Source organism: Phalacrocorax carbo, chromosome 1, assembly GCF_963921805.1.
Source record: "Phalacrocorax carbo chromosome 1, bPhaCar2.1, whole genome shotgun sequence".
Taxonomy (NCBI): Eukaryota; Metazoa; Chordata; class Aves; order Suliformes; family Phalacrocoracidae; genus Phalacrocorax; species Phalacrocorax carbo.
The window spans coordinates 185,875,045-186,011,150 of NC_087513.1; the positions used below are offsets into that span (position 1 = coordinate 185,875,045).

At 43.6% G+C, this 136,106-nt stretch overlaps 4 protein-coding genes across 6 annotated transcripts; 3 read left to right on the plus strand and 1 right to left on the minus strand.

Moving 5' to 3' along the window:
• Positions 1 to 796: 796 nt before the first annotated feature.
• Positions 797 to 13,892, plus strand: SLC25A30 (solute carrier family 25 member 30). 3 transcript variants are annotated; one of them, XM_064440845.1, is made up of 10 exons: positions 797 to 880; positions 4,583 to 4,661; positions 6,107 to 6,254; positions 6,921 to 7,015; positions 7,310 to 7,395; positions 8,664 to 8,763; positions 9,638 to 9,758; positions 10,302 to 10,440; positions 11,428 to 11,508; positions 12,280 to 13,892. In XM_064440845.1, the coding sequence occupies exons 2-10, from the start codon at positions 4,598 to 4,600 to the stop codon at positions 12,319 to 12,321; spliced, it is 876 nt and encodes a 291-aa protein (XP_064296915.1). In that variant the 5' UTR covers positions 797 to 880; positions 4,583 to 4,597; the 3' UTR covers positions 12,322 to 13,892. The 3 variants fall into 3 exon arrangements, with proteins under 3 accessions (XP_064296915.1, XP_064296913.1, XP_064296914.1); XM_064440843.1 differs by lacking the exon at positions 797 to 880 and adding an exon at positions 1,155 to 1,276; XM_064440844.1 differs by lacking the exon at positions 797 to 880 and adding an exon at positions 3,658 to 3,727.
• A 2,835-nt stretch (positions 13,893 to 16,727) lies between these two features.
• On the plus strand, positions 16,728 to 50,583 carry COG3 (component of oligomeric golgi complex 3). The gene is made up of 23 exons (XM_064440846.1): positions 16,728 to 16,981; positions 19,127 to 19,273; positions 19,821 to 19,882; positions 21,361 to 21,526; positions 22,365 to 22,439; positions 22,561 to 22,653; positions 22,966 to 23,091; positions 25,314 to 25,394; positions 25,600 to 25,643; positions 25,856 to 25,982; positions 26,472 to 26,563; positions 29,037 to 29,176; positions 30,454 to 30,614; positions 33,026 to 33,131; positions 35,182 to 35,306; positions 36,897 to 36,986; positions 40,442 to 40,562; positions 42,877 to 42,965; positions 43,065 to 43,199; positions 44,412 to 44,487; positions 46,100 to 46,227; positions 47,135 to 47,233; positions 48,443 to 50,583. Exons 1-23 carry the CDS (start codon positions 16,817 to 16,819, stop codon positions 48,470 to 48,472), a joined length of 2,478 nt encoding a protein of 825 aa, XP_064296916.1. The 5' UTR covers positions 16,728 to 16,816; the 3' UTR covers positions 48,473 to 50,583.
• A 1,339-nt stretch (positions 50,584 to 51,922) lies between these two features.
• ERICH6B (glutamate rich 6B) lies at positions 51,923 to 78,442 on the minus strand. Its single transcript, XM_064440847.1, is given in 16 exon segments — positions 51,923 to 51,957; positions 51,960 to 52,065; positions 53,228 to 53,456; positions 55,375 to 55,527; positions 55,841 to 55,929; positions 58,129 to 58,274; positions 58,831 to 58,895; positions 60,414 to 60,568; positions 60,775 to 60,876; positions 63,074 to 63,195; positions 69,018 to 69,149; positions 71,371 to 71,452; positions 71,889 to 71,890; positions 72,759 to 72,874; positions 75,249 to 75,306; positions 78,082 to 78,442. Coding segments are annotated over 16 exon segments (1,953 nt in total).
• Positions 78,443 to 101,595: 23,153 nt separating this feature from the next.
• On the plus strand, positions 101,596 to 106,073 carry CBY2 (chibby family member 2). The gene is made up of 2 exons (XM_009503635.2): positions 101,596 to 101,726; positions 104,179 to 106,073. The coding sequence occupies exon 2, from the start codon at positions 104,297 to 104,299 to the stop codon at positions 105,305 to 105,307; it is 1,011 nt and encodes a 336-aa protein (XP_009501930.2). The 5' UTR covers positions 101,596 to 101,726; positions 104,179 to 104,296; the 3' UTR covers positions 105,308 to 106,073.
• The last annotated feature ends 30,033 nt before the right edge of the window (positions 106,074 to 136,106 follow it).

Sequence of the window (136,106 nt, forward strand, 5' to 3'; positions counted from 1 at the left end):
TTCTTAAAGAGAGCTGAATGGGCATTATCCTTCCTCTACCAGCCAGTAAGCTTAAATTTAGTTTCTCAGCCACCATCCTTGCCCTGAGATTGGTGAGGGGAGCAGTACCACAGGGTCTTGTGACCTTTCAAGGGTAAGGCATGCCATCCACTTGCGAGGCAGCAGAGTGACAGTGGCAGCAGGGCTGCACTACAAGGGTAGATCCTACAAGCATATGGGGGTAGGTCCTACAAGCACATCTGGCAACAATTCAGTCAGATAAGGAAAGCACTGTGTTGCCAGAACAGGCTGCTTTTAGGGGCAGAGAAAAAGCTATTTTGAACTATTTCACAGGGAGTCTTAGGATCTAAACCAAGGGAACGGAGTAGTTCTGGTTCTTGTCCAGCTGTCCTCGACTGGTCACTGCCACCTGTACAAGAGCTGAGACCTGCACTTTTGGACAGCCCCCATGTTCCTCCTCTGGCCAGGCAGTGTTATGGTGGCCTCAGCCGATGTCCCGTACTGTGATCCTTCTGGAAGGGCATTGGATATATATTTACAAATCAATGTAAAGCTTACATACCAAGCGTGTAATTTCAGCGTTGGTAGTGCAAAGAAATATAGTTAGGATTGCACAAAGCTGCATAATAAAAATTGTAAAAAATCACCTGCGGAAGTATTTTGTCAAAAACATTCGAGGCGGTATTTTAAAGTGTAAAGTATATACTTAAATCCACCCTGCCGCTTTCTGTTCCTCCACAGGGCGGGTATCTGAAGTTCCCGTACCGATTTAAGGAAACTTAACCCGGATATCGCTCGGCAGCACAGGCGGCCAAACAACTGTCAACCCAGGGACAAAATCGATTTCGTTACAGTTAACGAGGAGGAGAAACCCTGCGGGGTGAGTGACCTGTTCATTAACCGAGAAGCACTGAAATACCTGACATAGCTGTTCCACTTTCCCCGGGGCGGGATCGCCCCACTGGAAAATGCCGCCCTGCCCCGCCGGTCTCCCAAGGCCAGCGGGGAAGGTAGGCGGCTGACTGGAAGGACGGGGCGCTTTATTGCCTCCCCCCTGCCCCAAACCTCCTCTCAAGGCCGCGGGGCCTTTAAATCCACCCCTTCCACCCACACTCGAGTCCCCCATCCCCTCAGGAGAGCCCGCCTCCCCGCGCCACTCCGCGGGGAACGAGGCGGGGCCCCGCGTTCCCCAACGGCCGCCCCGGCTGAGGGGAGCGGGGCTGGCCTTTATTACTGGCGGCGGCGGCTGGCCGCGGAGGGCGCGGAGGCCTGGGTGGTAAGTGGCGAGGGGGTGGCGTTGGGTGGTGGGGAGCTCCGGGGGGTGCCGCCATCTCGTACCTGGGCCGGCGACGCCCCTCCGCCGCCTCGCCGGCCGGGTGCAAATGTTTCTCTGTGAGCTGCACTGAGTGCCACCTCTGAAGGAGGGCGGGGGCTTCCCTGAGCTTTGCTCGGCACTCTCCAGAGCCCTCCACCGCCCCAGCAGGGGCATGTCGCCTCCTTCTCTTCGTTGTTTTCTTTCCCCTCCCGACGCTCCTGGTCTCGAGGCCGGATGCGTCTGGAGCTTAAAGGTGTCGCCGTGTCCTTCTCCCTCCAGCTGTTTAAATGCCCCTCAGGGCAATGCCCCTCGGGGAGGGACTGCTGCAGGCAATCCCTTTAGTTTTGCTTTGGGTATTTTTTTGGGGGGACGTGGGGTGTGTGGTCTTTCGCTGACTGCTGTACTTGTAAGACAGCTGGTATTTTGTAAGAACTTGCCACTAGCTTTAGCCCTGTTCTCTCTCCCCCCCCCCCCCCCCCCCCCTTTCTGATGATGCTTCACCGCTTGAATACAAAGTCCGAGCTGTCTGTCTGCAGTGTAATCCATGCAGTTAGAAAGTATTGCTTGCATAACTATCTTATATGTGCATCCTTATGTTGCAGGTAATAATTTTTTAGGACTAATAACTCATTTAGCATAAGCCTTCTTTAATGTTCAAGGGTCAAATCCATTTTAAATAGCTAAAAGTACTGTAAGCTGGAGTATACTGTGTGCCTAGTATACTAATGATATAGCTAACCAATAAAGAATTTGTTATCTGACTTTTAAAGTCTGTTTACAAACAGGGAAATATCTAAATATTTAATTGATGCACTCTGTTATGGAACCTGGGCCTTTAATTTTATTTCAGTCATGCCACCAATTAAAAGCAATCAGAGTTGCTTCTGACTTTTGCAAAGGCTGCGTGGATGAATCTCTGGATTTATCTAACCCAGAGCCCTTTAGGAGTAGTATTGGCTCTGTCATCTTACTGATGTTCAGGGAACAACAATATATATTTGATAAGGACAACTTCTTTCTAGTAAAATTAGAGACCTCAATTTATTCTATAATGAGGGCTGGACTCTGTTTTTTAAGTAGTTTGCCACTGAATTGCCAATAGAATTCTTCTAAGGAGACGCTTGCTATTTTTATCAGTGTAGGGAAGAAATTCTGGGTAAGAAGCAAAAAGAGAAATGAGGAAACAAGATAGTTGAGGTGAAAGGGCAAAGTGCTAGTGTGTTTTTTGGATTTTTTTCTTTGTTTTTAAAGGTCAGCTCTGCCACTCTGCTTTAACTTCTTTCTGTAAGTATGGAAAACTAGAACGAAGGATGCAAATAAGTGGAAAGACTCAGATAGTTTAGCCTAAATAGCAGTAAAGGAGACTAGTAAGCCTTTCAGAGGCACCTTGGGATGTGTCAAAGGAACAGCGTGTTATAACATCCATACATTAAAGTATCCTATATCAAAACTTCAGCTAATATTAGAAAATCTGTGTACTAATTGAAGACTTTAGTTGGCAGTGCTTATATACTTCTACATTGTGTTGGTGTTCAAGAATTACACAGAAAAACAGAGTAGCCTTCATTGTTTTGTATTTCATTCTCCCTAGGCAAACAAAAGAACAGATATATTTTAGTTTTATCCATGTTACAGTATTTGTGATAGATGAAAATTTGTTTTAATATGTTGAGGGGAAAAAAGTTACCTGTATTTTCAATTTTGACAATTTAATCAAAAGCAAAGATCATGCGTGTGGCTGACAGTGGAGAAAACTGAGCTTGGCTTTGTCTCCATTAATTAAATGATCTGCCATTAATCATGGCAGGACAGGAATATGAGGAGCTTGGAGCTGTAAGTGGCCTCCCTCTGGCACAGTGTCATATCCATGTGGCTCTACTGCTTTCATGTTGAGAAGCTGGCATAGTCTGTGGCTCCTGATCTCCGTATTGTAACCTTCTTGGCAATATAGTGGGTGCCCTGACTTGCCTTTTCTTTGGTTTTTTACATTAGTGATGTTCTCTGCAGCAGCCTAAAGAGTAAGATGGATTTTTGTGCACTTGGTTGTTGAGTATTTGAAATTGTGTCCTTTGAGCTACTATGGGTTTTTTTATTGTATTGAGTGTTGGAAGACTGGAGACCCAGGTAACTCATCATGAAGTAAAGATGTTAAAGGAAAACTAGGGCTGCAGTAACTATTCAGGCATGCTCAGTGTCTGCAACTTCTGTTAACTTTGGATGCTGGATTACTGGCACTTCTAGAGGAAGTGACCAAGGAAGGTTTGACTTTAGAAAAGGTGGTGCTAATTAACTGGTGTATTTGCAATATTTTCCAGCTGGGCAGTACAGGTGAATAAACAAAATAACAAGGAATGGAAGTGCCAAGGGAAATAGCTTCAAGTACAATTATTCTGCAAAATTAATTGGCAAAAGGTAATGGTAGAATCCAGTGTTTAGGAGGGTATTATAGAAAATGGGGAATGGAAAGTATTTATATTATGAGGAAGGGAAAAAATAAGCTGTGGAGAGACCTACTTGGTTTTGAGAAGGGCAGTCTCGTGTCGGCAGGATTAGTCTGTTTTATGTCTTTTCTAAGGTAATAGGATTATTTTAGCATCTTGCAAAGCACATGCCGTCATTAACTATGATTTGTGGTCAGTTTGTCAAATTAGCTTAATTGACGTCTAAGCTAGAAAGGCCTTTTACAGTAAAAAAGGCTGCATGTACGTGGTTACGCTATTTTCGTATAACATTCACAAGAATGAATATTGTGAACTCTGGTAGCAGAAATAGGCCCTAATGGAAGCAAAGTGTTGTATGCACCCCTATTGCCTATGCACCTGGTCCAGGTGTACCAGCTCAGCTCAGGTTAATGTTGATATTGGGGCAGGGGGTGGGGGTGGGAAAAGGGACTGAAGTTTAGTAGTGACTGCCTTAAAGTTCCATTTGATTGCAGGATGTAGTCAGACTAGTTCAGCTTGCTAAGAATCACGGGAGGTTATTCACTGCAGTGTTCCTTGAGATCATGCCTGGGTGACAAACTGCTTTAACCTTTCATGATGAGCGTAGTGGTGGCCCAGTTACACAGTAGAGACATTGACTCGAACCCAGATGCTTTTGTGTGGTATTACCGACTTTCTTCTGATTGTCAAAGGTATTAAATGTTCTTACCCTAAGTATGTTTGGAAGGCTCATCTTAAATGGACAAGGCACAGAGTTTTATTAAGTGTGAGTATGTATATAACTGATGTATTTACAGATGTGTTAAATCATTGTCTTATTTCACAGAAAGAAGAATCAATAATGTCAGCGCTAAACTGGAAGCCCTTTATCTATGGAGGGTTAGCATCAATCACTGCAGAATGTGGTAAGCTTTTCTGTTAACTGTTTACATGATTTCCATTACTCAGATAGTCCCTTTTAAAACAAGCTTGGTTCTGTGCTATCAGTGACACAGTAGTATATGGTGGGGTATGGCATAGAGTTTTTTTCATTAATGCTGACTGAATAGTTTCTCAGAACTCTGTTACAATGTCAGAACACTTCTGTCTGTAAACTCGCATCCCCTGTGAGTCTTGTCTATATATAAACTTTGCCTTTGGATTCTATTATTTGGTGTTTGATCAATTCCTAGACGGTGGTCATAAATATACACAGTTTCTGTTTTGCCTGAGTAGACAAGTTAAGGTCTTACCTTGTAAAATTTCTCGCTTAGCTTTTCTGAGTAGCTGTGTTGTAGTTCAGATTCCCTTTTCTCAAGTGTGACTGACTGATTAGATTTGAACACTTAAGTTCAGTTAGTGTGCTACATAGAATAATTGCTATAACGAGACAGTGCATCTGATGTCTTAGTGCCTACTCTAGAGAGAAACCTAAATACTAATATCTTTTTGAAGTCTTACCTGAAATGCATGTGTGTATGTGAAAATAAAGGAAATCTGCATTTTCGTAGTAGCAGAACATAGTCTGACATGTGGCAGGCTTGCATGTAAAGTCTTTCTAATAAAGTAGATGTGGTATAAAACCACACTTAAAACTACAATTTTGTTTTCCTTTTCTACCTTCCCTTATGAATCTTGTTGAAACTTGAGTTTGAAAAGTCTTGTTTGACTTGACTGAACATGGACAATAATGCCAAAAGCTTTGAGGAAGACAAACAATTCATAAAACCTGGCTTGTCTGGTAAACCTTGTTAGAACAGACGTAGTTGGTACTGACTCCTTTTAGTGTTTAGGTGAGTATTGAATGTTGAGGTGGTCCCTTAAATATAAGCTCTGGAGGAATATGCTTTCTAAACCCTTTGATAAAGGGAGCATGGAGAGTTAAGAACTTGTCATCGCAGTAGGCTGCAGGAAAGCAGTAACAGAAATGGATACTGCTGCTGTTGCTTTTTTAGGTTCCGGGCTAGAATCTGAATAGCTTGTTCTATGGAATTTATTTCTTTGCCTTCAATGAAATGCTCTTCAAAGATGTTGGCAGAACACACACACAAACTCTGTACTTGATAGTGATTACAGGGTCCTATTTGGTGTGGCTGTTTACAACTAGGCAATACCATCTTGCCTGAAAACATAGTGAAAGCAAAATGTCAACACAGGAGGTAGGCAGGTCCTCTGACAAGCTTTTAGAAGAAACAGGGTGACATAAAATGAACCACTTCTTTGAAAGAAAGTATTGTTAAGAGACACCTTTTTCCCTGGGAGTATTTTTATGTGTGTTAGTATATATTAAAGGCTGCTTTTTCTTATATCATGTTCTTCGTCTTTGGTTAGGTACGTACTTGATTAATTTTCTCTCTGATTTTTCTTTAAGGTACTTTCCCCATTGATCTGACCAAAACACGTCTGCAGGTTCAAGGTCAAGTTAATGATGCTAAATATAAAGAGATCCGCTACCGTGGAATGATGCATGCACTAGTCAGAATATGCAAAGAAGAAGGATTGAAAGCCTTATACTCTGGGTAAAATTAACTGACTTGCAGTAATGCTTTTTGAACAGTATATTGATAATTATAAGCCCTAGTGTGTGAATTCTTGGGTATCAGATTTACAAGGTATTTGGTTAGCGTCAGTTAATCTGGAAGTTGAAAGCCCAAGCTTAGGTTGCTTCAGTCTTTGCACTCTGCAATAGCATTTCATGTTTAAAACAAACAGACCTACCTACCTGGAAGAAAAAAAGCTAAGCATAAAGTCATTCTGTATAGTGCTGCTATGGTTGTTCCATCTCTCAGTTGGAAGAAAAATTGAATTAACCTTTATGTATAAATGGGCATGCTTTTCTTTAAAACATGCAAGGTGGCGGTGGAAAGATGTAATGTGCAGATTACATTTCAGACAAGCTTACCAGCTATTCTATAGATCACAAGTTGAGGTATGCTCTAATAGTAATCCTTCCACAGCTCACTCATGTTCTTCCAGGCTTTATTTAAATAAAAAACAAATCGTCCTAAATCCCCCCAAAACAACAAAGCCTTGTTCTGCCTGTAGTGAGTTTAAATTGTTGATTTAAATGAACAAACCTTTCTCTGGTAGATATCTTGTGTTCAGTTTCTGCTGCTCTAGAAAGTATTTGTTAATCACTCTTTTGCAATTTTGAGCATAAATATTATTACTGCCTATTTTTACAGGATTGCACCTGCAATGCTACGCCAAGCTTCATATGGTACTATAAAAATAGGCACTTACCAGAGCTTGAAAAGAATGTTTGTTGAGCATCCAGAAGGTGAGTGGGTTTTTTTTTTTTCAATTTAATTGAGGACTGGTTTGCTTGAAGCAGGTTGTTTCCATTTGATATCTTACTGTAGGAGTTTGCTGCAACTGGTATGAGAAATGTAATCTCAGTGGACTTGTTCAAAGTGATTCAGCAAGGAAAACTTGTCAGAGCAGTTTTTAAGGCTTCTGTAATTGGCACTTTCTCTAGTTGAAGTGGGGCCGGGGGGCTGGCATCATCCTGCCCTGTTGCATCTTAAGCTTTGTAAATCTGCAGCTAAACTCTCTTTCTTTGTCCATGGAATAGATGAAACCCTGATGATAAATGTTCTGTGTGGCATTCTTTCGGGAGTAATTTCATCATCTATTGCTAACCCTACAGATGTCTTAAAGGTAATTATGTATTCTGTATAGTTTGTCCTTAGTTTTTGTCCTTTCCTTGAGGAAATGCAGAATATCCTGATGAATACAGGATTTGTTGTTTTGTATCCCTATTTATTCTCATCTCCTAACTTAAAAAATCAGTGACATCCTGAATTCTTGGAACCTTCTTCTGGCCCATGCTAATTATTTGGAAGTAAGCACCAGGGAACTGATGGCTGGGGATGCAGTTGGACCCATATAACTTTTCCTGGGAGTGGGAAGAGAATAATTTAAGATGACTGGTTTGGTAACTTTCATGCTATAGTGTTTGTGTGGAAGCTGTGCTGCATATTTCATTTACACTTCTTGCTAACACTGCTATACTAGGATGTTTCTCGAGCTCAAAATAGGTGAAGATCAATTGAGAGGTAAGAGTTCAGTGAGTGCTACTTGTACTGTATGATTCTTTAATCCTGTAGAGAGGCTTTGCAATCCAGTGTCCACGGAAATAGTGTCCTAGCGTCAGTCATTTAAGAGTCAGTGAAACATCACCTCTTTAAGAATCTGTTAGCCTAATGGTAGTCAATGGCCTCTTTTCCAGTTACTTAAAAGGGTTGATGGTATTTAACTTACAAAACTGTATCATGTGACCTACCTGGCTGCCTCTAATGAAAAATTCAAGAAAACTTTCTGTTCTTCTAAAACAACTCAAAACTTAATCCTTCATAGGGCTAGTGTGGTTATATAGAGGCATTTCAAAGAAAAGCTTCTATTTCAAGTGTGGCTTCAATTAGTTATTTCTCAAAATTATGTCCGCGTACTAACTTGCTTGTCACCAGACTTGTATTTGGTAGTTACCATGGCAGTTTTCCAAGGACATTCTTAAAAATCCACAGGGTTGAAGACCGTGGCTCTCACTAGCTGAAACCTTAATCTTTTTAACCTTTCATTTTAACGTGTTCCTGTGAGAACACTGTAAAGGACATCCTGCAGAACCCATCTGTCAGTCTAATCTAAATGAAGTCGTGTACAATACAGAAATAGGCATGACTTAATGCAGTTAAGAACGACACCATGTACTTGTTCAAAATTAGCAGCTGCATCTGGGTAGTTAAGGCACTTCAAAAGATTGCATCATAGTTATGATAATGCCAGCTATTAATTTGTATTCAAAGAGAAATTTACTTTATTACTTAAAAGATTGTAACTTAATAGTTTAATACAGTTTTACTAACACTTCATTGGTTATGTGTTTGAAAGGTGTTTATTTTCTAATTTTATCTTCAAATGAATCTCAGATCAGAATGCAAGCCCAAGGTAGCGTGATTCAAGGAGGAATGATGGGCAACTTCATACAGATCTACCAAAAGGAAGGCACTAAAGGATTATGGAAGGCAAGTTTTTTTTACTTATATCCTACACTTCAGGTATACTTTCTTGCTCAACTGAATTTCATGTTCTACAATATTCTCAGTCAAAACTTGGAGAAGTCAGTGGCTAGTATGTATGTAGCTTGTCACTGTCTCGGTGCATTTTGGCAAAGGGTTATTGCCAGTCTTGTGTTCAAGGATTAGCCACTTCATTAAAAATGGGGAGACAAATGGAGGCTTAAATTAGGGTGACTGGCTCTACGACTTGTTCAACAACCGTTTGCAAGACACCTCTCAATCTGTATGCTGTGCTCTTTTTAAAACATACACTAAAAAACATTTGGAAGTAAAGGTACTAATGAACATTCCCTCTAGCTCAGGAATTCTCTTACTCGGTCTCGTAGGTTGACTTACGCCAGTTACAGCCAGCAACTCTATAACAACTGAAGACCAAGAATGGATAATTGTTCTGAAACAGCTGGAAAACAGAAGTGTTTTTCTGTTAGTGTGCTTTTCTCTGTGAAGTGTCTTGATCTCCATTTTTCTGTTCCCCTTCCTTACTTCATCAGTTTTTCAGTTAGAAGCAAGGGGAGCCAGTATCACCTGGTTGTTGAGGTCTTAGCTGATGGTTGATGTAGGAATTCATATGTTAAGCAGAGATGGAGTAGCATGAAAGAACTGAAATTGCTGTTCAGTATGGAAAAGTGACTTTATCTATTAATTTAAATCTGCATTTTTTGGAATGCATACATCTGAGACTTGGACTAATTAGCCTTATTTGAATTCACAGTGTTCTTAACACATTCAGGGTACATTGCTCTGTATTATAAAAGCTACGCTTTTCTGATGGTGCACAAAGGTTAATTTTAAACTTCAGCTGTACCTTTTCTTTTGCCAGGGAGTATCACTGACAGCACAGAGAGCTGCTATTGTTGTTGGAGTGGAACTACCAGTGTATGATCTTACCAAGAAGCACATCATTATGTCTGGATTTATGGGAGATACAGTATATACTCACTTCCTGTAAGTTTGTGTAACTACCTGCTTGTATAGCTCATCATAGGTTAGTTCTTGTTGTGGAGGATGAATCTTTTGATTTTTATTTTTCTTTTTTTCTCTGTCATCAGTCGAGGTATAAACATACTTCTGATGGGTTTAGGCTTTTTAATGCGATAGCATCTCAAATGGTAGCACATAGCATGGAAGCTAATTTTATTTAGGATTCAGATTTAGTTTTCTTTTGAATGTAGAATTTTGGTTCATGGATGATCTGAATCATTCAGCTTTGCAAATTGAGATTAGAGGAAAGTTCCAGTTAAATATTTCTATTCTCAGGGGCACAAACATCTGTTCAAGTCTACAGGAACTGTATATAAGGGCTGCATATCAAATCTTGAAAATGATGCTGTATAGTAAATGAAAAGTAATTTTTCACATCTATTAGCTGATGTAATTTTTAACTATAAGCATTAAGCACTCATTGCTGCATGTTTTTCTGGGGAGGGGGAATTCTTGTGGATCTTGAAATGTGGTAGGTCAAACTTCATTAAACCTTTCTTTCATTAGCTCAAGTTTTACTTGTGGGCTAGCTGGAGCCCTTGCATCCAACCCAATCGACGTTGTGAGAACACGCATGATGAACCAGAGAAGCCAACAACATGGGGGACACTCAAACTACAAGGGTACTTTGGATTGCTTGTTACAAGTAAGTAGTTCATGTATCAAAGTAGAAACTGGAGCCATCAGGCAATGATTTTTGGTGTAGAACTCGAAATTGTTCTAAGTTTCCCTAGAAATTAACCCAAGTAACTTAGGTATGCATTTTGCCCTAATATTCAAAAGGCCTGTACCACCAGTAATGCACTTGGTGTGAAAAGTACCTACTGTCCCGAGAGAAAGGCAGGAAGAAAGTTAATGTGTACTGCAGGCACTTACTTCCTTTTGGTGCTGGGATGAGGAGATGGAGTGTCTCAGCAGCACTGTCTCTTAACTTTATACGAGGTTAGAATATTGATAGGAAATGATAATTTCATAGATCGGTTCTTGAAGAACAACATCTTCAGGGGCAGATGGCTTTATCTGTTGCTCACTGCACAGTGGAAAGCCTAGTATAGCTGAAGGCAATGTCAGTCTCTCATTTTGGTTATCTTGGCATGGTTTCTTAAATCATTGAATTGGGTATGAGGTGGGAGCATGATGGCCTTTTACATGGAGAAGAGTGGGTAGGGAGCTGTTGGTGTCCAAACTGTTGACTGAACAGTCCACTCTGCATAACGGTCAAGTCCCATTGTCCAGCACAATTCTGTGAAATCCATAAAGCAACCTGAAAAATTTCAAGGGGGTACCTAACGCAAGCTGTATGTTCTACAAGCAGTGCTCTGCAAGGGTTTTTTGGGGAGGGGCGGGGAGAAGTCCAGGAATGCAATTTGGATGAGTCTGTGTTGGGTACTGAATGACATAGACTGCATCTTTACCTGTCAGGTAATACTGTAGGCATTACTGATCTTGGCTTTATCTAGTGAAATGCTTCCCTTGTCCCATCATACAATATGTTTAAATCAAGGTTACAGGAATAAACTGTCCCCTTGTCTGGTGTAGAATCTTATTAGCTGAGATGCTGTCTCGATTTCTCACTAAAAAAGAATTCCATAAATGTGTTCTTACTACGGGTTTGGGTTTTTTTTTTCTCCAGACATGGAAGAATGAAGGCTTTTTTGCTTTGTACAAAGGGTTTTGGCCAAACTGGCTAAGACTTGGTCCTTGGAACATCATTGTATCCTTTTTCAAAGGTGTGCAAAACTATTAAGCTAGCCATACAGCAGCAAGTATTGTCAGACAGTTTCACAGACTGGTCAGTGTGGAAAGTGTCATGTCAGCTCAAATATTCCATTTTTATGAATGGAAAATTATGTTCTTGACCATTTTCTTAGTCAGCTGCTGGTGTTCAGATTGCATTTGTGATTCACACAGAGGGAATATTAGAATGTGATCTTACAAAACATTTTTCTGTTCCCCCAATTTCATACATGTCTGTTTCCTTAATTTGGAGCCTAGTTTTAAATGAAATTGACCAGATGAGTTAAAAATGGGGGCTATTTCCAGGACTGGGGAACCTGTTGGCAGTTAGCCATGAAATCTTTCTGTTTCTCTTAGTCTCACACAATTTTGGTTTTGTTTCCTGAGCCAGCTGATCAGAGCCCTGGGAAGTGGGTTGGTAGTAATGGTTGTTTTTTTGTGTGTTTTTTTTTTTTTTTTACCATAAGCAAGCCTACTTTAGCCCATCAAAGCTAAGTGAGTATTTGCAGTATTCCCCTGCTTCCTCCTGAGGTATAGGGATGGGAAAGTAGTTGGCACCACCAGCCTTAAAGCAAGTTCCGTAGTTCTCCCTAGTACTGCATAACAAAAATGGCCAACCAGCAGCACTGCATAGGAGGGGAGAGAAAGTGGAACAAAGTTTCACACAGACGCAGCTGTCCTTTCATAGTGAAGTGACCATTTTGCACTGTGTGAACAGGAAGCGGTTTTCCTTAATCAGTTGTTCCAGTTCTTCCTGACATATGAACAGCTGAAGAAATTAGACTTCTGACATGCTGAACTGCATACTGAATTCTGTTAATGTACTGTTTGAATTTAGAACAACTTGTAAGTTGTCTTGAGTATTTTGCTGTTTATTGTCTGAGATGCTGGCCAAAGGAAGAGGTTGCTACAAGACTGTTGCGAATGAGAACAACCTGGAAGGGATTTCAGGGCAAACCAGTGCCTGTAACAACGCTTGCTCACGTGAGTCAGTGGGAGGATGATGCGCGCTGTTTTCTAGACTGAAGCAAACATGGCGGAATACCTTCCGTCAACTGTTCAAGTCTTGAATGTGAAGATCTGTAATGCAGCTTTATGCTGTTGAGACTCAGATGCAAAGTGCTCTAGAAGAGGCAAAGAACAATCTTTCTGCAAAGGAAGATAGGTGGTACCCAGGAGTTGGGCTTTTCCTCTTTTCAGCAGCGTATACATTTGACTGTAATAGTTTATAGTTTCTGATTAACTGGAAGTGTCACGAGACATCTCTGCAGGTTTTCAGTTCAGCAAAATACCTGCTGCAATACAAAATCTGCTTCTGGTTTTAGAGCTTTCCTGTGTTTTAAGTCTTTTGATATCTGCATAACTTGCTGGGAATAATCCAGCTTCATTTGAAAGCGTGGTTGCTACGGTTGTCAGTTCTGCAAAGCTAGGAAAAAAACCAAACAACTCTCTTCAAATGTATCATTCTCGATTTTCAGCATAAGTGATTCTTCAACATATCCACATGTAAATTGTAAGTAGGAATGAAGTTCAAACAAGTCCACACTCATCTGCATATCTTGGAGAGAAACTTTCCCTGGTTCTTCCATTGTTGGGAAGAGCTGCTTGTAATGGTTACTGGCTGTTACGTATCATCTGAAAGTTGCAAGTTTTACGCTGAGCAGTTCCAACTCCATCATGTAGGTGCCTATGTGAAAAGAACCAAACCCCTCCAAAGCTAAGTCTGCTGTAAAGACTGCTTTCCTCATCTGAAAAGGCTCCCAGACCCAGAACTACTGAGCACTTTCATATAGAAAATGGTCCCGAGTTGCTGCTATGTGCAAGCAAACAGTTCATGTAGAAATCAACCACAACTTCTGTAAAGCATTATCTTTTGGCTTAAAGGTGTATCAAAACTTCAGGGCCATTAAGTAAACAGTTACATCAAGGTTCTTACATGGGTTGCTGTTGAATTCCAAGAAGGGAAACGTGTAAGGTGCGAGTTGCACGGTGATCCCTCTGTGTTGGCAGAGGGTAGCAAAGCAGGATGCGTAGCTTTGGATTTTTGTGGCATTGTGCTAATCTCTTAAGCATTTTTGGTTAATCATACATTCCGCTTAGAGAAATTTCATTGCGATTTCAAAATTACTATAATAACTTAAAATGACTGTTTTTGAATTCACAAATGGATTTTTAAATGCACAAGGCACTTTTTTCCTAAGGTATAATGTTTTCTATGTATATAGGTATGCTTATGTGCTGTGTTTTTTTTCCTTACAGCTTTCTATGCTTTCATAGAAATATTTGTAAATATTTTTGTACACTATGTAAACAAAGTATATGGTTTACATTTTTAAGCTTATTAAAAGCTTTAAAATTGCTATGAAATGAGTCTGAACTGCTTTCAGTTTCTAAGTTTCAAATGGGCTGGTGGGTGGGTTTTTGAATACTTCAGGGTGATTAACAAAGGAAAGCTGTTGCTGGCATTGAACTGTGTGATGTTGTTGCTTACTTAGCCAAGGCAGACTGAAGTCGCCGTAGTTAAAAGCTCATGTTCCTGTAACTTACTGCCCAAGTGACATGCATTAACCATATGTTTTCAGTGTTATTTGGCATATCTTAAACTGCAAGACCATTTCCCACTCTGTTATGAACTGCTTGGCCTGGAAGAGATCAGTTGCTTAGTCTTGTGTAGCTGCGAAATGCATTAATTACACTTGTAACCAGAGTGGACTCCTGGAGACCCATGTGTGGTAGTGCAAGTCAGATGCAGCTCTGAGGGGATGAGGAACCTGCCAGTTTGGTGTAAGAGGGTTGGAGCACACCGCACCAGTTACTCTGTGGGGAAGCAGGAGAGGGACAGATGGACTAAAATTAACTGCTAAGCACCAAAGGCATCAAAACAGTGAAATAGGAGTTCAGGATCTCTGCTGAAGGTGACTGCTGCACAGAGTACCCCAACCTGTTTTCAAGCTGTCTAATTCAGACGTGCCTTAGGATTCATTTTAATATGGAATGATAAAAGACTTAAGTTTACAAAAACTAGCAGCAAGCCAAAGCTAATGAAGGGTATTTCTTACGCAAAGAAGGAATTCCGCATCAGGTTCTGAGGCATGATGGTAAAAGCAGCTCTGGCTAATGGATGATGCTGCAGAAAAATGGGGGGAAAAAAAAAGTTGGGTGGTGATATAAGGGTGTGTATGCTGTCAAAATGGAAGGCTGTCTCCCTTCACCTGCCTCTCCTCATGGTGTCAGTGCTGTCCTGACCCTGGAGAGAAAGCTACAAGAGCTAACCTGTAGGAAGAGCCTTGAGCCAGTGCCAAAGCTGGCAAAAGAAAAGAGCAGTGATAAGAGGGGAGCAACAGGCCCCTCTTTGTAGCAGGTGGTGGTTTTACTCCAGAGACCCAGCAGCTCTGATGGCATCATAGAATTATTAAGGTTGGGAAAGACCTCTAAGATCATAAAGTCCAACTGTCAACCTACCACCACCATCCCTTTTAAACCTAGTTCTGAAGTGCCATATCTATGTGTTTTTTTAATAGCTCCAGGGATGATGACTCAACCACATCTCTGGGCAGCCTGTTCCAATGCCTGACTACTTCTTCCGTAAAGAAATTTTTCCTAATACCCAATCTAAACCTCCCTTGGGGCAACCTGGGGCCATTCCCTCTTGTCCTATCGCTAGTTACTTGGGAAAAGAGACCAACACCCACCTCACTACAACCTCATTTCAGGTAGTTGTAGAGAATAAGATCTCCCCTCAGCCTCCTCTTCTGCAGACTAAACAACCCCAGTTCCTTCAGCCTCTCCTCATGAGACTTGCTCTGCAGACCCTTCACCAGCTACGTTGCCCTTCTCCGGACATGCTCCAGCAAGTTGAGGTCTGTCTTATAGTGAGGGGCCCAAAACTGCACACTACTCGAGGTGCAGCCTCACCAGTGCCAAGTACAGGGGCACAATCACCTCCCTGCTCCTGCTGGCCACACTATCCCCGATACAAGCCAGGATGCAGTTGGCCTTCCTGGCCACCTGGGCACACTGCTGGCTCATGTTCAGGTGGCTGTCAGCCAGCACCCCCAGGTCCTTCTCTGCTGGGCAGCTTTCCAGGCACTCTTCCCCAAGCCTGTAGCGTTGCCTGGGGTTGTTGTGACCCAAGTGCAAGACCTGGCACTTGACCTTGTTAAACCTCATACAGTTGGCCTTGGCCCATCAATCCAGCCTATCTAGATCCCTCTGCAGAGCCTTCCTACCCTCGAGCAATCAACTCTCCTTCCCAACTTGTGTCATCTGCAGACTTACTGAGGGTGAACTCAATCCCCTCATCCAGATAGTTGATAAAAGATATTGAACAGAACTGGCCCCAGAACTGAGCCCTGTGGAACCCCAGTCATGACCAGCCACCAACTGGATTTTAGCTCTGTTTGCTGCTACTCTCTGGGCTTGGCCATCCAGCCAGTTTTTTACCCAGCAAAGAGTAGATGAGTCCAAGCCATGAGCTGCCAGTTTCTCTAGCGGGATGCTGTGGGAGACAGTGTCAAAGGCTTTGCTGAAGTCCAGGTGTAGACAACATCCACAGCCTTTCCCTCATCCACTAGGTGGGTCACCTGGTCATAGAAGGAGATCAGGCTGGTCAGGCAGGACCTGCCTTTCATGAACCCATGCTGGCTGGGCCTGATCCCCTGGTTGTCCTGCACTTGCCTGGTGAGTGCACTCAGGATAAACCGCTCCATAACCTTCCCTAGCACCAAGGTCAGGCTCACTGACCGGCAGTTCCCAAAATCCTCCTTCCAGCCCCTGTGCTTCACCTGACTATTTGAGGAGGCCCTTAGCTGTCACATTAGATTAAAGCAGATCAAAAACACCGGTGCAAAAGCAAGTCTCACTTATTAACGCAAATGTTTTGATGTGGTTGAGCTGGGGACAGAGCACCGCTGCCCAGGAGGAGCCAGGGCGGCCTGGCGTGAGGTGCCATCGCCGGGGTTGTCCGGCGGCCTCCCCGCCTCGGGGAAGAAGGCTGCAGGACAGGGAGGGGACGAGCCAGCAGGCAGCCCCGGCCTCTCCCCAGGCTGCCCGTCGGTGTCTCCCGCAGCAACGAGGCGGGTGATGCCGCAGCCGCCAGCGCTCCTCCCCGCCGGCAGGGGGCGCTATCCCGACCAGCCGCACTCTCTGACGCACTTCTCCCCACCCATGACGTTGCTGCCACGCGACGCGACGCAAAGCGCGCTGTGCCTCCCCCGGAAGCGCCGCCCCGCTCCCGTCCTCGGCGCAGGCCGGCCGCTGACCCCGCTGCCGCCACGGCCGCCAGCATGGCGGAGCCGCCGCCCGCGGAGCCGCCGGCGGGCAGGGAGGTGCGCGACCGCCTGAGCCTGTGGGACCGCCGCCCGCAGCCCGCCGCGCCGCTCAGCGACCGCCAGACCGACTCCGTGCTGGAGCTGAAGGCGGCGGCCGAGAACCTGCCGGTGCCGCCCGAGGTGAGGCGGCAGCGCTGACCCGGCCGGCGGGAGCGCGGGAGGGAGGGTGGGCGGGAGGCGCCGCCGCGGTGCCACGTCGCCCGGGGGTGGCGACCCGGGGCCTGCGGGGCTGCCCCCTCCCTCCCTCTCCCTCCCCCTCTCCCTTCCCCGGGTTTTAGGGCCATGACACCCCCCAGCCCCCTCCCCATCCCGCCGCCCCCTTTCGCCCCGTTCGGGAGGGCTCGCTGGTCCCTGCAGCCTCCCCGAGCCCGCCGCGGCTTGCAGGGGATTGGAGGCAGCGGTGGCAGCTCTCAAAGCCCGCGGGGCATTCTCTGCCTGGCCTTGCTGCTTCCCTCAGTTCATCGGAGTTTGTCCTCTCGAAATTGAGAGTTTTAGTCCTGCAGTTACTTGGTTTTGGTCCTCTTAATGCGATCCTGATCAACGCCTCGCTGCTGGCGCCGATGTCATTTCCTGGTGCAACTGACAGATGATTCCATGAGCAGTATAAATCCAGGAACAGTTATAAAACGCTCAATAATTCATCATTACCGTGGAAGACGTGGTTTCCCACTCGGTTAAATGTACAGCTCTGACAAGCTGATTATTTATGAATGCTCCCTTGTCTGCAAAGGGAAGGGGAGTGAAATGTTTGCATTCCTTAACCGTACCTTTCATGGGAGGTTTTGTATTTGAACAGGATCGTAGCGCACGATATAGTGCGGTAAAGTCAACAAAGTCCTCTCCTGGCAAGTGTCTGAGAGGCCAAAATAACAAAAGGGAGAGGGTAAAGCAATTCCTTCCTGAAATACACCTGTTTAATTTCATGCTTCCTGGGGTGTTTTTTTTGTGTAAGCTGTACGCACCTATACTAAAGTAAATATTGGGAGGAATCCAAAACGGTTGTAGAAGGATGTGCTGCTATCGGAGGATGTCCTTAAGGATCTAAACCAGCTTTGCAGCAAGGCAGGTCCCGTATTGGCCAGGCAGGACAACGGGGATGCCAGTGCAGCGAGTGCTTCAGCTGGTCTTGGCTCCTGCTGAAGTGGGCTGGGGCGGTGGCGCCTCAGCTGTTCTGAAAAAGCAGGCTCTGATGGGCTCCTCTTCTCCTCAGCAGTAGTTGCGAGAGAAACCCTGGCTCCTCAGCTAGGGTCCTGCCTGTTTTGGGGGGGGCGAGATATGTAGCAGTTGACCAAGACAGGTCAATCTGTCTTTTCTCAAATAGTTGAAATCCTGATTGTTCCTTCTTTGCCAGACTAATATTACCAGGCGATGAATATTTTACTAAGAGAGTAATTTTCTAGAGACATACCAATTTGTATTTAACTGGTGTCTTCTGTTTTTGTTGCTGATGTTCTCAGCAGTAGAAAATGTGCTTTACTCAGTAAATGAATTAAAAAGTGTATTACATTATTTAGGGGTATATAACGATATTGCTTTTCTTGAATTAATTACTTCCATATAAGCTAATTAATAATCTCCAATCATACTTAAATACAATTTCTCTCAAGTTACCTTTTCCCATATTTTTCTTGCTTTAAAAAAAAAAAATCATTGTGTCTGACAATTCCCATTCAGCAGAGCTATTCCTTGTCTTCTAACAAAACCTTTCCTTTTCAGTTGACTTCTTCATTAAAAAGCATTTGAAAGAATATGAAACAATATTTCCTGAATAAATTCTGGCAGTGTTAAGTCTTGAATTTTCTCTATCTGGCAAAAAACCTGACAATTCTGTGCGATGGTGTTGCCATGTAGCGTGGCCAGTAGTGGCATTTCTTTTTGCTTCTGCATGCGTTCTAAATTCTTACGTTCTCAGATACTTTTCTCTGTCCATTTCTCTGGGTATAGAACCAGTTAAATTGGAAATTAAAGTACAGCTCATCGGTATGTCAGGTAAATTCAGTTTCTGTTCTTAGACAATTGTGTACTTATAAAATGCTGTATAATATTTTCTGACTTTAACTAAAAAAATTAGGTGTTTCTGAATATATAGATATGGTGGTTCATTATCATGTTTATGGGTAAAATGTCCATTGCATTTGTTTCTTCAAAAGTAGTTGCCTGTAATTTTCTCAGGTTAGTGCTTTGGATTCTGTTATTGTAGCTGATCTGAATATACTAATTTTTTAGTCAGTTCTCTAACTGAAGTTTGTGGGTTTTTGTGAGCAGCTTCCAATTGAAGATTTGTGCAGCCTAACATCCCAGTCGCTCGCTGTTACGCTGACGGCTGCAGTGCCAGAATCCACAGAGGATGTCCTCTTGAAAGGATTTGCCGTACTGGGGATGGAGGATGAAAGAATTGAAACAGCACAGCAGGTAAGTGATGCTGAATAACCTCCAAGCTGCAGTAATCTTCTTCAGAGTGTTTTGTGAGTTTCTGTGTATCTTGCCTGGCTTTTGGTGGGTTTGTTAAATTTTTTGGGCTGTTTTCAAAAGACATGAAGAAACTTGGGGAGAAGAAATCATCGAAGTCTGAAAAGTTAAGTGGCAGAGACTTCCCATTTTGAGTGGAGTCTTATGTGAGAGTGAGGCATCCCCTTCAGTAAAGTGGTGTTGCTCGTAATATGAGAATGTCGTGTCGTCCCCCCCCCCCTCAGTGTGACAGCCTTGTTCTTGTGCGGATAAAACCAGGTGCAATTCACCTTTTCCTACTTGAATTTAGTAGAGGAAGAGACTAGAATATTTCAGTTGGAAGGGACCTACAATGAGGAGTTATAGTTTGTTTCCTTGCTTAAGTTCTGAATTAAGTTCTGAAACAGCTGTTTTTAACAAAAGCTCATCTTCATTTCATAGATCTGGTTTTGTTTTTTTTAACTGATTATATGTGATATCTTTATTTCTCACACCATAAAATCTCTTCTAGTTCTTCTCCTGGTTTGCTCAGGTACAAACACAGATGGATCAAGATGAAGGTGCCAAGTATAGGTACGTGTTCTTCCTCAGTTCCTTTCACTGTAAGCAATTTAAACCTTGAAGGACTTAATCTTGTCCGTATAGCGTTAGCACGCATTCGGATTCAGCCGGCAGGGAGCGGGGGAATGTGTTGGAACAGCTGAAGCTTTCTGAGGCAGGATGCCCCACTCCAATTTGGTTCACCAGTGACTATGGTTGCGATTCTGTATCTGCATTCCCTGCATTCCTTGACACTTTGCTCAACTTCAGTTTTGAGATTTGGCATTCTTCCCTATTTTTGTCTGACTTTTCTGTCGGGCTCAGAAGAGCCCCTTCCCGCTGACTTGCGCAGTTACTCCTCAAGAGTCTGAAGTACAGCTGAATTGCTTAGCCAAATCTGCTGATGGCTGTTATGGAAACTGGCTCGTGTGTGAGACTTACAAACTTGCTCTTGGCCACAGAGATGCTGCTGTGTTCCCCTCTTCTGTTTTGATCTGCTTTTCTTTGCCTCTTCCTCTCTTGCTCTGACATTTTGAGGATGTGATGTTTCTTAAAAGCAGAGGTTTAGGCATATATTAAGCCCACGATCAGATCATTAACAACCTAAAAAGAGTGGCGCCCTGACACTTTGCCAGTTTACGTGTTCATAATAGCGCTCACAAATACTTCAGTGTGCCGTGGCTGCAGAAGGGTTTGTAGGATGGCCAACATGTAATTGTTTGCAGGAGGCCAGAGGAGCAGGAGGAAAATAAATAAGTTCTTTGCCTGTTATACACTAAAGGGTTGCACATGACTACAAAGAATTGTGATTTTACTTGATGTTTTATACGTGATAAAGGAGAGCTCAGAAGTTTTAGCTGACATCCAAGAGTAATTCATTTTAAATGACGTTTTAGTCAAGCTGAATGCTTGACACATATTTAGTGATCACTTAGAGTTTACATCTGCGTTGAGCCTTAGACAAACTGGGTGACATTAGATACTGGATCTATTTCGTGCAAGCCTCTTTCATTCCTCGTGGTAAGTTTTGAATCACCTGGATAATTTCAGCTACTTTAGGAGAGTAAAAGTAATTTCTAAATGGAAACTGAAAATTGTTTTGGAATTCAGTTGTAAACTGAAGAAACCCAAATTAATGCCCCTATTGGAAGGAAGGCAGGTAGAATTTGGCCGCTTGCAGTAGCCTGCAGTAGTCACTGTGTCTGTGACTACTGTTTAGACAGTATTTGTGCGCTCTAGTCTAGCTGTGGTTCATGCTACTGCTTTCTGGGTGGGCTTGCTGTAAGGAACATCAGGGAAATGGAGTTACTGCAGTGGCTGTTCCAAACCCTGTAGTTCTGTTATTTCTGAGGGTCATGAAACATCTGCTTCTCGTGCACTCTTGCCTGATGCAAGTGGTCTTTTATCCCTAGAGAGGGCAGAGTAGTGGTGGTGTCCCTGCAGGCAGCTGGATTTGCAAACACAGAAAGTGAAATTTTACTTCTGTTATCTGTTGGTTCTCTTTTTTCTAGACAGATGAGGGATTATTTGTCCGGCTTTCAGGAGCAGTGTGACGCTATCTTGAACGACGTGAACAGTGCCCTTCAGCACCTGGAGTCGCTGCAAAAACAGTATCTTTTTGTGTCCACAAAGACAGGAACGCTGCATGAGGCCTGTGAACAACTTTTGAAAGAGCAGGTAATCTTTCATGGGAGGATTACTGGAAACTTCTAAGATACCATGAACAAAGGTTTCTTTTTCTCAGGTTGGGAAAACTTGTGAGCTGTGGTGACAATCCCTCTATTTGCTTTAGGCCTCGTTTTTGGTGTGTTTAACCCGTAGCTAGGGTGTCAGGCTCTGCACAGTAGCATGTTCAGTATGTGTCGATGTAGAGTTTAATCAAGAAGGATCGTAGCTGAGGGGAGCGCTTGTAACTGATGCCTGACAAGTGCGAACTTTATTGAAATTAATAATTCGTATCACTTACAGAAGTATTTTCAGCTGGTTACTGCAAGAAGAAAGATTTTTAAAGTTATGAGCTTGCTTCCCAGATACTTCCCTTCTCCTCATGAACTGCTCCGACAGTGATATAATGAACATGTCTTTTTAGCATGACTGGATAAGGGGAGAAAGGCTCCAATCCTGAAATACAGGATTTCTGCAGGTCTCTGTAATACTGGTGACAGCATTGCTGTTTGTGTGCAATAGTATCTCTGGAATGCTGACAAACCTGTAGAATACAGGTTTTTAAATTCACTGTTGAGAGTAAGGTGTCTTTCTCTGGTAAGAGAGAGCAAGAGAGCACTGCAGTGTTCTGTATCTTTTGTTGTACTTATCTACTTGCAAATTATTTAGAGCTAGTTAGCAATGGTGTGAGTTGAGAGCTGGAAGGGAGGGTGAATAATTTTTGAAAAATTATATGCTTATATAAATATTTTTGTATGTATATAAATACATATTTATAAAAATTTTATCTTTATAATTTAAACTACTTGCTAGGTTGCTGATTTTTTTTTTACTTATTGTTTTTTAATAGTCAGAACTTGTTGACCTGGCTGAAAACATCCAGCAGAAACTTTCTTATTTTAATGAGCTGGAAAACATCAATACAGTAAGTATTATTTCACTGTTAGTAGTCTTAGAAAATGGAAGTGTACCAATCTTTTGAACTTTGTTGCCAACAGTGAGTTACTTGGGTTCCTTACAATGATGCTTTGTCTTGTTGTCCAAAGAAACTGAATTCCCCTACGCTGTCCGTGAACAGTGAAGGATTCATTCCAATGCTGGCTAAGCTTGATGATTGTATTGCATATATTTCATCGCATGTAAGTAATTCTGTATTGGTTTTAGTTAAATCTTAGTATCTCAAAACTGTGTGTTCATACTATTTTTGTAGTGGGTTTTTTATCCTATAAAATGTTCTCGCTGCCAAATAAAGTAAGAAAGCAAAGATGACAGTTTATAAACTTAAGAAATTTTTACTGAATATACTTAATACTCTGCTTAATTGTTATAAAATACTGCTTTTAGTTTGTACAAACTAGCATTTCTAGCTAGTAAAAAGAGTATTTTAAGTTTAGATAAATTTTGGCTCTGTCATTGGTCGTGTTTAAAATGGATTTTTTTGTTTCTTTCAGCCAAATTTTAAAGACTATCCTGTATATTTAATTAAGTTTAAACAATGCCTTTCTAAAGCTATGCACCTTATCAAGACATACACTGTGAATACACTACAGAACCTCACGAGCCAGTTAATGAAAAGGGTAAGGTGAATCAGTAAGTGGTAACTTGAGCTGTACTGAAGTGTTTATTGTAACACGATACAGTTTTCTTCTTTTATTTTGTTTTGAGGGTGGGAGGTGTCAGCAGTTTTTTGTGAAAACAGGTCAGTCCTGTACCACAGCGTTTGTGTAGATTTGCGACACTTCAGCCGAATCTGACAGACACCTAATGATCCAAAAGATTTTAAAATAGTAATAACTAAAAAATCCTGGAAACTGAAGAAGATGAAGTAGGAGGTAGGTGAACAGTAGCCTCAGTGAAGGCCAGGGATGGATAAATGACTGTGTTAGAGAGGCAGCAGCCAGCTGGCCAGACAGCACGCTTTCCTGAACCAGTTTGTGCACTGTAGCACTGAATCAGCTGCAGTGCACGCTGCTCTCTGTGTTGCCAAATGGGGATGTGCACAAGAGAAATATGGGTACTGTGGGAGTCTGTTTTGGAGATGGATCATTAGAGATGGAGAGGTTGCAGGGAATAGTTGAAGAAAATATACAGGAGTGGGGTGTTGTAGCATGAAAACCGTTAGAGCACAACTCTTGAGTTCATGACATGACTCTTTTGGTATTATATTGCAGTAAGTATTTTCTGGGTGCTCTTGGTCATCCAAATATTTCTTTTTGATAAGTCTGCAGCACTTCCCGTAGCTGCAGAGAATAACTGTAACAGGTTCCTACTAGTCTTGGCAGTATCTTTTGGTTAGTTTTAAAATGTCGAGGGTGATGTGAGAGGGTCACAGGGAAGAGTTAGGTGCTTTACTGCCATCACTCCCGTGGGATTTAGGCATCAAGGTGAGTAGGGAGGTTTTTTGGTCTCGTTAAAATGTTAATAGTCTCGTGCTGCAATATTTTGGCAGAGAAGGGAGAGGGGAATGCCTCTCTCTACCCACTTTCTTTCTCCAATTAATTGTTGTTTGCCTTGTGCTCAGTCCTATTACAGGCAAACTTGTCACAGGGGATAGCGAGTTAAATTAAAAGATGCTAGAATTGAGAACTGACAGACCTAAAAGAAGGGAATTTTAGACAGTGTTCATGGAAACTTTCTAAAGGATACTCCTGGAGTGAAGATCTTGGTTAAGTGGCATTGGACATTTTTCATGCTTGGTACAAAACTAGCTTTTATTTAAAAAAAAAAGTGCCATAGCTTGTTTTGATGCCATGACTGAGCTGAATTCAAACAGAATTGAACATCTCTGATAAAAAGCATGTCTACAGAAAGAGCTGATACCTTACTTCTGGATTTGAATTGCTGTGTAGCAGTTTTAAGTCAGGAAGGAGACCTCTTTTAGGAGCCAGATGACCTTCTCCTTCCCATCTACGTGGGGTTTTTGTGGATGTTTTGCTGCATGTTTTTCTGAAACATCTAATGTCTGCTTCTGCTAGAAGTGCAGCACTGGAACAGTGGTCTTTAGTTGTGATCAAGCACTGAGATTTCCTATTGCAACACTACAGGAAGTCTTGTCAGGTCTGGAAGGGGACTGATGAACTCGACATGTTCTTTGTTACTCCTCACACGTGGGTGTTTGGGGATTTTGATGTGTGTTTGTAGGACGATCAGGTTGCTTGCAGGGATAAAAGTAGGAGGTGGGGAGGGTGGAAGAGTTTTCCTGTCCTCACCATGTTTCAAGGGAAGGCCATCCACTGCTCTCTGTGCAGGGGAAAAAAGCCTAGTGGCTAAACTGTGTCTCTGCTCTGCTTTGTTAGCTTGGACTTAGTCAAATTCTAGGTCTGTCTGCCCAGCTGAGCTGGGGAACCGCAGCAGGAACTGCCTCAAAACTTGACATTCCAGTTGAAGCTTGAATGAGAGCTGAAACTTAGCTTCTCCGCCCTGGGATGGGCGGGTAAAAGGGAAATTTTGTCCCATTTCAGTACTACAGAGTAAGGAGCAACAACCAGTACTACTGTGGTAGGTCCAGAGAAAATTGTTGTCTCTAATGGAGGATGCTGTAATTACTGAAAGTGTAACTTTTGCTGTAGAGACTGTTGGCTGAAACTTTTGGTTTGGGGTTTGTTCTTCCACCTGGCTTTATCCGAGTTCTGAAACAAGCACGCGTTTCTAGGTGGAAAGTGGCAAAGAGCTGTTCCACTGGCAGTACAAGCATAAAGAACCAATACCCTGTTTTAGAGCCTAATTATCTCAGCCATTATATACTAGAAGCCAAATATAGTATTTTCCTTTTTAACCAATTACTCATCTCTTCTTTCAGGATCCTTCAGCTGTGCCAAATTCTGACAATGCCTTTACGCTGTTTTATGTAAAATTCAGAGCAGCTGCTCCCAAAGTCAGAGTAAGTAGGCTGGTCACTAGCTATTAAAATGGAAGCTGTGAAAATGGGGTTTGAATTTATCAGTAGTGTGAATGCAAGGATTGCATATTGTGCAAGTGTGAATGTCTAAAGATTGCATATTGTGTCCATGGAAAAACACTGCCAACTATTTTCCAATTATTAGAAAAAGTAATTTGCTGATGATACTTTTTCTTTTTTTGCATAGACGCTTATTGAACAAGTAGAGCAAAGATCTGAAAAAATGCCAGAGTGAGTATGTCTACATAATTTATTTTCAACAATTTTAAGTTTTGAAAATCTTTACTTTTGTCCAAGTACTGTTTAACACATCATATTTTTTTTTAAAAGAAAGCTTTAAAAACCTGAAATTATGTAGACCTAAAAGAGGATATTAGAATGAATTTTATGTGTACCAGAAAATGAGCTTCAGGATGCAGTTACTGTTCTAATTTCTTGGCTAGGTATCAACAAGTTCTCAATGAAATTCATCAGTGTTACCTCGACCAGAGGGAGCTTTTGCTTGGTCCAAGTATCGCTAGCACTGTTACAGAATTAACCAGTCAGAACAACAGAGATCATTGTGCTTTGGTAGGTAAAGGAGTCATGTGTTGTGGGGTTTTTATTATGTTTTAATCCCCCTCCCCTGAGTAAAACGTACTTATTTAATTCAGTCATTTACATGCAAAATTGTCATTTTTGTTTGTGGTTTTGAATCATTAAAATTTTACTAATATTTTCAGGTAATGCATATTTAGTGGAAGATTTTTCTGTAAAAACTCTGCTCTGCTACAAACCTTGCTTGCAAAAGCATAAAATGTGGATGCCTAGATTTAATCAGAAACAAAAAGGGACAGAAATTGCACAATGAGCTTTTATTTGGCTAGTAACATGTCTTCAGTCCTTAGTTTTATAGTTGATCTCAGTAACTTTGAATTTCTCAAAGCTTTAATTTAATCATAGCTGTAGTGATAGTAATACAACATATAATATAATGATATAATATCTGTAATACCTCCTGTGGTACTGATGCCAAGAAAATAAATCAATGATCTATTATTTGTACTTCTGTGAATACAGGTACGAAGTGGTTGTGCCTTTATGGTCCATGTATGCCAGGATGAACACCAGCTTTACAATGAGTTCTTCACAAAACCAACACCAAAACTGGAGTAGGTGGTACATGCTGGTTTTGTTTTACTGCATGTTAGATTTACTATGCTGTGATATAGAAGACAATGTTATATGGCAAATAAGGTTGTATTGAAATGGGTTGGTAAGAACCAGCAAGAAAAAAATAACCTTAATCACTTTATGCCTCAGATTTTGATGATGTTCTTTTTTTTATCTTTTTCTTCAAGTGAAGCTGATAGTTTAGATTCTCCATAAATAACCTTAGTAATGTAAATGCTCTGTAGATGGTCTGAAAGAGATAAAGACACATGGTTGCTTTGGAAATAGCTGTAGAAGTTCACAGTGCTACGTCTCTCATCTGTATTTGTACTGCCTCTATGCCTATGGTTTGCACAGTCAGTTGCAGAAGTGCTTTTGATTTATTTCAGTGTAGAATTAAGCTGATGAACTCTAGTCATTTTTCATCAAGGATTTAGATTAGTGAGCTGCCCTTACCGTCAAGGAAAATTGGCATGTGCCTGTACGTGGGCTGAACGGCAGGCAAGGTAGGGGACACCTGACAAGAACAGTATCTGTATCTACTCTGCCTAAATCTAGAAGAGGGACAAGCTGTTGTATTCACATGTTAATTGCATTATAAAAGTATTGTAAGTTTTTTACAACAAAGCTGTAATATTAGAACAATTGAGTAGATTATGCCACTTCTCATATTTTCTGGTATGTTTTAATAATGATATTTAATTTTGAAATTTGGGCATGTCATGTTCCCTTGCTATGAAGTTCATAACTAAAGTATATTCCTATTAATATAACAGAGACACTGGTTTTGAATGTTATATTGTCTTAAAATCAAGTACAACTTGAGTTGAATAAGTGCAACCTGGGAAAAATACTGCCTGCTACCCTCCCTGTCCTCTAAAGCTAAAGGAAAACCATAAACACATAAAGCCTCACTAGAAATAACCGGTAGTGCCAGAGCAGTAGCAATCTTTCTCGTTTCTGAGAAATTGAGGTCTCGTGTGGGACGTGCTCAGGGTTTGAGGTGACCTAACTCAATTGGTTTAAGAACCAATTTAGCTATCTCAGTCCAAATACTGAAGTAAACATCCCTAATTTAAATAGGTATAAACTATTGTTCAGACAGAAATGTTGTCGCTATTGCTCTGCACACCAAGAATGAGAACAGACTTCGGATTATTTTTGAATCTTGATAGAAAGTAGTTACCTCCTTTCATAGGAACTTGTTTCCCTTTTTTGCCTACATGTAAATAAAATGTTTTGAGGAAAATATTTCAAATAGTGACTACTTTAGTAGGTTTTTCTTAGCTGCGTAATGAATAGCCTCATGTTTTATCTGAACTGCTGAGGTGCTCTGAAGGCATAATAGCTAGGTGTCTATGTACAGGTAAGAGTTTACTGAAAATCTAGCCAAAGGCAGAGGCCTGAGGTTGTGTTGTCTTTAATAAGGCTGTTGGAACTTTCTCCTTTGTTTCTGCTTTTAACATGGAGCGTTACTGTTTTATCAAGTTGCTTGTAAGTCTATAGAATACAACAGAAGAGAGAGATTCAACGTGTTTCTTCTGCGAGCATTCTTTTGTGAGCATTTTTTGTTCGCGCTCTGAGAGGGACTGAAGTGTCCTTGTCCTATTGACAGACATTCTTAATGAATTAGAAAAAAAAAATATAGTGCAGTAAACTCAACTGTACCACACTGTAAATACTTAGATATTCTTACTGTTTGTGTTTCCAAGTGTAACTGGGGAATTACTTGATTTTCAGCTACTGGCAACAGCATTATTAGGTAATATGTGATTAGTGCAGAGAGCTCAGAGAATGGCAAAAATGTCTAGAATGAATGCTGCTGGTGCCTTAATGAAGATGTGCATCACTTCAAAGAGGAAAGACAAAAATAAATTGAAGTGGGATTTCTGGTGTTTCGTATTGGACTGATGTTGTAGCTTCAGTTAGATTGGAAAGCGTGCCCCGCAATGTTGGAAGTTGTTACGGAAAAGGTTACCAAGCGTCTCTTCCTGTGTCCCTCTTGGTGTGCTCCTGCTTCTAATGAACTATTGAGCACTTGGAATCAGATGAGCCTTTTCTCAAGGGAAAATTGGGGGTATGATTCTGAGCTCAGCCAGGAGTATTTCTTTACACAGAAGCTGGGTAAAACAGTTGGCAGAATCTTCCCTTTGTGACAGGTAGAGTTGTCATTTCGGGTTTTTTGTTTCAGATTTTTAATCTTTTTTTTTTAATTTTAAAATTAGTTCAAAACTGTACCACCATTTTAGCAGTTGGTATCTTACATCTCTTAAAAGACATGGTAGAAAATCAGGTGTTCATGTTTTAAACAGTCCTTTTTAAAGTCTTCTGTGATGCTGTGTTGCATTGTTTCCTTACACTCCTTTTAAAAATCTGTGCCATAAAATAATCCACATTTGTGATAAAATTTTGTTTTGGAATTGCAGGATCCTGAAAGTGTTTTGCTTTGTTGTTTTTTTTTTTTCTTCATAGTGAACTCTTGGAGAAGTTGTGTCTTTCATTGTATGATGTCCTGAGGCCAATGATCATCCATGTCATTCACTTAGAGACCCTTTCTGAACTCTGTGGGATTCTCAAAAATGAGATGCTTGAAGATCACGTACAGAACAATGGTAACTTATAGATGGAACCTGATTGTTTTTAACTGTCATCTTGACTGATAAAATTATAAAATTGCATAGGCAAAAATTGCCTAGATTTTTTTCTTTCTAATGGGTCTTAAACATGTCAAAGATGAGATGAGGTAAGGTTATTTTAAATATTTTTTTTCATTTATAATAGAAAGGTTTTTATTTATGCTTCTGTGTATATCTTACTTTAAATTAATACACTGATGTTAGAGTCCTGTTTTCTCTAGATTCTACAAATGCAAGCAAGCATCCACCCAGTGCATATACATGCACCAGGATTGATTTAAATGAACTTTTCAAATGAATGAATTGCTTTGCTTGGCCCTGCTAATGCCTCATCTGTGTAGAGCTTTCTGCATACGTGATGATGAAGCAAAGGAATGCAGATTTTTTCATTCTCCTTGACGTAGTGTTTCCCACACTAGAAACTGTAACTTCAGCAGAGGAGTTACAGAGCTGACAGATTTTTGAGTTTTGGTAGTGTTCAGAGCTCACAGTCTCATAGAAGTGAGGTGACCATCAGGAAAAAAGTCTGGTGTATCATTTCCTTAGTATGACCAATGCATAATGGAATCATTTCACAGTCTTGCACCAAGCGATAAATAGAAATCGTACTTGGTAGCTGGTATATTACACAGCGTAGCTCTTTGTCTCTGAAGCTGTGCCAATATCATGAAGAATTGCTCGTTTTCCTGGAAGTAGAATTGTAACACTGTTGGGGGTGAGGGATAAATTGGTGGCGTAATCTTTTGGCTAATCTTAAGAAGTGACTTTCTACTACTTAAACTCAGGCTGATACAATAGTTCTTAAGTTGGATGTGAGCTGCTTTGGATCATCTGTCCCGGTAGGTAGATGAGTTAGCTTGTCAGCTCTCGACTGTCACATTGCAGGCGTTGGCTATGATAAAACCAAAGCACGTTGGTTTGGTGTCCAAGCAGAAATGTTACTTGACGTACCCAGGTCTCAAGTAATGAGAATGCTTAATTCTAACATGGCACCTGATGTTATCAGTGTGAGATTGCATTTTTGCAATCTAATGAAAATTTGGGGGGGCTGAAGCAACTGCAACATGGAGTTCAGTAATTCCTTGTTCATCATAAATTTGTCTGCATGCCGCTGTTCCAAAGAGTCTGACTTCACCTGCAGCAAGCCAGTTTTGTGATGGTTCTATATGCAATACTTCAAACTTTTGTGTCTGTAAGCTTGTTTTGTAATTAAATTAACAAATTTGTACCTTTTTTTTTTTGACCTTTGTCAGCTGAACAACTCGGTGCATTTGCAGCTGGTGTCAAGCAGATGTTAGAAGATGTACAAGAGCGTCTTGTCTATAGGACGCATATTTACATTCAGACTGATATCACAGGCTACAAGCCTGCTCCAGGCGATCTTGCATATCCTGACAAGCTGGAAATGATGGAGGTATAGCATCAGATTTTTTATTGTCCTTGATTGTTTTTGGTTTTATACGCAGTATATACAGTTGTGCAGTATAGTGCTTTGCAGATGGGGTTTTCCAGTTCTTAGGTGTATTTATGATTACTGGCACCATCAAGTTGGCACCTGCTGATTAAATTATGACCCTAAACTAGATGTCAAACTCGGTAAAACTGGTGATAGTTCTCACAGTTAACAGTTAGATAAAACTTGAAGCTTCTAAATTTTCTCTCGTAACAGTAAAATTTTTTTTACTTTCATAAGTAGTAGGTATTATCCAGTGTATTTTCTAGTCGAGCTGGCATTGAAGAGAAGCATTAGACAGGCACAGTTAGCTGCAAGTTTGTTTTCAAAATTACTTGTTAACTAGTGTTTGGTATGCATGTGTGTACACTATGCACAGGCAGTGTGAGGGGCGACTTGCTTGTACCTTCAGATAATTTAACATGTCAGCAATGGTTTCCAGTAGCCTTTTGCAAGTTCTTATCAGTATTAGTTGTTTTTGTAGTTGTTCCAAGCCCTTTGAGTCAATGTTACTGTTAAAAAGAATCAAACTAATTCTACTTATTATAAAAGGTTAATACTATATTGATGAATGAATTGATGAATAAAACTACTCATAGAAAAAAGTGGCTGATGAAAGACTTTAAATTAGTTTTTGACTAAAGCAAACTGTGTTTGATATGCAACTGAAAGGTGGCACTGCATGGGAGGGATCAAGCACAATAAAGATTCCCCGCCCCCCAAAATAACTGTTGCCTTTCACTTTAAAATGAAAGGCCCAAGCTGTCAAAGGATTGAGCTGATTCAGAATGGCAGTTCTGACATGGACTGGGAAGATCCAGATTTTATTGCTCTATTCTGCTTTCCATCTATCTACCAGAATAGCTGGTGGTGCTTAGAGAATTGTAGGACTTACTTGCAGCTGACCACTTGGTAGAGAAGCTGTTGTTTGACTTCAGAGTCAGAGCTTTACTCAAATAAAATGCAGCAGCTTTATAGCTATATATATATATCTATATCTATCTTCCTGTGGGCTGGAAGAAACTAACATTGTATTGACTGTACCTTATTGTGTTCCATTCTTGCCTGTAAACAGACAAACACTGCAAGAAACTTCTTAGTACTGACCTCAGGTTGCTATAACCTTGTCTTTATACATGTCAAGAGCTTTTATTATATTACAGTTTATTCTTTGGTCATTATAAGGGACATGAATAGATTTTTAGGAAAGCATTTACAAGTCCTGAAGCTAGTGAGTTTGTAGATTACTTGCCTTTTATGCTGAAAGCTTAAGGACTAATAAGCTTTTGAAGAAAAAGCAAAAATAACAATTGAGAAGCCCACCACTCAAAACGTAGCCGAATGGGATCCCTCTCTTCAGAACAACTAGTGATCAGAAGTTTTACTAGTGTAACTGTTAAGATTGCAGGTTGTGTTTGGTTTGGTTTGGTGGTTTTTTTTCTAAAATGGTGTGACTAGAACTGCATAAGAAAATGATTGTGAGAACTTTTTAATGTTAGCTATAACTTTTTTAGGCAAGCAATACAGATACTTAGTCTACACAAGGCCTTATTTTCTAACTAGAGTCCTATGGCCGTTCAGTTAGGAACAAGAAGAAAGTGAGTTTTACAGTTCATTCTGAACCAAGAAATGATCCTGTTCTTCATGTGTCCTTGTAGGACTCCAGTTTTTGCCTGGTTTGAGATTCATTTTGCTACTTGATGCTTTTAAACCTCAAAACCTTGCTATTTAGAGAGACCTTCTGTCTGAGTAAATGAATTATTAAAATGTTAAAAGCACAGGGCAGAAATATTTCTTCTGCTGTTCTGCTCAAATATTAATGCAGTTCTTTGCCTGTTCTTGCTGCCTCTCATTGCTTTGAGCAGACCAAGTAGTGAAAAAGCTTGAAATATGGAAGTGTTGAGTAATGTTAGGGGAAAGCTTTTTCTTGAACTCCTGCAGGGAATAAACTAGAGAGTACTTTGGGGCCATCTGCAGATATCAGGAGTAAAGCCATCACAGAAGTTACCTTTATGAAATCCAAGTGAGTGTTGAACTGGGTTCCCCTATTTTGAGCTTCTCTTTCTAGGTGACTTCACTGGTTATTGCTTAGAGAACAGTAGAAACAGGCAAACTTGGAAGAACAGTGCTTTACACAGATCTGTGATACTTGTGAATCTTAGTTTGATTTATTTATTGAAATGTTTCTGCTACTGTTGTGGAAGCATCTGTTTTTATCTCTTTTAATGTCTTTGAAACACTGGGGAGCTGAGTGTAGCTGACTCCTTTTGCAATTTAGTATACTTTTCTCTATAGTAATCAAAGCAGCATAATGCTGCTTAAATTAAGGAGGAAAAAAAAAGAATTAAAATGTGGTATATCTTCCTCTGCAGCAAATTGCACAGAGTTTAAAAGAGGAACAGAAGAAGCTGCCATCTGAAGCTTCATTTTCAGATGTCCGGCTAGAAGATCCTGACTCGTGCAGCTTAGTTAAATCTGGTATGAAATATATTTCATGTTGTTAAATAAATGCATAAAGCTTGTGGAGACCATGAGCTTAGCTTGAACTATCAGTGAGAAACTTCCATGTATCTAAAGGGTTATTTTCCTAGAGAGATTTCATAAGAGAAATTAATAAGAGATTTTCCTAGGTGAACTTTGTATTAGGGTTCTTAATAACTTGGGGTTTTTTGGAATGTGAAACAACTTAATCTTTTTCTTTTGGTGGCATTTCTTTGTGATTCCAGTGCAACGCGTTTTGTGAAGCAACTGCTTTTGTACCTGACAGCACCTACAGTACTTTGTATAAAACTGAGCTTCTATATTCTCTACTGCAAAGTAGCCCTACCATCAGGATGTATACTTAAGGATGCTTCTGTTTGTTAGCTGTGCCAAGATGGGAAAGGTGGTTTGGTGTGTCAGGCATGTCTCTTAAATGAATGCTGTGAGCATCTAGGAGTGTCTTGTGTGTGTGCCTTTACCTGAGAAGGCAACTTCTTCCTTTGAATGCCTTTCCGCTTGCTGAAACCAGTTAGTAATTTTAGCTCTTTACAATAATTCAGAATATAGTCTTTGACTCTTTAAATATGTGACCCATGTGCCTGTAAATTACAGTGAACTGGAAGCAAATTCCATGAAATGTGGCTCTTTTTGATGCCAGTCATTTGAGTGTTACAACCCTTTAAATTTTTGTCTAAGATCCATATAGACTTTTCCCTTTATTTTATCATTGTTCAGAGAATGGTACAGTGTTATTTTTCCCAACAGCACCTTTCTCAGCTCTTTGTCAGTTGTTTGTCCTATTCTTTTTGATTACCTGGTAGTCTCTTGCTTTCAGCTTGCAAGGCCTGCAAAGGTCTTTCTGGCTGTTTCTAGCTGGACTCAGCAAATCCTGTTGAGAGTGGAGTTCATCTTGCTTCTAGCCAGGTGTGTGGCGTTCACAAGTCCTGTAAATCCCACCTGCATTCAGGAGGTGGAAGAAGCCTGTATGGTGTAATTTGAAGATAAGTGTCTGAGATAATTGGGATTATTTGCCCTTCAAAGGTGTGTCTCCCCCATTATCATTGCCCACAGGAGTAGCTGAAGTGACTAATAAATAGCCTAGGAACCTCAAACTGACAACTGAGGTCTTACAGGCCTTCTAGTTACTGTGACAATACATTTATTGTTGCAAAAGGTAGAAGATATTGCTGAATTATTTTAGACAATTCCTGCACTGATGACATAAACACGTCACAAGTGCTAATTCCATCATTAGGTAAAACCTAAAAATTTTACTCTTTTTTGAGTGCTAATTGGAATCAGAGTCCTGATGCTATTGTCTCAGCTGTTTCCTAGGATTTAAGGACAAAATGAAAATAATACAAGACTTCTGTCCATCAGGTGCTGTGAAAATCCATTTTGAGTGTACAGAATTACAAAGGTTACCCAGGAGGTAACCTTTTTTTATGAATACTTTTTTATGAATACAACCTCCTCATGACAAAACTGGTTTTACCATTATTTTTGTGGTTATTAACATGATGTTTAAACCCTACACTTTCTGCAACTGTTTAATCCATGTAGGATTATCCTCAGCAGAAAAGAAAGAAGGAAAGCATTGAAGAAGTAAAAGTGATGGAATGTTTTTTTCCTGTTTTTGGTTGTTGGTTTTTTTTTTCTGAGTATCTCTTGTAGTTCCCTGATCTTGACCATTTTTTTTTCTTGTATGCTTTTTTCCCAGTAATTGTTTGATCATTTCAGCTGTTGAGCTAAGGGGGGGGGGGAGGGATTTTCATTGGAGACATGCCTGTAAAACTAAACTCTTTAAAAAAGGTCGAGCTGGGCCACCCCTGAAAGCCAACTCATGTCTCACAGCCATGCGCTCTGTACACATCGGAAATCTAGTACTCACCTGCTCAGCAGGAAGACAAAAACCTAATATGTTTGGGTGCAATAAAATGTGTCTTATCACTGTGGAGTCAGTATAAAGGCAGTCGATACTGCAGTCTCCTTCAGTCAAAAGGGCAGATGGGCAACTTTTTAATGTGTGTATTTTACTTTTAAACAGGTTCAGCAGAATCCCTTAATCCCAGGCACCAGACAACGATTTCACCAGCAGATCTGCATGGAATGTGGTATCCTACTGTCAGAAGGACTCTAGTGTGTCTCTCCAAACTGTACAGATGTATAGACGTATGCAAAAATTTCTTTATCTAATTTTTTTAAGTGAAGCTAGAATTGTGTAGCACCATGTCTAAATATTGTAATGTAAATTAGGAATGGACAATTACTGACCTCTGTTATCTCTTGTTCTTTTTGCTGCTATCTCTATGTAAAACAAGTGAACTGACAAATTTACATCATAATTTCAAGACAATTTTGTATTTGTAGAATTAGAAAAGAGGCACTGGTTTGAACATCTATTGTTTTTGCTATTATAGAAATACTTCAGTGTCTGATGCTCAAGATACTTATTGCACCAAAGTTGAGGCGTGAATAGGACACAAAAGAATAGAAAGTTCTGGGTTGATTATAGAGAATGATCTTATTGCTGAAACTACTGGGAAAATGTGTTTCTTGCTATGTCCTTTGCAGGACATCAGACAAGGTGATGTTTCTGGACTTAAAAATGCTGACTCTACTACATCCACATTTTGGAAATGTGCTCAAAAATGTTTTGTGGCACATCTTTTCACCTTCCAAAATGTGGGAGACGTTTCCAAAGTTTTAAAACAGTAGGAATCTTTGTCTAACAAACAAAAGCGGTGTTTACTTCACAAGTATTTTGAGACTTGCCCTTTAGAGTCTTATTTACATTTGTCACCTAATAGCATAGAAGGCTAATAAGTCTCTGAGAAACATAATGTGAGTGTTTTTGCTTTTCTGTACATGTTGTATCTTTATTTAATGCATTTCAAAAATATCTTTTTGTTATGTGAAACTGCTACCAAGATGTTATTTCTTAAAAAGAAGCTGAAAAATATTAATACTTTATTGCTTAATATATCAATCTCATTAAAGATAAATGAGTATTTGCCCTTGTTTTCAGCTCAACCTTTGGAGATGAGGTCGTTTTTGTGTTGTTTGCAAGGCTTATTTATAGTGTGTCTGCACAGTGATTTATTTTTTCACTGAGATATTCTAGCAGAACCGGTATGCCTTGCCTGCACTCGGTAGATAGGAGAAGACATGAATGAAGTGGCACTGGCAAATCTTAGGGCAGTCAGGGCTGTCATGTACTACATTGGAGTGCTGGTGGAGGCAAGCTGTGCTCCTACGCCTAGCTCAGCTGTACGATCGAGTTACTCTGTGTCACCTGGGCCATGGCAGCTGTCATGTTTGTTTATTAACCTGGTGCAAATGTGAGGTAATTTGAGTTTGCCTGAGGTTAAGCTCACTGGAATGATCTCATGTCTGTTGCAAGTATAAATTGCACACAGAGGTAGTTACCCTGACACGTGAAGTGTCTAGTCAGGTTATCCAACAAGCATGGTTCAAGCCGTTAGCTCCGAATGCATTAGGTGTCACTACCCAGGTGCAAAATCAGAGCCAGGAGGTGAACAGGGCATGCTTGGATGTGTACCTGTATGCAGTCTAAGTGCCGTAGCAAACTTTTATGTATGAAAGCTCAATCCTGTCTTTGTGCGTTTAGATGACACGTTTGCAGCTAACCAGCCTAGAGTTCTGTGTGCTGGCAAGCACATCCTGCACAAGCTACAACTCTTGAATTCTGCTTAAGCTTTGTTAACACGTTTTTTTGGTCTGATTTCCTCTTCCCTGCAGAGGGCAGTGTTTCAGGGATTATCGCAAGAGGCCTTATCTGCCTGCATCCACTCGCTGCTGGGAGCTGCTGATTCTATCAGCAAAAACAAGGTCAGAACCTGTGCTTTGGGTATGATTTCGTCCCCACCCCCCCGCCGTATCTCCAGCCATGAAGCAGTTGTTCAGAATCCTACTGAAATCTCAGTGAAAGCATGTTTCTCTGCCCCTAGAGACCTGATGGATTTGCCAGCTTTTAGTTACAGTTAATGTATTGTAAAGCAAAGATAATGATTCACACGCTAGCCTCTCTGAAAAGGTGGAATACAAATTGTAGCAATCGTGTTTACAGGCTGCTCTAGCTCATGTGAATTCAATCACGTGATACCTAAAGAAAAATGCTGCTAGAAGTCTTTGCTCACTATATTTGTTTTCATTGCCTGTTACTCTTTTTTCTCTGCATCCATTGTTTGAGTTTTCAAAATTCTAAGTATTCACTGGGAAGAGTTACTAAGTACTCTCCACTCAGAACTGTCTGTAATCAAAAGGTTTGATCTGATGTGTTACTCAGAATTCCATGCAGTTTCATCAAGTCATTTTAACCTTAAAGTATTACTTCGAGTAGTTGGAGTAAACATTCCTTTTTCCTGTTGCAATTCCTTTAATAGAAATGCTGTAGTGTTTTGCTAATTCCTAACAGCCAGGAATTGAATTTAAAACAAAACAACAACAAAAAAACCGGAAGTCTTAGTAGGCTAAAATTTTTTGATTTCTATAAGCAGTAGATATTTCGTAATGAAAAAAAACCTGTTTTAAAGTCTTTCTTTTGACTTTAAGTATCCGTTAAGTGTAGTATCTTTAAAAAGAAATTCAAACCGTGTTTCCTTCTAGCTTGAGCAGGTAACTATTCCGTATAGAATCATTTAGGTTGGAAAGGACCTTTAAGGTCATTGAGTCTAACTGTTAACCCAGCACTGCCAAGTCCACCACTAAATCCTGTCCCTAAGCACTGCATCTACATGACTTTTAAATACCTCCAAGGATGATGACAACCACCGGCCTGTGCAGCCTGTTCCAATGCCTGAGTAAAGAGATTTTTCCTAATACCCAATCTAAACCTCCCTTGGGGCAACCTGGGGCCACTCCCTCTTGTCCTATCGCTAGTTACTTGGGAAAAGAGACCAACACCCACCTCACTACAACCTCATTTCAGGTAGTTGTAGAGAATAAGATCTCCCCTCAGCCTCCTCTTCTGCAGACTAAACAACCCCAGTTCCTTCAACCTCTCCTCATGAGACTTGCTCTGCAGACCCTTCACCAGCTACGTTGCCCTTCTCCGGACATGCTCCAGCAAGTTGAGGTCTGTCTTATAGTGAGGGGCCCAAAACTGCACACTACTCGAGGTGCAGCCTCACCAGTGCCAAGTACAGGGACACAATCACCTCCCTGCTCCTGCTGGCCACGCTGTTCCCGATACAAGCCAGGATGCAGCTGGCCTTCCTGGCCACCTGGGCACACTGCTGGCTCACATTCAGCCAGCTGTCAGCCAGCACCCCCAGGTCCTTCTCTGCTGGGCAGCTTTCCAGGCACTCTTCCCCAAGCCTGTAGCGTTGCCTGGGGTTGTTGTGACCCAAGTGCAAGACCTGGCACTTGACCTTGTTAAACCTCATACAGTTGGCCTTGGCCCATCAATCCAGCCTATCTAGATCCCTCTGCAGAGCCTTCCTACCCTCGAGCAATCAACACTCCTTCCCAACTTGTGTCATCTGCAGACTTACTGAGGGTGAACTCAATCCCCTCATCCAGATAGTTGATAAAAGATATTGAACAGAACTGGCCCCAGAACTGAGCCCTGTGGAACCCCAGTCATGACCAGCCACCAACTGGATTTTAGCTCTGTTTGCTGCTACTCTCTGGGCTTGGCCATCCAGCCAGTTTTTTACCCAGCAAAGAGTAGATGAGTCCAAGCCATGAGCTGCCAGTTTCTCTAGCGGGATGCTGTGGGAGACAGTGTCAAAGGCTTTGCTGAAGTCCAGGTGTAGACAACATCCACAGCCTTTCCCTCATCCACTAGGTGGGTCACCTGGTCATAGAAGGAGATCAGGCTGGTCAGGCAGGACCTGCCTTTCATGAACCCATGCTGGCTGGGCCTGATCCCCTGGTTGTCCTGCACTTGCCTGGTGAGTGCACTCAGGATAAACTGCTCCATAACCTTCCCTAGCACTGAGGTCAGGCTGACGGGCTCTAGTTCCCTTGATCTTCCTTCTGGCCCTTCTTTTAGATGAGCATCACATTGGCAAGCCTCCAGTCATCTGGGCCCTCCCCAGTTAGCCAGGAATGCGGTTAAATGGAGAGTGGCTTGGTGAGCACTTCTGCCAGTGCCCTCAGTACGCTTGGGTGGATCCCATCCAGCCCCATAGACGTGTGAGTGTTTAAGTAGTGTAGCAGGTCACTAACCATTTCCCCTTGGTTTATGGGGGCTTCATTTTGCTTCCCATCCCTGTCTTCCAGCTCAAGGGGCTGGGTACCCCAAGAACAACTGGTCTTAACTATGTAATGATTTCAGAGTTTTACAGTTAATTATCCATTCCAGCACTGTGTAATGGGTCAGCATTGACTTAAAGTATTGCAGAGAACGAAACTGATCCTGCAGTGAGCCCTAGTTAGGTTAGGCAAGGACTTCCGTCTGTTCCACTTGGTTCTTAATGTGTGTTAATTTAACATTATCTGGTGAAATTGTGCATAAGAACAAAATAAAAATCAAGAAACCCTGCCACCACTTATTTTTACTAAACATTTCTATTTGATAAAACTGCAGATTTAAAACTAATTTCTTCTTTAGTATTTTATCTAATACTATATCAAGGAAAGTTCCTTTCCAGCTTGCAATAGCAATTTGAATTCTTGGGTCCTGTTCCATTTACCTCAGTGAGCCATGAACTTCAAAGATCAAAAGCAGCATGCAGTATAAAGCACATAGCTAAAATAACAAGCAGTGCAAAACTGATTGCCTTGGTGGTATGAACATGGCCTTGTTTTATTCTTTGTATCTTTGCTTTGCATTTAATGAGATGAGAAAAATGCTTTGTAAGACCTTTGTACAGTGGCACCATTAATGTTTCTGTAATAACCTTGATTATCTGTGTGGCTTTTTCTAGTCATCGTAGTGATTAAAAAAATTCTAGAACCTTATGTTTTTTAATTATAAATCATAAGAATGACGTGAAATAATTCCTGTCTCTTATGAAGAGTAAGTTTGTATCTTTTAAATAATGGATACCTGTACCTAATGTGGACACTTAGTAATATAGCTGTGAAATCTAATTCTTCTAAGAACGGTCAATAAAGTCTGCTTCTGTAGAGCAATGTGTTAGGAACAGTACAGAAGTGGGATTTCTTGATCCCAGAGTGTAGTTAATGGTACTACAGACTAATGGAAAAAGCTTGTTAGTAAGATTATTAGTATTAATTTTATTATAGGAAGTAACTAATAGAAGTGGAGGTGTTGAAACTTTTCGTTTAATTGGGTTTTTTTACATGTAACGCATGTTCTTTCTCTTGTGCTGTAGACCCAGGTTGATGGACAGCTTTTCTTAATAAAACACCTTTTGATTCTTCGTGAACAAATTGCTCCTTTCCACACTGATTTCACCATTAAGGAAATTTCCCTGGACCTTAAGAAAACTAGAGGTACTAAACAGTTGCTGGTTACAGAACGGGATGGGTTTATCCTCCCTTAATGTGCCGGCAAAAGTTCTAGGTTTATTTTATGTTCACTTGCAATGACCTGTTCGCTTGTTCTAATCTCTTGCTTTGTTCTTATCTTCTCTGAAAAATGTAAAACCTTTCTCTTATTCAGGGCGATTTAAGATGTATCTAACATTCTTTATTTTTTCTTTGTATGGAATACATTTGACTGATTTTTGCTGCTGACCTAACTTATTTATACAGTCCTTTTTAAGAACAGCTAAATAATCTACATTTCTGTTGCACAGAGAGGTCTTTCCCCTTTTCTGACCCTTTAAAGGGATGTCTTTTGTTACTGTTGTTTAACGGGTGAATTTAACAATAGTTGACTCGTCTAGAAGAAATTAAGATTTCCTAGACAGTTCTGTGAAGTATTGTTTAGGAAAAGGTTTCTTATATTGCAAGTTCAATCAGCAGTATTGTTGAATAATTTTACATAGCAACTGTGTGTGTTGTAGGAAGGGAAAATAAAGAGTAGTAGCCATGGTCATGATTTTTAAAATTGTTCTATAGTTCCTTTGTAAAATGCAGAAAAAAACTTTTCAGTACAAAAATGAACTGTCATCCACTTGTCAAGTTTATACAGATAATGGGAAAATAATTGGAAGCATGTCAGATTTCTCCCCTTCCCTTCCAGAAGAGTAAGCTGAAGAAATAACTCTTTCCTGCCATCTAATATGCTATCGTTTAACTCTGAAGCAAGCAATTCTTACACTAACCATTTCGCCTGTTGCATTTGAACATCAATGAAACCTCCGACCTGTTGAGTAGTTTCTAGTTGACTGGAGGTTAAAGGGCAAATACATCCTTTTGGTGTCTTGTCCTGGCTGACACACAAGTTTGTTCTCAGTCTTCATTTAATTGAATAAATTTTTGTGCCAGCTAGTGCTTTGCAGGTGGTGGTGGTAAGTAATGGAAAACACTTTCTTTATATTGGGTGGTGGCGGTGGTGTTAAAAAGGCGTACATTGCGTGTAATTCTTAATGTAGTGTAGCAAAGGCCAGTAGGGCTTTTATATTTGGGATGAGCTGTAGAAGGAAAATTACATGGCTAATAGGAGTTTTACTGTGTTTTAGCCAAGCTTTCTGCACATAGATGTAAGATTTAATCTGGGATTTATAGACAAAGGGACACTGCTTAATGTAAAAGTCATGCTTCCATCCAATTTGTTTTTTTAAAGCAGTGAAATGCTAAGGTTCGTGTAACTGAAGTATACAGCGGGGAGAAGTAACTTCCATGCTGAGTAGCTCATCGGTTTCTAATCAAGAACTTAGGCTTTTTTTGGAATCAGTGAAGTTTCTGGGAAATAATTCAGAGAACAAAATGAATCCTTCTCTGTGGACTCCTTTAACTGCATAGGAGAGCAGATTCTTAGTTCAGTGCAAAACCTACATGCCTACATACCTTGTACTCCCTCTTTGTTTAATGCCTTTGGTGGCACTTCTTTAACTCTTAGGTCTTGTTTCCCTCACATTGTTTTATACAGCAAGAGGAGCACAGAATTGCTTTTGAAATGGGGAAAAAAAAAAAGCAGATGGATGTGTAGGATAATAAATGAATGACATTAGGGCAATAAGCCATATTGAAACTGAAGTGATAATTTTCTTTTTCCCAATTTGACTAGATTTCAGGTTGACAACCTCCTGCTAACACTATAGGAATAATTTCAGTATCTTGTCTTAATTACAAACGTCTTGGGAATTCTTGTTCTTGGGAATTCTGTACAGACCACGAACATGAGTGTGTATCAACCTCAATATTTTGTTTAGTCCTACCTAAAATAATTAATCACAGAGGGAAAGAGTGCCAGTTCTAAGTTACTTTATGCAACAATACTTGGTTTTCCCAGACAATGTGGGCAAAATTCTGCATATTGTTTGTAAATGCTTAACTACAGAGCTTATGTAAAAGTCTTTCACTTGTAGATATAGTTACAAAAGGAAAAGAGCTCACAATTTGCGTGCTGATAGCTTTACAGCTAGTATCAGTCATTTGTTAGGTTCAGGTAACGTATTCATCTGTTTAGACTTTGCAACTATTAGATTCAGGTTTACCATAGGTGCAATTAAAAAATAGTGGATCGAGCTTTGTGTGCTTCCATGCATGTGCACTTGTGCATCCACACCTAGTGGTAGTGGAATCATTAATGTTACAGTCCTAATCATGATAGGCCATTTTTTATGTTTATTATTAAAGTTTTTAATTCCTGGAGCTGAATCCCATTGACTTACAGCGTGAGTGAATTTCTGATTCACAGATGCAGCATTTAAAATCCTGAACCCTAAGGCAGTTTCAAGATTTTTTAGACTAAACAGCAACAACGCCTTGATACAGTTCTTACTGGAGGTAATACGGAGTCTTACTGCATTAAGAAAAATTGGGTCATGTAAGTGGGTGGTGATCTCTGGCAAATAAAAAGGAGAGAATTGTTGTCTTCTGTTCAAGGGTACTCCAGAAATCAGAGAGCATTATATCGACTCTAAGAAAGATGTAGATCGTCATCTGAAATCGGCTTGTGAGCAGTTTATTCATCAACAAACCAAACAGTTTATAGAACAGCTGGAGGAATTCATGACAAAGGTACAAACATGTTGTATGTTCGTTAACCTAACTGAAATACCAGTAGGACAAGGGAATTAGTACTTAAATTGGGTGTAGGAGAAGCTGCTAGTTCTGTCTGATCAGCTGAAGATGATGGCATTTGCCATTACAAGGTTGTGCTTCCCTTTAAGTTCCAACAACAATTTTCCAGGCATTTTTGAGATTAACGGGTTAAAGGAACGTGACATAGTTTGCTTTTTGAAAGCAACCCTTACGCTCTTTGATTAAGAAGCATGAATGTTTCATTGAGTTGAAACAGGCCTGTGAAAGTTGGCAGGAGCTTCTTCTGTTTGCAGGAGAACTCCTACCTTGACTGAATTTGTGAGCCTTCAAAAACGATCTTGGGTTATGTGTGTTCTTGAGGGAGGTCTTAGAGTATAGCTGTGATGTGTGTTAATTAAAAGTTTCTGTTCTCAGTAGATTTTACACTGGTGAGGTGCTTGCTGAGCAGGACTTCCCTCCCAAGTCCTGTTTGTGACAGAAACTCCTGATAAAAGTTGGTCAGAAGGGTTAGGCATTCTAGGGGTTAGGAACAAGAAAGATGTCTTGTTACAATACACCTGCTCTAGAGCTTAGGATTTCTAGGCATCATGAGAAAACCACGCAGCAGGATCTGTTACTTCTGGAAAATGAAGTGTGTGATGTGGATCCTAATGCACTGAGAATACGTGGTATGACATCTCAGAAGCTGGGGCTACGGCATTGCATGGACATCACAAATACCCCAGCTGCTGGTTTTTGAGAATTTGGAAGATTACAGTATTGAATTCACTGGTGCCTGTCATGCTGGGGTGAGGGGACAGTGGCGTGCCTAAAATATGGGTGGGTAACCAGTGAGATTGATAGATTGTCCAGGTGATCCTAACGATTCACTGGGAATTTGAGGAGTTTGACTAACCTGCTTAAGGATAAATATCTTTTGAGGTTTTGTATCCTTAGGTGCCCAAGTGTCTTTGCAAATTTAATCTCATTTTGAATTTTACTTCCAAGAAATGATCATGGTTGTAATTTTGAATTATTTATCTGTCAAACTGCTTCCCCTGTGTGTTTTTAAGTCAGGGCATAGGAAAGAGCGAGCAGGGGAGTTTCCGTACACTGCAGTATCTAAGGGACATGTGCAATTGGTACTTGGCCACTCTGTTGTGAATTTGACTGAAAGAAACATAATTTTGTTGATTGTACTTGTTTTAGGTAGCTGCTTTAAAAACAATGGCCACTCAAGGAGGTCCCAAGTACAGCCTTTCGCAGCAACCTTGGGCGCAACCAGGTATTTTTGTTTTATATTCGTGTTACCTCTGAGGTGCTTGTGGGCTAATAAAGCTGTGATCATTTACTACTTTAAGACTTCTAAAAACCCTTCATCAAATGGAGAAGACGACCCTTTCAATTCACCATTTTTGGTAGAGCAATGTAAGCTGCATTATATAGGGCTCAGGTATTTCAGAATGTCATTTTTCTCTGTGCCTGACTTCCAAAACATAGGAATCTGAAAAGCTGGCCTGATTAATTTGGACTGTGAGACTGTGATTGATTTGGAAAAATTCTATGTACTTAAGAGCTGTCTACCTTTTTCTTGAAAATCCTGGCTGCCATTTTTACCTGTGTGCTGGTTTAAATGTCTTAAGACACCTCTAAATCAAAACATGACAAACTTCAGGATATCTATTTAATTGGTGCAGTACATGAATGACAAGTATTTCTCAAGCTGTGACTGTTCTTGCATGAAAACAGCTTTTCTGCAAGTGTATACAGAATGTGCTTGAGGAATTATTTGATTACGTTAAAATGAAGATTTTGCTTTCCAGTTTTCCTGTCAGTATGCAAAAATGGAATTCAGCTTTGTTTCCCTCTCCTTAAGAAGTCAAATGTGAAGGCTTCATAGGAACATTTGGAATCTTTTAGATGTTCCTGAGTTGTTTTGCTCTTCCAATTACAAAGTTGTGCTTGTGGGTGACACTGAGAAATGTGATTATTCCAATTCATACGTTGGAACCTTCTGTTGCGTCGTGTTCTTAAAATGCAAAGCCAGCCACATTCATTCATAATTCAGTGCTGCTCAATGGGTCAGACACTGTGAAAGGCTAACTCGAGCTTCTGCTTAACATCTCCTGCTTCTTCAGGAGTATTTTTAATGTTTGTTTGGAGATAATTATGTGTGTAGAGGCAGACCGAGGCAGAGCTTCTGCTGTTTCTTGGAGTCATTTGTCTGGGAAGCAGGAGTAGGCAGAAAATTAGATAGAGTAGAAATTGAGGGAACAAAAATAAACATAGTGTATTAACTTTGGTACTTCAAAGCTACAAAACATATTTTTCCCCTGCCCTTTAAGCAAAGATCATTAAGTAAAATCATTTAAATACCTAGCAGTAAAGAAAGAGGATCTTGTCCGAGAGAGGATTCCTGTCTGGTTGATTCAAATCCAGATGGCTGTGCAGCCTTTCTTCGTACAGACATGGCCTGCAGTCAGTAAGGAGAATTTGTCATATGCTGGTCTCTTTACTAGCACTGTTTATTTCCTAGCAGTTTCTTTTCCAGGTGAGTTTTCTGGGAGGGAGCCTATGTGGAACTTTGGTGCTGTTGGAAGGCTGTAACTTCAGGAACCTCAGGAGGATGCGGCAGCTTGCAGAAATGTGTCGGATGCATTTTCTGCAGGGAAAGAGGGGCTGATGTCTTGAGTAGGTCCTAAAAGAAAAGTCTTGTCTGGCATGTTGTGGTCATACGATGGGTTGATTCTGCACAGCCCAGTCACTCCCTCTTTCCCTTTCACTCAACCCTGTGGTTACGATCAGCCGCAGTAAAGCTGAGGTGATATTCTAGAGTGTAGATTTCAACTAGCAGAATGCCATTTTAGTCTGTTAAGCATGTTTTCTTTTACTTTCAGCAAAGATCAACGATCTGGTCTCTTCCACTTACAAGACAATAAAAACAAAGCTGCCGTCAACGTTACGAAGCATGTCATTATACTTGTCCAATAAAGATACAGAATTAATCTTGTTTAAGCCAGTCAGGGTGAGTATTGCTAGATGTACTTCAGCCTGTTATCCTATAGGTGTTGGGTCTTTGTTTAGTTAAAGGCTTTAAACACATTTTGTGGGATTGTTCACCTTATATTTCTGCGTGTGTACGGTTATATGTATAATATGTCTATATAAATGTATGTATGCATATATTTGTAAGTGTGTATATACAGACACACGTACATACACGTACCTGTATATCTGTGGAGTTATTCTAGGCTACCAACCCAGTCAGTAAACATGTGACAAATACCATGCACATGCAATAGTGAACAGACTTTTACAGTCAATGTGGTATCCCTGATCTGAGAAGCCTGTTGAAGTGAAATTTTTTTTTAAAAAAATCTAATATGTTTTATAATGATATGTTTAAGCTTAACAAAAAAGAGCCATCCTGCTCTCCAGTGTGCTCAGCCTACACAACACAGACGTTACAGGGAAGCAACTGGTTCTGTTCATTCTGCGCACCTTCCAGTCAGCACCATATGAGCTACTGTAAAGAAAATTAACTCTGTTCCAGACAAAACCAGTACGGCTTGGTCAGTTATGCATGGGCAGAAGTGCTGGAGGTGGAGAGAATGATACCGATTCAATGGGACACCCACTGTAAACCTGCCAGAAAGAGCTAAGCTTGAGTTTTAAGCTTCCAGGTTAAGTCTGTAGGACTCGGTGTTTCAGCTTAGCACATCTGAGCTGAAGTTTTTCTGTCACAGCCAACATGGGTTCCTTGTGGCTGTTTTGGGTCTTGTTTTAAAAGAAAAGCTCTTAAAGCTGGACGGCTTCTCCCTACGTGGTCACTTCACTAGCTATTCCATGTACATCGTGCTTATTCTGGTTCATGTTTGAGATGGGTGTTGTGTTTCTTTTAACACTGAGTTTTTTCTTCTTTCCTTTAAAAGAATAATATTCAGCAAATGTTCCAGAAACTCCATGCTTTATTAAAGGAAGAATTTAGTAATGAAGATCTCCAGATCATAGCTTGTCCTTCAATGGAACAGGTATATTGATGCTCCCTGTTTTATCAGTTGCTCGTTCATGTGACGGGCTTTTTTAAACATTAATTGTTCATTTTTAGTATTTTCAGTCTTCAGAATCCTTATTTATTTGTTATCCCTCTTAGTCCTGGATGGTTAAACTCAGGGCTTCATCTAAATCTAGGCTCTCAGCTAAAAGGGGGTTTTGTTTGGGTTTTTTGTTATGAATATCCAATAGAGTTGTTAAACTGAAGGTGGTGATTGATGTTGCTGGGTATTGAATTGTACAACATCATGGTAGAGTCTTGCCATTTCTGGGCATTGTCTTTTTGGGGAAATATCAAGGCTAGTGAATACTTTAAAAAAGCCTTTGCGTGTGAAGGCAGTCTTGCTTTTGACAAATACAAGAAGGAGCAACTTTTTACATTTAGAAAGCATGAGAAAGAATTGCAAGGGTTCATTTGAAGTAAATTGCATTGGGAAAATGTGCAGATATTTGCAGAAATGTAACCCTACATGATAAAGTCTTTAGTCTCAGATGATTGGGGTTAAGAATTCTCTGCATTAGGATGCTCTGACAGAAACCAAGTAGGTTTTGGAAAAAATCTTGCTTTGACCTTAGTGGTCCAGGGAATGTGGATAGAATTGTGATTATCCCAGGATGCCAATATTTAAACAGATCATCTAGTTTACGGATTAGAGGACGTTGCCTGCAGTGAATGTGGCCACAGGGATGTGTGGTGAGTAACCTGGAGCACAGAGTGGGAGTGCTGCACTGGAAGGAGGTGGGGATATCCTAGAGGAGGTGGCTTCCCCTAGTTGTTTAGGATCACTTCTACAAACTGAAGTGTATGGGAAACCATGTTGTAATCTGTGGGGAAATAAGTATTGCAGAGGATCCCAAATGTGTTTCAGGTATCTAAGATGAACGTTCATTTTTCACCAGTGCGCGTATCTTTTTGGAATTCCTTGAGAAAGCATGAAGTCATCTTAGAAACTTTGACGCAGTAGGTTGTTGTGACTGCTGAAGTGACTAGTAACATGGTCAACAATTGCATTTTAAAAAGGCTGTGAGTAGGCATTTGACTGGAAATTTTGGCCAGTTGTTTTGTAGCTGTCTTCTGATTGGTCTAAGACTATATGCTTCCTGGGAATCCTGTTTAAAGGTTAAAATATAAGACATAAATTCTGAAATTTAGCTGCTCTAATGTAAGCTTTCTTTTCATCTTTCAGGTGAACTTACTTTTATCGATGTCCAAGTAGCCAAACAGTGAGGCTGCCTGAAATAAGCTTTAGCTGAACGCCAGGCAGTGAAGGGAAAGTGAAGAAGTTTGCTTGAAGTAAATGAAGGATCCCACTGTGTAGTCCAGTCGGCATCAAAACTACCCAGGCTGCTTAACCCTGTTTTAGGAAAAAAAAAAGAAAAAAAACCATTAAAGGTATTCCTGTTCGTTGGCTTGAGAAGTGGGGGGCAGGGGAAGAAAACAAAACAACAACCCCTTTGCTGATCACTCTTATGGAAACTCAGTTACTGCCTTATCCAGATGTTTTCAAAGCTGAAATCCTGGTTTCTTTGGTTTTATGTAAAGCCTTTCTTGCTTTTCTTTAATAAGCTGATGTGTATGCAATGAAAAGCTGTGCTTTCAAAGACACACTGGAGATAAAGCGCAGGGACTCAAATGGGAGCGGTGATAGGTATTTGTGAGGCTTGGAGTTAAAGCCAATGGTATGACAATTTGACTTAAGCAGGCATGCTCCAATTTTTCTTTAACTGCCCCAGAAATTCTGGTAATCCACCACGTGCTTGAACATAATTCAGAGGTTCTTAGCTGGGAAAACTTTATTTTCTGCATGTGCAGCATTTCTTGAAACACTGGATGTGCTGTTTTTCTTGCACTGTTGCGATGGGGAGCTGTGAGGTCTGACCTGAAGTTTCATGCTCTAACCTTCCTCCGTGTAAAGAATCTCAGTTCCTCGGGATTTGCAATGGAAAGCTGTGCAATATAATTTCTCTTGTTTCTGAGGGAACTGCGTATTTTCAGATGCTTTACAGCAAAACTTAGCATTGAGATTCTCAGGTATTTAGTTTTAAGGTTAGAGCTGGTTTTTTTGCCTTGTGCAAGATTAAATGGTGGTTGTTTAAAGTGGGGACTGGGACTGGAACTTGTACAGCCGCTGTGTGTCGGAGTAGGTGCTAGTAAGGGTGTGTGGGGATGCCAGAAACGGAATGTGCAAACTTGTCATATCAGGATGGTAAACGGGATAAGTACTCGGTAACTGGTAAACAACGCGTGGTGTTCGGCATGCATCAGTTGGTCATTATTTCAGCAAGCGGAACTCTAAACACTCGGCCGTTACTCGAATGAAACATTACAAGCAGCTTCAGGGTGTCTCAGTGGTTCAGTCTTCATTGTGCAGCACTGCAAAAGAAAATGACTCACATGGCAGATTTTTAACTTATTTATAATGTAGTTTTAAGTATGTAGAAATTTCCAGGCACATCAGTGGTGTTTTGATTTAATAATTTTCTTGTTACAAATCATGTGGCTGGAGACTAAGGTGGTAGGATTTAAAGCTACCATGAGAAGTGTTGCAGCGGTGGTGCGGAGGTACACAAATGGTACTTATAGGACCTTACATGACTCCTTAAAAATTAACTAACGGAACTAATGAGGAAGAAAACTTGCCCTTTCTTTTTACTTATGTAGAAATACAGGCTGTAAAATAATGTCCAGTGCATTGTAATATATGTATATTTGTTTTTTATAAAGCTTTACAGGACTGCGTGGTTGCTGTACAGAGTTAGGACTTACTTAATACAGATATTGTACAGAAAAAGACGTGAAGGGAAAACCATTGCAGTAGTTGTCCTTGTGCTTGGGATCTTCCCTCTCTTGGAGCACCCAGACAGCTCTAGGACAGTGGGCTGAAGGATAAGAAGAGCAACCAGTTTATACAGCCTGTTTGCTAAACAAACATTTGTTTAAACATGTACAGTTTCAGATATTTACGTTTACAAATAGTGTAAATACTTTCAAAAGATTAATTTAAGATGCTTTATATTATCTGACTAGAAACTTGCTCTTTTTAATTTTTTTAAATAAAAATGTTGCCACCTATTTTGGTCCAAGAGTAAAGCTTTATTCTGTAATCTGAGGCTTGTCTGTCAAGATAACTGTAATACAGAGACAGTAAACATCCTGTAAGCACAGGCAGTGCGTCGCTGAGAAGAAATGTTCTTTTTTTAGCAGAGAGAATTGACTTTGTTTAGCACAGATGTATACCTGAGTGCTGAATGTACAGCTAATTGCTAAAGTAATGCCTCTTTATGGTTATAATAAAAGTAAATTTGTATTTTCTTTACTGACAAACGATCTTGTGTGAGTAAATGGTCTCTTTGCTTGCAATTTTGTTAGGGGGAAGAAACTACAACTGTAGTACAAGAACATATTTTAACTTGTTGGCTTTTCCTAAGAGACAACTTGGGAGCTGGTGGCAGAAATCACAAGGATTATTTTATTTGATAGCTGTTCTTGTTGCCTGGTTACTCACAGACTCACCTACCCGTAGTTTCTCATTACCACATACTGTTCTTCTGGCCCTTGGTATGGTAGAAACCCATCATCCAGAGGCTTGTGGTTTGTCCCCTGTAATGTCATGGTGAAGCTTCCCTTCACCCTCTGGCTTTGACAACGTCATGCGCGTGAACTAACCTAAGGGAAAACGCTCCTTTCTTATGGAACTCAGTTTCTCGCTGACTGGTATGGGGCAACGACGTGCGACCATTGCTTCCCAGGTGCTTGGAACCTCCTGAAAAGGTTTGGGCCTTTGGACTGTGTCTCATAAATGAAGCGAATGCCAAAGCAGCTGGCTGGGCATTCATGCTTCTTTTTGTACCACAGTGATGCCCACAGCATGGCTTACGCTGTGCTGTGTGTTTTCCAAGTAAAACCAATGGTCCCTTCCTCAAACTGCATGTTTGGTGTTGACAAAGTGAGATGGGTAGGAAAAGGGGAAAAAGCGTGTGCTGCTGAAGCAGCTCATGCGGTGACTGCAGGTAGATCCAGCCCGGTGTCCACAAATGCTGCTTTCTCCTACCCTCGTGTTTTTATCCTCAGTGAACCCTGGAGCAAATCAGATCTTTGATATAAAGACCTCTGAATAGAACAAAAGAAGAATTGGTTGGCCCCTTTCAGTGGTGGCCAACCATGCCACTAAGCCATGGGACTTACAATCTACCACCGACTGGAGCCCTGACAGCCAAGGGGCCCCTCATCTTCTCTCTCTTGGATTACCCCTGGTCCCTGAACCAAAGCTGCTGTTTGTCATCTCCTCTCCACCAACATAGGTGTCTGGCTGAGAGCTGAAGCGTGCTTGTCTGTCATACCTGGTACAACAAGTTCCCAATGTCCAGTTCATCAGCTGTAGGAAGGAAGCTGTGTCCTTTAAAGTGCTGCACATTTGCTGTGTAACCACACTGATCATACAACGATCCATCAAGTGCTTTCAGATGAGATGAGCTTGGTGTTACAAGGACTTGATGTACAGGAAGATAGGCATGGTGATCTTGAAAAAAGGAGCTTTATTTTCAAGTGACATCACCTTGATGAAGAAGTTGATCTGAAATGCTGATGTAACTGCTTGCTGCGGGTAACAGTATCTTCATTTCAGTATTTCATGCAGGTAGAAGGTGATGAAACACAAGGAGTGATATCACTGGGAGAGGGGTTGCCAAAAGTCTTGCAACATTGTATTTTGGACAGCAGGCTCCTGAGCTGAATCTTTTTAGACTGAAGGAAGAGCTCCTCTTTGCTTTCTGGCCATTTAAGTAGGTGACTTTTGTCTGGGCCTTTCAGCTGCAAAGAGAGCCCGTGCAAAGCGAAGAGTGTTAATGCTGAACCCCCTGAAGGGAGGCTGAGTAGAAGAATATCTCTTATAAGAGATAACCCACCCTTTCACGCTTACCCATGGAGTGTGTCCAGCGTGCCCTTTCCCTCCATAGCCATGGAGCACACTAACCCTTCAGCTCCCCTTTGGAGGTGATCCTCTTCCAGCACACGTACAAAGGGAATGGGGAGCTAAACTCACGGCTCTAGGCTCCTTTGGTGGGAGCAGGCTGCCCAGGAGGAGTGGAGCAAGGAAGGTGACTTCCTTATCTAACGTAGCAATGGGTCCTGAGAAGGTCTGAATTTTGGGGGTGGTAGAGCAGGTGCCAGTGCTTTATGGTCCCACATACTGACCTCGGGTTGTTGCCAGCTTTCTGAATAGCTACCCCAGATGTGCTTCCTTTAGCAATACATCTCTGGCCATGTATAGACTAATGCTATGAGGGCTGTAAACATTTGGATTGTGCCTGCACCTGGGAAGACAACTTGAATCCTTCGCCATGAAGACTCAGCCCCCAACCAAGCATGAGCTCCTGGTGACGTGTGACCTGCCTTTCAGAGCTGACCAGTTGTGTTTGCATCTAGTGGAGGACAGGGGTGCACACCAGTAGGCTGGGGGAATCACGCTGGCACTGAGCAGGGCTGAACCCTGGCCAAAACAGCATTTCTGCCTCCAGGGAAGGGTCAGAGGTGGGAAACCTGAGTGACAACAAGTACCAAAGGGTTTTGGCTCTCCGTCACCCCTCCACCCCCCACCGCATGCTTGTTTCATGTTAAGTGAAACGTTGTTTAGATAAAATCAGGAGCTTTGTGTTTGTACTGACATTTAATATAAATGTTTTGAAAAGAAATAGTGTTTCAGAGTGAATTTGTGAGGGGTGCTGTTCTTGCCCTTTAGCGACAGCATTTCAATCTTATCTAAATGCCTTCCTGGAAGGGAATTTCATTAAGATTCACATAGGCAGGAAATTTGCTTTTTGAATGAAACGGTGATTTTTCCACCTGAAAATTTGTGACCAGTCCCATGCAGCAGCACCAAGCTTATCTTCACCAGGCATTTTCCCTGCTGCTGCTTTCCAAGTGGCTGGTAGGCAGGAGCCGGCTGGGCAAAGCTACCACAGCAAGCACTCACCTTGAGCGGGGACCCCACGTTGAAGCGGATGTGACCGCTGCGGCTGGTGAAGGATAAATCGATTTGATCCTGAGCCAGGATTTTAATAGTGATGTGGCTGTTCAGTTTCATGGTGATGGACTGGAAGGGAGGGGTGTGAGTGTGGTGGCTGAAGTCATGCCACTTCCAGCGCTTCTGGCTGGCCCCTGCCTGGTCCAAGCAGATCCCGGTGTAGGGGTCCAGGGCAGCCCTGGGGACAAATGCAAAGCTGGAAGAATCCAGAGCAAACAATACCCCAGACCCAAATACCATCTTTTGTCTGCAGTTTGATTAAACTACTTATTATTGTGGTCCAAATAATAAGGTCACTGCTGGGACCTGATACACCAGGTGTTTTCTAACAGTTTTTGTCCTACAGTACAAGCATGCTATAGAAATTGGGTGGTCCCTGGGGGAGCAATGAGTCCCTCAAGGGCAGAGCAAATCTCCAGGCAGAGTGTGGGTCTTGTGCGTGCGAGTCCCCTTCTTCCTATTAGATGTCTACATCTTCTGAAAGTCCCTGGACGTGGTCATTTCTTTTGCTCTGGTAACCTTTATGCCAAAAATAGGTCCTCGTTGTGTGCGTGTGTGGTTGTGCGTGTGTCTGGGTGTGGGAAATGGCTTTGCCAAACTATGAAAGAGAGAGAAATGCAGCGTGTGTTGGAAAGCAGCCCATATTTATGACATACAGATACGAATCTATACTCCCCAGGCCATGGCAGCCTGGGTAGGCAGCTCCGGGTGCTGGAGCATCCCCCCAGCTGTGGCATGTAGGGAGCTTTTATCATTCACAGCATGTGTTGAGTTTTTTCTGCCTAAGCTTGAAGAAGTAGTCTCACCGGCCTGCGAAAGCGGCTCGGCCTCCCCCAGCGTTACCTTGTGCTGCAGCTCAGAAAATGCAGAAAAAACCTCCAGGAAAAAAAACCCTCAGTTTGCAGCTGTGATGTGCTACAGTGCCAGCTGCAGACAAGCCTGAACCAGTCCATATGTGGGATGGATGACCGACCCACAGGCTTTCCGTTTTCCTCTCATCAAAGCTATCATATTCTTTTCATGAATATCAGAGGGGTCACTTAGCATTGCCCTTAATTTATGGCTGCTGGGAGAGGCTGGGAGGGTCGTAGCAGCCTGTCTCAGCTCATCAGCACGCCGGCGTGCGGGTAACGCCCATGGGGAGCGTGTGGTCCAGCGGGGCCAGGAGAGCCCCACGGAGGGGTCAGCAATGGTTTAGTGCTGCTAGGGATAGTCTCAGTGCCACGCTGTAAAAACCTGGCTGCTGCATGATGGATGAAGGACCGGCACGTCTGCAGGCGAGCGGCAGGACTGCAGGAGTCTGATGGAAGTGTTACTGCAAAAGCTATTTAAAATGATTTGTAATAGCCAGTTAGACATTTAAGATGTCCATTAGTTACTCTCAACACAGGGAGGACTTGTAAAATTGAGGTGGGATTTACTGATTCTCCCAGTTCCTAGCTTTCTGAAGGGAAACGTTGGAGACTGGGGGTGGGGTGTCAAAAATTAGTATTCGATGGCCTAAATGCCAGCAGTTTTTACTAAAGCCATTGGTCACCTCATATTACAACTTAGACTGCAAGAAATTGGTCATCTAAGTCATTCTTCAGCGAGCAACACTCAATGGATATAAGAAACAAACCAAAAGCCATGTTGACCTCAAGCTAACTGACTCCAGGTATTGAGGTTTGCCCTTGGGTGTGGATAATAAGCCCACTTTTTTTCCAGTGTGGCCACCTGGGGCTCTCACACCCTCATACCCACGCTGTAAAGGGGTCAAGCCACCTCCATGGCCATGTGTCCAACCTTGGCCAAGATCAACCCTCATGCCAGGATCTCTGGACAGATGTCACTGGCAACAGAGATGGGGTGATCCCCAAGTGCCCTCGCATTTTAGATGCTGCCTGCACCCGGCACCTTGGTGCACGACATGAGAAGCCACTACTCTGGAGGGCTGCAGCACAGCCCTCCCTCCTTTTCATGTACTTTCACACAGGAAAAAATATAACTGGAACAAAAAGTGGAGATGTTTTCAGCATGCCTTAAAACCCAGGGGTACCAGCAGGGCAGGCTGGGGCTGAGCTGGGACCCAGCATTACCTCTGGGCTTGCACCTACCAGATGTGGCCGTCAGGGTGGAAGCAGACCCCACGGCCGTAGCTCCCAAAGATAGCCCTGATCCCTGGGTACTTGCTGTCCTCCAGGATGCAATAGGTGAACAGGGCTTCCTCGGTGAACATGATGAGAATGGCCATGCTGCCCGATGGGTAGCTGAGAAACAGTTAAGAAAAGACAAGCCCATAGAAAGCCCACAGAAAGCCCACAGGAAGCATGCTTTGGAAGAAAACCATCACGGGACAGTGTCTGGGGGGAAGTGGCTCAAGCCTCCCCCACCCTTCAGCCAGCCAGCCCCAAGGCAACCAGCTCTGTGAACCTCACTTCCTTGCAAGAGCGGCATGGGTTGCGTAGCCGGCCCAAGAGGCTGAGGTGGGTTACCCCAAGGGAGGAGAGTCATGGTGACCCACCTTGAGGCAGGGCATTCCCGCGGCTCCCCCCACCCTCAAGCGTCATTGCTGCTGGATACTAAACCTGACCACTTCCATCTGGGAACAGCAGATAAAATGTCTGTCCGTCAGGATAACACCGTCTTACAGGCTCAGGAGAACAGCAGTGCTGCAGGAGCAAAACCAAGGAAGTGAGAGGCAGGCGGCGGGCTGGGGTGAGGCATCGCGGGGATGCCTGCCCGGACACAGGGGACAGGGACGCTCTGCCCCAGGCCTTCCTTTCCCTCCACTGGTGCCAACCCCAGAGCTCTGGCAAGCCAGACCATCACACTCTGCACTTTCCACCTGGCCTTGGTTTTGGTTTTTTTGTGTGTTTGCTTACTTTTTAATTAAAGGCTTTTAAATAGCTGAGGAAAACTCATCCTTCACTTCTGTGTTTTCATGCTCCCTGTACAAAGCTCAGCTCTTCTCATTTTATGTTATTAGCTGCTCTCTGACGATATAATTTGCCAAGAGCCCTTTTTCTATCAGACCCACAAGTAGTTTATCCTTCAACGTACTGACAAGTGAAATAGAAACATTTCTTTGCTAAGGGCTTAGCTGCCGGCATTACAAGGGAGCTGGGTTTAATGCTTTCTAATAGGAATAAGCAGCATTACTGCCTGCTTCTCTGGGAAGAATGGAAGAGCAGCTTGGAGAGGGGGGAAGAGGGGAGACCTTGCTGTTCCATTTTAACATCATCGTTAAAAGCAGCAGCTAATTCTCATGTGCAGAAAGGGGCCGTGCTCAGGTTTTGTGTGTCACTGGGACCTGAGGGACTCGTCCGCAGCAGCTCCCAGATGGAGGCGTTTCAGGCACGTGAAGTGGCTGACTCCAGCCATAACTGTGGCACTAATTTATAAGCTGAAGATGCACATTTTGGCTCTGTGAAATAGCTAAGAATTACTTCCTGGTTATAAAGGATGGAGGGGAACAAAAAAGCAACAAACTAACAATTTTGTTCCTGCTTTCATTTTTCAGGCTTTTTATGAGGCTAAAAAGACAGACGGTCCCAGACAGGAGGTTTTGCTACCCCTATATTTCAGAGGGGGAGAACAGTGTAATGTGCTTCTATGTCGAAAATAAAAAAGCCAGCAAAATCACTGATTGTGTGATAAATCACAGGTAATTTTCTTGCACACCTGCAGAAACTGCAGTGCTTTCTGGTTTGGGAAGGGAGAGGAGAGGCAGAGGAGGGGAGGGAAGAGCTGTGCTGTAAGGGGCTGAGCTGGTGGTGGGTCCCATCCAGCCCCTGGCTCATAGGGCAGGCCACCAATCTCTGCTTGCCCCCCTGGGTCACTGGGGCTGGGATGATGAGCTCCAAGGAGCTGCTTCTCATGGCCACGGGGGTGGAGGGGACACACTAGTAGCTGTTTCTGGTGGGGGCCATGGTAACCACTTGCCGCGGAGAGATGCCAGGACCCTCGGGCAGCTCCCATCCCACAGCCGAGGCACTGCTGAGCCACTGCCAGGTTTTGTGCAGCCCACCATGACCTTTTTTTGATTGGGCCTCTGTGATTTATGAGCCACATGAGCTTGTGCTGGAACATCTCAGGGATCCCTTTCCTGAGGTGGGGACAGAGACTGTGCAATGTACTTTTGCCCGTCTCACAAAAATCAGCTCCTTGACCCATAATTGTCTTTCTTTTGGTTGCATCCAGCCTGGTTTTCCAGGGAGAGCTGCCATATGAGCCCCCCGCCCCATTCCTTGCTGGACACAGCAGTGGCACCCCTACTAATGAATTCAAAGCCTTGACCCTGGACCCTGCAAAGCTTTTGCCTGTGCTGCTAAATTGTTGGACTGAGGCTTGGCCCAGGACCAGGAGTGTTTCCCCAAGTGATTCCTAGCTGAGGAGCCTGGATCTGTCCCCGCTAGGCAGTTTGGACAGGGCAGCCTGGATTGGAGGTTAAGAGAGCTGAATAGTATGGAAGTGAGTAGAGCAGGGTCTGAGGCTTCAGTATGGGTGCTCACTGACTGGTGGTGTTCAGCCTTCAGGCTGCATAGTATGCTCCATAAGTAAAACCCTTTACACACAGTTATCATCCCAGTAAAACCCCAGGGATGCCAGACTCAGCTTTCCACCTCAGCCATGAATGCCTGGTTAAGTTCATCTTCAAACCACCACAGGTTAGTATGCCCCATCAACTTAGCGTACCCACTGATGAGCATTTTAATGTTTTGCTGAATCAGTGTCTTCTCTGTGTCGTAGCAGATATCTAAATGGGTTTGACTGGACTTTCGTGGGGTATGAGCAAATGCAACACTATACAGCTCTCTACAGTCCCTGCCTGAAAAGCAACAAGAAGAGATCCAACAGGCCATACCCACCTTTAAGTGCGCCGCAACAAAATTCCTGTCCAGCTCCAGCAGGTCTTCTGGAGGTGCTGACGTCAGTTGTTGCTTTTTGAAAGGGGTAGTCTTTGGTCTGACAGTGTATTTGTTTTGTTTTGAGAGGCTGAATGCGATTCTAGTCCCTGAAAAAAATTGTGAAGGTTGTTGTTGAGGAAAAGGTGATGCAGCTTTGTTTCTCTAAGGCTTGTGTCATGGATTATTTGGAAAGGAGGGGGGATGGAGGAAGGGACTGAGGAGTTTTTGTTTGAGGATAAATAAGCAGTAAGGGAAAAATCTAACCTAACTAAGATGGGGTAGGCTCTGTGATGCTGCAGGATGGCTTTCCTGAAGATGTAAGGGATCTCCTTGCTTAGAACAACAAACTGTCCAGACCATGAACAGCTGAGGATTACTTATGGCAAAGGATGGACTCGACATGAACTAGCAAGTCTCTTCCGTACCATCTTCTACTCCTCTCAGCCAGATGTCTCCAGCTCAAGCCTGGAGATGACAGGCCTTGTAGGCAGGGAATTGTGGAGACCTGTGTTTTGAGAAACTGTGAAGGTCCCTGGCCACTCGTAATGAATATTATGGCACCTTTTACTACACAAAGAGCTGCAGTTTCTGCACTGAAGCTACCACGTGCTTCTGGCTCCATGCCAAGCCTAGCAATGACAGCTCACTAGCAAAGGTCCTTACCAGGAACAAATCTCAGATACTGCCGAAATATTTCCCTGTAGCTCTCAAAGCCTCCTTCATCCAACCTAAGATCAAAAAAGGAAGTTAAAAATAAGATGAAATTGTTGGCTAAAGGCCCTACCCTTATAATCTAAGGGGGAAAAAAAAGTATCATGGGGTGTTATGTCAGGATTCACCTGAAACAACGCAGAGGTCTGCATATGAGATTGTCACCATGGATGGATTTAATAGCCAAAGCAGAGAAATAGGAGATCCATCTCATTACAAATGTGATGAATCATGCAGTAGAAGCACCCTTTTTCCTACCCTTCAGTCAAGGGGAGCTGCCAGTTATGGGGGAAGGCATGGGTATGGGCTTGCAGAAGTGAGGTGAGTCCCAACCCTCAGGACATTCTGCCCACACATCTCACCACATGTGTGGCTGAAAGCCCTGTGTCACTCCACCTGCATGTCGTACCCCTGCCAGTCACTCTGGTCTCCCAGGGCAAAACAGCTTGTGTGGTTGTTTGGGACCAAGTGCCACATGCCATATATGCTGCTGGCCACTGCAAAACCAGAAGACAGACCCTGCCCAAAAGGCTCAAACCACGTCCTACCTGGAGACCTGAGTGGCACTCAGACCTTGTGCTGCCCCTCTACAGCAGAGAGATTTTGGTGTGGGCTGTTGCTCCCATGAAGGTGTGATGGCACTTTTAAAGGTAAGGCTCCCAAAGGACCAAAACAGTGGGAGAAAAGGGGAAACAGCAACGAAGGATGGAATCCTCAGGTGATGCAGCCAGGTCTCCGCCTACCTTGGCAAAGCCAGCATGCCCCAGCCACGGCTGCTCACGGCATGCTCTTGGAACAATGCACTCCCAGGGAGTGAAACAGGAGCTAGACGCTTTGTGTGCTGCTTAGCAGCCTGGGAGGACGTTGGGACGTCACATCTATGTCCCTCAAGGCTGCTGGGTGTAGGGATTGAAGCAGCTGTGGTGGAAAGGTGTGCAGGGCCTGTGCAATGGGAGAGAGTCCCAGAGTGGGGTCAGATGCTTTCAGGGTCTCTTGTGAGGGAACAGTTACCCAGGGTTAAGCTTGGGAAAACCTTTTGCTGTCTGGGAAAGCATCTGGCCCCGTCCCTCTTTCTAGGGAGCTTCCTAATCTGCAAGTGTAAACCTTCAATGCAAATAGTGCAGAGGTGAATCAGCTGGTGACTGCTGAGCCCTCAGCTCTAGCTGCTCGTCATCAAGCCCACCAGTGCTTTTCTAAGGGCCCTACAGTGAAGATGAGCTATGTGAAGACCCTCAGGCAAGTATTGCCTCAGCAGCACTGAACCATCCTGGTCCAACATTAATGGCCCCATTCAGCCCTGTTGCCTGCTCAGCACATCCTGCCCAGGGCAGGTGATGGATCTTTCCTGCCACTGCCACATCATAGGCCTGACATAAGGATGCCTCAATGCTTGTTGCTGCATGTGGGCAGCAGTGACACTACACCATGGGCAGCTTCCCACCAGTGAACCTTCCTGGGACCAGAGTGATGGGACCTCTTGACAGGGCTTCTCTCCTCCCACCAGGGCCTTGGGCCAGTCTCCCTTGGTGCCTTACTGCTGCAGCAGTTTATCCTTGATTCTGCTCCTCAGCTCAGCTTGGGAAGGGTCGGCATGGGGAGTGATGTCCAGCTTCATCTCCGCTTCATCTTCACTCATCTGCTCTTGGACGACAGCATCAAACGCTTCCTTATATCTCCTGCAGCAAAAGAGCTGTGGGGGTGCAGTGCCTGTCAGGAGCGGTGGGGCTGGCATGGGGCACCTGGGTGCACTGCAGACCTCCTCACCCTCCAGCTCGTCTACCCACATCCACCTCCCCTTCCTTTCTACCACTGCGAGGAGGGGGGGGGTATCGCTCTCCCTTTTGCCAGGAAGGATCTTACATTATGGGCATGCTCACATGGTACGGGTAGACTCACATTTTCCTGGGGTTGTTCCTTCAGATCCACCACTGTTGGGACTGGCTTTTCAGGAGCGCTGCAAAAGGTGCACTTTGAAGATTCTTCGGTCCAGGTGGTCTCCTCAGAGGACAAAGGAAATTCAGCATCAGCCTTATTAATTTTTCAAAAAAGTAAATTGGGCTTAAGTCTAAGCTGTTTCCGTAAAAGCAACCAACCCACTGCATTTAGTGTGACACTAGGACTCCTTTTTTAGCATGTATATACATATATTGTCAGGAAACGCAGGTTACATTTCATTATCTGTGCTCCCAAATAAATGCAGCTGGCATGTTTACACTTCCTTCCTAAGAGCTCAATGGAAAGTTATAGTTGTTTTTCATATGAAAATTTGACCAACTTTTTAATTTGGCCTTCTTTTAACATCCTGTGAAGCACCACAAAAGTGAAAAAAAGAGGGGAAAAAAAGGCTTTAAGCCTTTTTAAACAGCTTAAAACTTTAAAACTTTTAAAACAAAGAAAGCTCCTGTCTCTTCTTTAAAAACAAAACCCTGAGAAACTACATTAAAAAACTAGATACACTCAGTTTTTAAGGCAATATTGATATGGAGAAACTTCAAGGAAAATGAGAGCATTTGCATTTTGGAAAGGAAAAAAAATCCGTGTTTGCAAAGGATTTGTGATGGAAACATCCTGATAATTGCTCGAAAGCAGCTTAAGTCTGGTTTAGCTTTAAAGGGCTTTTTCGTCTCCGTAGTATTTATAGTAGTCATCCTGATGCCTTCTACCATCAGCAGTTGTGTCACCTAGAGCCACCCCATCTTGCCCCAGGTTTCTTTCTGGGTGGGTTTTCCTCCTCCTCCATCAGCCAGCTGTGTTCCGGGGCTGGGTGGGCTGGCCAACAGCACAAACCCTGGTGCCACCAGGATTCACAAATGGCACCCGTGCTTTTATCAGCATACTCTGGTTTTATTTGCATGCATGGCAGGTTTGTGCTGGTCCAGCCACTGCTGCTTATACAAAAGTTGCACTCTGTCTACGATCCACATCTACCTTTCTGGTTGTGAGAAGAGTTATTATCTGTTGCTCATTCCTTCCAAAACTACCTTGTTGAAAGAGGAAGGTAAAGACCTTCCAGCTCTGACCAGAAAGAAATGGGAATTTTGTAACAGCAACTGAAGGAACTGATTTCATATCCCCTATTGCTGCCCCAGGGCTGTGCAGACACGCACGCCAAGCTGGTGTGGTTCACCAGCATTGCACTGGCACTGAGCACACCACACAGCCATTCCAGCCCCAAACCTTACCCAAGAACAAGCAAGGGCTGAAGGCATAGCTGAACCCCTCAGCTGCACCAGAGGAGCCCCCAGCACTCACCAGCTTCAATCCCTGGAGCGGGCAGCAGCGCAGCATCAGACAAAAGACTGGGTTGGAAATACAGACTTCTGCCTTCATGTTTAAGGTGGCTGAGTGCCTTTCCCTCTCAGACGAGGAAGGGATTGATGGCTGTACTATCAACAGGCCTGCAACTGGTTTTCTCATTAATTTCTCTTTTGCTTTGTGGATCTGTGAAACCAGTGGGGGTTTTTTCAGGCACATGCACACTTTTTTTGCCATGAGACACAGGTCTTCCCACAGCTTAAGAGGCAGTTTGTGCCTGAGTCACTGACACCTGCTTTTTTCTTTTGTCATCGAATGGGTCCTGGTTTTCTGATGGTCAAGCTTAAGTCTCTTAAAGGGGAGAGCCTCTGCCCTTTGGAGCAATTTTTGCTTCACTGTCATAGAAGAGACACTATCTTCCTTTCTCCCTTCACAGCTGCAGGAGCATCAAACCACCTCCGCAGAGCATTTTTCTGGAAGCTGCATGGCTTTTCTGGAAGGTGTCTCACCAGAGGGCGGACAAATCCTGCACTGCCTGTCTCTAAGGGCTGCAACAACAAATTACTTGGGTTGGGGAGGAGAGGGAAACATGCTTGGTGCAGCCCCGTGGCTCTAAGGTGCACCAACAGGAATGGGGAACTTTCCACCAAAGCTGTTCACTTTATCCTCTGAATTAATTTCACCCTTGCCTCTAGTGCTGGAGTGATGCTCAGCCTGACTCCTTTTGCCTACATATAACAGCGGCAGCTCTCCAGCCTCTTCCCCAAGCAAGGCTGTCCCCAGCAGAAAGAAGTGCTCCTTGTTGTTGCCCCCGGGCACTGACCCCACACCGGGCACTGCTGCAAGGTGCTGCTCCCCAGGAAAAAAAAAAACACCACTGAAAGAGTGCTTGTCATAGTAATTCCCAGTTCCTCTCGCTAACTGGCTGACTGGGTCTCACCTTGCCTGGGTAGACGTCAGTTGCAGTCCCGTCATCCTCATAGTCTCCTCTCACAGGCAACGGCTCCTCATCTGATTCCAGCCTTGGACTCCCTTGGGCACTCTCAACAGGCTCACACACGGCTGTTTTCAAGGAAGGGTTGCCAGTTAGCTCCGATTCATTCACAGTGATATCTCAAAACTTCGTGTGCAGAGGTTTTCTCAGAGGAAGGCTTTGCCATCCATTGGTCCCCTCTGCCTCCTCTCCTAGGGCCCCCAGGACTTCTGTACACCTCTTTGTGCCAGGGCGCAGCTTCAGCAGGAGAAAGGAGAAAGGGCCACCATACCCCTATCCATTGCCCGCTGGTCCTGTACAGTCTGGTGAAGGGGGCAGGCACATATATCCTAGCAAGTGGCATCACCCTCACCAGAAGTAGACCTGCTGGTTAAGCACAATGCCATCCAGCCCCAGAAACACCAACTGATCTCCTGTGGCAACCCAAGAGCTTGGGAAACTGCATTTCTTCCCTCTCCTTGGGACCTGGCACTTCAAATTTGAGAGGGAAATCTGCTAAATTAGCCTAAACATTGTCCCGTGCTTTTGAAATATTCATAAATAATCTCAAAATAGTAGTGAGCAGGGAGAGGAGAAGTTTGTTGATGATATTCAGGGTGGCTGAGGCAAAGGGCTGACTGTGAAGAGTTGCAGAAAGACCCTCGTGGCACTGAATAAAAGGGTAATAAAATCACAGATGAAATTTGATGTAGATAAGTGTAAAGTGATGCGCACGAGAAAAGACAGTCCTAGCTTTACATACAAAATAATGGGCTCTGAGCTGGCTATTTCCACTTTGGAGCAAAATCTTCAGGTTGTAATAGATAGCTCTATGCAAATGTCAATTCAACACTCAGTCGCAATCAAAAAAGCAAACAGAAAGCTAGGAATTATTAGGAAAGGAGGAGAGTGCAAAACAGAGGAAATCATTATGCCGCTGTATAAATCCATGGGCTCCCATCTCTTGAATACTATTGTGCAGTCCTGATTCACCAATCTCAAATATGATACAGAAGAAATAGAAAAGTTAGAGAGGAAGGCAATTGAAGATGATCAAAGACATAAAAGGGCCTTCATTCAGGGAATGACTGAATAGATTAAGACTTTTTATCTTTTTATCTTGGAAGAAAAAAATGACTAAAGAAGAAATATGACCGAGTTTTGTGATGGGAAGAGTGAGTGGCGTGACTGGGGAACAGCTGTTCACATTATTCAGTGCTCCTCAAAGGAAGAGAGTGATCATCAAATAAAACTATTAAGCGACAAGTTCAAAACAAACAAAAGAGATTTTTACCTGTGGCACTCCTTGCCATAGGGTACAGTGGATCTTTAAAGTTTGCATTAGTTCAATAGGGTGTAAACTAAGAATCCATCAAGGGCTATTAAATGCAGAGATGGTGTCTACAGTTCAGGCGGTTCCTGAGTCACAGACCACTAGGGGAATGGAGAGTATTCTGGGAAGTATATACAAATGTTTGCTCTATTTTTGTATTGCTTCCTGAGCATCTGCTGGCTCTCATCCAGGGCAGGATGCTGGGCCAGGCACACTCTGGGGCTGACCCTTTGCAGGCATCCTTATGTCCTGCATTTCACACCACGCCATGTCTCCTGCTAAGGCAAAGCAGTTTAAATGTAGCCCAAGGTGTCTGGTGCTGCTGCCTGTCAGTGTTTCTGATGAAGCCCCCTGCATCACAGGGAGCTGCTTGGTGCCTTTCCAGCCTGAATGCTCTAGGTGCAATTTTCAGCTCAAAAATCCTTCCACCAAGACTTGCAATCAGGGCCCTTTCCCTTCAGGTCCCAAAGCAAAAGCCTCTGTAGGCCAACCACTTCAGAGCATGACCCCCTTCTCATGGGATACCCCCACTGTGGAAGACAAAGCAGCGACCTCTGTGGCTGTCGGTGGGAGCTATGAAGAAGACCTTGGTGACCGAGAGAAAGCACCAAGCCACCTGAGTGCTGACCATCCTCTGTGGGCACACTGATGTATATCAAAAGGCACACGCTGCAGAAACTGGGCCCACACCATCTCCTCCCATTGCCATGTCTGGGATCTGAGGAAGCCTGTTCAGTCCACCTTCTCCTGCATGAACAAGTCTTCTCTTCAGGTCCTCAGCCGGAGGCCAAGTCTTCTGAAACACAGCTGATAACCAAGGGATGTGCCTCATGCTACATGCAGACCTCTAACGTGCATCTCACCAAGTGGTGGAAATGTGACCAGGCGGTGGCTGTGTCTCTGAACAAGGATGTTTTGTGACAGTCAGCTCACCTTCCCCCAGCCTGACCTAGAGCATTTTGGTTTCCATTTTTCCAATGCATCACTGAAAGAGAGTGGCTCCTGTTCTGCTTATGATGCATGGTTATGAAAGATGGGAGAGCAAAAAAAAAAAAAAAAAGAAAATGTATAGTAGTGGCTCAAACAGTCAGTCCAAATCTGAGTGATTCATTCAGGTTTTCCCCATGTAAATTAAAAACAAACACTTGGATGCTCTGATGACACGATATATAAGTGTATCTTCTGACTGAAAACTCACCACCTTAAGCCAGGGACATTTGCGTCCCTGTGCACTTTCCCGATTGCCTTAAAAGCCGTGCTTGGCTTTTTACCAGCTGGTGGATACAAACTAGGAGCCTTGCTTTGCACCTCCTTTCCAGCTAGAAATGAGAATGAGGGATAGTGGCTATTACAAGATAATCACACCCTGGGGGGAAATTCCTGAGCTCAAGTATCTCTGTTCCCCAGACCAGGGTAATCTCCTTGTGCTTGGCTAGCCATTGGCAGAGCTTGTCAAGCCAGGTTTGCTTGTCACACTCAGCGTTTAGGAGCCTGACCTATTTCTGGAGGCTGCAGTGCTGCCCAAGCAACCTCTTGTTGACATTGCACGCTCAGTAACGTGGAGGTGAGGTCAGTTCCTGAAAACCTACCATTTTCACCTATAAAGCCTAACTTAAAGTAAATGTAAGGCCAAATTCTAGTCTTATTGACACCTGTGCTATTTTGCAGCAGCTCCGAAGGAGTAATGATGATATATGTTAAAACGGGAGGACACTCAGACCTCAGTCCAGTTGATTGATCTGCAGGAGAGGGAGCACAAAAAGCTCCGTTACACACACTGAAGCAAATAATCTGACAGTGACTGTTATGGGAAAAAAATCCTCACCCACATTTCTTGCCCCTAGATTTCCATTAAGAAGGAGTCCCTGCTGTATTTGGCTTTGTAGGATAGGGAGAAAGATGAGAGTCTTGCAAGTAGAGTGTAAACTGCAAGTGGGCAAGAACAGGAAAGCCCAGCTTTTGGCTGCAGCCTGGGGAAACAGGGTGGCTTCCTCTTCTGCCCCACTCCTCCTCCTCCTCCTCCTTGGGACTCCCTACTCAAGCTGGGGGGTCCTGCCGCCCCCAGGGTGACCCCTGGCACCACAGCCAAGCTGTTGAGACAGGGCAAAACCCAACCCGGTTCCCTGCACGTGGGCTGGCCCTGTCCCACCGGGGCTGGAGGGAGTTTTTAGCCACAGAAATACAGAGCCCCGGCACCCTGCGGCCACACACCTCATGCATGGGCTGCTGTTCTGTCATCGCTGGCGCAGGCTCCTGCGCCCACCTTAATTTAATATGTTTGTACTGAATAATACATACTTCTTGTGAAGAAAGGTGGGTATTTCTGTGCAGGGGGAACTTGGCAGCTCTGAATATTGAGCAGCCATTTCCTCAAAGCAGTGGGATTCAACCTGGTAATCAACCCTATTAGCATTAAAAGGAACTGTCTAAATGTCAAGCCAGGTTCAATAAATAAACACTAACACATTTAGAAATGGCTTAGAAAGGGGAATTAAAAGTTTTGCTGTTAATTATGTTTCTTATTTTAGAATTTTTTGTCAATTCGAGCTCTTCCATTCAAATGAGATAATAATTTGCTGCCAAGTTGAAGAAAATGAGATGGCCTGAAAGTTGAGTGTGGGCAAAGTTGTTCATACATGATAGAGAGCTAGTGGGGACCTTAGACTCTCTCGCAAGCCCCTGGAAGAACTGTAAAGATGGGGTCAGCAGGCCCTTTGGTCAGGTGCCTTCCAGCCTCCTGTTACAGTGGCTCCCAAATCCTCTGATACTTCTTTATCCCACCAGAGTCAGGAATCACCAGGAGACAAAGGAGAGGAGGGCAGGGTCCTCCAACCAGCTGAAGGCATGCAGGACGTAGGCAAGCAGAAGCAGGGGGCTTAGCTTGCTGGAGGCACATTTTATAAGCAGCTTCAGTAATCAGTGCTTTTTTTAACAACCAACCCTACTCCTCCAGACCCAGCCACCTCCAATGCCGCCTGAATGGAAGTGGCTCACCCACGTCTGGTGCTTTGATGCGGTAATGACATATAACTGATACTGATGGCAAAGGCTAATCCACTCTGCCCTGTAATGTCCCCAGTCAATCATGCAATATTCTGTTATTGGAAAAACTCATTTTTGCCCCTCTGATGGTAATCATTGTATGCCCTGAAGCACAAGGCTTGATAGCCTCTGTAATTTGCAACCTAGCTAAGTGTAACTGCAGATGTTAATCCTATTTATATAAATGCCTGACAAGCAAAAGTAGGGATGGAGGGAGGAGCTGCAGGGCAGGGGAAGGCATACAGCTGGGTTTCCAGGAATTCTCCTCCTGCAGATTTCAAGCTGCTGCATCCCAGTAAAGGGAGACCCAGAGGTTTGGGGAAGGCAAAGAGGTAACACAGGCAGTGACCCTGCAGTTGTGCCCCTCCGCTTGCCTGGTATCTGTTCAGGAAAATGCTGGAGTAGACCTCACTGCAGAGCATGTCCCCTGCTCTGGGCAGCCACTCTCTAAGAAATGTGTGTCAAAGCATGTTGTGAAAACAAAATACTAAAAAAAGTAAAAGAAAAAAAAAAGGAGAAAACGAAAAGAAAAGCAAGAATCTCTTCTTTCTGATCTTTCCCCCTTTCTCCCCAGAATGAGTGGTTTTTATCCCAAACGGAAAGGTGGTGCTTTGCAGTCCCAGGTCTTTCTTTCACAGCCTGATTCCTCTGAGGACTGCAGATATCCAGATGAAGGAAGAAAAGAGGCATTACCTTCTCTCCACTGTTTTGTCACCAAACTTTCAGTGGACAACTAGGAGCATTGCCTTGCTGAGCCCTGCTCTCTGGAATCAGCCACTCTTTGCAGTTTTCATTTTGCAATTTTGTTAAATTTCTTCTCCTCTAGGTTTTGCTTCTAATTTATATCCACTTCCCTTTTCAATGTTGCACTGTTTTTCCACTGTCCCTCCTGTTCTGCCTCTCTCCTAGTCTCTATTCTTGTTTTCCTCTCTTCCCTGGGGTCTGTCCCCCTTAGTTTTTCATTCATTTCCCCACAGCTATTGATATTTTTTCATTCTCTAATCTCATATTTCTTGCCCTCTTTCTCAGATTCAGTTTTCCTTCTTTTATCCCCATTCCCAACTGTTTTTTTCTCCAAAGCACATGATTTTCTTGCCTCCTGTGCTCTCTGACACCCCATGTGCCACCAAGCTGAGATGTGGCAGAACTGAAGCCCACTGAAATTGAGGAGGAAGACCACAGGAGAAAGAGAGCTGTGACCCTTCAGTTTAAGGCTGGTCCTCCCAGACATCCACTTGGCCCTTTCCTAGAGGCTAACTCTAGTATTCTGACAAAAATGCTCCCATTCACATTTCCCTCCTCATTTTTATTATGGCCCTGGATTGACTAGACAGGATGACTTGTCCTCCATGGCCACCAAACAGTGCTAACCTCTGATCCACAGCAGCAAAAGGAGGACTTCAAATGCTTCAGTCATTCTTATGAACAAAGTATTTTTTAGTTTAGCCTGGGATTTTCAAAGGATGGCAGATGAGCACCCGGGAAGCTCGAATTTATCTCACAGTGACTGTGATTATTCCAAATATCACACTGTACCTTGCTCACAAGGCCCTGCTTGGTGACTCTCCTCTCCATCCTTGGCCACTGCCTCTTCCTTGGTTTCAGCTGGCCCCTTGTTCTCTCCGGCCTTGGGGTACACCTCGGTGTCCCTGGAGAGCACCTCCATGGCTGGAGGGAAGAACAGAATCTTCCCCAGCATGAGGACACAGCGCTGAACCTGCTTCTGCACTATCGCAGCCTCTGAGGGGTGCCAGACAGGGTGGGGACCACGTGCCCCCCTTGCATCCAGCTCTGGTGGAGGGGAGCACTGGGCCAGGTGAGCATGACCTGCCTCTGCAAATACCTTACCTGGCCCTTTTGAGGAGGGTGTCCTGTGGGTCAAGAGACCTGTGTGAGCTGAACCAAGACCCACTGTTGCCCCTGTAAGTGAAGTGCCTGAATTAGGAGCCTAATATTGTCAACAGCAAGGAACAGGCACCTCCAGCAAGTAATTCAGAGGAGTAGGCACCTAGCTCAGGGGTGATGAGATGCGGACACAGCTCTCTAGTTACCCACTCCTAAAAGAGCAGGAAAAGGCATTTTCTTACCTCACCAGGATGCAATGAGACCTATACACATTAAATAACATGTTCTGGGTGAACTGCACCCTGAAGTGATGCTCAGTTTCTCTACTTGGCTGCTTAGTACTGAAAGTAACCCCCTAATTGCCTGATGCAGGACTAAACTGTGGGAGGAAGGGTTATGTATTCAGAGAGGCACCGAACCTGCTCCCATGGCAGGTGGGTACTCAAAACACACTTGCGCTGGTGATGGGTACCTGTGCCTCTGATCACTCACTCCACCTATTTCACCGAGGAGGGGGAGGAAGGGAGATTACTCCTTTGTAACTGCAGGAAAGCCGCAGTTTCTAGGAATTCATGTATTTGGGTGAAATCTTGCCAAATGAGTCTCTCAGGCCTCACAGAAGAGAAAAGTTTAATGCCAGCAAGCCCGGGTTTTGCAGGAGCTGTGACCCACTGATGACACCGGTCCCATCAGGACAGAAGGGACCCAGCGTCCCAGGGACCCAGCCACCCAGCGTCGTTTCCAGCTGTGGATTTCCCTGGCTTTGCTCCCTTCCCAGCAGCCCCACAACACCCAGCACCTGCACCCTGATGTGTTACTGCTGGCACCATCCCTTGTCCTGCAGGAACAATGAAATAGCAGCATTTCCCTGGTCTTATTCCAGGTTTAGCTAACCTAACCCAAACACCAAAAATCCCCCAAACCCAAATCAAGGAGAACCCAGCTCCACAACTATTTAATTAAGAATGATATCTCCAGAAGATGTAGTTGTAGACTACACTGAGTTTGTTGTGTTTTGTTTTCCTGCTGTTCACCTCTAGGGATGTCTTGGGCAAGAAACATCAGATGCGTTAAGAGCCCACACTCACGGGTGCATGCCAGTGGTTTACCCCACACATGCATCCTCTCTGCCTGGTTACAGAGTCTTGTTTGCTTTTTAAGGCAAGGCTGTGACAGCTTGGCCCTGTTGCACATTTCCATAGCTGCAGAAGACCCAACTGTGGCCAAGAGCCCCCACTTGCTGTGGTTCCATCTGCAGGGTCTAAGGATAGCAACAAGGATGGGCTGGCAGGAGATGGTAATATCTTTAACTGTATCCATTAATATAGATGGAAAAGAACAGACGAGCATTTGGGCACATTTGCTGCTTTCTTTTAGACCTGAGAAAGACTTGGTACAGCCAAGAACACATTTTCCACCCCAACTGTATACTACAATTGGTCTAATAAAAATGTATTTCATTTGCTTACAAAAATCACTCTTCTGGGCACTTCACAGCCATAAAGCATGCTGTTTTCTATTCCTGGCTTCCTTTAAAAGGCCAGGTCTTGCTGCTTATGTTAGTGAATGCACCAGACACGTGTTACAGCCAAGTGAGCACTGCTGTAGGAGTCTTCACTTTATCGTTTTCTAAGCTTGATCCTCCATGCACTTAAATTGATTTTACACTCACGGTACTCCCGGGACGCCCAGGCTGCCTCAGGTTTTTACCAGTTTAAGTAAGATTAGGATTGGGCCCAAGATCTTGTGTGCCTTGCAACTGCATATATCTTGCAGGTGTTTTTATCTCAGTGAGTTCATATCTGTATTTCCAGAGGACAAAGAGTAGCACTGGGATCCACAACTGGAGGCATGCAAATCTGATGGTTAACTGTAGGAAAGGGCAAGCAAACTCAGATGAAAACAGGCAAAACTGGTTTAGGATCTGGTTGTGATGCACATGCCAGCAAGTAGCACTTGGTCTTTTTGGCATCCCTGAGACCATGTGCAGAGGATGGGTTGGTCAAAAAAGGTGTATTAAAGCTAGAACTTTAATGCCGCTCACCTTGGTCTACTGTGGGCTTAAGGCTGCTCCTGCCACCCACAGCCTCTGGCTCTTCTTCCACTCTCCCTATTACTGAAACAGCCTAAACATCATGTTTTAGTTATAAAGTGAGTTTAGTGGATGGAAGGGTGGGAGTGGCGGGGGATTAAATTTACTGCTTCAGTGACTACAGATCTGAAATAAATCTCCAATTCAATGATAGATCAATAACACCAAGATTGGGTTTAAATTATTAATAAACTATGAGAAACAAGGATAATTATTCTATGAGTCACAGCTCTCTAATGCACTGCACATTTTTTCCCTGAGACATCCGCATTGAAGCACGACCTGCCTATCTTTTGGCAGCAAGCTGTAGCCAAGAAGTTAATGCTTTTTGTTTTGCTTGCTAAGCATTTCATAAACCCTCGTGGGCTGAGACTGCCTAGTGACAACGTTGTGCTTCTCTCACACAGAAACCCTTAGGCCAGGATCCCCTAAAACATTTAGGTGCCTCAGGAAATCAATGTGGAAATCACATCTGTGGACGGTTCAGAAGGCCCTCTAATATCCTTCTGAGGTGGGATGTCTGGAGATGGGGGAGTTGCATTAGCCTAAAAGGAGATGCTGGCCTCGAAAAGTGACCTTGGATGGTTGCAGAGGCCCACCTTGCTGGTGGCAACAAGGAGGGACAACCTCAGGACTGCAGGAGGCAGGGAGGGGAGGAATGGCTTTTGCACATTGCTGGTAGACTCCAATGACAGCACCACTGACACGCTTGTGAACTTCAAGTGAATTTCACTTCACTCCCCCTTTTCAGGCAAAAAAAAAAGAGAGGAATCCATCAGCCTGAGGAGGCCTATTAAAATCAAGAATCTGAAAACTAGAATATACCTCCATTCTGGGTTGTGACCATCTGTCGACTGAGACAACACAGCAGGGGCTGGAGATACTGAGCGCCTCTGGGCATCCTTCCACCTCAGCAGGTGTCACCCCTCAACTCCAGCATCATAGCTTAGGGTGATGATGGAGAGCAAGTCCAACTTCAAGGCACAGCTCACTGCAAAATCAGCTCATCCCTGCTCTTTGACAGAGTGGGCTGGGGTTGTATGGGCTCAGAGCATTCTTGGCGATGCTCGTCGGCTGCTGGGCTATCAGACCAGGTGCTGAGTGGTGCCCTGGCTTACAAGGAGGGTACCTTAACAGGAGAGGAACAGAACTCAGGCTATTGGTAACAAGAGTCATTTATCCATGTCAAAGTGCTTCAAATGAATCAAAATTTCTGCTGAAAAAAGCCTACATTGTGAGTATTTTTTTCAGTAAACTGATGCCAAAACCCCATCTTTAAAAAGAAACCTACATTTTTGAGTACTTGGGATGTTGGATAGGGCTGTTTTAAATGAGCTTACCCTCCTTCCTGGCAGTAAGGGACTTGTCTGAATAGCTCCACTTCGTCTGGGTCATCTCATCCTCTAGGTCGTGCCTTCTGGAGCAGCAGGAGGCAGGATAGCCATCTACATGCTGTCTGCAAAGAGGTGACACCAGGTGGGATGCTCGTAAGTAGTTCATGGGCAGCAGGGAAGAGGGCTGTGGGGTTTAGGAGCAGGCAAGCTTTCCCAGCGGTTTCCAGTGATTCTTGGTGGCATTATTTTGGGCAGGGCGCAGCAGTTACCCTAAATGAGTCCTGCCTCAGAAGATGTGAAAGTTAGGTCTCTGCAGCGTGCAGAGGGGAGAGGGGCATTCACAAAGCTAAGGGCAGCAGAACAGAGAGGGGTAACTGCCAGCAGCCCAAAAGGGGCAAGGAGTATTGGTAGCAGCTGGGCACAGAGCCTTCTGTGAACCTGCTGCTTTTCTTGCCTCTAGTTCACTGGATGAAACAGGGTTATATCGGTCCTAAAATCCTCCTCCTGCTTATTTTAGCTTACACTGTGCTGCAAATGGCATTAGGTGACTCCTGCTCAGCTGGATGATATGGCATTGCACTGCACCCCACACAGGCTGGGGCTCTGCTGGGGCACCCCTACTTTACCAGAACATGTCCAGCAGCAACTGGGGACTTTCCATACCCCCTCCCACTCCCTCCTTTCACTTGAAATTGTCTAGCAGGGTATGAAATAATTCTGAGCCTACAACACGGATCTATCAAGGTGTCCAGCTGCTTCTATCTGTGTAATGCAGGGAGAATTTTTTGATTGCCCCTATGATATACTAATTTAAAGATGCATGCAGCCTTGGCAAATGAAAAAGAAAAACCAAAACATTAAAAAAAAAAGATGCTGAACAAACTGTGGTTGGGCCTGACTTGATCTGATTTAAGGGAAGGCTATGTTTTTTTTTATTTTTATCTGCATTAGTAATTCAACAAGGCCTTCACACATCACTGCTTTTTTATTAGTTACCTACGAATTGTAAAGGATTCTGGGCGCAGCGCACACAAATTAATGCGTCCATGGATAAAAACTTTCAAGGAATAGGGGGAACAGCAATGCTCTGGTGCTTCCATCATGTGTTTGCTCTCCCAGCTCTGCTGATGTAGCGAAACACCATCATCTCTGCCTCACACATGAGGAGCAGAGCCCAGTAAAGGGCCATGTACAGGCTGACTGGGACAGGTATAGAACCCAAAAGTCACTGGAGCCCCCGTTCTGGGACTGGGGTGTTGGTGGGTGACTGGGGCTTCTCCACAGGTCCAGCCAGTATTTGCTCGAGGACGAGACGTGCTTAGACTGAGCAACCCACCTGCCTGTGAGGGGTCTGGGTGCAGCCCCAGTGATTCATGGGCAGCTGGCTGCATGTACCCCCAAATCATGGCTGGTCCCTTAAAGAGAGCTCAGGCCAGCCCCGCGAGGAGCTGGGCTGCTGGATCCCCTCCAGCTCCCGCAGCAGCAGCTCCCCACCTCGCAGGAAGGCACAAACTGCTCAGATGGGCTGGAATCTTGTTTTTCTTGCACTTGTGTTGTGTCTTTCTGTTAGCCTGGAAAGTGTAAGACCAACTTCCCTTGATATCGCAACAGAGGTTTTACCTCAAACCATAACATTTTCATAATTTGGGGAGGAAATAGATCCTGTGCTCTTTCAGGTTCTAAGTTATGAATTTATAACCCTAGAATGAAAAAAAACCCTCCTTGCTGCATGTTCCTGTAGCAATACAACAACCTTCCCTTAAACAGCTGCTTATATCCTTTTCCCTTGGTGCCAAACGCACGCTGTAACGTCTTTAGAGGAAAAAAGACAAAACATCCTTCTGATATTCATATAAGGAATGTTATCAATGAACTGAGTGCCATTTAAAGTACACCGCAGAAGCATTTGGTCTTTGCCTCTTGAACAAGCATCTCTATCCAATTTCTACTCTTTCCCCTTCTCTGTCTGCAGGGAAGATTAGATATGTCTAACATTCGTATCAGACAGCCAAAAGGAGTGAGCTACATTCCTGGCCAATGTAAATCCACGTTGCTTCAGCAGCATCAGTGGCACAAAGGATGGTATTATACTGATTTACCGTGGCTGGGGAATCGGACCTCCCTTTCCTCCCCAGCTGGAAGAGCAGCCTGCAAAATAAAAATCATATATCGCAGCCACTTCGAGAGATGCTTCATGGGATTTACCTGTCTAGCAAAAGAAAAAATGAAAAAAAAAACCAAACCACCTCTGCAGAGGCTGGCAACATCCCTTTTAACACAGCAAATGTTGAGGAGCCCAAAGACAACCACTCGGACAGACATAACTTCGAGTTTATTAATAACAGGGGGACAGCAGCGGCTGCCAGGCTGTAGATGTCTCAGGCATACTGTAAATCTCCAGTTGTTAGGTGTTCCTGCTGCTCACCCGTGTAAGGCATAAATACAGCCTAATGCGACTGAATTATATAGAAAAGTGTTACCGATTAGACTCCTTACTTGGATTGCTTCGGCTTAGAGCCAGTGGGCTGAGCTGATGGGGAATCTGTCAGTGGTGCTGGAGGGGAGAGAAAAAGCTTTGTTTAAAAAAAAAAGATCCTTTTTTTTGTGTGTATAGAATAGTGGGGGGGTTTTGTTGCCTTAAGATTTCTTGCCATTTCATTATTTTGTATTTCAGATAAAACCTTCCCACCTTAACGAGGAACATTTTTCCCTATTGGTTTTAATGCTATAATAAATTGTGGGAGAGCGAAGAAAAAGATCCCAAAAATGAGCTGTAAAAAAAGTTGCTGGAGACCGAGGGCAGGCTTTGCAGAGGAAGAGACAAGAGTTACAAGCTAATTTACTTTTTCCTTCCACTCAGGTTTTGTCTGTAAGCAAGTTCGGTCTCTTAATTTTACCAGCTCTTTGGGAGGATGTATTCCCACGTGTGTTTCACCTTCCCTGCTTGTGCCAGTGTGGCTGCACAAGGGCAGTGGGGCGAAGGGGACCGGGGCTGCCCCTCTGTGGCATGATGCTACAAGAATAGGGAGGAAACTAAGAATTTTGGCCTGAACACCTTGTGCAGGCAGATGACGTGCCCTGGGGGGGAATTGCTGTCAGAGCAGCACCTTTCCCCACCTCCGGGTTTGCATTAATTCAGTGGCCACAGGTTGCACATTTCCTCTGCATGCAGAGCACAGCAGACCTGGGGTCTGTTGCAGCCCCGGGGTCTGTTGCAGCCCCCACCTACAGGGTTAGTTGTACATCTCAGCTCAAATGCTCTATCAGATAAACCACCGCTTATGCAACCTACCTCAGTGCCAACATCCCGAATGGCGTTATTACGAAAAAATCAGAGAAGATGAGGGAGAGCTTTAGGGCCTGCCCAGATCTGGGGAAAGGGCGCGGACATGGAGGCATTTGGAGAGGGCAGTAGGGTGGCAGAGGAGACGGTGGAAAACAAAATGTAGAAGAGTAAGAGACGTGGAAAAAAAGAGAGGCATGGCTGTGACAGGGAGCCAGAAAAAGCATAGAAATTAAGGTTACTGTTCAGATTACATAAGCCACTCTTATGAAAGACAGAATACAATTAAAAGAGATTGAAAAAAGCCAAAGAAGCCCCATGAAACACTGTACTGCACAAATTCTTGAAGACATATTAACTGTTCACTCTAGGTCCCTAATGAGGCTTTCCCATATTTGATTTTCCTTAGTAAACCTACTTGTGTCTAAAGCCCTCTACTGAAACCAGCTGAAAGAAACCTCATATTTCATCTGAATTTTAAATTGTGTTGTGGAAATCCAAGAAGCGATTGCCTGGGGTAGCAATGACTGAGGTTTCTGCATGCATTTGCTTTCAGTCACTTGTGGCTGTTTCAGATCCTCAGCCTCTTGCCAGGGCAGATTTCTCCTCAAAAAGGCAGCTCACATGTATGCCTGCTAAGAATACTTGATTTCCACGTGGAAAGCTTTTAAAAAATAAATCTTACGTGTGCAAACAGTCAATTTTCCTATTCTTGGGAGCTGGCAAATTTGCATTGATAAAAAGGCAAAAGTGAGTAGAAAACACTTCTGTTGTCCAACCTCCCAGGGAGGACGAATGCATGAATTCTCTAGGAAATAGGTAATACTTTACTTCAAGGATTAGCCTGGCTCTTTCATGCCAGCTGTGCCTTTCTGGCTCTGACAAGGCAGGCTGTGCTAGGGGGTCTCCTATAGCAGGTGGAATGCATGTTCATAGCGTGTTCAAAGAAGAAATATGGAAGAAGTCCAACCTTTCCTCTAAAAACCTGATTTATACTTAGGATAAGGCCAAGTTGTCCCACTTGGACCCCAGATTGGGATCCAGTCTCTGTTGCAGAAAGCTATACTCTCCCTTTGTAGGGAACCAGTTGCTGTTCCCCATGGCTGTGGTGTGATCCACTTCCAGTGGCTTTTGATGGGGCCACTTGTCCCTTTCTCACCCACTCGCAGGGGACAGCTGTGACCCTGTCCTGCATATAGCCACAAGCCTCATCCTGGTTTGCGAGAAGAAGAGATGGGCTGTGTCACCACAGGCAGCCAGAACTGAAATAGGACAAGTTCTTGCCATTCTTAGAAAAGGGATTTTTAACCTTGTAATTTAGAGGGTTTTCCTTTCTGTGCATTAACTACATTTGTGTCACTGCTATCTGCCTCCAAACATGGGCTGGATTATTTAATGAGTTGTAAAATATTATTAAAAGCAAGGTGTATATATATGTGTGTGTGTGTATATATATATATATATCTAAAAGTAAATATAGCTTGAGATATCTAACAAGAGACATAATTGCCTAATATAAATTTGCTGGCATTTACATGCAACAGAGCAACTCTGCTCCAGACAAGACTAATCACAGTGTTTGGACTCTGAATACCTCAGAAATTCAGAAGTGCTGCCTAAAATGGATGTGTGGGTTTTCTGTTTACACTCTGTCCTGACTTCACTTTGCTTCTGTTTAAATTACTGGTAAAATCCCATTTTTCCCATCCAGGGCACTTAGACTAGCACCTTGCATTTGTGATGAGCTCTGATAAATTCCATAGATGTGATTCAGGTCTGGGTGCTGGTGCTCCTTACCGTGCTCTCACAGCTCAATAACTTAGCCCAAAACATGGTACAAACCAGACCAGCAGTCCACGTAACCTCAGCCCTCACTGGCAGGCAGGGAAGGGAAGGCACACGTTGATCCTCAAAATCCATCACCATTTTAGGTGCCCATGCATGGCACTTATATTTACCATATGCAAACAGAAACTTAAGATCAAGAAAAATCATAGAAAAGGCCTTATTCTCTCTCCTTCCCTCTAACAGGTTGCTGAAAAATACCTGTTAATAGCTTATCTTTCCTTGAAATTTCTTCAGAGATCTTCCAGCAAACTTTGCTATTTTCACTCTGCTTTGCAGGAGAGGATGAGGAGGCTCCTTCAGGCTCTGCATCCCAGACAAGCTCTGTGCTGGTTTTCCTAGTCATCTCTGTGTTGAAGTAAGCAAGATTCGTCTGCTTCAGGTAATCTCGTATTCTCTGCTTATTGAAGGTTTCTTTAGAAGACATGTACACTTTTTCCAGCCTTTTCACATTTTCCACTGTGAGAGCAGAGCTGGAATCTGATGAACAAGTCCCAGGGGGAAATATTTTTGGTTGGGACCGGTTACTGCCAGACCCTGACAGCTTGTGTCCATTAGACATATCTGCAATGCATTAAGGAGATGAGAATCTTCAGCAACAGGCAAAGTCAATTCATCATTCTGGTAACAAAGAAAGAAAGAAGAAAGAAATCCCATTAGTCATTTACTCCTGACGGGCATATTGATTGATGTAGTTAAAATGTTCACACTAAGATAACCTTATTAGACTGAAAATCGCTTTCTTTTCAAGAGGATGTACTAGGCTCCAATTCAACAAAGCACTTAAACAAATACCTGATATTAAGGGCATGCCCAAGTCCCATTGGTGGGATTTTCCTAAATCGGTTCCACCTCACACTTAAACGCCAAAGCTTAAGATAGCTAGAAAAGATGGCAAAATGCCTATCTGTGATCAGATAGGCTCAAAGCTGAGCAACCAAATACCTCGCATCGTAACACGCAATGGTACCCTCATCCCCACTAAGGCTGTACTAAGGATTGCATCAGTGATTTCATTATTAACCCAGTTTGCTTTGGCTGTAAAATGCTGTACAGCTGAAACTTACTGTACGCAGGCTGGAACAGAGTGCACTTTATATTCATTACTAGTACTCAGACAAATTATTTTGGACATTTTATGCTACACATTGATGAAGAAAATAATAAAAACGTACAGTGGAATCTATTGAATCTGTTTAATTGGACCTGCTGGTGGCCATCTGACCATGCCAATTAAATAAAGACAAACAAAAGCAGCTCTCAGAGGACTTGCAGTGAATAAACCCAGGGTAAATACCACATGATTTTTGTTATTGCATTATTCTGTATAGTTGTGTGTCTGAAACATAAACTAGCCATAAAAGGCGACTCGCCCTCCTGTTTGCAATATCTGGTTAATTGTGTCTGCATCTCCCCTTCACCCACTCAGCCTGTTTAATGTCAAAAGAGAAAGGAGGTAAAAATAATAAGGTTAGCTTGGCAGAACTAGTGCTCTGCAACCTCCTTTTCCCCTGTCCACCCCTCCCTGTCAGTTCCCATAGGGCACGATGCTCCTCTGCTCTCACCGACTGCAAACTGAGACAGCTGTTTCTGGGTGTTTTGCCAATGCAGGAGGTCCAAAACCTTCCAGTGCCCTGGGTGCCAGCTTTGGGGCACCCATGGATCGCCTCCAGACTATGCAGCCTTCTCTCTCCATGTGGCCAGAGCAGCCTCTGCCAGCTGTGGGAGCCCCCGGACACACAAGCACCTGGGCACTGCGGATGCGCACGGGACTCCTCAGTGGGATGTGCTCCTCGCCCCTTGGCTGGGCTACCCTGGTGGGACAATTTCTGAGAACAGAGCAGGAGAATGCCAAGCAGGAGTGGCACAGGACCATCCATGGTAAAGACACTGAGTAGGCGAGGTCCCTGCCAGCACTGTTTCTGTGGTACTCTGGCAATGGCCATCCATTATGATTTATTGTGTACTAAAGACCATAGGTTTGAGACCTGCTGGTTAGCACATTTTAATCCACAAGGCTGACCTAGTTTATTTTCTTAATACAAGAATCAACTCAAATACTACAGAGAAGAACATGTACAGGGTATCAGTACTTATGCCTTTGTCAGCTGAACTTACAAATCTCATTAAAAGAAATCACTGAACTGGTGTGGCAAAAGGCATATTCCCTAACTCTGTGTTGATTCACATTAAGAACCATCTGTAATTCTTCTCTTATCCTTCTCTCAGGATAATTTTTTTCAGTTCTCTGAAACTTTTATTCTGATCCAGGACTTCTGAAAATCAATACCAATGGCCCAGAGAGACCCCAAAGGTTTCCATTTTACTACCCACTGTTTGGTTTAGGCTAGCTGTCTGCATCTGATTTTAAAGCACCTACCTTTACTAGTGACAGTCTAACACTGCATCCTTCATTGCTGGGATGGAAAGTATCTCATTATCATGCAATCTAATCATGTTGCTTATTTTAATCTCCTTAGAGAACTAGCTTTGGAAAAGTCTGTCATTTCTGCCTTTCATGACACAATTCTATCATTTCTATTGTAATAAATTAATGCTAAGATTCCTTTGCTTCTTCGCCATACTTTAAAGCGTCTCTGATGTCATTGACTCTACTGATGATTGTACAGCTGTCCTTTTGCTTCCTGTGTCAAGTTTTTATGGTCACAGACCTGTAGAAGAAGCCAGGCTGGAAGGTGCCTCTGGCGGTCAGCTGGTCCAGGCCCCTTCTCAAAGAAAGTCAACTAGAACAGGCCACTCAGGGTCTTGCCCAGTCAAATTTTAAATGTTTCCAAAGATTGAGATCCTACAGCCTTTCTGACTCCAGTATTTAATCACCCTCATGCTGAAAATATTTTTGCTAATATTTATTTAGGTTTTCCCATACTCCAGTGTGCGTTCGTTGCCCCTTCTCTACAGCTGCACAGCTCTGAGAAGAGTCTGGCTGTCTTCTCTTCACGTTCCCATTTGGCAGCTATAGGTAGCAATGAGATGTCCCCGAGCCTTGTCTCCTCCAGGCTGAACAGTCCCAGCTCCCTTAGCCTCCTAAGAGGTTCCATATAGGCTCCAGCCCCTACCTGTCTTGGTGAATCTTTGCTCTAGTATGTCCATGTTTCTCGTACTGGGGATCCCTAAACTCGACACAGCAGTCCATATTTGCCTCACCAGTGCCAAGCAGAGGGTAATAATCACATCCCTCCACCCAGGGCTTGGAAGTCAAGTCTCACTTGGTCATTTTGGTTGCTGTTTCCTGCAACCCAACATCACCTTCGCCTCCCCGTCTCATACCCTGTAATTTGCCATTTGCCTTGGATTGCAATGCACGGATCCGGGCAAGCTCAGAGACTGCTATGGGGTAAGCCAATGCCATTTTCACAACCTCTGCATGGCAGGGTCTGTCCTGGCCCCACGTCTGTGCATGGTGCTTCTCTTAATCTCTGTCCGGGTGCTGCCTTTCACCTAGGTAAGTCCCTGCGCACCATCACTGCTTAAAACTGGCTGTCACCCTTCAACTCTTCCTCTTTCATGAATGTTTTAAAGGATGTTTTATAGTATATTCTTAGTAAGGTTTTTTTTAAAAATTCCCTTACAACCTTGAAAACAGTGAAATTGAATTAATAAAAGCACAATGGAAACGAGCACTTTTCAAACCCAGAGGAAGAGCACAAGCCATGAACACGCGGGCTTAGCTCACCTACCTGGCTCCATACAGCAGCAGCAGCGCCTAGGGGCAGGATCTCATCCTCAAGATACAGCTTGTCTATGTTACCTTGTCACCCTTCATATCCTGACTTCCCCCTAAAACAAAAAAGAAAAATCAGCTTATACAGCAAGTGTCGAGAACTTCTCTTCCAGTGGTGGAAAGTAATTTCAAATGGACTTTCCCATTCTCCCTGTGCCACTCCAAAACCATCTAGCTGACCCTATGGGAATGTGTATCAGGAGGGTAAAGCCTTCAGGACAGACAGCCTCCAGCTCTGTGCTCATATCATACCTGCCAGACGGAGCTTTCACGTTCATCAGGGTAGTCCTACTGAGTAATATGGATTACGGTGGTAGCTTTTAGAGGACCCTGCCTTGGCACTTGGCACATGAAAGCTGCACAACTCACGGATCAGCAGTTTCCTCACAATTTGAAGAAATGCAGTACTTGAATGTTCATGTTGAACTTTTCCAGGAAACTGAAGAGGATCAAATGAAGCGTTTTATTGAATTCTAAATAGGCGGGTTTTTTTTCAGTTTGCACGCTTGCCTTCGTCAAAAGAAATGTTCAAAACAAAAAGCCCATGGCAAATTAGAGGGATGAAATGCCACATTTTGAAAGTGCCAAAATTAAAGATTTCTGCTTTGGAAGTTTGCCTCCCCCTCTCCATAACGAGCCATTCTGAGATTTTGATATCAAACCATCACATTTTTCACTTGACCTGATACATATTTTCATTACAAAGCCCAATCATTTTTGTAAAATGCAAATAAACATTTTGCTAATCTGGCCAGATAGGATCGCCGCACAAAAAAGAGTGCTCTTGCTTTTTTAAGCTCATAGTTCACGGGGACCGGTAGTAAATACTAAAATCAGTCACATCAAAATGACAGGCTTAAAAATCTAATAGATAATAGTAAGCTGCCATTACAATGTCACAGGATATTGTCCACTAAGTATTCACAAACACATCTGCAGCATAGCGACTCATCTCCTCCAAAGCCATATCTGTCCCTGACATCAGAGCTCACCATAAAAAGCAAGTGAATTCAAAGCAACATTTATTGACTATTTCCTCTGTGAAGCTTCACTTTCTCTATGGCTCTTCTGTTCTCATAATAATATGCTGAAATCTAGTCAGAATATTTGAATCTTAGAGAAACAAAACACAGCTGAAGTAGCTGGAAGGCGAAGGGCTCGGGAGGCAATTTCCTCTGATTCATCAGGAGACAAAGGCAAAGCAAGGACTGTGTTTGTGTTAATAACAGTGGAATTGCCTCCCTGGCATCATTACCCCCATATTTCTTTGGCTCTTGCTGTCAAGTCCCATCTCGCAGCCCCCTGCTCCCCAGCTCTCAGCTGCAGCCAGGCTGGAGGCGTCCATGGGAGGTCACGGCAGGACCTCCTGCCATTCCCATCCTGGGGCACTGCCCTGAGCTCAGTGGGGCTGGCAAACCAAGCTGCCCAGCCCCACGTGGGTATTCCCATCACAGCTGCCTGCTTCACCATCAAAACCTTGTTTTCCTTACTCTGAGCTCTCCCAATATCCCCCATTAAAAATCAAGCTGAATTCACCATTTCTATGACCACAGCCCTTGGGTTGGGGTCATCTGTTGGATGCAAGGATGGCCAGGAAAACATTGGCAAGCTCTTTTGCTGAGAGTGACTGATGGGACCCAGTACCCCAGGCAGCTCTGCTGGGTGCTGCAAACACAGTCAAAGATGGTATCTTCCCCGCAGGATTGTCCTAGGGGAAGCGGTATTATTTGCATGGCTGTAACTCCCCAGGCAGCGGCAGAAGGCAAAGGGTGCAATGCCATCAAATGAGGATTAAACTCCATGCCGTTCTGCAAAATGTCAACTAAATTAATTCCAGTCGTAAGCTTCCTGCACATATCCCAAAAGGTAGAGGAGTGCTATGTACACAAGGCTAGAGAGACTTTGGTACACAGACATTGCAGGGGAATTTCCACACCACAGCGGGTCTGAAGAGAATATTATGTAAATATGAGTTTAGTCAGCCTCAGCTTTCCTTTGCTATCTTTAAGATATTTGTGCTTGTAGAGGGAATCTTTTCCTCTAAGCAATGCCTGCTTGATCCTATGGGATTTATAATCTCCCGCTGTATAGTCCGCTGCAATGAAAGGCGTCTGACAGTGTCTCTATTTTGTTTAGATGTGACTTTGCCGCAGGATTTTATGATGCAGTATCAGATCTCAGGAGCTTTCAGACCTGCAGCCCAGGAGGGACTGAGGCCCCCAGCGAAGCATTCCTGTCACTGTGGTCACCCCGTTTTGTGGGGCAGAGGGGCCCGCTGGCACTGTGGGTGCTGTGATACGCAGATCTATGGCGTAATACCACCCACGAAGGGCAGGTTGGGCTGATGAGAGTCTATATTTCCTTAAGCGCTAAAGAAGCAGCTATATGTGCGTATATATGCATATACATATGCATATATGTATATATGTATCTGTTTACAGATCCAAGGAAGGTAGTGGACTACTTTCCTAATAGTGTGTACATTACAGATATTATACACACCATATACCTTTTACCTTTTTATATATAATAGAATACAATATAATATTTTATATATATATATATATATATATATAAGCTTTTATGGGCTTTAATTGCAGAACAAGCTCATTAAAAGCAAGCAGGATGCTTCCCTTGTTTCTGCCATTGCAGCTGTGTCCAGACTGCAGCTCCTAATTCTGGGTTATAACCACTAATCTTGTGGAGAAAACAATCTCCTAAAATAACTCCATTTCTGGACTTTGCACTTTCAAAGACATTTGGAGAGCAATTGGTCACTGTAAATCACACAGAAGACTCCTGAGTGGTCTCCTGGTGTGCAGCCCTTATGCCTATTGCATCCTACCAGTCCCGTAAGTGCCAGCAGAGCCAGTAATACTCATCTCAGCAGTGTCTTTCAGTTTGAAGGGCTGCATCCAAAAGTCTGGATCTCACCATAGCTGTGACATTGGCTCCAGCCAAGGGGATGCCTACCTCTCTGTAACCACAGTGGCCATTAACAGGCTTATAGGAAATATAGAAGGATATGGCAAATATGCAGTGATCCAGGCCCCCAGTGAATTCACTCAGCCTCAAGGTTATAAAGACCATGCCATTTCTGCAGGTGCACAGGTGAGAACCAGCTGCATCTGCTTGCAGCCACTAACACTCGCAGATTAAGAGTTAAAACTATTTATTCCGGAAATCAGAAAAGTAACATTCTTCCTTTACATTTGTAATATGTAGGCATAAATAGGTTAAGAGGAACACTCAGAATCAAACTACCAGCCTCTACTGTTGGGATTTTAAAATAAACCTCATTTTAGCAGATCCCATTGCCTGGGCCATGGAATGAACAGGACACACCCTCTATGCACAGCTGAGTAGCTACAGTCTATGAATATTCTTCAGAAAGCCTGGCTCTTACACAGGATAGCAATTACACGACACAGTAAAACGAAGCAGCTCCAGCCGTAAATCACAGTTATTAGTGTTTTCTGGGATTTGCGTCATGAAAGACAAGAAGTAAACTGAAGTTAGAGTGTCTGAACTGGCAGAAATCCCTGATTAACATGGCCAGCAGTTCCAGCTCTTCCCTGCTCTGGAAGGGAAAAGAACTCGTCCAAGCTGGAGATTTACTGGATTTGGCTCTGGGTAACACAGAGCTGAAGTTACTGCAGGCTGCAGTTTTGATTTCTAACACTGCAGCCTATTGCAGGTAGAAACATTTTGTGCTCGTTTCTGCACACAGGACCTGATCCTCTCATCTGTGCAAAGATCTTTCAGAAGTAGGGTCCCTCCTGCTTCAAGTCCCACAGTGCGAGAAGGAAGCCCAGGCACTGCTGCCCTTCACAGAAGCCAAATATTTTAGCAGAGATCAGAAGTGTATTTCTTACAGGTGGCAAATAACGCATGACTAATCCATTTGCCCCTAAACACAGAGCTAAAGGTCGTAGTCATGATGCACCCAGTGAAACACCGGCAGTGTAAATTTGCAGCAATACTGAGTAACTAGTTACTGTAGGTTTAGAGCAGAATAAATCACAGGCAGTTGCACTGAGAAAGAGCTGAGAAGCTCTCTGATGTCTCCTCCTTCCCTTGAAGGAATAAACTATACTTACACTCTTCTACTTAGCCTCTTTTTTATGCTACACCGTCTAAAGTATGCATCCAGAAATATAAATGTTATGGTAAGTCTCAGGAAAAATGCATATATTCACAGAACAATCTATTAAAGCTACAAGTTCTGAAGTAGAAGCTTATGGTGGTGTAATCTGAAAAAAAAATAAAGAAGAGGAGCTAAATGAATGTGAACATAGTTTATGAAGGGAAAACAGAGAATGAGAAAGAAGCCAAAAGCTAATGCTGTCCACATCGACCCTACTGAGGCACAGTCCTACCAAATTCCCTAAAACCCATCCGCCTGCACACTATCCATAGGCACCTTGGCAAGAGGTTGCCTGCAAAGCTGCACTGACCCCATTAGCCATTTGTAGGGTCTGCACCGGTGCCCTGGGTTGGGGGCAGAGAGGTGCATTGGCTCCAGCTCTCACCAGCACCGGCTCCGCAGATTTTGGAGAAAGAAAGTTAAGAAAGTTTTTCTTTCTTTTTTTTATTAAGGTATGTTGAAATATGGTCTGTCCAGCAGTTTCACCTACATTTCAGGAAAGCCTGACTTCAGGGAGGGTTGAGGGTCTGAAGGAGGAGGTCAGTTCTACATGTCTCCCCTCTACCATCACCCCCTCATGTTTCCACCCCTGCCTGCTGCAAGGAAGGGGACAGCACTCAGGACACCCTGCAGCTTCCTCCTCCTCCCTCCATAACCCACTTATTGTGCCAGGGTTTTGCATGCAGCGGTTTGGTTTTCATCTGCCAGGCGAAAGGGAAAGTTGGGGAGGAGAGCAACAAAACCAGGAGCAACAAGGAAACACAGAGGAAATGGTACAACATCATCTGATAGCCACAGCAGGGCCCCAGGAAAGCTTCCCCTCCATAAAACCTCAGACAGGTGTCCCTGGACACGCTTACCTCTCTGGGCAGGAGCATCCAGGAGAACGGGAGAGAAAACTCGCCCCTACGAGGGGCAGGCAGAGACCTGCTGGCAGGGAGGTGCCCAGGACACCCTCTTGGTCCTCAGCTGCCCTGAGAGTTGTCTCCCCCTTGTTGTCTTCTTGTCCCATTGTTCCCCTATTCTATCCAGCTGCTGGTGTCACTGTTCCCAGTGCCATAGCAACGGGGCAGACAGGGGCTTCTGCTGGCTTGCAACCCTCCATGGAAATTTCAGCAGAGCTTTGGGAGTTTGATGCAGGGCTTGGGGCATGGAGAGGACAGGGACTTACTGTGGTGGAGGATGTGTAAGACTGTATCTGGAGGGGTTGGGACTGCCCAGCTTGCTGGAAGCAGGATGCCAACTTGCATGCTTTTCACAGGGAAGGATCAGTACCACCAGCACCTGAGGCATCTTGCCCCAGGCAAGCCCTGAAAGGAAGCAGGTGAATTAATTGCCCTTGAGTGTTTCTCCACAAGGACAGCCTGGCCATCTCACACTTTTATCCATCCAGCTCAGTCACAGTGGATGGTTTCTACCTGAGGACTCCCTGGCTGGTGTCTTTTTGCCTTGTGCTGCACCCTGAGCCCTCTCTGGCATGAACTGCCCCCACGGTCCCCAGCACACCATCATCCTTGTCTGGTCTGGCTGCTGGTGCTGGGGCACGGAGTGAATTAGTAATCCCTGCTGTCCTCAAGAAGGGGTCTCCATCTTGGTGGATTTTAGGTCTTTTATATATGTGCCTTTTTCTCAGCCATCCAGAGGTAAAATAAGGTTGCTTCTTGGTCTGGCAGCTGAGCCTCTGAGCTGAAAGGGCTTCGGGTCCTGGGAAGTTGTAAAGGCCAATAACTCAGGCAAAAGCTGCTTATTCCTTTCATTCAGAGATTTCTTGACAGCAAAACCAGGTTTAAAGGGAGTGCTTGCTGAAGTCCAGCTGTGAGACGTACCGGTGTCGTCAGGAAGTTTGTGGCCCCGTCTCTGCTGCCTCCAGCTGTGTTTTACCCTTTGCAGTCTGTTCCTTTGAATGCTTCTGTGGGACTGCAAGAAATTTTCCATGCTGGTGACCATGCTTGCGGTGGGCCCGGGGGATGGCCTTACAAAACACATGGAGGGGTATTCACCTTGTGCTCGGTGGCGTCTTGGTGTTTTGGTCTTTTTTTTAAATTTTGTTTTGTTTTAAAGAGAACAAATGGCAATAAGTGAAACAAAAGAAAACGTGACAAGGTCAGCGGCTGCACAGCCAGGCTGCTGGCAGAGTCTTCTGCTTTATGTACCCTTCAGCTTGATGCCACAGCCGGTTTTCCTCTTCTTTTGCTGGACCAGCAGTAAAAATTGAACCAAAATGTCAGTGGGTTTGACCTTTGCTTGTGGTCTGAGGAGTTACAATTGCTAAGTTGGTGGCTGGAGGGCCAGTGGTGCTGGAGGAGCTTTTCTCCTCCCAGCTCCTGCTGCAAAGGGTGGAGAGAAATCGCCAGATGGTGGTCAAAGACATGATGTCTGGGGCTAGGGGCTTGCCTTCTCTCCCAGACAGTTGTGATTTAGATTTTCACCTTGTGTCTCCAGAATTTCCCTACAGACACCCAGATGTGGAAGTTTCTCATGCAATGGTGCTGTCAGATGGGGTCTGGGACTTGGCTTCCTGTTGCAAAACAAATAATATTTTTGTGAAGGCAGGGGGCATTCCCTATTATACAGTAATTTAAGTCTAAATCATGTATTGTACAGCACATACCTCTAATATACTACAGCTTTTATAATTGACTCAAATTTCTCACTAGGAAAAAGTCAATTCCTGCAGGGCAGGGCAGCCAGAGGAAAGAATGCTTTAGTCTGCTCAGCAAACAGGGACCTATTTTTAATCCAAAGACCCTCTGTTAGTTCTTACCTATTTAATGTAAAAGCAGGATTTACTACACATACAACTTAATCCCCTTTTTATATTTGCATAGAGATCCCGGAGCATGTGTATGAACAGTTTTTGAGATGAGAGAAGGAAGGCCTTGGGAGTCAAAGTCATTATTTTTGCATGAAGTATTTAATGCTAAACATAAATACTGAGAGGACTGAATTCCCATGCACTTGCAGACTTCACTCTTGTGCTCCTGAGGATTTTTGCTTTACATCCAATTATTAAGAGCATGGTTGTAAGTGAATGAAAAAAAATTACAGGAAGCCTTTATAGCAGAGACACTTAGCAGGCTTAATTTTCCAGTTAAAAGGACAGACAGGTTATAGACAAAACAGAAGCAAAGGTGGTATCCTTCTCATCTCTCCCAAAAGAACGTGGTTAAGGGGTGGATGTGTCAGGCAGTAGAAAGCCAGCCCTAAGAAAGGACTTTCTCCAGTGATGACCTCGAAGGGGATTGAAGCTGGAGTTCCTGTGGTGCACATTCATCAACCCCACTCATTGTAATTCGCATGATTTACGTTCTCACAATCATGATTAGGTGGTGAAAAAAATTATCTACACGCGGGTTGACTTCAGAAAGCGACATTCTTTGTCCAAATCCAATCAAGCCCCGCAGCAGGCAGTCCTTTTGATTTAGCATTAATTTTAATATGTGTGGCTCTGAAAATAACCCTCCTGGCTTTGGAAACCTTGGAGATGAAAAGACTATTGGGTAAGTGTTGGGCAGAAGATTATCTCCAAGAGCTGTCATTCCTTCCTCCAGATGCAGTTTTTCTGGAGTGAAGAAAGGGATGTTGCACTGGCGTGAAAATAATTTTTAAAACATAGTCAAAGACAATTCAGTGGAGAAATGTATTCTCTAGATGTAAAAGCAGGTCCAGAGGAACTCTACCAGAATAGCTCATGGAGTTGTTGTGGGCTCAACAGTGTGATGTAGTGAAGGGCAGACTTTTGCCTTACTGGGGGCAAAGTAATCTGATTAATTTTTGCTCTTTTTCTTCTAATGGCTGTAATGAGACTGGCAAGATGAATCTACCTTTGGACGTAAAATCCTTGACTCGCTTGATGTCATTGTGACTTCAATGAGCCAAGATTTTATACTGAAGCCCCCTGCTGCTGCTACTCAAAACTTTCCAAGATAGTCAAATAATAGCCTGGTTCTTGCCTGCTAGGCTCTTCAATGGAAGTTGAAGAACAGAAACGGGCAAACTGCGTGGGTATCAGTCTGATTCTCATTCCTAAACTGGGGCAAAACCAGAGGGTAGAAACCTGGGCAGCATCTCTCCAGCATGTCTTTCTACATTGCCTTGTTATATCAAACTTCAAAAGCAAATCTTGACCAGCACTAATGAGCAAGAACAGTCTGTAGTCTGTCCTTCAGGCAAATGCCTCATGGGTACAAGGGAGGAGGAAATCAGAAGAAATATGTTACTTAACAACTGCAGACTGAAAGAAGGAGTTTGAACTCAAAACTTGAGTCGGATTCAATCAGACAAATGAACAAGGCCGTTTTTATTAGCATGCTACATTCTGAAATTAAGGAACTGTTGTCTCCTAATAACATTTTTGAAACCATTAACCAGTCACACTATGCTGGTGACAGCTCTTACCTATGCTCCTGGGTGGTTCTCCTGCCCTACAATTTTTTCTCCTCTGAACAGAAAGCTGTAGTGCTGATTGCAAAGGACAGATACGTAATTATAGGGCTTGTTATTAGTAGAGTCTGGGAAATAAAAAGTCTGCAGTTTGTATAGTGTAGAGAATGATGAAGCATCTCAAATTGTTAATGTGACTTAAAATGGAGTCTATTGGAATTTGCACATTTTTCACTCATTAAATCCATGGGAAAGCCTGTTTGCAGCAAGATCTGGAAAGCTTTGCAGTTGTTTTTCTTGACTTTTGCTGAAACTAAACTTTGAACATTTTACTGACATCTTTATCCCATCTGTGTGTCAGTCAGGCTCACAATGCCCTTCATGTAAACCTATCAGGGTGTTCTATAATCCAGTGTTTAATAGATGTCTTGAAGAAAGACAATGTTTGGCAACACCTCAAAGGCTTGAGATCCTGCTGCACTCAGGCATATCCCAACAAATTTCTGGGACACGTTGTCCCTTTACTACCCTTGGTGCATGCTCATGACTGATCAGTGTCACAGGTTCGTTGTCCTCATGTGTGGCTAACGGGGATCGACCTTGGGAAGGGACAGGGGAGCAGGGCTGTTTCCAGTCGGCACGCACCTCTGTCTCTGCTAACAGTCTGCTTTATAGTTGCATTCAAACCAGATATATTGTTTAGACTAAAACGGGGGGAGAGAGAGAGGAAAGAAAACGTCCAATAGTAAAGATGTGAAGTGAGGGGAAACAGGCACTTCTTTCTACATTGCTGAAGGCTTCATAAAGATAACAAGCCATTAAACTTTATGACCAAGGTCTCAGGGTAGTACTGGTTTGGTTTTTTATGCTGCAGTTGCCTGCACAAGTTTTGGTCTCCTTTGACCCCTCTCCTTCCCTCCTACATTTTCCTCCCTTCCCCCTGCCCATTTCTGTGAGATATTTGGTCCTTTGAATAAATTGCACCTATTCATTTCTCACAGGCTTGTTGTCAAGTCCAGCGCCTGTCTCTTAAGGACAGTCCATCAGACTGAGATAACCTCATTTGGTGATGGTGTAAAGCACATCTGGGCTTGTCTCCTCTCAGTAGATGTTCCTAGAAACCTTCTGTGCTGGTACTCATTCAGTTAATGAGCACTGTGTCTTTACGGCCTGAAATACCCTACTCCAGAGTCCCTGTTACATGACACACAGTATGCATGCAGATGAAACTATTGGTTTCTCTGCGATTTTAATCTGGACAAAAATATAGAGGAAAGGGTCATTTCTAATTCCAGACTGTTCAATTTTCACAAGGGAAAATATAGATCCTCTAACCTTTCTTCCTTCTCACACCCTCTTTTGGGACTATTATATCTTACGCTAGTTCTAAACTTTGGCCAGACCCCAGAAGAGACGTAGCTCATAATCAGCAAGTGATGACTTGCCAGACATAGAGGTATCAAATGCAAAAAGAAAAAAATGAAGAAAAAGAAGAAGAAAGAAGAACAGCACTTTCTTGGAATTGGGTGAAAGAAAATAGACTTTAACATAATGTGCGAAGGAGTAACAGAGCAACTTAAGTTAGAAGGATGTTGCAGCTGAACCCATCTAAATACTGGAAATCTTTGTCCTTGTAAGTTTTGTGGGAAACCCAGAACAGTCTCCCAGAAGAGGAATAATGTGATCTTGATGTTGCTAATGAGCTGGTGGCTGTGGGATTCTGAAGCAGCTGCAAATGATATAAAGAGTTTAACAGGGAAATAGAAGATGGGAAGAAAGCAGTAAATAGAGAGAGAGAGACAAAATTATGTTTCAAGGATTATGGTTCTCCTTGACATAACATGTCAAAAGCTGGAAATATCCAGGCATGGGCTGTAAACAGCTTTGACAATCTGATTGATGTGGGCATTAACCGAACTTACGACATAAAAGATATGATCCTGCAAGTGCTTATTTTTCCCCATGAAAATGATTACCACAAGCACTTTACGCAGTGACATGTATGTGAACTTGTACCTGTGGTTTCTCAGACACACTACAAAAAGATGTCAGTATAATGAAACACCACTAACTCTATAATTTATTTTATATGTATATGCAAGTGACAAGGCATTTAAAACCAGGATCTTTTTAAAGAACTTCCTGGTCAGGCAACATTTTAGTTCAGTTCTTGTTGTCACATCCACTTTTTTTTACTTAGGAAGTTTTTCAGTGATTATATCATTTGGAAAAAATAAGTTGTGTGATGTTACTTCTCAGGTACCGGTATTTTATATGCATAATTTGGAGGAAATGTTGCTTCATATTTCTGTGATTGTCTGTACTTTCAGTGCTATGCATTTTTCCTCCCTGAAACACAGGTATCCCACAGAAGGATACAATTTCACTCAATATTAACATTCCCCCATATCCCAGAAGTAGTTTCTTTAGCAGGCCTCCCAGGAGATCTGCAGCTCAGCCCTGGCCATCACCCAGGTATTGCCTGGGTTTTGGTGGCAGTTGTGCATCAGAAATGGTATGTTTGAACAATGGGGCAAGCAATTTCAGGTCTCATTTGCTCAAACATGCATGCAAATTTTTGCCTTTAAACAGTACTGCCTTGGGCTTCCTCAGAAGAGGAAATGGGAGGGTTATATGGAGGTGTAAATAGAGATGGTTTCTGAGGGCTCAGTGTTTGGTGGGTTGAAGCTGGTGCAAAAAGAAAAATGGAGAAAGTGGCAGGTAACAGAACTGATAGGACAGTAAGGGCTGCTAATAATCCCTCTGGCCAGAGGAGCTGGAGGTAGCTAGCTGTCTAGTTGGCTGTCTGGTTTTCTCTTCTGAGGCAGAGTTTCATGAAGTAGTTGTGCTCTTTTCCTCCCTATATAGTGAGGAAGCACATTCTGGGAAGAAAATCACAGAGCAGAAGTAAATATGACAAAACAAAGACAAATAATTAGGCAGATGTCTCATTATTTGTAAGATAGTATCCTCTGTCATCAGAAAGAAACTTTCTGTCTCCCAGGGGTGAGAAGGAAATTTGACCTCTACAAAGATCCAGAATCCAGATGTCAAATAAAAAGAACTCCTCTTTTTTTAAAAAAAAAAAACCACACTGTCTTTATTTTTAGCAAGTTTTATGGTTGTTGAAGGCTTGGGGTTAGCAAGGCTGAACCTAGTCAATGAGATTGTAGAGTACAACAGATAATGGTATCTTTGATCAATCAGGCAAAGCAGCTAAAGATGCACTGCAAAAAATTGGTCTGAGAGCCACAGAAATATCTTTTTTCTGTCATTCATCAGTTCTTGGGATAAGACTTGTAGAAATTAATCAACATTGGGGTGGAAGGTGAGGGAGATACAGGCTGATGACATGTACCTTGTCAGTAAGCTTATGACAGGCTTCGGTTCAGTCGTTTCAGATGAGGCTTCCCAGGTCACTGGAGGGCCCCTTTCTGCCTCGAAAAGGTGGTGTCATGATGCTGTCTTCTTATTAGTGTCAGGTAGAAATCTTTGCTAGAAATAGGAAGACAATCTCCAGGTACCTTGTTAGATACAGAAGATGTGACGATCATAGCAGCAAATAACACAAAGCATTTCATGGCTCAGGAAAGACTTTGCTATCTCATAAAAAAGGGTTTGCAGAGATTCTGCAGCCAGGGCAACTGTTCTTTTCTATCAGTTCAAACTTGTGAATAAACATGCAAGCAAGCACACGTGTAGAGGAGCAGTTATGCAGCTTTCCACAACCTACAGACTAATGACAACTTGGCTTTAGACAGAAACAATTGACCTGTTATTGTCTTTCTATTATAAGTACGGAAACCAGTGTCCTTGGTGTTTGTCCATTCAGCAGGGAGCACCATGGTACTCGGTCTGTGTTAACCTGCAATGCACTGACAAGCACAAACAGTAAATCATATTCCTGATACTCTGTCTATGCAGAAAGCAACTTCGGTAAGATAGGAAGAGTAACATCGACACAATGTGTAACGTCAGTGTTTGTATTATGCAAAATAATGTTTCATTTAATGGACTGACTGCCACATACCGTATGTCTATCTTGTACAGAAAGTCCAGGTGACTTATGGTTTCTACCACAATGCTCAGGTAAAATACCATGTAAAATATTTTAGTGGGCATCATGTATTTCTGCCACATCATCCGTGCTTACAGGTGGAAAGAGATGAGCTGTCTGTTCCCAAAGCAGAAGAGGCTTAGCTTTGTTTCTTGCAAAGCCAGCACTGCTCAGGCCAGGAGTGATGTCTGGTGGTGTCTGAGATGGCTGGCAGCTCAGTCACATAACATGACTTATGTTGTACAAAGCACCTTGCAGAAGACAGTATCTCTTACACTGTGAATCAGAGATCCAAAGCTTATGTATACACAGGTGAGGCTGTTGGACTGTACACATTATGGTGTTCTGCACCCCAGGGCCACCATATCAGAAACCTGCACAAGGGGTGGTTGCCATCGCTTGAGTGCGCTGGAGAAGAGCTGATGTTGAAAGGCCACTGGAGGGGAACCAAAGACACATGCAAGCTAGTAGCACACAGCTAATGTGTAGCTGCATGGTCACAGAGCCTTATACTTGACCCCAGAAGAACAGTCACCCCCAACACTCTTCCCATAAGCTGTGGTAGCAATCTGATTGCAGTTGATATTTAGCAATGCAGGACAAGGCTACAGCTCTGTTTGAGGAGTGTCTCTCCCAATCTCATCACACGCCTAAGCCTTTTTCGCAGACTTTGCTTGCTGAATCATTGACATTACAGTAATGTGAACATCTTCAGGGAATTTGTCCCTTCACCTAGCTGAGTCCTGTGCTTTGATTGAGATCTGTGCTTTTTTTCCTTCTGGATAGTTAAGAGTGAAAGTGCTGCACCAGGTAAGGAACAACAATAGTAATAAAAAGCAGTGTAATATTTTTTAAAGCCCAGTAACTCCATACTTGCTCCTGCTGAGATACACCTTACTATGAAGCTTATGTCGCTGATGGGACTGTTCATCTGAGCAAGACAAAGCAACAGGGACATTATAATTAATATTGCTTAGCAGGAAACGAGTTATTCTGCTTGGGGCAAGAAGGGCGAAAACTGTTCTCTATTATTTTTTTAAGAGTTAATTGGTAGTAGGCAAAGATTTGCTGCTTTGAGCCAGCAGGTGTTGCTTTATGACAACATTAATGTTAATGATATCCTCCGGACACATATGAAGACAGTTTAACCTATTTCTTTCTCATTGCATTTCTCTGGGTAGATGAGTGGTCTGGTTCCAGTTATTTTTTGAGTGCCACCACAGAGCACTTGGACAGACAGTAACCCCAGATTTGCACAGACGTTTGCAGGTAGTTTTATACGACCAGGTAACTTTTGTAACCTCCAATCACCCCAGGACAGACTTTGCAGATTAAAAGTTGAGGGAAAGGGGCGGTTTCTCTGGCATAAAATCATTCCTAGGGGTTGCATAACATTTCTACATTCGCCCATTTAACTGTTCCTTGGTGTGCTTAACAATAGCACCTGGGAGCTGTTTATCCTCTTCTTTTATTGCTGAAACCTCTCTTCTTCTGGCATAACATTAAAGAAGTACTCTGGCAGCAATTTAAACCCTGAGATGAACAGGTGTTAAAATTGTGTTCCTCTATGCAAAGGGTACCATGGCCCAGCAAAGCATGCTACATGCTAGAAAAGGTAAACCAGTAGCTCCACAGAGCTTGAAATGTTCTTTCTTCATCACTGCTCCACATTTGGGTTTTTTATGAGCCTATATTCCCTTTTTTTTCCTGTGGTTTTTGTATACCTAGTTTGGCAAACCTACACTGTCCAGCAATAGGCTTCAGACATCCTTCAAGGTATTTATATTTTTAATAAGATACTTGTTTTGCACAAGCCCATCAGCTTCAGTCAAAGCCTGGGTGCAACTGAAGCAAGCAAAAATGCGGTGGATGCTCCTTGGAGCTGGATGTGGAGCTCTCTGCAAAACTCAAGTGACAAAGCTACCATTTAGAGAAACCCACTGGATAGAAAGTGTTTCTGAAAGCCAAACCTGATTTTTAATAGGATTACCAGATGGGTCCTGTGCCGTTAGAAGTCTGTCCTCACAGATCTAATGATATCAAAATAGGAGAACGAATCTTGCATATCTGTAAAGACTGAAAGAGTTGTACACAGGAATGTTTCCCCATTAGAGCGTGGGTGCAACTCCAAGATATTTCATAATTCCTTGAAGGATGAAACATGGGTATTGGTGTACGCAGTTTTAGAGAGAGGCCAAAAGTATGAGGGAACAAGGGGTGGTACATGGAGTTAAGAGCAGAAGCTGATTAAAGAGGCAGGGAGGAAAAGGCTGAAACATAGGAAGTAGAGTGGGAACCTACGTACCTATGCTTTTTGGAAATGGCATCTCAAGGATGCAACACTGTTTTGTGAGCTATAGGAATAGGAGAAAGAAGCAGTAACAGCAGTGACTGGTGACGACAAAAAAGAAGAGGTGCAGAGTAGCTGATGGAGCTGGGCTGTGGTGAAGACCTATTAGGAAACCCTGCCCATCCCACAGATCCAAACCTAGTGTTTTGGGGTCTCCAGGTTCCTTGGTAGTGGGCACGTACCTGTGAAACCCATTGAAAAAACAGCTATCTTCTTGTGGCATACGTGTCTCCCTAGAGCTTTGTGTATAAAATTATAGCTTGTTATTATTGCTATTGCAAATACACCCTGTTTGATTCAAATTATGGAGATGTTACCAGGCCTGCTGGTGATGTGTGTGTAGAGTTCAGTGTGGTTGTATATATTCAAATTTTCTTGGTTCACCTCCTTAAAAACATCAGAAAACGCACACACAAAACCACATGTCAATTGAACATTAAGGCTGTAAAGTCAAACAGTCAAGAGACAGGAAATATCTGAGCTTGCCAGTATTTCTAAATGAAAGACGTCTTTCTTCCCTGGTAGGTTTCCACCATGCTCTGCCATTTATCATCTGGGCTAGCATGTGAATGGATTTTTTCCATTGCTTTCCTGATTCTTCATGTAGCATTGTTTATAGTATACTGTCTAGTAAATCCTAATACTATCCCTAATGGGATACTAATTTCTTAAGATCTTAATGTTGTCTTCTTTACAACTTCTAAAATAAAACAAAATGGTTAGATTTCTGTTAAAGAGATCCTTATTAAAGCAGGAGCTAGTGTGATAATGACTTAAATTGGTGCTACGTGGCCATCACATGTTATTTGATAAGCATTTCATTACAATTAAGATGTGGCTAATAGACAATTAATATACAGGATTACACACTTAGCTAATTAGATGATTTTTTTTTTGTTAGATTAAAATGTACAGGACCCCATAAATCACTATTAGAGATTGTTTAATAAGCCTGAACTCTCAGTTTTCTCCCTGTCAATCAGGAATGGAGCCACTGACTTCTCCTCTCACCCAGAGAGACTTCTTGTCATGTGGAGGATCTGCTGTGTTCAAAATGAGACGAAACACCTTCGACTCCCAAATCTTGTACCCCCATTTGCAGGACATTTCAGCTCGAGTCTGTGCTCTTGTGGTTTACTCTGCTCATCAAGACTCTCAGCTCCTGCCCTTGCACAGGAAATGGGACGTTCCCTAGTGTTTCTCCCATCCCTACACCTTTTGCAGTCTCTTGCTTGATGCCCGTGAGGGACCAGGATTTTGCACCTGGCTTTTCGGAACTCCTGGGAAGAGGGTGCGTCTTTTCTCAGTTCTGCCAGGCTGACCCCATTTAGGTGTCCCAGGCCATGTAGCAGTCGTTGGCTTGGCAGCACCTTCCCTTGCAGGGTGCATGTGCAAGCCGGGCTGAGCCAGAGTGCTCTGCTAGGGTGTGAGGCTCTGCTTCAGCCACCTAATCGAGGAGCTGTAATGAGGGCTGGAGCATCACTTGGCTGATGAGCCTCCAAGGGCTCAAGTCTGGTGCCAATTGCTTCTTTGGGGTCAGTAGGTTTGGCATAGCCTGGTGGCAGGCCTGCCTCTCCGAGTGGCCCCTGGAGTCCACGGGGGATACCACACGGTCACACATGGCATGTTGAGGTGACCATACCTGTCTGATTTGTTCCAGTGGAGGGAAAGGCCAAAGAGCTCCTTTGGGTGCAATGTCAGCTCTGCCCCGCCATCACCCTTGATGAACGTGTCTCCGCCTTCACAACAAAGACAAGTGCACCTAGGATTATTGCTGCTACTACTTACTCGACAATAGACAACTGCTGGGGTTTTTCAGCAACATGGACTGCTCTGTAAAGTTTGGTCAAACAAAAGTAGGAGAGTGATATGGTAACTGGGCTATGAGTATTTTGCTGGCAAGTCTCAAAAGCAGTATATTACAGAGACACAACACAAAGGAATGGCACTGAGAGGCAACAACTTAGAGTTGACCAAGAGACTGCACATGGTTTTTGTATGTTTTTTGAAATATTCTAGCTGAAGGAGAATGAAAGCAAGGTGGGAATGAGATCTAAGGTGGACATCTCTGTAAGATGTCACTAATAAAAGTCAAATGTTTTGCTTCAGCTTGTAAACACTGTGTGTGTTACTACTGTTGGGATAAATAAGAGTGGTGTGTAGGGTTTCTTTACTGTGGTGCTCTTCATGTTCAAAGCACTTTACAAGTAAGAATTGATTTATCTTGACAGCTTACATCAGAAAGTCAGTATCCCAAACTCGCTGAGAACCCGAGTAAATGGGGGTTTGGAATGACAGATGAATTGCCTAATGTCTAAAATGAAATTAGAATCAGACACAAGGCATAGAAATAGATATTTCCACCTCTCGTTCCAGCTCTCAGCTGACCCAACCGTCCTGGCCACCGTTGACATGAGTATGCAGAGTTTGGCATTTTGCACAGCATTGCAAGCATGCGGGTTACACTGAAGCACACTGGCAGCAGCACTGTGATGCTGTCCCTGGAAGGACAATTAGTCCGAATAGATGCTGACATAGGTGTGTTCCTCAAGGCATTTATCTGTCTGAAAAAACCTGCTCTGGAGGTTTTCATTACTGCTTTTCACACTGCTGACCAAGTGAACTCACCTCTTCCTGGGCAGAATACAATGTTGAGATATCACCACCTCTCCCTCGAGATACTTCACTGCCTCAAAAACCGAGAAAAATGTGATTTTTACTCCCTCTCCAGTCATTGAGGTCGGGAGATGATTCAAGATTGCAAAAATATGCAAGAATCTTTTTAGTGACTCAGTGGGGTTTGCATCCAGGCTTAATGCCCTGGAGATCAGTGGATGAGTGTGTGGTGAGACCAGCCTGCGCTGACATGAACAGAAGCTGGCATTTCAGAAGCACGACTATGTTTGGGGCAGTAGAAAGTGGCAGTGGATGCCTTTGCTTTTATCAAATAAAGATTTGGGAATAGAACACACTTATAAAAAGAGAAAAAGAGAGAAGATGCTCTGAATTCAAAGAAATACTATGCTTTTACTTACACACACACACACACACACACACACCCCCCATTATTTTGATTGAAGGCACTTTAACAGGTCTTCTAAACCCAAAAGCAAAAGAAAGAAAGGGATGAACTTTACTGAAGGTATATGTCACTATTCCCAGTGGGAAGGAGGCTGGGATGAGGTCTCCAGGGTCCTTCCTGCAACATCGTCATGGCACCAGTTCAGACCTTGCTCTTTCTCATGGAGCTGAGTTTCCAGACTGAAGAAAAATGTTTGAGTGTGTGGAATCACCCACTGTCTCCCACAGGATCCTTTTCAGAACCAGATAATCTCCAAGAAGGACAGCAAGGTCAGCTGAACAGCCTGGTGTAAGATGTGCAGGTAGGAGAGGAGTATGGCTTTGGTTCCAATTAATATTTAATTCTTTGTATAGTGAAACAGCTTCACCTGGAGAAATTGAGTAGCTGAAGCTGTGTACAAAGCACTCAGCCAGGAAGTTAGTTCAAACCCTTCTTACAGAGCAGGGGTTACTTGTCTCTTGGCGGGGAGGGGAACACACTCAGCATTATTTCTGCCTTTGTAATCTTGTGAATGACATCTCAGTCCTTTTGAGAGGCCAGCTCAGAAATCAGTGTAGCTGCTATAAAAAATTCTGCAGTGAGCTGTTGCAGCATTTCCAATTCTGATGTACACGTACACACCTCTGAAGATATTCACTAAATTTGATCCAAGAATCTTGGAATTTGAAGTCATAATTTTCAGCAATTAAATGACTTGCCAGAAGAACTTAATGTAACTTTAAGGAAAACATTTCATAGGAAAAGGCGAAAGTACACTGTTAACTTGGTTCACGATGGCTCTGGATTAAGCAGGCTTTGTCTGCTGATCAGTCTGATGCTGCACTTGCCTCTATTAACTAAGTTTCCAGTTGGCTCTTAAGCCTTATAATGCTCATCAAATGCCTGTTTCAGCGGCCCTCAGCCTCAGTCCTTCAGAAGTTCAGATCGGCCATTTCAGTCACTTCTCCTGAAAACTGGCTCACCTGGGTAGCACCCTTAAATTCCCATCTGATGGCAGGCCAAGCACAAGCACCCCATGATAAAATCTTTTCCTTTCTTTTTTGAGGACATTTTCCTGCTTTCCTGTGCAGGATTCTGGAGCTCAAATAAAGGAGAATGCTCCCTGGGGAGTTGCCATGGTAACCTGTAATGTTTTTTGTTGTCTAAAATTAAATACAAGCAAGGGAGAAATTACAGAGAAGAACTTTATACCTGAGTTTATCATCTTTGTATAACACCGAAGCTGAACTGTACCTCCAACTTCCTAAAGCAGTAACAGTCACCTTGAGGCTGATATAAAGTTGGTAATTTTCACTGGAAAAGAAATTAACTGCTGTATTTATTATTCAAGAACACTGATTAGAAAAAAATATTTCCACATCTGAAAGATGTAGCAAATAAGAAAGAGAATGAGATCATTAGAAACGTAAAGACATGGAAGAAGGAATAGCTGCTACAAATAATATCTAAACTTGCAATGCATTAATGCCCTGCATATTCTATTTTCTTCCTCATAGGGTTGAGTGATATTCTCCTTTTCAATTTATAGTCAAAGAAAAACTCCAAATCCATGTTGTCCTTGGAAAATAACTTCAGGTCACATAGCGCATAAAAGGAAGTGATTTTTTTAATGTATCAGTATCAGTTCAACAACAAACGTAATTGAAGATTCAGAATAAAAAAAAAAATTGTTTTTAAGAGGGTGTGATAAAGAAAGAATCCACCCAAACTGCTCCCAGTTATGAGCATCAAAGGCAGATCGGGAAGCCTGGGATCAGGAAAGGGCATGAGAGCTGAGCTACCAGGAAGGACATTTCCATGAGAAATAACCCAAAAGCGAAATGCTGGGAAAAATCTAAGCCACTCCTTGGAGGCCAGTGGGGAAAGACTGCGGAAGTGGGTTGTGCGAGGAGGGTGTGCAGGAGCTCCCAGCTCCCGGGGGCGGGCAGGGAGCTGGCTCTGAGGCGAGGTCCCCCCAGCGCTCGCATCACAGTTGGTCCCCTCTGTCCCCTGGTGCCCTTGGACACCCCGGCAGCAGCAGGACCTCAGACTGGGCTGCTTGACAGGGGTGCAGGGAGAGGCAAGACCACCATCCCCAGCAAGCAGGTGAGCACATGCCGGGGTGTAATTTAGCTCTGCCGACTTACCCAGCCTGGCTTGATTTCATTCGGCTTCCCTTCAGCCAGCTGACCTGCCTACCCAACTCATCTGCCGAGAATTTCCTGGGATTATTTAGTTCAGAGATGGGGGAAAAATGATAGGGGAGCAGGGAGAACTTGAAGCTTCTTTCTGAAGCCTGGGTCGATGTCTTTCCTGCAGTGCAAAAGAGCTGACAGAGCTGCTGTCAAGTTTAATTGTCCCCAAGATAATGTCCTTCAATGCTGTATATATTATACATTTCTGTTTATCCTGAAAACATGCCATCTAAACACTTTAAATGTAAGTGACTTTAACAACTCTAGCTGCTTGCCCATGATATGCAGGGGCAAATGGGTCTGGGCTTATGATGCTGGATGTTTTCTGCTTCTCCTCTAGACATTTAGGGGTCTGTTCCACACCGTGGCTGATTTACCTCCCCATCTTGGGGCTGTTGGTGGAAACGAGACTGGCCATCCCGGGGTGACAGGATGGGTTGGAAAGACTGTGGGGGAGAGGGTGCAAGGGAAGGCGTGATATATGGCCCTGAACACGGCATAAGTGGAAACAAAAACTGCCAAAACTGGGAGTTTTAGGGGAAATCCCTTTTAGCAGAGGAACGATGTGAGATAAACCAGCTGGCGATGTAGAAGGCAACCGTGAAAGTCACATGGAGGCCCTATTGCAATAAAATCAAGTGTTACTGCAAACAGACCTATATTGCAATTGCTCCCTCCTGCATTAAGGGGTTTTGGCTTTTAAATTCAACCAATAATTCTCTGAGCTTTTGGACAAGCTTGGGAAGGGGGTGCAGGAAGCATCTATGGATATTGACTCTCAGAAGTAACCTAGAGGAGCCCGGGGATGCAGTACTGCATGGTGGAGATGGCAGGGAAAGGGGGAGCAGCAGGTTTTGGAAAGGAGAGGGCAAAAATAGGGCAGGGGGTACACAATGTGATGGCAGAGCTGGAGGGTATGAGCAGGTTGTGCATGGCTGTCACCCCGTGCCTAATGCTTGGGGCAGAGACACAGGGGCAAAATTCATGAAAGTGAAACTCCTCCACCCATGGAAAAGCAGAGCTGGGTTTCCCAAGGGACAGGAGAACAGCTGGGGGAGCTCACTGGGGGAGGGGGGTAGACCTGGGTGAAATTGTACAGCCAGCTTCTTTTTTTTTCTTTTTTTTGTGTGTCTAGAAAAAGGCACATTTGTGCTGTTAGAAACACTGCACAAAACCCCTAAAAATTCCAACAATTTGGTTGTAAAAACTACTTCAGCCTCAGTTCAAATTACTTCACAGTGAAAAATCACACAAATTTGACTTTGCTAAAAACTGCAGAAAATAAGATTTTCTTTGGCAAAAAACAATTTTTGGTGTGTTTTTTTTTTTTTCTAAAAAGACTGAAATCCTTCATTTAGCCAAGTTTACTCATGACTAGAAGGTGATTTAAGCTGCAACATTTTAGGCAGAGGGAAGGGGAGAAGAGTGTTGAGCAGGAAAATCTGAGGTTTCTCTGACCGAAATGAGAAGTGTTGGAGGTACAGCCCTGCAATATGGATTTTAAAGAGATGAGTTTTTTGACTATGTGAAAAAGAGGCAGACAGACTGTAGGAAAGAGATGAGCAATCACTATTGCAAGGCTAGAAAACAAGAAAAGTAATGGAGCTATCAAAGGATATTAAGAAAAGAGTGATGGGAGAAATGAGAAGGAAAGATGGAGAGTTATCTATGGGTTGCGACAGTTTTGGGACCGTGGTGGTGGGAACTTGTCAGAAAAACATGCAAAGAGCAGCAGAGTTCTCCTGGTCCCGATGTCCCAGGGCTGTGATTTGGAGTTTGAATTATTTGTGCATATTGTATCACTCACTGCCCTTCCTGTTCACAGTTCTGTGGATTTTAACATCAAAAAGCACAACTGCCATTGCGTTTTTGTGGCATCCTGTTAAAACAGACTACTGAGCATCAACAAGAAAAAGCTGCTCTTGAAGCCAGTTTTTCAGTGTGATCCTTCAAAGATGTTCTATTTTGAAAAGTTGGTTTCAGTCCCATAGCAATGTTTAATACAATGTTTAATTCATTTGTCTGTCAGTTATCTGGGAACAGGCTATTCTGAGGCACAAGGTATTCTTATATTTTACTCCCTTACATGTCTGTAAAAATGAGGTAGAGATATAAAAGGACAGTCCAGGTTTTTATACCAAAGCTTGTGGTGCTGCCACAGAGCTGCTTTGTCTACCAATGCCAATTTTCTCAGCTTCTACAAACTATGTTTCTGGTGTATCCCTTACCTTTCAGAGTCAAAGGGGCAACACGGTTGACTGTGGGAAATGACTTATTTGCTTGATCCTGTCGTCCAATGTACTTTAATTCTGGCCTTGAATTTTGGCAGTAACTCTGTGCATTTGTATTTCCTGTCCTTTCAGTCCTTACCAAGCTTCCCCAGTCCCGCTGTGTCACCTACCTCTTGCAAGCAGACAGTGGCTCTTGCAGAAGTCTTGGAAGACTTTCACACAGTCCTCCTCAATTTACTAAAGAAAGGCCATGTCTGCTTTTGATCTGACGAACCAGAGCATGCAGCGTACAGAGCCTGAGATAGAATGTATCGTCCCGCGGATGAAACTGAGGGATGAGATGTTTGTCTATATTGATGGTAAATGGGTGAATGAGATCTACTGCCAGCCACCCTTTGCTTCCCACCATATATTCTTTGGCAAGAAAGCACAGAATAAGTGGAGCATCTGGGAGGAGAACAGAGCACTCTGGGAGGAAATCCAAGTCCTCCGGATGGAAAACAGGATGCTCTGGGAAGAAAACAAGGCTCTACAATCTCTCCAGTCACAGAGTAAAGCTGTCCAGATTATTTACACTGATGTCATTCAGCAAAGACTCCAGAAGGAAAATAAGCCATTACCATTCTTCCAAGAGAGGAAGATAGGCTTTCAGGTCAGCCCAGGCAACAAGGGTCTCCAGGCAGTCCAGGAAGATAATACAGTCTTAGAGGATTTCCAGCAGGAAAATAAAACAATCCCCATCACCTGGAAAGGCCAAAAAGCCATCACAGTCCATGAAGAGAGCAAAGATACTAGCTCAGATCAGAAGGACATCACAGAAGATCAGACAGACATCAGATCAGAAGATGTCATCACAGCTGTGGAAGAAGGAAACCCTGGCCCAGCTCCCCAGCAAGAACGTGGAGCTAAAAAGAAGACTACTACTCCAACCCAGAATGAGGCTGAGTCTGCCCCAAGCACACATGGTGAGTATGAAATCCTCCGGGCTCTCCAGAACTTATACGAACTGCTCCATGTCTTCCTGAAAGTGAATCATCTACTTGGGGAGAAACAGGGCTGTCACATTCTCTATGATGTGAACAGAACCTTCCAAGAAGATTACAATAAACTGAAGCTGCAGCTGAATGCTGTGAAAAATACTGTGTCAGACATTACAGCTCAAATGCAAATGCTGGAGAAGGAGCTCATTGCCATCACTTCCCCAGTGTATGAAGAAGCAGGACAGAAGCTGGCAACTGAGTATCAGCTTGGAGAGATGTGAAGCTTGGTGCTAAGACCTGCTAGTTCAATTTCCTGGAAAGCTTCTCTCTTTGTTTCAGGGAACCTAATAAAATCCCAGTAGAGCCTGAAGACATCTGGCAGACATTGTGTTATTCTGAAACTTTCTTTCATTACTTAGCTGTATTTCACACTCTGATTACACAGTGTGGGTGACTGTCATGAAATTGCTTATTGTCAAGAAAACATGTTTTTCCAAAGTTTCTGATAATAAGACCTAGATTTTCAAGAGACAATTCATGCTCTTCACACTTAATTTGACCCTTATGTTGGCCATACTTTTCAGAGGGATGGGCACTTCCTGAAAATGAGAATCCCAACCATGACCTGAATTTGGATCCCCAGTGGCCTCTTTTTTCTCATGGCTGGCCAAGCTCAATGGCTGAACTGTGTCTTCTGCCACGTACCAGCCTTCCCTCTTTCATCTAGGATAAGCAGCGGATCATGGAAAATGTAGCCTCACAGAGGAGAGAGGCCCATGAAAGAAAATGGGGCATAGAAAAACACACTATATGTGCCATATATATATATTCTTGCTCTTTCCTTTTCCCAGTCCCACATTCCCACTTAAATTGTTGTCTCTTTCCCTTGTTTAAAGCTCTTCCTCAGAAGAGAATCCGTCTCCTGCCTCAGAGTAACAGGACCATAAAGCAAACGTCACCCACCAGAACAGCACGTCCCCTTCCGCCTTGGTTATTTGTAAATTACCTTCATCATTTTGTATCTTAATTAAGCTTAATTCTTCTCAAATGGCCTTGTTTTGGTACACTTGAATAATTCTACTGATTTCAAGTGAGATTATTATTTACTGATAAATAGCACTTTTAGGATGCGGTGTGTATAGGAAAGATTGCTTAGCATCTTATAGCTTACTGCTAAAAGGAAAATACCTGTCGACTTTGGTGGCCTTTTTGGACCAGATCTTGTTTGTGGCCAGGAATTAAGCATGTCTTTGTCTGCAAACAATCCTGTTTATGGAGCTAACAGCTCTCTAGCCTGGAGGAGCACTGATATTTCTGGTCGTACCACAGGGCAAGGGAAAGGGCGGCGCCCTGCCCCTGTGCATCAGAAGTCCTTGGGCAGCTTTGTGAGTCTGAGCTCTCTTTCTGCAATCTTCCATTGGACTAGGAGACTTGAAAGGAGGATCACCACAATAACTTACTGTCACATACTGCGGACTGGGCTGGGGTAATCATTCTGCAATGCTAAGCCCTGATACCCTCACCAGTCCTGTTCTATCACCCAGTGGGGCCCCGTTGGCCAGACCATTGCAGGCAGGTGGGGAAGGGCAGACCTCCTCTGTGCCTTGTCCCTGCTGCTGCTTCTCTTAGGATTTTTACATCTTGTCCTCTCAGCACCTTTTTGTTTGAATGTCTGATGATTTCCCTCCTTTGTTTTAAACTGTTGATAACTGATATCAGCTCAGCAGTCCCCTCACCATGTGCTTTCTTCAGCTTTGCTTTTGTGTCTTGCACAGCCTAGCAGCCACCATACTGTCTTGCAGACGGACCAGCTGATGGGACACCTGCAGTTCACCCTTAAGCTGCTCTCCACAGAACTGGCCCATTGACTGACAGCTCAAAAATTTGGGCCCTGCCTCAGGGAAATAGCCCCAGAGAAAATGAAAGAGGTCAGGGGTGTGCCCTCCCTTGTGACGGAGGGGGAGAGAAAGGAAAGGGGTGTCACACTCATGTGGGTGCTCAGGTGGGGAAAACTGCCTGTTTCTGCACCATCGCTGAACTGTCACATGCAACTGTAGCCTGGGAGGGGTGGACAAGAGGACTACAGTGAGAAATGTGAGTCTCAGCTCATAGTCCAAAAGCATATTCACAGCCCTCTGCTACAAAGCGTTGATGAATAAAGGAGGATCCCTCCTCCCAGGCAGACATCATGGTGGGGCCACAGGAGTGACCAGAGCGGGCAACAGGGCCACATCTCCTGCACAGAGCAGTGAGGTCCCTCTTGATTTCTTGAACAGTCAGACAAGGGAGGTTTTCAGCTTGCTCCAAGCAAGTAGGTTGCCAAATGCAGCATTTTGGTGGCTGTTCCATGGCTTAAGCTGGTACTGGGATGCGTATCTGCTCACACTATGAATGGACACACCAGTGTCAAGTGACCGGCTGACACAGAAGATGGAGAGCCTGTTGATATGATCATGTTTAAAAGGTCTGGTCTCAATTGTGGGGCCAGAGTGTCTGGAAATGCATTTTCCTGTCTGTCTTGGACATCCCTGATGCAGTGCAATTTGTCGCAATCTTTCAGGCAGAATAGGGGAGAGTCTTTAAGTAATATAACAAGACAGGCACAATGAGACTTCTGCAGAGCAATTGTAGGAGCATTATTGTAAAGCAAAGGGAAGGTTAGGGTAAGGTTTACGTCTGCAACAGGACCGAAGAAGCAGCTTGTCACTCTAGTTTACAGGTCTCTAAGTGATTTGGCACCAAATTACCTAAAGGATGAATTATCTTTCACCCTGTATTTTATTCAGACAGCACCAGTCCAAATACCAGCAATGACTGTTTACTCCAGAGGCTTAAAGTAAGGGGCATTTTCTTCTGCTGTTAGAGCTTCAAGATGCTGAGGCAAATCTTTTCTCATGGTTGAAGGTAAAGGTCTGGCTCTCAGTGATGCAGGGGGAGCGGGGCTGTGTGTGTAAGGACCAGGTGGGAAGAAGAGGGCCTGGAGCAATGGCCATTAATAGAAGGATGTGCAGACAGCAAGTTGCTCCTGCTTAATGACAGGATTACAACTATATATAGATAAATACCTCAGCCCCGTGCTTGGGAACGTGTTCATGCTTCTGTACCTTCAGACACACTCCTTTTCTCCTAGCTGTCTTCCTCACTGTGTTTCAATGTAATATATGTTAAGAGGCAGAAGGGAGTCTACGGACACCCTAATGCTGAGCACTGAAGGGGAGTAGTGGTAGTGACAAGTTTTGGTCGTGTGTTTGCATTTTAACAAAGCGACTTGTGTCCTGTTAGAAGAAATAAACCACTTATTTGCCAGTGGTCAGGATACTGTCTCCTACCACGTCCCTGTACATGGGCAGGAAAGACTCATGGACATGCAGCTTTCCACCAGGGAGGACCATCTCACCTAACATCAGATGTCCAGGAAAGGACATCCAGAACTCAGCTTTTCACCCTGGGCTTCCTCTCTAGCCTGTAAGAAAAAATGGGTACCCTCAGGCTGTGATTTATCTGGCCTCTCTTGGACATCTGTTTTAGGATGGTCTGAGTCACCAACTGGAGTCACTTGCTTCTCTCTGTTGCCTCTATAATTGCTTTGGAAGCAATTAGCTCCAATGTGGACATTCAGTTTGGAGCCCTCTGAGTTAGAGGGGACATATCCTGCTCTCTGAGTGAGGAGCTTGGCAGTACCGAGTGGAGGAGGTGCTTCACCAGGTGGTGAAGTGGCACAAGCTCGGCACCGTGTGCTGCCAGTCCCAGTCCCTCACTTTGCTTTCTGTGGGATGCCCTCATTAAGCAGCTGACTCAGATCTCTCCGTTTTGTGGGGAAATTATTACTTTGTGAACAAAATTGAGTTAGTCTGGGCAGAACTTAACTGTCAGGAACACATGTAAGATCCTCAGGGGAACACGCTACTTCTCCCGAATGCTAATGATGTTCCCGGAGTGAATTAGGTTTTGTGAGCCCTTCATGCTTTGATTGCTGCTTTGGGTGTTTGATCTTCATGGTTATAAAAAGTCTATTCCTGGTGTATGTTTTTTTGGCATCTCTCATAGAGAAGTTCTATTGACTCATGCCTTAAAGGTTTCTCAAGCCTGTCATGTGCTGAGATAACAATGTCCATAATGACTGCCCAGCACTTAATCTTGCAGAGAACTGTGTGACAAGCAAACTCTCATAACTGCAGAAGGTACCAAATATCAAGTCTGTGCTTATCTGGTTGCAAACTAGGCAGAGCTGGTGGCAACAGTGGAGGATCACTTCTGGGTGATGTGAGAAAGGTAGATGATTACAAGTATTGCTCAGTCTACATAAGCATTGCTCAATCTGTTACTCTATGTTGAGGGCACAGATGATGAAATTTGACTGAGTTGCCTACAGAGTGCCACAGGACTACACGGGGAGAGTCCTAAGCCCCAGTGAACGGCATTAACCTCTTCGGTGGGGGCCATCCCAGTACCCTACAGGTCTCTATCCAGAGTTGGTGCTGGTGAGAAGGGCTGGGCTCACAGCTTTTGCAGCCTATTTAAAGTACGAATGGAGGAAAAATGCAGCAGTAGGTATTTACAGGAACAACTTGTTAATTATCATACCATTCAGGCAAGTTTGGGAAAAAATGGGGTGAGCTTAATTTTTTTTCCTAGCCTGCTCACTGATTTATAAGTCCCTGGAAACTGATAGCTATTCTGGTTTGAAATAGATGGATGTCATTCTTATAGTGCATAATTTACCTTTTGCAGAGAGACGAACTTTCTGTCTCTCTCCTTATTGTTACTGATTATCTCCTTATTTTTGCACTACTCATTTGTCAGTACTATTTTGGGAAAGCTGCATTTTTGGCAAGGTCACCATCAGCCTCTTGCTTCCCTGTAAATTGGATTATTGCCTGTAGCTGGGCTCTGTGCAAATGCTGACTTTCCTGTTCTCAGTTCTTATTAGTCAGTCTAATACAGCTGGTTTTGTTCTGTCTTCATATAACTCCCACCCTGGCCTTTTGCACTTGTCTTAGCAGCCCCACCACATCCTCCTGTCCCTAAACTGCAATTTAGGATTTTTTTCAAAGTGTTTTGAAGTTCCTTGAGCACTGGCTTGCTGCTGTCAACTGCTGAAAACACTTTTCCCAGAGTTTGCTTGTGACTTCATGATGCTGGGGATATGGCACTGGCCAAACCCGATGCCCTCCATGGTGGTGCAGGCTGTTTTTTGGGGTTCTCAGCAGCACAGTCTGGTTTTCCCAGTGTCAGTCCCAGTTCAGCACAGAATTAGCCATAAGTGTACTTTTAAATGCAGGATATGGTAGAAGTCATTCATTCAGCCTTTGTGCTGAAACAGGACTGGTCATCTTCTTATTTTGACGTTCCAATCTGAGAGCAGACTACTCACAATATTCATGCAATGAGGTGCAAAGAAGCGGGGGGAGCAACTCTTCAAGATAAGGTGCATGAAGAAATGGTTTCCCACGGAGGCTGTTGGCTGGTTTTAAAGCAGACAGCTTTAAAACACTACCACATCTTCCAAAGTAGTATTCATCCACCCTAGGTGGAGGCACTTAAATGAAAGCAGTAATTGAGACTCATGGCCACCTAAGGTGGCTTCTGGAACTGATGGAGGAAGGCAGGCTTGCCAGAGAGACCCTCTCCAGGTCTTTCCCTGGGGGCTGCAGAGAGTCTGGAGTGACTAAGGTTAGGTGGGAAGAGCCCAGGCCTGAGTGATGATCACACATCCCTTAATGCATTTGCCCAGGCAGCACCCCAAAGGATACCAAAGGAAAGGGAGGTGGGGGAGCCATAAGTGACTTGGCAGAGGTCACTTGTCTCTCTCTTCTTGCAGGCAAAAAGGAAAAGCTCATTTTCTGAGCCTGATATCAGCTCCCTAGCCTGATCCCGGCGGCTCACAGCTGTTCACCCAGCCTCGGAGTCAGGGATTTATCCAGCAAACAGATTTTCAGCATTACATCTGAGAATTCTGTCCTGCACTCCTTGAAGCCTGTGGCAAAATTCCAGCTGAGCTGAGCATCAGCAGGATGGAGGATTATAGATCGCACAAATAGCACAACCAAGTCTCACCAAACTCATTGTAAATTTATACATGGTACCTCTTCAGCTTTTCTATGCCTCTGGGTTAATAGGGTTTTTTGTTGTTGTTGTTTTGGGTGCAAAAGGTAAAATGGCAGAACTTTCAAATTTTCAGAAAAACATAATTGACAGAAATGTTTTCTAAATGCAAATTTAACATCTTCCTTTTGATCGTGTACTATGCCAAAGCTCTAACATAAATCTTTGATCTTACGGCAGTGTCTGGAGAAACTATGGGATTCTAATATGGAATAATAGATTCTCATCAAGACTTCTAGCTTTAGGAAATTGTTTAATCTCCATTCTCAGTGGCTGTTTCTTTGATGCAGCTGTGACTGAAGGGTCCCAAGTGCTGGGAAAAACAGCTCACCAGCTCAGAACAAAGCTGATTATGTAAATTGTGCATTAAGATTCAGCTTCGATTTAATTTTATTCTGTAAATAAATATCCCATTAACATCCATCTGTTAAAAGTCAGGTAAAACATTTTCAAAACCTCCACTGCTATGGCAGATGTGACCATACCATAAATTGTGATGGGGTGGTGGCATGAGGACTTTAAAGTACAAAGTGCGAAGTACACTTTAAGAAACAAGGAAGGTGATAACATTTAATTATAACAAAAGGGACCTTGTCTGATTGTCTGAGACAGACAGCGCTTCCATTTGTGTTATACTCTTTGCATTATGCAAAATGCTTTCTCTGATCACTGTCTCCGAGATCACTAATAATTATAGCTCATTAATTCACTTAAAATACAAAACATTACTGAATGGTGTCCAAACCTTTTGATTAATATATTTTTATTTCAACAGATTATTTGTGAGTAGTCATCTTCGCTTGGTCTAGCCGGTATCTACTGCCATCGATGTAGATTATACTGATCAGGAACAGAATGATGAACCCTGTCAGGTTTTCTAAATTAATCTTTGAAGAATACAAAAAGGTTCAAGTGCCCTTAACCCATAGCTATTTTTAACTATTTTAAATAATCAGAGGTTTCATGGGCACTGCAACAGAGCACTCGACAAAGAAGCAGATAGGGGACTGGAACAGATATCTCTTATACTGGAAGTATAGAACTGTGTGTCTCTGTCAGCTGGAGATCAAAACCAGGTTCCTTATATATTCTTTAATATCCTGAAGGAGGAATTGTAACAGTGCTAATTTAATTCCATAAAGAGAATGGAAAAGCTATTTTGGATGGGACACACTGTAGGGAATGGTTGGAGGTAGTGCATTGCTGTACACCTCCAAGATGGAACGGACAAGGAGAAATTACAAATCTTCAAGGTGCTATCAAACTTGAATACAACCTTCCAATGTTCCGCTATTCCACCTAAGCTCCTTGTTTATAGGAATTCTGCACCATATGTACAAACCCTTACTGCTTGGCAGAAGCTAGCCTTAGGCATAAAATTGCATGCCTGTAAATACCTAATTGTTGGTACAACAAAATGCCATATGCTGTGCTAAAGCTGACAGCCTAATTCCCAGTAAAACCAGTGTGCATTAACACTGCATTGAAACCTTCTGAGCAGAGAAAATAAAAGCAGAGTCTGGCATGAAGTTTCAAGAATGGTTTACTGATCAATTTTAATGTGTTTGCAAATCCAAGACAGCTCAGAGGTTCTCCAGGTATTGGATATCACAAGCTGTGTCCTCATTCCTGTCCTATTTTGCAAAGAAAGTGCGGGGTCATGGGGACTATAGATACAGCTGAAGAATATGGCTGATATTACAGGCTCTCCCCATGCATTGGCATCCTGCGAGTCTCTTTTGAATGTTTGTTTTCTCAGCTATCTTAGGCTTTCGTCTTCAACTGGATTTTCCGGTGGTGTGGGTGTTAGGCAAGGAATAGAAGGCCATGCAGCTTTGATCACCTCCCACGTCCCCAGCTCTCACAGGTGCAGTCAGATTAGAAGAAGCAGATTATCCCACCTCACCAGGCCAGGGCCAGAGCTCTGACTGGGTAAGAGTGACCTCTGAGGAGGACAAGGTAGGAAGGGGCCCTGAGTTTTGCTGTATTCAGCATTGCTGACCTGCCCATTGCTGGGTAAGGCTATGAAGGCCAGTATGGACCCCTCCTTCAATATCCACCTGTCCCTCCCCTTTTCCCCATGTGAATTGGCTCTTCTGCCAACACATGTGTAGGTGTGTCTTGGACAGAAACATCTTCTTCATCATATGTCCACTAATACTTCCAGGCTGCAAAGATACCAGCGGTTTGGGGAAGCTGGACTGTAATAGGGGAAGCTGCATTGAACATAGATGCTGTAAGCAAAGTTTTGCTCAGATACAGTCTGAGGGAGCCTGAGGGGTTTCTTGGCTGTAACAACACATGTGAAATAAAACACACAAACACAACCCTCCTCAAGAAGGTTGGACACCTCATTTGTGACATTGTTCAGGCTGATGTGCTCTGCTAAGATGGCTGGGGTGAAGCAGCAAGTGACCCTGCTAGAGAATATCTCCAGAGCTGGAGCTTGACTAAGACTTGCCCAAGACTTGCCCGATTGACCAAGACTCCCCAAGAAAGTACTATTTTCTGGCACAGACATCAGCTATTCTATGCGTGGAAAGCTCAGAGTCCTCCTGGAAATAAACACAGATAGAGTGTGGATGCACACAATCCGTGGAGTTGTTCTTCTCCAGGCAAATAAACAGTCACAAACAAAGCATGTGTTGCATGATCTGTACTCTTTTACAACATATAATCAAGGTTTCATCTGGTCTGGTTTTCACAAGATTCAGATGCAAAGTGTAAATTAGTTGTCAAAAAAAATTTGTGTTTCTCCTATCTTGACAGCCCATGTCACAGATTCGCTCTGCTCATGATGTGACACCATGGTTATCCATTTCCTCACCATATTCCTAATCTCTCCTCAAATCCTTGCCCACTCTCATATCCTAAACCCCAAGAGCCTTCCCTGGGACAAGGTACTGTAAGTCATATAACACACACATTGAAATCGATACTTTTCTAAAGGACGAGGTTCCTGGGGATCCTTGGATGTGCGACTGCTTTTGCTGATATCTAAACTGGGCTTGGATTTCAAGCCCAAAACTGGTTTCAAGAAATTACTTGCATGCAAGACTGATCAGGGCTACTTCTGTTCCATTTATTTACTTTTAGCAGGGAAGAAAAAACTTGCCATAGCTGATGGGTTTTCCATCTTGCGGCAGGCAGAGAGCAGTAGGCCTACCGGGGCTGGGTGGGCTCAGTGACTACCCCTTCACCCCTATGCTTGCAAAGGACAATTCTGATTCATTACGCATTGCCTATCCAGAATGAAAATCTATTTAAAAGAGGATTTTTAGAAGACACATGTTATTCTAATCAGATGCCTCTGTGATCTTTGCAGAAGAGAGGCCAGGGATTGTTGGCAAGCTTTATTGAGTATGACTTAAATGCATTAGATTAGAAAGCACTCAATTTAGCTGGTTGTTTTTCCTGATTTGCTTGGCTACTCCAACCATCTCCCCCTCCCGCTTCTCCATTGTGATGGAGATGCCGTGAGGCTGGCATGCAGAAAAGAGTACATGTCAGCATATTCAGGGTTCTAAAAGTGAGATGCATCTATGATTGCATAGCACAATGATGAACAGAATTCCAGGGCTTCCTAATTAACCTATCTAATTTATCTTCCCACCATATGGTAAATTGGAAGTTAAATACAAGAGAGGAGTAATTCAAGGCCTCATTTTCAGAAGGTCAGCCTTGCAATTTGCACGGACTCCTTCCACCTGGAATCAAAAGCAAGCTCAGATAAAACTGTTGCCATGTCCAGCTATTTGCTGGGGTAAAGGGGAGTGGGGAGAGATGCAGATACACAGGGAAGTGCTTTGCAAGTGCAAGCTTGGGGGTGCAATTTTTACAGGTGAAAAATATAATCTGGCAAAAGGGAGGGCCAGGCATTGCCCTATTTGAAAGTTTTCTTCTTACTAGTTTAGCTTTGAGATTTCTACCACTGAAACTTGGGGTGATCCTGTAGGGTGGGCAGCTGCAGAGCTGTTCCTCCAACATGATGGGACTTGTAGCTATAGTTCAGAAGTGTATAGTGGTAGAGGGCTGTGCTGTACTATTAAGACCTGTCTTCTCTTAAACCTCTTTCTTAGGTCTCAGGAGGACAGACTTGCTCAGACACTGAGCTGTACTAATTTCTCTAAATAGATGTTTAGGAAAGCCAGGTATGGCTGAAGTCCCTTGTGGTTGTCTGTACCCAGCTGAGTTCTCCATTAAAAGGGAGATGTCATGTTAGAAAAGTTGGAGTATTGAGATCCCATATGGATTGCAAGAAGTCTTTCCTCTTGAAGGTAAAAGGCATATTAGTTCTGGCCCTGCAAGAAGCAGTTTGCAGGGTGTGTGAGGGAGGGGCATTTTAGGCGAAGGGCCTGATGACAAGCCCCTTTCCCAGGGCTTGCACCCTCCTGGGATGTCCACCATCAGCCCTGTGTCCTTTACCTCATCCCCTCCCTTCTTTGATATGCCTGAGCCTCCCACCATAACAGTGTCCAGCTCTATGCTGCTCTGCTTCTTTGCTGGAGGGGAACACACAGAGAAAGGAGGCAAAGGAAGGGAGAGAGACAGGGAGGGAGCCATTGGCCATTCCCAGGACTTGTTCCCAGCCCGGTGGCCATGACAGAAGGGCAGGCAGCATCCCCTTGCTCTGGGAGAGATGGGGTGAAGGCAAAGACCAAAAGGCAGCTGGCTGGTAATTTTTTTTACAGTGGTTTAATAAAAGATATTCCCAGTCACAGTGTCTCCAGGAAAGGGACTTAAACACATGCAAAACGGACTGAAGACCTGCCCATCTTACCTTAGGGTCTGACATGTTCTGGAAGTGGGCCAGGCTCCTTGACAGTTGTTTCTTGGTCTGCAGAAAGTGACTTAACTGCTTGCTGCACCCAGCCTTGAAGAAATGAGTTTTGAGACTTGGGCTACAAACTGCATCCTTGCCCAGAGCTCGAGCATCACATGGGAAGACCTCGTTTACTGGCGAATTGTTCATCTACAGCTATGGCTTCCCTTTCTGCCTGGCCTCCGGCACTCCTGCTATTAAGCCAATCAGTATGTGCACCTAGTAAATACCTCAGGAAACACTATAGTCAGAGAGGTACCAGTCATTCGAGGAGACTGGAGCCTTCTTGCTTCCTCAGCGCCATGACTTCACCATTCCACATCTGTGTTGCAACAGGCTAAGGTGTAACTAACACAAGCAGCAACAGTGGAAACAAGGCGCTCATGCAAATATATGTATCAGAGGTAAAATGAAGGTGAAGAGGCACAGTTCATGCCTGATTAGTTATTTTTCTGGATCATTTATTTCCAATGTAATTCCAAGCTATTCCATATATATATAAAAATATATATATAAGCCATATATACACATGTGTGTGCGCACACACACATGCACACACATATGGAAATCATTATAATTCGTTTCTGGAACATTTAAAGGTGTCAGGAATAAACAAATAATGCCCTCTCATAAAATGGGTCTCATGGATGTTTACAAAGGATATGCTCAAATATGCAGCAATAAGGCTGATGATGGACAGTCTTGAAAACACAGTCCCAGTAATACTTACACAGCACATTGAAGCTTCATAGTGAGCTGAAAACACAAATAAATCCAGTGAACTGAACAGCTTGGTAGTGCTACCTGCCTTTTTCAAATGGATTAGGAAGGAAGAAATGCTGTCATTATCAGCAACTGGCTTCATTTTTTCACTGAAGAAAGAAATCAACAACTTGAGCTCAACACTGAAAATGTGGGCGTTTTCAAGTTTTAAGGCAAAAAATAGTCTTACCCTTGAGGAAGGCTGTGGGGACCCATCATGGCTGTTGTGAAGGTCTCCAGCCTGGGAGCAGGGGGTCTCCTCTCATCATCAACCTCACAGGGGACCTGCAGCAGCACCCCATGGGTACTTATTTCCTTGGCTATAAAGGAAGCCACAGTAATTGGCTTAGTTGCAAACATCTAGATTTTAAACTATAACACTGGATGAGAGATCTGGGTGAGCTGGACTGCTGCAAAGTCCAGCTTTCTGCATAAAGGAAAACAAATGACAGCAAAATTTTAAGGGATTCTACACCACCATTTGTTTCCCTTCGCTATAGGAAGAGATAGCTTTAGCGCAGACAGGTTTTTCCATCCTGAAAATGTTTATGAACCATTCTACTAATAACCCATTGATTATTAAATGCATGTTTAAATACTCTGCTGAATCAGGAGTGGAAGAAAACAAGTTCAGTCCACAGAAAAGTCAGCTGGTGAAATGAAAGAAAAAGGAAAAAAGAAAAGGGATAACTATTTTTGTGCTGTCTGTGACAATGACTAAAACAAAACCCTCTAGGATTATATTTCACTAAAATAAAACTTGCAGGAGAGGTAGCAAGAAAAACAGTCGTGAGTCAGTGACACACGTTGCTTGATCCCTTTTGGCTCCATGTGCACTGGCACGCAAGAGCTCTGCACAACCCCACGGCTTCCGTGTGCTTCTGGGACTGATGCTACTGCTGATGCTGAAAAGTGTTTCTGTGTGATCCGTGTTTGCAGCGTTATTTCCTAATATGAAATTTGTTTTCAGGTAGAAACCATTGGAGAAATTAAGTTGTGAGCAACCAAGCTTGAAGCAATACTACAAATGGCACTGAAGGTTCCTTGCAGTATGGTACACCTTTCAGAGCAATATACTCCAGTTTAAAGGACAGGTGACAAACAATATCTTCACTGAGTTTTTCCCTTCTGCTTTAGCAGGTCAGATAAATCATAACATCTCTTGCAGTCTTTCCCCTCATAGTAGAACTTCAATTTTAAATTTCATAGTATGCTGGAAAGAAAACAAACAGGGTAAATCTCAAGCTCAGATATGGCCACCATTATTCCCAGTGAAGGCAAATAGGCCCCTTCAAGGTGTAAGACCTCTCCTAGAGCAGAGGTCCAAAAGAGGTCAGCTGGGTTTGATGCTAAATGTGCCCATTTATCCCCACGGGCAGGGAAGGGAGCTGAGAGTGGGCTGTTCAGGTGGAGACTACTGCTCTGTTGGCATCCCAGTTAGCACCATCCAGTCCCTCCAGATCAGCTTCACTAATGGAAAGCTGTAATGGTCTGTCCATGTCAGCATACCGCAGAGGTGGGTGAGAGCATCAGCCACTTCCTAGCAAAAAGAAAACCTCTAATAGGTGTGAACGAGTACCTGCATGTGCAAAACCAAGATCCCATTACTTGGTTTATACTGAGTGCCTAACTGGGTGCATGTGCTCCTGCAGGACGAGGTGCACTACCTAAGTCAAGAACCTCAACTCCAGCTCCAAAGGAGGAGGGTAGGTGATTCCAAGGGTAGACTGAAAAAACTGAGATGGGAGAGGATGAATAGCAGCCAGTGGCCAAAGCATGTCCAAAAGCCTTCCCTGCTCTTCAGAGGAAAGGAGGTGGACAGGCTTTAGTTTCTCATCCAGGCAGACAGTAAAATCCTGAATCACATTTTTCCTCCAGGACAGTCACAGCTGTGTCCTGCCCATTCACTGTTCTCGTGTGCACACCTCACAAGCACACCCCAGTAAATACAAAGCTATTCAGGCTAGTCAAATCAAGGAAATAATCATTACTTGTAAAATTACCGCAAGCTGATTTTCTCATTAAAATTTCATTAATGTCTTTTTTTTTCCCCCGACTGTGCTAAATCCTATACTTTAAAAAGCATCTCCTTCTATTACATTTTCATTAACAGTAGTCACTATATTAATAGCTTGAAAACACAGGTTGGTACATTTGTGCTGCAAATGAACACTGCTCTCCCCTTCTCAAAACATAGTTATGTCGTGCAAAATAAGTATCACAGCTAATGCTTTGCATTCCTCTCATGGACGTGTTTTAAAGACATCAGCAGGGTTTCCAGTTGATCTCAAAGGTCTCATTCATGTTTGGTTTGGTAACAAAATGACACCGAGTTATTATTGTCTCCATCCGAGCACAGTCAGAGCCCGGCTGACAAAAGAAAAGTGTCACATTAATGCTGGCTGCTGCTTTGTCACCTTCTCTGGTCTTTGAGAAGGGTTGTTTTGCAAGCAGAGGTTCGTCCTGGTGCCCCTCAGCAGGGTTTGCTCTGGTGACATGCGTTTCTGCAGTGGGTTCTCTGCCCTGTGGTAGCTGAACTTCTCCAGGAGGGTTTCTCTGCTCTATCCATCCTCCAACACTGGTCTTTTCGTACCAAAAACCAGCAGCCTGGTACGGAGGCACTGCTGAGCACAGCGCCTTGAAAAGTTGAGGGAGGGAAAGTCGTCAAGGATGTGCCTCACTGTGACAAGGAACCATTGGCACCAGTGGGAGCTGGGAAAAGCCCCTCTGCAGCCTTTGGTCCTTCTGTGCTGGTTGGGCAAAGAAGGCTTGCACTCCTGCCCCTGCTCTGGCTGGGGCGTTAGCCAGGAAAAAATGCACTCAGGGCTTGCTAGAGGGAAGGATGGTGGGAGGGCACCGGAGGGGAGAGTGTTTCACCATGTGCTAATGTTGAGCATTTTCTGAACGCCTATCCCCCTGGCTGCTGCCTGTGTCCCCAGCCCAGGAGGACATCAGGCATTGCAGGCCTTGGCTGTGGGGCGTGGGCTCCTTAGTTCAAAACACAAATGCATCCTCGCGGCGTGTTGCCAAGAAAGCAGCCCGTCCCACTGACATTAAAGACAGCTTTTAGGGACACGAAGATTTGGCTGGATCAGGAGCCTTGGTGAGGTCAGGATCACCCCTGGTGTGTGCAGATCAAGCAGAAAGTAATCCCATTAAAAAAATAGCTCCTAATGACCAGAGGAGCATGTGAGGCTGGAGGAGGCAGGCTGGCTCTCCCCAGCAGCGCACCTGCTTGCTGCAGATTCACACTGGTGCGGGTGGGAGCAGAAGTTGGCAGATTGCCTCAGCATCTTGCAAAACACCATTTAACACCCAAGGGCTGGAAAAGGCCCCCTTTGCTCAGCCTTCCTGGCCACACAGGCAGGTTTAGCGTGCAAGTAAAGCAATCGGAGAGCACAGAGGCCGCCTGCTCTTCTATGCCAGTTACTGTGCAAGCAGCAGTGTTTACTTTCTTATACTTTCTTAATTAGGGGGAGAGAAAAAGCAATATCCATGCACGCAGTCTTCTGGGAGGAGATTGAATTTTAATATGTAATTTAAGGAGAAGATAGGTATCTTTCTTCCAGACCCAGGCTAATCTCACCTTTCCACAGGGGGGATTAGGGTTAGGGTTGTAGGATTTGTAGTTTTAATCAGAGGAGCCTTGACGACTTTCATTGTCTGCTCCAGATTACTCTGGTGTCTCCATATCCTCCCATCCCTCTTGAATAATGAGGAACCGTGGACTGAATCCTATCTGACTGATACTGCCGGACTTTTATGGCTTTATGGAAATTGGCAGTAGCTTAGGCTGCTGCCTCTCTTGTCAGAGAAAAATTAAGGTTTCATTGGCATTGGGCTCTCATCCTGTTCCCCTCAATGACCCAAAGGATTTAGAGAGCTTAATGAACTTTTTTCTGCTGATGGTGGGAGCAGCAGGTCCAGTCCTGCCTAACCTGAGTGGTGGTTGATAGATGGCCCAGAGCAACAGCTAGAGAGGAGGGAGAGAGGGAGAGGGAGAGAGAGAGGGAGAGGGAGAGGGAGAGGGAGAGGGAGAGGGAGAGGGAGAGGAGAGGAAGAGGAAGAGGGAGAGGGAGAGGAGAGGAAGAGGAGAGGAAGAGGAAGAGGGAGAGGGAGAGGGAGAGGGAGAGGGAGAGGAAGAGGGAGAGGAGAGGAAGAGGGAGAGGAGAGGAAGAGGGAGAGGAGAGGAGAGGAGAGGAGAGGAGAGGAGAGGAGAGGAGAGGAGAGGAGAGGAGAGGAGAGGAGAGGAGAGGAGAGGAGAGGAGAGGAGAGGAGAGGAGAGGAGAGGAGAGGGAGCTCTCATCAGTGCAGTCTAACTCTTACCTCACTAAGGGTTTAAGCTCACAACCTCATGGAGCCCAAAGGTTTAAGGAGGAAAAAATAACTTTCCTCATGACTGAATGATTCAAGAAAATGCTGAATTATTATAGAAGCATTGCTTTGTTTTGTTTTGTTTTACCTATGAGAGTAATGTTGTTAGTAGAGGTCAGTATATTTTGGCAAATTGCTACTTATTTACGTAGGATGGAAATGAAACCTTTTTGCCCATAATGAAATAGAAACAAACATACCTGGCATTTCCGTGGCTCAGAAATTCCACTCTGGTGAGTTCTGTGACCAAAAAAAGTCTCATCTCTTTGCACGGCCAAACTACCACTGCTCCACTGACTTATGGCTGCCAGTGTCCTCACGGGGCAAATCTAGGGGATCAGCTTTTCCTTGTGCAATCAGAAAATGACATAACCTGCATTAACCAGCAATGACTAGACCTTGAGATTAAGATAATTTTCTTGATTGAGGAGTTAACACAGTGTCCATCTATCCAACAACAAAAAGAAGCTTAATTTTAATTTCAGCTGGGATGTCCGGGAAGAAAACATGCTTAGGAGAGTTGCAGAGAAATTATTATTATTATTATTATTAATAATAACAATAACTAATAAATAATAAGAATGTATTTTTTCTAATTTCTGGGGTTTTTTGCCTAAAGAATATATATTGTGGTCATATATTGATTTTGACCATGTTTTCCTGTTTTGCTTTAGGTGGACTGTCTGGTTATATCCTTGAGGGAGGGAAACAAAGGGGGAGAAATACAGAAAGACCCAAAAGCCCTGACCTTTTCAATCTTCCAAAGGACCTTTTCAATCTGTTTTGACATAATCGCCTGCTAAGAAAACCATCAGAAGCTATGGGATTTCTTGTAATGGGAAAATTAAAGCAGATTTCTGAACTTCAAAAACTCTAGTGACACTAAAGTGAATTGCCACCCTCTAGCCGTCCCTCATGCCTTGCATAGCCAGGTGCTTCAACCTGACCTACAGCTGGTCTTGAGTCATAGCTCGCCTGCTGGTCACTGCTTGCCCCTCTCATCCTCATAAAATGAGTACTTTAGCATATGTTTAGCAAGTCTGTCCCAAAGATGACAATAAGCAGCCCCAGAAGAGGGCTGAAGAGAGGAGGTGAGGGCTGAAGAGAGGAGGTAAGGGCTTCCTCTGCCTGGGAAGTACAGTGTGTGTGTGTGAAAGAGCCTGGCTTGGGGAGCTTGGAAGCAGGTCACATGCAGATGTGCAGCAGCTGGGGTCACTTCTGGGTCCAGTTTTCTAGATATAGGCATGGTAAAACCCCACCCTTTCACCTTGGATGGGGTGTGAGGGCACCTGGGGTCCCACATGAAGACCTCCTACTTGCTAGGGAAAACAGCCCTGAATGATTTCTCAGGAGCACCAGTGATCCAGAAAGGTGGATAACATGCACAGAAGGTTTTCTAAGTAAAAAAGTTAATTACTCCCTCAGTGTTTGTGTATTTATATGGATTGCACACAGATGTGCTGATGTTTGGGGTTGGATACTCTCAGTCTAGAGATACCAGGATCTCTGTCCACTGGTGCATGGGTGCTGCTTTCTATTTCTGAAGTGTACTGATACAGCCAAAAAGGGTCCTAAGAAGTTGGCATTGAACTTCCTGGAAGAAAAACCAGAATTTGCACAAGGCTGTCTTGTAGCTGTGCAAATTGTTTTGGATTAATCTCAGTCATGTCAGTGATCCTGGCAGGGTGATAACTGGCCTTTTTCCAATTTCTCCTGCATTGCTTGATGTAGGACTGATCAGCTTTCAGTCAAAGCTGATATTTTTATAAATAAATCTGGAAACAAACTGAGTTTACATTCAGTCTCTGTCTATAATGTACTTTTCGTTGATGCAATAAGTTTGCAGAATGAATTTCTTCTGAGAGTCTTTATTATATTTGCTAACTAGAGCAAGGCTATTCCACTGGAGCATTTGTACCATAGTATTTCAAATACGAAGATGTTTTAATCTCTTAGTTGCTCTCATTAAACTTAGTGGCTTAAAAAAACGTGACTCCATGTGGACGGTTGCAGGCATGACGAACGTATCATTTATTAAAAAATACTCATATCCTTCCTGAATCCACCCTTGTTTTGCGTGTAGCTCTGGGAAAACCACTTCTGTTTTTTTAACAGATGTCTGCAGCCTCCTGCATTACTCTGTCACTTCCAGAAAATAGGATTTCTCACCTACAGATGGTGAAGAGAAAGGAGGATAGCCGTGAACATTAGGTTGAAATTACTTGTCAAGTTTGATCAATTCATAGAAAGACAAAAATCCTTTTTGAAAAGGCACAGTTGATTTTTGAAGATTAGTAGCGGTGTCCTTGCAGCTCCATTGTTTGGGTAAATTATACAAGGGTGCAGTTTATTACCTAAATGAAAGATACATTTGCATGTAGATGGTACATAAATTATTTCATTCCGTGCTGGACGGTGCAATAAACAACCCCTCTCCTATACACACGTGCACAGAAATGCACACACACATTCACCTACCCGGGACTTATGACACAGGGGGCGGTTCTTTTCTTTGTGTTTTCTTTTTCCTTTTATTGCCTTGTAAGTATTATTATTTGACAAAGCACTAGGGAAGGAGTACATGAATCTATTAAAGATAACAAAGCTCCATTATGACCTGAAACTCAAGAAAGCAGACAATAAATCTTTCATAATGTGGAATAGCTGGTCCCTAGCTCTTCAAGCAAAGAAGGAGTCAATCTCAAAATGAACACTAATCTAAATCCTGCTGTTCTTGCGGTGACTTCTTGTTGCAGCAATTTTTTTTCTTGCAATTTAGTCATGTCATGATGCATTAATTACCATCTGTGTGGTTCTGTTTAATGGGAGCATTAAGAGACAATACCTGTTTTGTTCCCTCTCGGAGTAGTATTTATAGGAGGCAAGTGTGTGTGTGCCAGAAAACAGCTCCTGATCTGCCACATGCTTTATGGTCCACTGATGTAGGCTGTTAACAGGAAGGCAGTTGGCCGTCTATGACAGGAATAAAAGAAATGTTTCATAAACACTTCTAGCTTCCCTCTCTGATTTTCAGCCTGGTTTCCTTCTGAGATGTGGTTTACGTGGCTCTGCGCCATGCAATGTTCTCATCAGGCCTGAACAGGGCAATTTTGCCTGGATACACTGGGGGTGGCTCTGTCTCAGCACCAGCAGCTGTATCCAAGGCTGGATTTCGTTTCTGTGGTGTCCGTGATGCTCACAGATGTGAGCAAGCCCTTCCCTCTGCCCCATCTCTCTACCAGGGTGGTGAGATATCTCACGCCAAGGGAAAGTGTCAGCTGTATGGGAATCGAATGTCCCACAAAAGTGAGTGTCCCAGGGTAACCTGGAGCTGCCAGGTGGATTTCAGAAGGAGAGGTGACCAAGCTGGGGACAGGGAGCTCCCAGCGGTGCCTGCAACGGAGGACAGGCTATATCATGCATGCACTCCCAGGGGATGGTGCAGAGCCTGGGAGAGGGCTGTGAGGCTGCAGAAGTGTCCCAGGCTTGTGGAAAGGTCCAGGTGGAGTTCACAGTCCATCTCTTCCACAAGCCGTGTGTCTAAACTTTGGGCTGGAATAGAAAAAGTGTGGATGCTTCAGCCCCCAGCACCTAAAAATTAGGGAGAATCAAAGTGTTTCTGTGTAAGAAATATCCTGATCTTACATCTTAGGCTGTGTGGAAATCCACCCAAAGTGTTATGAAAGCCCTCTCTGACCCACTTTGTTTGCTGATCATGTGTGAGCGGCCTCAGGAAAAACAAAGCAGCTCTTGCTTCTAGTCATTTTCCCCTCTGTCCATTAACATTTCGTTTTCCTAAGATTAAGGAGAAAAAACTGAAGACCCAAACAGCCTTGTGTTTCTGAACACTTTGCAGCAGCAGAAAGAAACACAATGAAACAACCCCTTAAATTATTGCACTTTCAAAAAGAATCATAATCTCATCATACAGGCGGTGTGCGCCAGGCCCTCATTAGCATCCAGGGATATTTTTAGCCCCTGTTCTTGTTGTGCATGAAATTAGGCTATATTAAAGGAAGTACCACGCTGCCTTCCCCAAAGACCATTTCGGTCCGCAAAAAGCACTCTGACCCTCCCTGCCTGGGGTTTGAAGACACAAATGCCTTCTTTGCAAACTAGTGACTGCTCTGCAACCACTGGGGTATGTGTTCATGGGGATGTGGAGGAAAATCACCTGCCAGATCACCCTCTTCTGTCATCAGCTTTTTTTTTTTTTTTTTTTTTTTTTTGGTCTGCCATGTAGAAACTTGTTAATCCTGAAAGAGGTGGAGCCCCCCTCTTTAGACCTTGTTGAAACAGAGTCTAAGATCGTGCTGACAGGCTAGAGAAAGTGAGGACAACAGAATTATTACGGGTGACCTGTGCAGACCCAGGCACTTATTTTCCAGATGTCTAAAATCAGAGGGGACAACATCCTTGCTCGTGTCCAAGGGGAGAAGCTGGTTCTTGTAGTCCCTTCAAGTCCACTTTCATTTGTACGTATGGCAGGGAATTTCAGCTGTCTCCACTCTGGATGAGATGCAGTTTTCTTTCACTTTTTTGCTGAATTATTTAACACAAGTTCAATGTCCCTTGCAGCTAGGTTCCAGAGGAACAAAATTCCTCTCATAATTTGTATGAGAGACAACAGGTCAGCTGAAGGTACCCTGCTCTGCGAAGAGGGTGGAGGTTGCTCCAATAAACCATTAATATTCATCTTGCACATCTGGTCAGTTTTGATCACTCAGCTCTTTTCAAGGCAATTTCAATCAAGCTTCATGAGTGCTTGAAACAGGTTTTGGCAACAAGAAAGCAAAGAAAAAGATTGATGTTAAAAGGAATTGACAAGCAATAGGGTTAGAGATCCTGCCCAATTCTGGTCTTGCAAATAACCAACCTGAAATTAAAGAATTAATCTGTGATGGTCCTTGACAACTTATGGTGTAGTGCTAAAGTCTATTCTCTGTCCAGAAGAAAAAGCCAACCAAAAAAAAACCAACCCACAAAGCCTGCAAGAAATGAGGAGCAGCCTCTTGTTGTTTCCATTTAGTCAAATGACAGAAGGATTAGAAAACACCAGGAACCCCTTTCTTTTTTTCCCCACATGACTAGCTTTGGGCTAGACACAGGACCGAAGCTCTGATTCCCACGTGGGTTTTCAAGCTCCTGCCACCAAACACAGGCAATGCTGAATCCAGCTCACAAGGGCAACTGGGGACAGCCCAAGCTGGGAGTACTGGGACCTGTGTTTTGCCTTCGGTGATGGTGAGACTTTTATTTTCAAACTGGTTGTGACTGTACAATATTAAAGGTAGGCAATAACAAATTGTAAGGCAAGCTTTTGCAGGCAGTGCACTTTGGCAATTGTTCTTTTCTCCCTAATATTTCATTTCTACCCTCTCATGTTGCACTACCCTCTTCATGAAAGTAGCCCTCCAACACAAGCAGGTCATAAAAGCTGAGAATGCCAGATAGGATTTAATGGCTTTTTTCATGGCAGACATTGTGAAAAGTTTTACAGATACCAATAGAAGAGATTATAGCTGCTCTTTCATGTAATACATCCACATAAGGATTTCTAGAAAATTATATACATTGGTTCAAATTACAAAATTCTCTCTGAGGCATCATTGCATGTTAAAGCAGAACACTTCATACAATGTAATATATTAAGTTGATGTCAAATATTTGGGGGCGAGTGGAATATGAAAGCTAACAAATACAAGTATAAAACAAAAAATGTATGGAAGAAAACACTGCTTAGGAATTGTACAGTAAATTACAGTAAGATTCCTGTGCCACTTTCTTTACTTAAATTCCAACCGAGCATACCTCACCTGGGCTCAGGCAGGTTATCCATGCTTATCTTCGAGTCTGTGCTTAGTTGTTCCCTGTCCATTGAAATGCTTAAGGATATGCATAGATCTCCTGACTGAAGCCCTAGGAAAAGAATTGCTATGCACTGGTCCTTAAATGAAGCAGCTGCTTCAGGAGTTTTGCCATCGTAAGGCTCTCAAGTGGCACAGCCATGTATTGCTCATCCAAAAAAGGAACAGTTTCAGTTTCTCAAAGGATTAGTTTTCTAGAGGAATTAGCAGAGTGATACTGCTTGAATTTTAAAAGGAAAGAATGGGCTTTTGAAGATGCTGTCAGTGATGCTCACAGATGGACATACCTCAGCATCTCGGAGGTTAAGCTAAGCATTTAAATTAAGTGACCTGAACTGTAATTTGTAATTAAATCATGGAGTAGTCACGTTCCAGAAACCCTTCTTCATATCCATAGTCCTCTGCTGAGTTTCAGGGATGCCCACCTTGCCAGCCCAGCTCCAAGCGCTCCTTATTACACTCCTTGATAGTTCTTTCTAACTAACTGAAACTGGAAGTCTGTCCTACAGTCTCTTTCTGGTTTTCTGCCTGCTGCATGCTTTGCAATGCCTTGTGCTAGTTTGCCTTAGGGTTAAATGTGTCTATCCTGGGAAATGACACTATGTTATGACATGTGGCATCTGACATAAGGCTGAAGAGACAGCCAGGATCCCCTAACCCTTTGGGAATATGAAGTCTTGTGCAATTATGTTGACATAAAATAGAGGTGGTTTGGGTTCACTTTTTCAGCTGGAAAGTTTTCTTTTTAGAAGAATTAAAGTGAGGGCCTTTAAGCACTGCAAGGGGATGGGATCGCTTCCTGTGGAGGAATAAGGAGAGTTTTGTGGGGTGTTTGGGCTGAAGACAAGGCTGCTTGCCAGGGAAGGAGGCTGCTCTGGGGTGGGGTGATGAGGGGACAGGCAGCTCTTCTGCCTGGGGGGTGGTGACCCCATACCTCAGAACGGTGTTTGAGCTGGAGTTGCAGCCTAAAGGCTGTGGTCTGAGGGACTGAAGACCATTCTCAGGTTCATGCATCACCATGACCATAATTAAAATCTCCCTCAGACAAAGTGATCTGAATGCAGTCATCACCACTGGATGAGAAGAGAGCAGTAAGCTATAGGCATTTTAATGAAGATGAAAATGCTTCCCAGCATCAAAACTGTTATTTCTGCCTTTCCCAAGAGGACCTGAGACCAAACATCTGTGTAGCTGAGGAGTCAGGAGGACTTCTCCTGATCACAGCCTCACGTGGGAGCTAGCCAAAAGCAGCCTCTAACTGCACAGCCCTTTTCCAACACACTCCCACTTGACAACAAGTAAGTCCCCAAGCCAGCTCCGTTAGTGCTTCTCCGATAAGAGATGACTGCCATTGAGTCTTTTAACATGCAATTATGCTTCAAAAGGTCACTCTGTGAAAACAGTGCCATGAGACTCCATGTTTATTGACTCCCTTCCCTGGGCAATTGGCTCACTTTACATGTAATGAATAAATGCGCTTCTTGGCTGCTGCCCAGCCCAGTGGGGTCTGGAAGCCAAGCTGTGTCAGCTTTCTGCCAGGGCATTATCACCAAAACTAAAGGTAGCTCCAGAAAACCCTCTTGAACTGTAGCCTAGGAGTGTCTTTTTCCTGTCACATTTGCATTTGGACACTTTGCTGTAATCCTCCTTATCAGCATCCCCATTTCTTCTTGTTTTCAGCTGCTGCTGAACGCCACCACTCCTTTTATCTGAGTTAGATTTTGGTACCATTTTGTCCCACTGTCAGTTTTCACCTGCAGCCTAGCTCCTAACTTAGCTGTGATGGTTCAGACCTGTCTCTAGAACCCACCTCTAGAACAGTGCAGATGGGGTTTCTACAGCAAGCCTGCAACTGGGGAGCACCACCAAGTCTGGAGAAGAGCTACACTGTGCCTATACAGAAAAGCAGTCATGTCAGTCACTGAGGAACTGAGAGCCCAAAGTGTGGCCCATTTGACTTGATAGCCATTAAGTCTGAATGGGAAGTGCAACCATCACTGCAGGGGGAAACTTGATGAATCATGTTAGGGCTTTCACTTAGGTTGTAACTTGAGTGAAGATGAGTGCGTTTGCAGAAGGAAGTCCTCTGTTTCTCTCTGGATGAGAGGATCCTGAAGCTAAGGCTTATATTCAAAGACTTCTCAGCATTTGGGTCATGGTCTTTGGAGTTTCTCTCTATGCACAGCAATGGGCCGTCCACGATAGACACCCCCTTGGTGCTTCTGGGCTGTCCTCAGTGGTCTGGACACCCGCATGGCTGGTGACTCAGCTCTGGTTCCTCCAGGATTCCAGCTGAGAAAAGAGCAATCAGGAGGCATGGGTGAGATGTAATCCAGCACAGACAGTAGGATTAAGTGCTCACCCTCAATACACTAAGGATGTATCTCATGCAGAAATGTTTTTTCAGTATGACTTCTCAGTGTATATATAACCACCAGTCAAAACATGTCAGTCCTGCATAACAGGCTATAGGGCCGGTGAGTTTGCCATTACACAGCCTGGCTGTCAAAATCAGCCGGTACAGATGTACGCTGCTGGAGGGTGCAGGTTTAATCACCACCAGTTTTCGACACAGGAGTTATCACAAGCAATCGCTATCCAACAGCAACAACAATTGATGGGCTGTCAGGAATGCGGTCCTCCTCAGACCTGGGTCTGTCCCTGTCTTTTGCTAATCCAGCAGAGGAGCCATGTGGAGGCTTACCCAGAGGAGGGTGGATAAATCTCCTTGGCAGCTTTCACACTGGTCAGACACTGATCTGCCTACTGAAATCCTTTTCTAAGGACACATGTCACAAGAAACTGTTGCTCAGAGGCAACAGCAGTATATTTCTGTTTCATTCAGGACTCTCCCAGCTGATTTTTTTTAGTTCAACATTTCTTTGAGTAATCAGGGTGGCCCTAAGACTGTCACTCTTCTGGATATCTTCTTCCATATCTCAAGTAAGGCAAAAGCACAGGCATCACCAGAAGGTCATTTTGAGTAATGATGCCTTTCAGTATCAGCTGCTACTTTTAAAGATGTTATCGGCCCTAAAAGACCTCACTGCTTTATTATTTTATGTTAGAATATTACACTATTATTCATTTATATTACTGTAGTCCTCCGAGACCTTTCTGTGGATGAGGACCCTACTGCAGAAGGTGTGGTAGCACCTAGCTGTGTTTTGTTATGGCTACTGTCAGAAGCCAGAGAGGAACCTGTATCGCAAAATAGGAGCCATTAGATGGAGATACGAATGGGCCTAATGTTTCTGTGCAAGGTCATATTTTAATTCTCAAAGCTAAAAATCATATTGATTTTGCCTGCTGTTGGACTGAACATCTCTAGAACTGGTGGCATCCAGCTCTGGGGTGCAGCCATTTGCGGCAGTTTATTAGGAGAGATCCAAATTGGTCCCTGCAGGTGTATTTAATGCTCTTGCTGTGGAAGGCAGCGGTAAAGATGTTGGACTTGCCTGCATCCCTCCCATGCACATACACCAATGAGCCTAGCAGAGCCTCAGTGGAGCCTTGCTGTCTCGTGCCCTAAAACCATATTGGCATAAAAGTCGATATTAGTAGATTTTTACAGAACAGTCTTAAAGTCATCAAAGGCTTCAGGCCACCTGCCTGACAGCTGTTATCTTCAGTAGTTGAAGCAGGGATTGTAACATGAAGAAAGTGTCTACATAGGTTCTGCCTGAGACTCTGCATTCACCCTGAACAGGTAGGAAATGTAACACTCTCCCCACAACCTGCTGGCCGTGCAGTCTGATCTGAAACGAAAGATAATTTCCAGACTCGTTTCATATATGACAGTGTTTGTGTTACTTTTTAAAGTGGTCTCCCTTAGTAGAGAAAGGAAGAATATGTGAGTTTCTCTTTAACTCAAGCCAATAGGACCTGATTGGCAGTGAAGTGACTCTTGCTACGCAGACATCCAGTCTGCGGTAATAAGGAAAGTGCTTTTAAGATCACCTGAAAACCCTGCCCCAAATCTCACATTTGCATTTGAATAAGTTTATTTCTTTGTCTAAAAGCTCTGATTTTTAAGCCTGCACTGCATGGATGCTGAAGCAGTTCATCACTGTTGCCATGAAAGTTCAAAGCCATTTATCTTCAATAAGGTTACTTGATGCAATTTCTAACAGCAAGAACCCCCCAGTCCTGGGGCTTTCTACAAGATTAAGTGATGAATTCAGACAGGCAATGTCTCAGGAGGATTTTCAGTACTTGGAAGATATAAAGCTCATTCTAGTAGAAGGACAGCAGGCTTTGCAATTGGTGTTTTCCATTTGCCTTCCACTAAGGTTTGCTAGGCTCTTTTCTGGAGCCTGGCATCCCTTTGTGAAAGTACTGAGAGAACAGCCATGTTTGCAATGAGTGTTAGTCCTCATCCTTCTCTTGAAGATGGTCACTGCCTGATAATCCTTCCCACACATGTTCTGGTGGGGCAGAGTCCAAAGGGGAATAAAAAAAGCTATGCATTAGTCTATTGCCTTTGTGGAGTGAGAAAGAATGAGTGACCATAGTCCTATGGGTATGAGGTATAGGTTTAATTTAATGTTCTGCCAAAGACTTTTGGGTGGCTTTCAGCAAATACTCTCCTACTTTGGTGAAAGTCATACAAGTGAAAGACAGTAAAACTGTCAGGTGCCAGGGCTTGGAGGAACCACTAGCTGTTGCAGGTAGCTGGGCACCCACAAAAGCCACAGGAGCTGTGGGGCAGGAGAGGGGCTGGGTGTCTGCACTCACTATACAGCATCAGAACCTTCTGCATGCAGACCCACAGTGCCAAGGGCTGACACCCTCATCCACAGTGGTCCCAAGACAAGGCTCCCAGCAGAGGAGAGACCGTTTTACTGGGTGGAAGGTGCTGATGAGAAATTACATGTCTCTGCACAGACCCTCAGCTCCCTGCTGGTTTGCTATTTTCAGGGGTTTTGATTATTTTCCTGACAGCCCCTGCTGTGACGTCACTCTGAGTAGTTTCTTGAGTAATAGCTTTGTCCGAAGTTTGAGCTCTGCCCTCAGTTGTATGTGTACTCCCCGGAGCCTGCAGGCTCTGCAGGTGCTACCTGTGCTACCCTGCCGTGAAACCCCCTCATTTTCTGCAGGGTCATCTCAGCAGAAGATGAATTGTCATTTTTTGTGACTAGTTCTAGTGATGATACTTATGGCAGAGTACAATCTTTTTTTTCCCACCCTTCGCCCAGCCGGTGTGCGCATGCAGAGTTAACTGGATTAAAGAAAAGGATTAAAAAATTATGCCTGTGTCTGAACCGTTCACAAGCTGCAGCTCCTCCATGTGAGAAGGTATGTCTTGTCCAGCTGAGCAGAAGTACAGCTCTGTATCTGTCCTGACAAATCCTTCTCCGATCAAGGTGTTTTTCAGGTGTGTTACGGGCTAGAAATGCAGACCAATCACCTATACTACAGTACTGTCAATCAGGCTTCATTCTTCTGGTGCCCAAAAGGCAGAGTCATGCAACAGTACCCATCAATTTACTGTAATTATTCATTTTGTTATAACCGTTTCATTGTCCAGAGTTTACCATCTCTCCTTTATTCAGTAGTTTACTGACCTGTGTCCAGAGAAGGGCAATGAAGTTGGTGAAGGGTCGGGAGAACAAGTCTTATGAGGAGCGGCTGAGGGAGCTGGGGTTGTTTAGTCTGCAGAAGAGGACGCTGAGGGGAGACCTTATCGCTCTCTACAACTACCTGAAAGGAGGTTGTAGTGAGGTGGGGGATGGTCTCTTCTCCCTAGTAACAAGTGATAGGATGAGAGGAAATGGCCTCAAGCTGTGCCAGGGGAAGTTTATGTTGGACATTAGAAAAAACTTCTTCACCGAAAGGGTTGTCAAACATTGGAACCGGCTGCCCAGGGAGGTGGTTGAGTCTCCATCCCTGGAGGTATTTAAAAGAAGGGTAGATGTGGTGCTTGAGGATATGGTTTAGTGGTGGACTTGGCAGTGATAGGTTAGTGGTTGGACTCAATGATCTTAAGGTTCTTTTCCAACCTTAATGATTCTATGATTCTGTGATGGTATGAAATGTCGGATGTGGTATCAGAGTCCAGTGGGAAGACAACTACTGCCCTACTCCTCAGCCAGCCCTCCAGCTGGCACTGGGACAGCAAGATCCTTTATCATCTTCAAGATGATGAGACTTGGGATGCTTCAGCTGATTTATAAGGAGTCATGGATATATGATGTGAGTTTAATTCATAATGGGATTGAGCTGAAAGCACTAATGCTGTTTTACTGCAGATTTGACATTAACATTCACACTGTGTCTGATGGATAGTGCAGAAGAACCAAAGCAGATTTTCTAGTGGGTCTGGTAGCAATCCATCTGGCTCAGCCTGATTAAAGTATTGTTGCGATTTACTAACTTAGGCACAAGAAAATCCACCCATGAACACAGATATGTAAAAACTCCAAAAAATATACTATTTTGTCTATGTAAAAAAAATTAAACTAAAAAGGGAACACTTCTTTCAAGTAGGTAGGAAAACAGAGATTTACACCACCTGCATGGCAATTTTGCAAGACCTCATCTTCTCCTGTACTAAAATAAGGGTACTTCCTTGCTTCACAGATTAAGCTCTTCACATTTTTTAAGGAGTTTGGAGTGACTGGGTACAATACAATATAAAGATGCAAAATATTAGAGTACAAAATGAATTATAGAAGCCCCAAATTCAGCCCAAATTTGTTAGGCCAAGCTACAACTGCCTTTCAGCCATGAGTAGAAAGCTGTAAAAAGTGCTGTATTATGGGTGTTGAAAGCATGCATGTAAACTGAATTTCATTGTTGATCCTCCTTGACAGCATTTTGGGATTTATGTCCCATCATGCACAGTATTTGCTTCACCTTTGTTTTATGGCAGTGAACGGTTGCTCATAGGCTTTGAATTATGATGGAATTAGAATGTCTACCATAGTAGAAAGTCCTTAAATATACTCTTAAACATTTGAGTTTTATGTTGAGGTGTCTATGAAGGCTGGGTTTAGGTAGCCATATTTCCTTTCTTCCCAGTATGTGTCCACCTTTTCTGTACTGTGAGTTTTACTGGGTAGATTTTCACCAGTACTCCAATGTATCTGGATTTCTGAAATCCCTGCCAGAGCTGGGGCTTTGCAGCTGTGGAGAGAGCTGAGTGAGGAGGTTTCTTGGTTGGCTGCAAAAAGCAGTGAGAAAGATTCGCGCAATGGCACCCAAGAGGCAGAGTGGGAGGAGGCAAGCAGCCCCATGGGCTCTGCAAGCCGGAGGGGGAAGCCCAGGTTGAGAGCTTGAGAGTGGGCTGAGAGGGGTGGCTACCAGATGAGGACTGGGAAGGAAATAGAAAGTCTGAACTTTTGGGGTGGTCAGAGAAAGCTCTGGGAGAAGGGCATGTAGGATGTGAGGAGGTCTGTGTTGGGGAGGTCAGATTTCCACTGTGCCTCCTGCCCCACTGAAACCAGAAAACCAGGATGCTGCCAAGAGATGGCGATGCCTATCCTGGAGAACTGCTGCTGTGACTCTTATCCTGCCAGAAATACACTGGTCTTTTGATGAAAAGCATGCCCCAAAATACCAACAGCGCATTCTTCATTTCAGTAGATATTTCAAGAACAAAAGGTGACAACTAGCAAGAAGTAAATGGTCTGAAGCAAGTGAATACCCAAAAAATATCACTCTCTCTAAAACTGGTTGTGATCAGACAACAAAAACAGCATTACAGTAGGTCTTTACCACAGTGTACAAAGAGCTCAGGAAGTTTAAGCTAGAGGAACTGTTTATATTGGGGTTTTATTGCTTTTGCTTTGTTTTAATTCAGCAGCAGATTATTTGCCAGAGGAGCTGAAGAAGCCAGTTAGAGTCCACAAAAATGCCAATGATTTATTTATTGCCATCATTTAGGGAAAGGGCAGCAGTTGCTGGTTCTGAATATTTAACATTGCAGGAAAAAAGCCAGCCACTCTGAAGCCCTTGTGTTCCAGTGAAGCGCTGCAAACCAGCTGCACCCCTGGCCCCCAAATTTGGAGGTGGGAGAGCTGTGAAGGTATGCCCCAGCAGACTCTTACAGGGATTGAGACTTCTTCAGGCCTCAGCTTGCGTGGTCATGAGCAGCCTGTTGAAGAGATCCTGGCTCCTCTCTGAGCAGTGACCTGCTATGAAAGCCCAGGTGAGGAGATGAGGTGCATCTGCAGCTCAGAAGGCATTACCTGCATAGCATTCATCTTAGGAAAACTGCAATTTGTTTTACTTCACGCATTGTTTATAATAATTCCCAGGAGAGCAGCAGGTGGGAGAGATTAGCATCAGAGCTTTTCCCTACCCAAAGCCAGCTACAGTGAGATGCCTTTTGAAACACTGAAGGACTGTTCTTAGCTCCCTTCCCCCCTTCCTCAGTTTTCCTAAGGACTCAAACAGCCTCAGTCTTTCCAGCTACGAACTGACAAAACCCACCAGCTGTTTCTCGAAAAAGCATTTAGGAGCAGCTGGGCCATAGCCACATAAGGGCAGAAGGGAAATGGGAAAAGACAATTTCCCATGCTTCTCATGTGTCACACTCACTGTAGAGCCCCCTCCTTCAACACATCACCTGCTGCAGTGAGATTTCATTGCCTTTGCTGGCGATGGAGGAAACATGCCTGACTGCAGATGGGACTGAGCGTCAGGAAATGGCCAGCACCTGCCTCTTGACTCTCCCCAAGAAGCCATCCAAGGGAGAAGCTCTTAGAGAAGCCTATTTCTTCTTGTGACCGTCAACATCTGTGAAACACCCTCAGCAGAATGAAAGGGACTACCATCACCCCACCAAGTGTATGGAAGAAAAAAAAAAGTAAGGTTATTTTTAAAGAGCATTTCAAATATCATAGCCATTTTGCAAAGAGATATTCTGGCTGCATTGTTTTAAAGCAATATTTAGCAGCACACGTTGTGGGTCCAAGTGGCACAGAATTCAATAGCAAGATCAGTACACAACTTAGGGCCCTCCTGGCACTTCATTTTCTGAAAGTCTCTTTTTGAATGCTTAAGGAAATAGCAGCTGGAAAGGTGAGTGCCCTGATGGCTGGCTATGGTTATACCCATCCTGGAGCCAGACCATCTAGCAAGGATCTCACTGCCCATCATGATACAAGACTGAGATATAAGCATGCTCACAATGACCACCCACTA

Excerpts from the sequence above, each read along its gene's own strand:
- SLC25A30 (XM_064440845.1), top strand. The coding sequence starts at position 4,598 with ATGTCAGCGCTAAACTGGAAGCCCTTTATCTATGGAGGGTTAGCATCA. Across the intron at positions 7,396-8,663 it reads ACCCTACAGATGTCTTAAAG|ATCAGAATGCAAGCCCAAGG; the intron begins GTAATTATGTAT and ends AATGAATCTCAG. Across the intron at positions 10,441-11,427 it reads CTTTGGATTGCTTGTTACAA|ACATGGAAGAATGAAGGCTT; the intron begins GTAAGTAGTTCA and ends TTTTTTCTCCAG.
- COG3 (XM_064440846.1), top strand. The coding sequence starts at position 16,817 with ATGGCGGAGCCGCCGCCCGCGGAGCCGCCGGCGGGCAGGGAGGTGCGC. Across the intron at positions 21,527-22,364 it reads AACAACTTTTGAAAGAGCAG|TCAGAACTTGTTGACCTGGC; the intron begins GTAATCTTTCAT and ends GTTTTTTAATAG. Across the intron at positions 25,644-25,855 it reads AGATCTGAAAAAATGCCAGA|GTATCAACAAGTTCTCAATG; the intron begins GTGAGTATGTCT and ends TTTCTTGGCTAG.
- CBY2 (XM_009503635.2), top strand. The coding sequence starts at position 104,297 with ATGTCTGCTTTTGATCTGACGAACCAGAGCATGCAGCGTACAGAGCCT.